Source organism: Tympanuchus pallidicinctus, unplaced genomic scaffold, assembly GCF_026119805.1.
Source record: "Tympanuchus pallidicinctus isolate F22 unplaced genomic scaffold, pur_lepc_1.0 scaffold33, whole genome shotgun sequence".
Lineage (NCBI taxonomy): Eukaryota > Metazoa > Chordata > Aves > Galliformes > Phasianidae > Tympanuchus > Tympanuchus pallidicinctus.
Window position 1 is genome coordinate 1,306,633 of NW_026294751.1, and position 124,562 is coordinate 1,431,194.

A 124,562-nucleotide genomic window follows, 5' to 3' on the forward strand; every position below is an offset into this window, starting at 1 on the left:
CCCTTGTCTCACACACAGAGGTTTGTGCAGGCACTGCTGCGGGACGGTGCCCAGAACCACCCCCAGACCCTGGGATGGAAGCGGGGCTGCAAGCAGACGTTTGGGCACTGAGCCCATGGATGAGGTCTGCAGTGGCCCCTCCAGTGCAGGGGCTGCAGTACACTTGGAGCAGAGCGATCTGGAGTAACATCCCCAATGAAGAGCCTGTGGAAACCAACAGAGCCCCCAGACAGCAGGTGGGGGGCAACAACTGTGCAGGGTCTAACCTGCAGCTCCTGGGAGAATAAAGAATGCCAGGAACGGGTCCTGTGTTAGCTCAGCATCAAAGCATGCAGCACAGCTCCCCGGACAGCCGCGCCGTCGCAAGGTTGGTGCAAGGGCTGGAGGTGAGCTGCCATCCCTGCCCAGGCACAGACATTTTCTGCTCCGTCATCCTGAGTTTTCTGCTCTGCTTTGCCAGATTGTTCCAGGGAAGCTGTCGGCACTGCACGGCGCGTTCTTCCAATGCCATCTAGCGTCTGCACAGCCAGTCCCTGCGCTCTGCACCATGGCACCAGCACTGATTTATTGCTGAATGCTCTCTGAGGGCCAGCAGGCTGCTCCAGCTGGTTATTAATGGCAGTACCTGCAGCCTGGGTAACTAACTGGTTGGTGCACAGGTTAGACTTGATTATTTTTTCTATTACTTCCATTTTGCCATACAAGCCCACCCCGGCAGGATGGATTGTGAGGATACAATGACACGTCCAGAGTGATTAAAATCTTTCAGTTTTCAGCCACTTGTCTGGGAGCCCCAACATCACCTGAGGCTTAATCACTCAGAAAACTGCTGTCATGTCCTATTGTCACTGTATTGGGAGCACGACCTCTTTCCCATTTAGCTGCCATTTCAAAATAATATGACTTGCCAGGGGACAGGCATGACTCAGGAGGCTGGTAATAGGATATAAAGACTTTGATCTGCGGGTCATCCATCCGAACACTGCCAAGGTCAGCAGCAAGGGCAGAGATATTACTGGCATGATGATTATTTTGCCAAAAGACCCAACACAGAAATAACCCAGCCCCTCTGTGGCAAGCAGCAGGATCTGAAGGCTGAGTTAGATTAATAGAATTATTAAGGTTAGAGAAGATCACTAAGATCATCGTGTCCACCCATCGACCCAACCTCACCATGCCAGCTGCACCATGTTCCTCAGTGCTACGCGTTGCCCCTGTTTGGAGAGCATCCCAGGCCCCTAATTCCTCTCCACTTGGGTTTTGGGATTTGAGGGCTGTCCATGGCCCATTCTTCCTCACCATCATTGTGCCCTCCTCTGCACTCATCGCTATCAGCTGCTGTGATTCAGGTCCTGTCTTCCATCCTTGGCTACAAGCAACCATGCAGATTTATCTCCACACCATCCCATTCAGTCAGTTTGATTCCATGATTAATTAAGCTCTTGCTAGAAATGAGGTTACTCCCTCCAGCCACGCTTATAAATATTAGCAGATTAATGGGAACTGGCCACGTTGAACGGCCGCTACCAGGCTGTGCCCTGGCATTTACCATTGCAGAAATGGGGCCACAGCACAGCTGCAAAATGCTGCTCATTGAACCCCTGCACCTTCGTGCCTCTGCCCCTCCTCATTAGCACAGTGCCCTCACCCCACTGCTGCTCCAGAAGATGCTTTAATTGCTGTTGGTCTCATTAGCAATGCCCCCTTCTTACCATCCTTCCTTTCATTGCAGGATTCCTCCTTCCCCAGATCTGAGCAGAACACAACCTGTTACATGGGGTAGGAAGCCCAGGTGTCCCTTCCTGCAGAGCTGGGGCTGCCCTGGTGCTTCCCATGCACCAAGAGGGGGGTGAGCATCCCAGCACAGGGCTGGGCACAGGGCACACTGCTGTTTGTGTTACCTGCAACAGCTCTGGATACTCGAGTGACTTTCCCAGGAGTTCAGCCAACACTCAGCCTGCTCGGTTTGTTTGGTTTGCACTAATCTGTTTGGTTTTTTAATTGTCTGCAAACAAAGTGCCTTCTTCTTTGCATAGCAAACATGTTGGGCACAGGCAGCACTGCTGCATGGAGTCATGCCCGCTCTCTGCTCCCAGGACCTGGGCTTCCAAAGCAGAACACAGCCCTTGTTCCCCACCACTGCTCCCCTCCTGCTGGCTGCTGGAGAGCAGAGAACACCACGAGCACCGAGCCTTACGCCGTGCACAGCAGCTCCATCACTGCTCCCAGAGCTCCTTTGCTGTATTTATCCAGCATCAATAATGGGATTCTGCCCTACTAAACAGCATCTGCATCAACATCGCTGAAAGCAGGAGTGATTCCTGCTGCGTTAGTGTGTAAAAGCCTTTGCAATCATCTTGTGCTATGGATCTGAAGAAGGGTTTTAAATATAAGGCTCTTTAATATGATGAAAGTAGCCTCTCCTCAGCATTCTGCCACGGTTTGTGCCATAGGAACACTCTGGTCATGTTGGAGATGCTGTTTTGCTGTGGGTTCCCCCGCAGCCCCACCTCATGCAGCAGCCCCTCCTCACCACCCCAGCTTGACTTTACTATATAAAAATAAAAAAAAATCAAGCTTTTCAGATGGAAAACCCAGGCAGCAAAAAGATGGCATCGAGGAGCTCTGCAAAGCTGGAGAGCTGCACAGGGCTGGGGAAGAGCCGTCCTCAGTGTGTGCAGCAGGGAAACGGGCACAGCCCCATCCAGCCATCTCCCTGCAGAGCTCACTCTGCGGTGTGATTCATGTCAGGAGCTCGGCGAGTGACTCCGAGATGAATGACACTATATAAATGCAAAGCATTATTAATATTTCACGTTGTAGTGAAAGTGTTCTAATGGGGCTTTTTCCTGCAAGACGGAGTGCTGCCATTAACACACCTCTGTGTGCCGACCCGCCTGGGCGAGCTGCTCCCCTTGGGCTGGGTGCAGCTTCTGGCACCTCTGTGCCTCTGCAAGTCTGAACTCTTTGGCAAATGGAAGTGGGAGAGGCAGCGGGGAGCACGCGTCACCCCGATGTACCCAAAAAAGGATGATTTGGGCCCCGAAATGGCAAGCAGTGAGAGCCCCTTTGGATTGCCTCCATCACTAAAGGGGAACCTGGAAACCCCCCTCCCGTCACCGCTGTCACTCTGATGCTTTGAAAAAAAAAAAAAAGGGCTTGTTTGATTTCAAACTGCAGAACTCTTCCCTGGAGCCATCGGCAAACAGTGGTAATTTACTTTACAGCTGTTTAGATTTGTTTCTCTACTTTTTTTTTTTCTTTCTTTCTTTTTTTTTTTTTTTCCTTTTTTAACACCCAGCGGAATTGCAAATGAAGCATCTATTTGCTCTTCAAATGGTGTCGGCCCTACCTGTGCTCTGGCACTGCATGCAGCACCCAGGCAGTCCCTGCACTGCCGTGGGATCGGGTCCCCATCTGGGGAGGATTTTGGAGCAGCCCCTGGGGGTCCGAGCAAGAGAAGGCAGGGGCAGCAGTAAGAACCACGTGGTGGAACAGCAGCACCGGCTGCACTGGGACACCCCAGCGTCCCCCGGTTATCCAGGTGCCCTGAGTACATCCCTGCAGTGTTCCAGCCCTTCCTGCAGTGCAGGCAGAGTGTGACCCAACGCAGCACGCAGGGAGCTGCCTCGAAGCCAACCCCTGCCCCCGGGAATCTCCTCCTCGCTCCCAGGAGCCCCGCGCTGACTCACACCCCGCACACCCTGCCATGCGCTCCTGCCCTGCGAGCACCGACCCGGCCTCTGCGGGACGTCCCCAGGTAAGGGGCAGCCCCGGGTGCTGGGGGCTCTGGTGGTGTGGGATGGGGAATGCTCTCAGTGTGGGTGCACGCAGCTGAGCCCCACACTGCAGTGTGTGACTGTGCACCCTGGGCTGCTGCTGTCAGTTTGCTTGGGAAAGGCAAAAACTGGGTGGTGTTGTGTATCCTCAGTCCTGCATCCGTGCCTTCAGTCAACCCCATGGGGGGATGCAGGGAGCTCTGGCTCCCATGGGAGGTATGGGCATGGGGAGCACTGGTAGGGCAGCATAGACCGCACAGAGCAGTGGAGCCTGTGTTGCTTTGCCAGCAAAGGGAAATGTTCTTATTTTGTTGATAAATGAAGTGTTTAAGGAGAGTCGGTCCCAAAAGCAGCACTGGGAATTGTGCCCTTCCGTGTGGGATGTGCGTATTGGGCTCAATGCAAGCTGGGGTCAAACAGAACTGCTCTGGGTCCTGGGGATGGAATGGGCTGAGTTGCTGCCAACTGGTGATGATGGGCACCCAGACCACCAGAGCAGTGACTCTGCATTGCCAGGGGCTGAGCAGCCCCTCCAAGCCCACTGCATGGTGTCCACTCGCCATGGCAGAATGTGCCATACCACGTCGTGCCATAAGGCACTGTCCCATGCCGTGCCATCCCATGGTATGCCGTGCCACACCAGCTCACAGGAGCTGCCTGCCCTGGTGCGTGGGCAGCACTGCTGAGTTGATGTCAGGCTCCTCCTGTGCTTTGGGGTGGGGGGAGTGGAGGAGACGTCGGATTCCAGCGGTGGGAGAGGACACAGCGGTGGAGCCGCGGATGAGTCACACCCCAGCCTGCTCCTATTTGTCGTGCCATGCCTGGTAGCGTAAGAAAAAAATAATAACAAATACCTGGGTGATGAGGTGAGAAATGGGGAGGGCAGAGTGGGATGGGGACAGGCTGAACCGGGCACAGATCGCGGTGAGCAGTGGCTGGAGGATGCTGCTCCTGAGGCTTTGCTGGGTCCTCAGACCCCACAGGTGGGGATGGTGTTTGGCAGAGGATACTTCAGAGCGAGCAAAGGGCAGTGGCTGTCCCTGAGGGCGCCCAGGTGGGAGCACGGCTCAGTGCCACGGGGCACACGGTGGGGACCTCCCGGTGCTGCAGAGATGGCCCCTCACTGTGTCTCCTCTCTCTTCCCAGAGCAGCTAACAGAACCGGGAGACCATGAACTGGTCAGTGTTCGAGGGGCTGCTCAGCGGGGTCAACAAGTACTCCACAGCCTTCGGCCGCATTTGGCTCTCCCTCGTCTTCATCTTCCGCCTTCTGGTCTACGTAGTGGCAGCCGAGCGCGTCTGGAGCGACGACCACAAAGACTTTGACTGCAACACGCGGCAGCCGGGCTGCACCAACGTCTGCTATGACCACTTCTTCCCCGTCTCCCACATCCGCCTGTGGGCCCTGCAGCTCATCCTGGTCACCTGTCCCTCGCTGCTGGTCATCATGCACGTGGCTTACCGCGAGGCCAAGGCTCAGCAGCACCGCGCCGAGCGGGGGGACGGATACCGCTCCCGCTTCCCCAACCCCGGCAAGAAGCGAGGCGGGCTGTGGTGGACGTACCTGTTCAGCCTCATCATCAAGGCTGGCGTGGACCTGGTTTTCCTCTACATCTTCTACCGCTTCTATAGGAACTACACCCTGCCCCGCTTGGTGAAGTGCCAGCTGCCCCCCTGCCCCAACGTCGTGGACTGCTTCATCTCCCGGCCCACTGAGAAGACTATATTCACCCTCTTCATGGTGGTCACCACCTGCATCTGCATCGTGCTCAGCCTGGTGGAGGCTGCCTACCTGATTGGGAAGCGGTGTCGGGAGCGCCTGCAGGCTGGCACCAGGGAGAGCCACCGGAACAGCCATGACTGTGCCGAGCCTGCAAGCACAGAGGGACAGGTGTTCCATGGGGTGGGATACAAAGCCCCCAGTGCCTCCATCCCTACCACCTCCATCCCTACAACCTCCATCCCCACAGCCTCCATCCCTACAACCTCCATCCCCACCACACTGCCCGAGCAGGAGAAGAGTCCTTCCTAGGGCTTCTGGAGCACTGTCTGCCCAAGATCCTGCTCCAGATGGGACCATCCCAAGTCCCCATCGTGGGAGCACTGGGGTGGCTCAACCATGGAGCTTCTCCCCTCCTCAAGGCAAGGCAGTTCGCATCGTTCTGGTGGATTTAGGGTAAGAGCAGGTGCTGCAAGATGAACCAGCGGGTACCGCAAGTTGAGGGGCAAGCAGCTCTGTGCCATGCACTGAGCCTGTCTCAGCTCAGTGCCTCATTGGGTCCTGAGTGTATCTTTGCAGCAAATAAATATTTCTGTCTCTAAGTGATGCTCTCCTGCTTTTTGGGCGCAAAACTGCAGGGGAGATCTCATGCCAACGAGGGGCACGAAGGCTGTGCTGCCCCTGGAAAGGCACCGAGCAGCTCTGGAGCCGGTTGTGAGCAATGCTGCTCTTGGTACAGCAGCCACAGCCACGAAGCACAAGGGCAAGGAGCCTGCTGTGGGCTGGAGAAAAACACCCGAGCAAAGCAGCCAAATAAAGGAGAGGAAAAACACCCCAGCCATTGATTAAACAATAACATTAAATGGCAGAGTATGATCTCGTTTATTGCTGTAATATGTCGCGTTCTGCCGTGACTCAGGCTGCTCTGCAATTTCTAAGGCCATCAACAGTAACTGAACATTAGCTGGAATGAATAATTAACAATAATTTCATGGCGAATGCACTCATAAGTAACATTAACATTGAACAAGCGGCTCGATCTGTTACTGGTTTCGCTGTATTTAGAGGGTGCAATTATTATTTTTTCCGTGTGCACAGAAAGCCCCAGTGCTTGCTGTGTTTGCTGCAGAGAAAAGGCACACAGGGGGCTCTCCTGCCCAGCCCTGCACTGCAGGGCTCTGCTCGGCCACCTCTCTGTGCAGCTGCTTCCACTTTGCAGCAGGTCTGAGCTCATTAACCCTGAGCCCACAGCTCTGCAGAGCTGAGCTGTGATGTGCAGGGGGCAGGAGATGCTGTGTTCCCCCGTGGGAATGATGTGTGGGTTTGCCCTGTGAGGATGGGGGTGATGGAGGAGCACAGGGGGGTCTCTGCCTCCTGGGTCCCTGCTGGCACGTGGCACAAACAGTTTGGACACCCTTGGGGTGATGGTGGCAGATGGTGTGTATGAGTGGATTCCTTCCATCTCTTTTAAGTGAAACTGTTTTGATCTCTGTCTTCTCGTTGCTGTGGATAATGTTCCTTGCTGAGATCTTTATGCCAGGGGATTCAAGCTGCTCCTTGTGCTAAGCCCTCACCTCTTCTTTGGAGCACAGGGCTGGGCTGTTCGATTTACAGCACAGTTGGCTGCTGTTGATCAAGGCTGTCCTCTCAGAGCAAAAGCCAGAGGTGTTTCCCAGCTGAAAGCCATAATCCCTGCTGGGATGGGACACATCCAGCTCAACCCAGCCCGCATCCAAACATCCTTGCCCCACTTCCATGCATCAAAGCAGCAGTCACCTAGTGCAGGACCTGACTGTCCAGGTGCTGCTGTTGTTGTGCTGCGTTATCTTGCCTACAGCAAGCATTGCAGCAGCTCTGCAAAACCTTGCACCATCCAGGCTGGGGTTTGGTGGTGGCTGGAAAGACATCGGTGTGGTTATCTTGTTCCTTCAGCTGTGTGCCTGTGCTCTGCACCAAAGGGAGCTGAGATTGCCCCAAATGGCACTGCAGGAATTGGGAATGAGGGACAGTGGTGCCCCCATGGGGCACAGAGCACTTGGTGTCAGGGGATATTATCATAAAGGCTATTTTCTAGACTTTGCATCATCATCATCCAGGGACTCTGTTGCGAGGGATGCCCAGAAGCCTCCTGAATTTTTGGAAGGCAGCATTTAAAACTAAAGCATTGCCAATGCCAGCCCAGCTGGGGATGCAGTGGGACTTAAGTGCCTCTTGGGGCAGCCCATCCTTCCCAGCAGGGTCACTGTCAGAAACCCGCCTGGTTGCTGGGAATTGAGGACAAAACCTCTGATTTGTGGCCAATTCCCTGCTCCCACGCCCCTGGTGACTCCCACGCTGCACTGAGGTCGGGGCTGGGTTGGATCAAAGGCAGCGCCAGGACCTGGCCCCACTGCATGACCCGGCACCTCCGCCTTGCAAACCCCATTGAAAACCCTTTTAAGGAGACTTTGAGATCTGTTTTTTTCCGGTGGTGTTCAGAGGCTGCGTGCTCCACAGCTCGATTGCTTCCTTATGGAGGCCCCGGGGTCAGCGCACTGGAAGTCACTGAGTGCTTTTTGCGTTCATGTTGTACTGATTGTAGGATGGGGCATTCCCAGGGATGCCGATGGATTTGGGGGGGGACTCCAAGCATCCCACTCCCACGTGGGCACGAATTCACAACACAGGGCTGCTTCCTGCTAAGGAGTAAGAGCAATCCGAAGGCCAAGCACAGCCGCAGATGGGAGCTGTGCTTTTGGCGTGGCTGCCCAAATACCCAGCGGAGCGCAGCACAACACAGGGCTGTGCTCCTTCCCCACCCAACTGCCGTGGGCAAAAGCTTCTGCCCATGTCAGAAGGCACTGAACTTTCTCCCCGTGTGTCAGAGCCGTGGGGCACGCGGCCCCTGCTCAAGTGCCCCAATTGCAGCAGAGGGGCTGCTGGGACCACAGGTTTTGTTGCTGCCTGGGGATCAAACCAGACCAGCTGGGCGGCTTTTGGCGTCTCCTCCCTTTGCTTTTTCTATCTCTTAGGCCACAGCCCCCAGATTCCTGCATCCACTTGTGGCTTGCTACAAAATAGCTCAAATTCCTGATCCTGCTGATAGGTGCCCAGGGCCAGGGATGGGCTCCAGGGGCCCTGGCTTTGCTTGCAGCGGGGAAGTGGGTGCCTGGCATAGCATCACCCTGGCTCACACTCCTGTTAAGGGGGGATAGAAATAGGAAGGGCCCAGATTTGGCACTGGGAACTGCTGTGTTTTCTCTGAGCAGAACAGGAGAGATGCCTGGGAACCACGCAAGGTTTCGCTTGGGCTCTCCCGCTCTCCACTGTGCCCCCAGTCTGGCACAGCACCAAATCTTCTTGACCTGGAGTGAAAAAATGCAGCAAGGCTCCATCGCCTCAGGGAGCGGCTCCTTGTGTGCCACGAGTGTCCTGAGCACAGCACGGTGAGCACCCGCCATGCCCTGCACTGGGAGGGGTCCCAGCACCGTGCCCTGGGGGCCCCAAAGCCTCGTTGTGCTGGAGTGGTGCCATCAGGAATCACAGGGCCGGTAAACCACAGGCAAGAGGAAATGCAATCCTGCCCCGGCCATGTTGGCAGAGGCGTGAAATGGGGCTGAGGTGGAGCAGGGACGCTCGGTGACACTTGGCTGCCCACACAGGGAGGGTCTGACCCAGCATCCCATAGGACAGGGGTGTCTCCCACTTAGGGATGCGTTCTGGGTCCCACGAGGATGGGGCAGGACGCGGTCAGCGGGGCACGGTCATGTTGCTGGGTTGGTGCTGGGTGTTGGGAAAGGTCTCACCCAGCAGCACCCAGAGCAGGGTGGTGTCTGTGGGGTGCTGTAGGTTGGAGATATTTATGTTCTTTTGCCAAAGCATTAGTAAGGCAAACTGTATTAGAAATGGGTCATAATTGTATAACCTGTGACTCTTAACTTGCTGTTGCCTGGCTCACTTCTGGTGTGGATGGGGCTGATGGTGAGAGCCCCATCAGCACTGGGCTGGGTTTGCTGCTGGGTTCGGTGCTCAGAGGCCCTGGGGCACAGAGCATCACCTGGAGGAGCTGCTGTTTCTGGTGGAGGAATCTGGCTCTATTGCTTCTTCTGCAGGATTTGACCTGCCTTTGTTGTTCAACCCAAGCATGTATGTGCATGTGCACAGACAATAACCACACGGATCTGTTTGCCAGACTCACCCAGTTACTCGGAACAGAACAAACCTTCCCTTCATGACACACTGCAGCTGAGACCCAAGCATACAGGAGTGCTGCAGCCAGGAATGGGTTTCCCCGCTCCCACAGCTACCCAGACCCACCCTGCTTCCCTCAGTGCAGGGCAGGTACTTTGCTGGGGCTGGGGTGGGAGTTTACAGCCGTGGGCTGAGCTGGATGAGGTGGGATGGATCCTGCAGTGTTAAGGGGGTGTGGGTGTCACAGCTCTGGCTGCCTTGCTATGCTGCAGTGGCTGAAGGTGGGAACCCTGATGCCATGTCAGGACCCCACGGACTTGATCCACAGGGCTGTGCATGGCCCACAGCATGGGACAATGCAGGGGGCACAACCACCCCATCCCTGCTCCTAGCCCTGTTACTTTTGCAGCCCAGGTGGGAGCCGGATGCTTTCAGTCCCACCGCCCTGCACCTACGCAGGGCAGGACCTGGGGCTGACGCAGCAGGTTGGCACGCAGCGGTGCCGGGTGCTTTGCAGGAGGCAGAGCCCAGCGCACCTGGAACTGCCCCTGGCCAACAGCCAGCATCACCCAGCCGCGGGGCTTGCACAACGCGGGGCGTGGTGCTCGGCTCCCAGCTCAGCTCCCTTCCTGCCCCACTGCAGACACATGGACAGGAGCTGCAGCAGGCTGAGGTGAGCGCTGGGTGCAGGGGGGTGGAGGGGGGGGCTGTGCAGCATCGCCCATGGAGCCCTCAGGGATGGGGATGTGGGGGATTTACAGGTGGCTGTCAGGGGGATGGTGAAAAGCCAGTGGTCCTCATGGGATACACAGCAGTTACGGGCTCCAGGCTTGGCTCATCAGCTTTTGGTTGAGGATGGATACGTGGCAGCTCCCCGCTCCTGATCTCTCTGCAGATGTGTAGGAAGTGCTGGGCTTGCTCACACTCCAGCAGGGCTGAGCTCTCCAGGAGCTCTGTGGGTTCTGGGCAGCACTTGAGGATCTGTTCCTTCCGCACAGCCACAGGACACGTAGAACCAAGGTGCCACGCCACGCAGAACCAAGCAGTGAGGAGATCCCGAGCGCTGCGCTGTGATTGTGCTGCCAGCCATGCCCCAAACTGGGATCTTCCCACCCCACAGCCCTCGGTGAGCAGGGACGGAACCGGAGCCTCTTGCAGGTACATCTCAGAGGTGCTGGGTTGGTACAGGCAGAGCTTGTTCAGCATGGGCATGTGGGGTGTGGGAATGCTGAGGATGGTGATACTGAGAAGTGTCTGCACTGGAACCTGGGAGAGGAGTGACAGCCAGGGTGACATATATGGGTGATTCTGCCCCCACCTGGGCCCAGGATCCCTTGTGTCACCTACAAGAGAGAAAACTTGTTTCCTGCAAACCCCTTTGGGCTCTCAGTGAGCAGGAGCCATTCAGCCCAATTTACCCATGTGGAAACTGAGGCCTGAGTGGGGCTGGGATGGGCAGAGTCAGAGCCTGACATCTCCTAATGATAAAGATCCCATCAGTCACCAAAACTGATGGATGTGCACAGGGGCTGCCCAGCACTCCCACAGCCCAAGGGCTGTGCAGAGCGTGCAGGGAAGTGCAGCTGATGGATATGAATTCCTGGAGAGGTGAGCCTGGGGCTGGAGGAGTGGAGACCATGCACACCTGGTGCTGTGCCCCATGGGGAGCCCTGCCAGCCTGGTCCTGCTGGGGAGCTTCACCCGCTAGGTGCTTAACGGCAGCCACAGGCTCCCCAAAGCCTCCCTTCCATCATACCACAGCTCTGATGTGTCTCAGCACATGAAGTGACATGCCCTGAGTAGTCACACAGTGGGTTGATGTGTGAGTACCCAGCAGACCAAACAGGGCCTGGCAATGCATTGCGGTGGCCAGCAGCACACGTGCTGGAACTTTGGGGACTGAAGGGGGGATGGAAATATGCAGCAGGGTCCCCTCTTGCCCCCATCCCAGGGATGCTGCCAGGTCACGAGGCTACTTTTCACTGAAGGGTTTGCTTTGCTGCAATACCCAGCACGTCATGCAGCCCTGACATCCTCCCAGGGCACGGCCTCTCTGTTTATCCAGGGGATTTTGTTGCCAGTTTATACCGATGCATGCAGTCAGGGACTGTGGTTGGCAGGAGTGCTCCAGGCAGCTCTTCCCTTATGGCAAAGGCTCTGATAGAGGGAAGCCTGGAAGGGCTGAATCACCTCTGAACATCGCTGTAAGAACCCAGGGTCAGCCGTGTCTCCACCAGCCCAGGCTCTGCTCTATGTTGTCATGCCGTGTCCCCAGCTGAGTGTGATGGACAGGAGGAGGTCAGCTGGGTTAGGAGGGTCCATACAGCGCTGCAGTGCTGCAGGAGATGAGCTGCCCTGCTGTTGTGTCCTGCTGAATCTCCCCACCCATCGATGTTTCTCCAGGTGTCTGATTCGGACTGCAGCTATCACCACTCATCATGGATTGGAAGACACTGCAGGGGCTGCTCAGTGGGGTCAACAAATACTCCACAGCCTTCGGTCGTATCTGGCTCTCCGTGGTCTTCGTCTTCCGTGTCCTGGTCTACGTGGTGGCAGCCGAGCGCGTCTGGGGGGATGAGCAGAAGGACTTTGACTGCAATACACGCCAGCCAGGCTGCACCAACGTCTGCTATGACCACTTCTTCCCCATCTCCCACATCCGCCTCTGGGCTCTGCAGCTCATCTTTGTCACTTGTCCCTCCCTGCTGGTCATCATGCACGTGGCCTACCGGGAGGACCGCGAGAAAAAGAACAGGGAGAAGAACGGGGAGAATTGCCCCAAGCTGTACAGCAACACAGGCAAGAAGCACGGTGGGCTGTGGTGGACTTACCTGCTCAGCCTCTTCTTCAAGCTCATCATAGAGATCCTGTTCCTCTACCTCCTCCACAAGATGTGGGACAGCTTCGACTTGCCACGGCTGGTCAAGTGCACCAACGTGGAGCCCTGTCCCAACACTGTGGACTGCTACATCGCTCGGCCAACCGAGAAGAGAGTCTTCACTTATTTCATGGTCGGGGCTTCTTCCATCTGCATCGTCCTCACTGTCTGTGAGATCTTCTACCTCATCTTCAAACGCATTGTCCGGAGCACACGCAAGTGGAAGAAGTCCATCAAGCGCTCTATGAGCTACAGCAAAGCCTCCACCTGCCAGTGCCACCTCAAGGCAGAGGAGAGGGAGAACAAGGCCCTGAATAGGTGTGTGGCAGCCTAAAGGCCATGGCTCCCATCCTGACCTCCATCGGATGGGGTCATGGAAGGGGAAGAGGGAAGGATAAGGGTCCTGGCACGTGCCAGGGATGGCTGCCCTGGAGGTGACCACCAGCAATGCCACCACCAGAGCCTTCAGCTGGGACCTCACTGGCTCTGTAGGGGAGGGAAAAACATCCAGGGGAAATCTTCTTGGTGCCTCTAAGGGCAATTGTATGTCATGGGAACATGAGTGACGTGATGATGATGGGCTGGGGTGGTTGTAACCTCTGCAGCTTGTGACGGGCAGGACAGGGCAGGTACAGAGTGGGCACAGACCAAGCTGGGACACAGAGGAATCCCATCCCACCACCAGACAAGACCTTCTTAGGGACCCACAGCATGAGATGTGGGGACTCTGAGGACTAATAGTGCCAGGACTGATGACCACATGCATATCCCCAGGGTGTCCCAGCAGTGAGGGCATGCCTAGCAGTGGCCCAGTGCCAGCTGCCCACAGGCACGCTGTAACTATGAGTGTCTGTTCTTTCCACAGAGGAGAGGAGCTGTAACCTCCCCTGTTCCAGCCAGCTTGCCTTCCCCTCGGACCATGAGCTTTTCAAGCCTATGAAGTTCCCAAACTCTGGATATTTGACCTCTGTGAAAAATTATTAAACCCAACAAAGTCCCCTGAGAGAAGATTATGGGGTGACTGAGAAGACACAGGTAAGGGACGGGCAGCCCCTGAGCTCTGCTGGCTGCACCCAGTGGTGCTTGGACATCATGCTGGCACATGGACACCAATCACAAGCTCTGCTAAGCAGCCACCAAGCTGCCTCCAGTGGGGACAAAGCCATTGTGCTGGGAGGGCACACAGGACTGGGACCAGCAGGAGGGAGCAGCCAAAGACTCCAACAGCTCCTCTTGAGTTTCCTGTGCTGCTGCTCCTATGCTGGGTACAAATGCACTGAGTATTGCCCAGCCCAGGCTGCTGGTGCCCATCATATGGTGCTGCTGCATTGGCCCAGGACAGGCAGGAACAGTTTCTCTCTCTCTGCTCATGCAAGCACCTCACTGACGTCCTGCCCAAGTGGCTTTTCTGGCTCTGCTGCTTCCCTCTGCACCCACCCCTTGCCTCAGACGGATGTGTCATTCACATTAGCAATGAATCCAAGGGGTCAATAAACGTTTCATTGTAGACATTGGGATCTGCTCTGCTTGCTAGAAATTGCAGGGGGGAGGTGAGGGCTGAAAAAACGGATTTGTGTTGCTTCCTCAGGTGCCCCTGGTGGGTTCAGCCCCCTGGCCTCGTGCCTGGTATCCACCTGCCCCCTCCCCTCCCACTTGTCACACGTCGTTAAACTTTAATTCACCAGAACTGCACACTGTGGCCCCCAAGGAAATCAAGGCGAGCTCAGCATCAATCATTTACTAAACCTTGATAAATATTACAATAAATAGAAATGATTTCCACTTAATCTCTCCCTAAGCAGCTGTATGCGGAGGGTCTGCACAACCTATGCTTTTTCAAATCCACACACGTCGTGCAGCAGGTGCTGCCACGGCTGGGGCTCGTGCTGCACTGAAAGGCAGTGACAGTGATGCCCACGTGGCACGGTGACACATCTCTGCTGCTCAGCACCTTGTCACTTATGCCATCTGTGGTGCCAGACTTGGGCCACCTGACACCAGAGGAGAGATATCATGGGTTTCTGATCAGGATGCGCCTCTGCAACCAGTTTGGAGTCTGTATTGAGGCGCCCTCGTGGCTTACCGGAGACCTGTGGCCTGTGTGAGTGAAGCAATGTGGGAGCTGGTCCATCCACAAGTGGGGACACCTCCATTTCCTTTGTGGTTTTGGGGCTGCTGCCCAGAGGTGATCATTTCCGCCCATCAGGGACTGGCTGCAGAGCATCACTGGGGACAGATGCAATGAGGGGACACGTCACAGCAGCAGCCACAACTTTGGGCTGGAGGGAAGGGGGAAGCGGTGACCCTGCTGAGCTGGCTGGGAGATGGGTGCTGGACACCTTGTGCCACAGCACGTGGATGTTACCCAATGCAATTAATTTATATGAAACCTAACGAGGCTGTTCTGGCTCCACCTCTGCTCAGACCTGTCTGTGAGGAGGAAATGCCACGTCCTGGTGTGGAGAGGCAGCAGTTTCCTGGCCCAGTTTCTGCTTGGATTGCCCAAGATCTGCCGCTCTCATGCAGCCTGTGCCGTGTGCTGTCCCACTGCAGCTGGGAGGACACAAATGGGGGTTTTTGTCCCCCAGAGTATCTGCACTTAACCCTGTGCATAAAATACCAGCATCTGCTTACACTGCTCTCCCGTATCAGTCCCAACTCCCCTCACTAAGAGCAAAACTACCCAGGGCATCCACACCGCGGCCTCTCAGTGCCGCCCCACAGCCTCCCGCTGTCCCAAACCCTCCCTTATCTCAGCCGGGCTCTGTTCAGACCCATCGGCGGCCGCGGCCCCGTGCCACCGCTAGCGCTCAGCCTGCGATGTGGCTCCAGCACCACCCAGCGCCCACGCCGCGCACGGTCCCGCTCCACAGGCGCCTGGAGAAGCGAAAGATCCCAAAATATATCCGGAACGGACCGGCCCCGAGGGCAGCATCCTCCGGGTACGGGCCGGAGCATCTCCCATCGGGTGTCCCCGTCGCCTCGCGATGCTCGCGGTGCCCCCGGCCGCAGAGGAGCTTTGAACGGGTGCGGGACGCTCAGCCGCCGGGCTCTGCCCGCAGGACTGCGGGGGACAACGGGGTACGGCCATTCCCACCGCTTTCTGTCCCCGTCTCCCCCCCTGGAGCTGCCGGACTCCCCCGGCTCCTCTCCCCCAGCCCGTCCAGTACAGCTTCGACTCCCACGGACGGCCCTGAAGCAACGATTCGCGTTTGGGTCGCGCACAACTTTTCTCTCCCCGCCTCCCGCCGTCACCGGGAGCCTCCCGGGCGGTGCTGGCGGCCCCACCGCCCCCGGCCCGCCCCGACGGGGTGGGAGCGGGCGGCCCCGGCCCGGCTCCCCGCACCTGCGGCGTTTCGCTAAGCCCCGGCCCCGGCTTCCTGTCCGCGCTCCTCCTCCGAGTCCCCCGGGCCCCGCACGGCCCCCGCAGCCCGACCCGGCCCGGCCGCTCACACCCTGCACGGCCCGAGGCAGAAGGGACGTGCCCGGCGCTGCCAGGCGGGCGGTGAGTGAGTGAATGGGACCCCCGGGACCCCCGGCACCGCATCGTTTTCTGCTTTGTGATGGGATCACTGCTCTCTGCATGCACTCACTTTTCTGCTTCGGGGCACTTCTCCATCCTACTGGGAGACGTGTCCCTTAAATGGTCCAGCTGCGCTTAATTAGCAAACGTTAATTAGGAGTCAGGGCTGTGGCTGCTTCCTCTTTCCCAGCTGGGCTGCAGGGCTGTGCTATGAGAGGGGATGCAGGCAGGCAGGCTGCCTGTCTGGCTGGCTGAGGTGACAGTGGGACAGCCGGGGTCCCGCGAGCAGTGCCAGGTCTGCGTGCAGTGAGTGGCTTTGGGGTCCCTAAGCTGGGGGTTACAAAGGGCATGGGGGGAGCAATTTGGGGCTGGGGTGGTATTGACCCACAGCAAGGGAGCTGGCTGTGGATTGCAGGTTGGTCTAGCTGAGCTCAGTGGCCTTTTCCAACTTTAATGATTCTCTGATTGTGCACTCAGTTTGGGGACAGCACTGCTAGGGTGACAGCTGTGCTCAGGGCTTTGTGCCACTGTCACATTGCTTGCTGCCCTTTGGTGGGGCTGGGCTGTAGGAGGGGTGAGTTTAAGCTGCCCCTGCAAGCTGCCAGCCATGCCCTCATAGTGGGTTTGCTGGGACCTTCTAAAGAGTGGTTGTGTCCTGAGGAAGCTTGGGGACACAGCGTGCGAATGGGGGATTGACTCGATCCCCCTCTCCTCCCTCTGCTGCCAGAGGCACGAGGCTCCTAGAAGATGGGCGACTGGGGATTCCTGGAAAAACTGCTGGACCAAGTCCAGGAACACTCAACTGTGATCGGGAAGATCTGGCTCACTGTCCTCTTCATCTTCCGTATCCTCATCCTGGGCTTGGCTGGTGAGTCCGTGTGGGGGGACGAGCAGTCAGACTTCGTGTGCAACACCAAGCAGCCGGGCTGCACCAACGTCTGCTACGACAAAGCCTTTCCCATCTCCCACATCCGCTACTGGGTGCTGCAGTTCCTCTTCGTAAGCACCCCGACCCTCATTTACCTGGGCCACGTTGTCTATCTCTCGCGGAAGGAGGAGAAACTGAAACAGCAGGAGAATGAGCTCCGGGCTATCCACAGCAAGGACCCGAAGATTGAGCAAGCATTGGCAGCTGTAGAGAAGAAGATGTCCAAGATCTACATGACCGAGGATGGGCGGCTCAAGATCCGAGGGGCGCTGATGTGGACGTACATCGTCAGCGTGATCTGCAAAAGCATCTTTGAGGCAGGGTTCCTCGTTGGCCAGTGGTACCTGTATGGCTTCTCCATGGTGCCCCGCTACGTGTGCAGGAGGGACCCCTGCCCACACCAGGTGGACTGCTTCATCTCCCGCCCCACCGAGAAGACCATCTTCATCATCTTCATGCTGGTGATGGGCCTCATCTCCTTAATCCTCAACCTCTTGGAGCTCTTCCACCTCTGCTGCAAGAGCCTGCTCAGCAACATCAAGAAGGTGCCGGTGCCGGCTGGCCCGAGCCAGAGTGCCTTTGCTGATGACATGGGCTCGGGTCCTTACCCAGCCAAGCATTACCCCTTCCTGCCCATGGCCGAGAGCCACACGCCGCCCTACCAGGCCTACAACAAACTCTCCAGTGAGCAGAACTGGGCCAACTTCCGCAACGAGGAGAACCTGGCATTGGGCAGCAGCACCAGGCCCCTGTCGGACCCCTACGCCCCCAGGGTTCCAGATGCCCCAGTCCCTGAGGAGAAGCTGTGCAGCCGGCCCAGCAGCTCTGCATCCAAGAAGCAATACGTCTAGGGCCAGGGTGGGGCCATCCCCAGTCCCTTTGTGTCCGGACTGTCCCTTGTGCCCTCTCCGAAGATGTGGTGCCTGCTATTGGGAGCTGATGCTCACAAACACACCGGCTCCTGAGCACAGCCTCTGTTCTCTGCTGTTTTCCCCATGGGCCTTGCAAGGAAGGAAACTACATGGGATGGTGTGTGCAAGGCAGAGGGACTTGGCATCACTGTGGGAAAGGGAGCAAATCCCCAGGGCTGGGAACAGGCTGTCCCAGGGCTGTGACAAGGGGTCCTGTCTGTTTGCAGCTGGCCCCTGGGACACGATGAAGTCCCACTGCCAGTGTGGGAGCACTGTGAAGCCATGGGAAGCCGCTTGTCCTGGCCGTGGGCTGCGTCCCCTTCCTGTGACCCAGCAGACAGCTGGCATTGCTCCATGCGGGGGCTTTGCTGCCAGAGCTGCCCCTGTCCCTGTGGACCACAGTGGGGTTAACCCTGCGCTGAGACATCTGTCACACCGCACGTCCCATCGCCCTAAGTGCCCCAGGACCCCCCCTTGTCCCTGGACTCTTTCCCATGTGATGTCTCTAAGTTATTTTTAACGTGCAGACCCAAGCACGCAGCTTTCTGCCTTAAAGGTGCCGTTGTGCAGGGGACCAGGGAGCCGTGTCCATCCCAGGCCACCAGCCCAGTGGTTTGGGGAAGGAATTAGCCTAGCAGTAACCAGTTTGAGGAGCCGTTGTTTTTAATACTTTGCACTAGGCATCTCCTGCTGTGGGCTGCAGTGCTGGTGATGGGGCAGAGGAATGGACCACTGCCCACCAAAGCTGTGAGATGGAAGGGGCTGCGGGATCCTGCTCCATCTGCTGCTCGTGGACCACGTGCATCCACAGAGCGTGAGCGCGGGGTGTGGGCTTTGCTCCTCTGTTCTGTTTCCTTTTCCTCCCTGCCAGACTGAGCGCTGTATTGCATTGAATAAAGTTGGATGAGTTAAAGGTGCGCTGTGGTGAGAGCATGTTTGTGCCACCTTGCTGCTGTCCTATGGGTGAGGTGTGTGCAAGGGCACAGTGTGAGTTCTGGTGATGCTGCTCATCACTGCAAGTGCAAACCCACCTGCTGCCTCTGCAGGGTCCATTATGGGGCCACTAAGGCACAAAACAGAATTTTGGGTGCCCCCATCACTGGGGCCTCTCATCCGCCTGCCCCAGCTCTGCTGCAGATAAACCTGGTGGAAGCCACAGAGCTGCTGCATAATAGGTGGAAGTGAGCTGCAGATAAAGGAGCACAATGTGCCTCGGGGCCCTATTTGGTTTCCCTGGCGGCCTGAGCCCAGGGCAGAGCATGCTGCTCTCTGCTGAGGGCCTCTTCAGCGAGGGTGGGACAGGCTAAAAATACCCCACAGGCAATGAAATATGGGTGATACGGGGCCGTATCGCTGCCAGAGGAAGCAGAGAGGGAGGCACTGTGCAGAGCCACAGCTGTGCCCAAGCCACTCCCTGCTTTCCCTTCCCTCCATGGGGATGGGAACGCGTGCCTGGAGCATCCCCAAACCCCCATGCTGGGGTGCTGTGGGGCACCAGGACAGACCCTCTGCGGGGGCCTTCCCAAGGGGTGCCCTTGGCTGGCTCCCATCAGGCACCAGCAGAGCTCGGCAGCCCTATGCTCTGCGGGGAGGAAATGCCAGTGGGAAGGGGACCGGCGCAGCCCCACAGTGTTTACCGCCTGGCAGCCGCTGTTTGCTCTCCTCGCTGTCCCAGGCTGATATTTTTGTTGGCACCAGGAGATCATCACGCTTTTCCCTGCAAGGTGGAAAACAAGACGGCCGCAAGCCCCCTCGATGGAGCCAGCGGAGCCACGCGTGCCCGGCCCCCACGTGCTGCAACAACACGGCCCCGCACACAGCTATTGTTCCCGTGTTGTGACAATGGTGGCTGCTGTGACCCCGCGCCGCCGGGACCTTCGTCGGCACGCGCCAACAACAACAGCCAGAGCTCACCTGCACCGCGGCAGCGGGGATGGGGAAGGCGTGGGACCCCCTGAAGGCGGGCGGGCAGCCCTAAGACAAATAAAAGTTTGCAGCTGATAAGCGTGCTGGCTGGCCCGTAGGAGCCCTTTTGGACAGATAGCAGCGGGACAGACATTCACGGCCTTTCTCACACCTCTGAGTTGCCTCCTGAATAAACAGCCCCCTCCGGTCCCCTTCTGGGAACAGCACTCGCTGTCCCAAAGCCCGGCCCTGTGCTGTGGTGCTGAGTCCTGCAGCTCCCCGTGGGCACCCCAGGACGGGCATTTTTCTGGGCGCTGCCCCCCACTGTCTCCCCTGGGATGGGGAAGCCCCATGTCAGAGCCTATGGGGTTTCTCTCTGTCCAAGGCTGGAGGTTTTTTCAAGGGTGCAGCCCCTAAAACAGTCTCATTGTGAGCCTGCCTATGCCGTGCCCCATGTGCATGTTTTCTTTAACGGAGTGCAAGCAACAACTTGCTGCTGTTCCTACACCCATAGCTCCTGGAAGAAAGTGAGTGCCAAGAGAGTGATGTGATGTCTTCAAGGTGTGAAAGAAACAGGGAGGGAGGAGCACCAGCAGGTGGATGTGCACCCAAACAACGTGGAGCTCAGGGATCCCAGGCAGAGGCATCCCTTGGGCACAGCTTTTGGGTGTCCACTCTGAGCACCTCCTGATCCAGGAAGGGTTTAGGGGTGCTCAGCTGGTCCTACAGGGGTGACACGTTGCCCAGGACGCCAGTTCCTGCTGAGGCCGTTGCCCAAACACCAACCACTGTCCCAGGGCCACCAGTTAGCACCAGCCCGCACTGGGTTCTGCACAGTACAGCCCAGGCTGGAGGCAGGAGCAGTACAGACTGCTGCAGCTCGTCCCACCGCAAGACTCTGTCCAAGGAGCTGGCCGAGCACCAAGGAGTTTATTTTTAAGCTTTCCCAGCGCAGAGAAAAGAGCAAGCTGCTAAATCCGACTTGCTCGCAGGAAGAGCAGCGGCGGCAGCGGGAGCAAAACTGCAGCTGAGAAAGGAGGAAGGGCAGAGGCTGGGCAGGGCGATGCCAGCTGGGACCACAGCAATGATGCATCTCTGAGCCCCAGCACTAGCATGATGGCATCACCAACTGTGGCACAACCCTGCCTCTATCAGCCCAGTCCCTAAGGAGGACCAATGCAGCCAACCCCATGCAGCTCCCTGCAGGGTTATATTTAAGCCTCCACGCGTGGGCACAGCAGACAATGTGGCCCCTGAGACCCGCGTGAGAACCACAGGCAGGAGGAAACGCGCTCAATAGCCTCGACGACTTCCCGCATCCTGACATTGTCGCTCCCCTCCAGCCGCTTCCTCGTGTTCAGGCAGTGGGGCTGCAGCAGCACCCGCACCCCCATGCCCACCCCAGGATGGTGTCCGGGAGCTGTGGCTGCATGAAGAGGTGACACTGAGTGGGATGTGTCCCCTGTTGCTGTCCCATGCCTTGGATCTTGTTTAAAGTGGAGCTGCTCTTCTCTAAAGGCTCTGCAGGGCTTTTGCTGGAGCCGGCAGCAGCAATACGGCTACACTATGGGACCGTGGGTCCTGCAGAGGGACTGAGACACTGGGAAAGGACAAGATGGGAGCCTGGGAAAACAGCCTGGGTTCACCAGGGCAGGGAGCAGAGGTCCCCAAGGAATGCGGGGACACGCTGGGGGACACAAACCATTCGTTAGCCAGCACCTCTGGGGTGAGCACACCTCTGCATCTCGGGGCTGTCGGCACGTCCCAAGTGCCCTGGGGTGACAGTGCTGCCCCAGGACAGGAAATGTGAGTGGGAGTCCCCATGGGTCCCTGCACTGCTCTGCAGAGCCACGTCACTCACTCATGGCCCTGCTGCTCCAAGCAGCCCTGGTGCCACCACATGGCCACAGAGTCCCAGATCTACAGCTGGCGTGTCACCACACTGAGCTCACCGGACATCCTCTGCAGCTGCCCAGGTGTGGTGAGCTGTGCCGAGCAGCTGGGGGGGCTCTGGGGTCTCCGTTCCCCCCCAGCAGTGTGAGCTGGGAAGCAGAGTGGGGAGGGCAGCAGAGCAGACTGGCTCCATCCCTGCATCCTGCCTCCGGAAACCAAAATCTGTTCCTCGCACCTGTGAGGGACCCCCAGCAGCAAACACAGCCACAGCCAGAGCATGGCTCTGCAGGGAGCACAGCTGCCCCTGGAGCTGGTGGGGAGGAAATCACAGGTCTGGCAGGGACAGTCCCAGCACAGCCAGTGGCCCCAGTGCCATTGTGGCCTGTGGACATCAGACCATGGATGGTGGCTGCTGCAGACCCTGAGCACTCAGTCTGGAGTCCTTTGCTCTGAAAGAAAGGGTGAAATGCCTGTGGAACACCAGCAGACACAGATATCGTGCAGTCCTGTCTCAGGAGCTGAGCCCTGGCTGCACAGCATCGTGCACAGCGCGCACCCCAAGCACAGTGACATTTTGGCAGTGCTGGATTTAATCCCTGCTCGGAGCACAGCCCACTGCCAATGGGCTTCCTCAAAGCCAGATGGGTCCTGTGCTGATGAAGGAGAGCATCCTCCTACAAAGCAGCAGCCCCTGTGCTGGACCACAGCAATGTCTTGCCCATGAGCTGTGGTGCACGAGAGCTGGAAGCCGACTTTTACCATAATGGTGCATTCAGCAATGCTTCCTCTCGCTCCTAGTGAGATATCATGGCTATTTTTCCCAGCTCTGAGTTCTCGCCGACTCCTATTCTTGTCCAGAGAGTGATTCCCAGGCAGCACATTGTTGAGATTCAATGGGAGGAAGGGAGGGTTTGCAGCACCAAGGGTTTAGGAGAATTGTGGCACTTTCCCTCGTTTGTAACCGGTCTGCAGAAAGCCCCCAATGCCCTGGGGAGCCCATGGCTCACCCCTAGTGGTCTGCTGGTGCAGAAACCAGCTGGAAACGTGGAAGCACTGCTCAGGTAGCAGGTATAGATGGCTGCAGAGGTTGGGGATGCACTGCGGGGCTCGTGGTACCCACACAGATGCTGTTCGTGGCCCATCCTTCTGCACACATTGTTTCAGCAAGCGGAGAGGCTGTGTGGGCTTGGGGGCAGGAAATGGGCCAACAAAGCCCCAACAAAGCACGATTGTGCCCTGCGGGCCTGAGAACAGGCAGATCAATGGGCTATAAACAGCCACGGGAGACGCTCCGTCGCAGGGTGAACAAAGGAATTTCAGAAGAGGTTTCCGAGCTGGGTCCGACTGGTCCCAGGTGGGGGAAGTGAAGGGTTCGTTCCCACCCCCAGAGCACAACAGTGAGCCCAGCATCACTCCCAGCTGGGCTGGGAAAGGCTGAGATTGAGTACAAGGGCCTCTCGGCAAGGGGGACAGAGAGGCATTTGAACTCCAGAACATGGGGAGACAGCAGGACTGGGCTTGGGGCATTGCCACAAGAGTCTTCCTGCACATTCAGGTCCAGGCAGTGCTGAGCACAGCCACCACACAGCACACGCAGCTCCTCTTGGCCCTGCCTGCCTCATTTCTCTCACAAACAGCCTCAGATGGCAAGCTCCTGGTGGAGAGCTCAGCCAGCAGGCAGCAAGCCAGCCCGAGGAGAGCAGGTCGGGAGGTAAACATGGCCCGGGCAGTAAAGCTGTCAGCGGGGCAGAAGGAAGCAGGACAGAGCAATGCAAAAAGCTGAACTGGCTGCTGACATCAGGGCTTTGCATGAGACACAACAGATTTATCGGCCCCGAGAGGGGAAGGCCAGGCTGGGGCAGGGTGAGAAGGCTAGCTGCGTGAGCAGGGAAAAACAAGCCGGGAGAGAGCGATAACCCCACGCTGCAGGCAGAGTAACAGCACAGAGTGGGGCTGATGCTGCTCAGAGTTTGGTCCCACTGTGCTGGTAACACTCCTGTGGCACGAGGGGACACCACTGGCCCTGGCCTGGTTTCAGGTACCCCAGCGCTCGCCCCTTGGCACAAAACATTCCTGCTCCTGTCCCTCGGGCCCCCACCCAGCGCTGTCACCACCCTTCTGGTTTAGATAAGGACGCTGAGGGGAAGCGGTGACGTGGCACGGGGGGGGCTGGGAGGGAGGCACACAGCAACACAGCCTGGCATTTCAGTGCTTCCTCCACCCTTCTGACCATCACCCCTCCCCAGCCATGCCAAGTGGGGTTTCTTGAAAATACCAGGAGCAGAAACATGCTCTGAGTCAGGGTTTCAGACAGCTGACAATGCAGAAGACGACACTGAGGCCCAGGACTCACAGAAGTTTAATCTGGCTGTGCCTGTGCAAAGCAAGAGTTCTCATTCTCTACACCTCTGAGCTCCACAATGGATGCAGGGCCAAGATGTCTGCCTTCTGGTCCATTTCTCTGCTGCAAAGCCCCAGGATGGTGCAGAGAGCTTCCGGATCCCCACTGCACTCAAGCTCTCATGGTGATAACATGTTGGTGAGGTGCTGAGGTCTCTAGCAAACCAGTCTGGGTTCACAAAGAGCAAGAGGAGATGGAAGTAGGAGGGCAGGTCCTCCTCGCCCTGCAGTCAGCCCACCCTACCCCATATCACTCAGGTCCAAACGTACAGTAGAGAGCAGATCTCTTCTGTTTCGATGCCCACAAAGAAATCAAACCTAAAGCGACACGTGTGGCGGATAAAGCCATGAAGGTTTCGTGCTGCCAGGGCCAGAATGGGTTGAGAGCTGGTGAGTTTCACACATTCCATCTCCAAACCATTGCCCCATTCCCCACCAGCTGTGGAGGACAGGGTCTGTCTGCAGTCCTGGAGACATTCACGGGGTAGGCAAACCCTGACAGGTCTGCAGAGCCCAGGGAGGGTGACGTAGAGGCAGAGAACAGCCCGAGCACAGCCAGGTGCAGGACGGGGTGGTGGGCAGAGGTGTGCAGGTGCAGAGGAGCCCCAGCACAGTGCTGCTGTGCACAGCCCAGGGCCAGCTGGGAGTCCTCAGCTTCAGCTGGCAGAACCGACAGCTCCATCAACTCTTCTCGGGCCGGTTCCGGTTCAGCACCGCCCGAGGGGCAAACTCCAACTTCTCCTTGAGGCTCACCACCTCGGTCAGGTCCTTGCCCGCAATCTCCTGCAGTTTTCGATCCTCCCTCCGTTCCGAGATGCTTTTCTCCTCCTCCTCGGCCGGCGGCGGGCTGGGGCCGCGGATGAACCACTCCAGGTGGTATCCAACGGCACCCACCACGAAGGCCACGGGGAAGGTGACGTAAGGCGCGTGGGTTCGCACGGCGCTCCACAGCACGGACCACATGGCGGCACCGAGACGAGCGGCCGAGCCCAACGAGCCCCGCTTGGGCCTACACCGCGGTGCCCGGAGCCCGGCGGCCTCCCCACACCCCGCACCCCGGAGCGGGCGCTCACCGGTGCCCCGCAGCGGCTGCGGGACACGGAGCTCCGTGCGGGCCGCGTTCACCCGGGCCCGGCCGCCGCCGCCGCCACCGCTACTTCCGGTACCGGGGCCAGAGCGGCGCATGGCGGTGTGTGCTGCCACCTAGCGGGCAGAGCGGGGAGCGGGATGGGAAACGAGGGGAAAGGGGGAGAAACGGAGAGAGAAGCGGGGAGACGCGGGTGGGAGGCTGCGGGAAGAAAGATGCGGCAGGAGAGCCGAAGGGAGAGCCGTGGGGGGAGACCCGTGCGGTCAGACGTGGGATGGCAGCGGGGGGAGCTCCGCGCAGAGGGAGAGACGGGGGTGGGCGGCACGTGGGGTAAAACCGTGACGGGAGACCTGGAGGGAAGAGCTGCGCACGGAGACGCGAGCAGCCCGCGCTGGGGTGCCCCTCTGCTGCCCGCCCCTGCCCCAGGCAGAGCAGTCAGCCTGCTTTAGAGGTCCCTTCCAATCCCTACTGTAAGTTCTGTAAGTCTGTGATTTCTCGCCCCCACGGATCATGAACCCCCCCCCATGCCCACCCCTTAAACACCCCCCCCCCCCGTGCCCGCCCCACGCACTCGAAGGGCATCACACAGAGCAGGGAAAGGCGAGCCGGGCGCCAGCCGTGTCCCCATGGGGAGGTGGCCGCTGCCCCGGAGTAACCAAAGTGGTCTTTTTATTAATTCTGGAGGTTTGTTACAATAAAAACGGAGCCACGTGTCACGGTCACTGTACAGTGCTGGAAGGGCCGGAGGTCTCGGGGGGAGCTCAGGGTGTCCCTGTGCAGGCACAGCTCTAAAGCTACGGTGTGGTGGTGGCAGGACTGGGCTGTGGGGTGAAGGGCTGGGAGCTCCGTCCCTATGCCCTTTCTCCATCATCCTTCACAATGCCTGATTCCTACTGCCCCCCAAAGAAGTGACATCTGGACCTTTAGCGCCGCTTCTCACCAGGGCACAAAGCCCCCCCAGAATCATTGCCCTGCTCTTGAGACCCTCCCAAGCCTCCACTGTGAGGGGACACAAGCTGAAGCCCCCCGCTCCCAAATCCTGAAGAGCTGGCTGTGGGTTTGGGGAGGTGCCTGGCACCTATAGGAATTCGAGGCACCGACGTCCACTCCCTCTGCCACCCACCCATGGGAAGAAGGGGACTTGGGGATGGGAGCCCTTGGAGGGGTCACAGTGCAGGCAGATTCCCTGGGCATGGGGGTGGTGGGAGCAGGCAGTTGGGGCTGCTCCCCATGGCAGCCCCTCGCCGAGGGCAAGCAGCACAGATGTGCTGTGCACCTGCCCTGTATGGGCTGTGCTCGGAATGGGGATGGGATGGATGCAGCCTCATCTCCAGATCCCCTATGGAAGCTGCCGTCAAGGAATTCGTGGCTTCAAGGAATTCCTGTAGCATAAATGCTGCATCCCAGGCTGCCCCCTGTCCCCATGGGGCACCAAGGGCTCAACAACCCCATCCATGGTGTCCCATCCTTGCAGGGCAATGGCAGCTCAGGGAGAAGGCATAACCCTGTGAGGGATTTCCAGCAGCCCCACACTCAGGGGGAAGCTCCTGCCCCACACCTACAGCCCGGTCCCCATGTGCAGGGGACACCGAGGCCAGCCCCGGCCAGCAGCACCATACCTGCTCTGTCCCTGCACTAAGGTCCTGCATAAGCATAGGAAGGTCTCCCCAGCACTGCTGCCTTGCTCACACACCTGTGCCCAGGCTGCAAGATGCAAGGGAACCAAGTGCCCTGTCCCCATGGTGTTCCCATGCAACTGACTGGGAAAAGTGGCAGGAAGGGCTTGGAGAGCACAGTGCTGCTGCTCAGTGTGAGAGATGCAGGTTCAGCTCACTGGGACCAGGGGACCTGCTGCTCTGGTCCATCCCGCCCTCCAGAACACAGCTCTGGTCATGTGTAGTTTCTGTTTTATTCCTTAGGTAATATTTATATATGAATATAGGTTGAGGACTCCTGGGTTCCCCACAGCACCGGGGCAGGAGGCAGGGAGCGGAGCAGGGCTCCAGCTGAGCATGGGGCTGGGGGCTGGGGGGTTTGTCCCCACAGCCATGGGATTGCACTGAGTTACAGAGAAGTGGGGGGGCCTGCCTGCGGCCCCATCCCCTCCCACCCGGCAGGGCCGGGGGCTGGGGTCACCTCTCCTTTGGATGGGATAGGGACCAAGGAGGGGTCAAGGATAGAAGAGCTGAGACACGGCCCCAAAGAGGGCAGGGGGAAGGAAGAGCCCTGGACCCTGGGAGAGACGGGCAGGGGCATGCGAGCAGGGGGCAGCGGGATGGGGCAGAACCGGGTTGGTGCTCATTCACCGTCGGATCCATGAAACGTCTACGATAGAAAAGAGAGAAGCTGTGAGCGGGCCAAGCGCTGCCCCCAGGGTGTCTCCACGGCCCCTGATCACAGTGAGCGATGGACGCGCCGTCCAGTCCGGGTAGAAAAGCCGAGGCCGCGGTCACAGCCGGGTCTGCGCCTCGGGGATGTAAATCTCAATGCTGTCTGCGCTCTCAGTGGCCGAGTTCTGGCGGAAGGAGGCGGCGCGTTTGGCTGCCAGGAGCCGCTTGCGTGCCTCCTGCCGCTGCCGGTCCACCGAGTCCAGGGAGCGCTCCTTCACCGGGTGCACCTTGGAGCGCGGCGGCTTCTTTGGTATCGGGGGAGGCACCTTCTTCTCCTCCTGCACAGACAGTGGGAGAGCCTCAGGGTGAGCGTGGGACCGGCCCTGAGCCTCCTTTCCCCCCCCGCCGATGTCAGAGCGATGAGATGAGGCTGTGCTGTGCATCCCTCCTTGCAGCTGCACGTGTGCAGGATCGTGCCTGGCCCTTGGCACACGGCACTGCCCAGAATCCAGCTGCAATATCACAGCAGAGGAATGGCCTCATTTTTTCCTGTTCTTTGTTTTTCAAGTGTTTGCTAAAAGCACCCGCTGGCTCCGCTGGCGGTAACTCTACAGCAGTGGTTTGGCCACAGATGTGCTTGGGGATGAAATGAAAGGAGGGACGTGCACAGCACCGGCCCCGCGCACCCCTAGCGAGCCCTGCCCTTACCTTGGGCTCAATGATCTTCCACCCGTTGGCCTTGAGCTGCTGGAGCTCTGCAAACTTCATGCTGACATCCTCAATGGAGAGCTGCAGCAGGTCCCAGAAGCCGGCCAGGTCTTGGAAGGTGGGCACTGGGAATGCGTTGGGATCCTGTGGGGACATTGAGGGAGACCACGTGGGTCACATTTCACGTGCAGGACACCCGCTGTGCTGGCATCACCCCAGCAGCCGCAGGCTCAGCACATCCCAGGATGGTGTTCAGGCACTCACCATGTTCTGCTGGCAGAGTCGGTAAAACTGCTGCACCTTCTGGGACATGAGGAGCTGAGCACTGCCCACGGCGCTCCGGATCTTCTCCAGGACTGGCGGTGCCGGGCAGAAAGCAGACAGTCATATCTCCTACATGGACACTGGCATCCCCTCCCCACCACTCAGCGAGGGCCCCACTCCACCATTTGGGATCCCCAGAGACGTCCACACTGATCCCAACCTCTCGACCCTCCCTGAGCCAGGTGGCACCACCGAGATGCTCCAAGTGAGAGCAGCGCGGTGCAGCCCTGGGTACCCGGCCCCACTCACTCTCCTCCGGCAGGTCGTAGTCCTCGGCCTCCCGCTCCATCTGCTGGCACCAGCCCTCCATCTTCTCCACCTCAGCCTGCAACAGTTTGATGAACCATTCCCCATCTCGGTGGCAGGGGGAGGCACGGCCGGAGTCAGGCAGGCTGCGGGAGCCCCGCTCCATCCACGCATCACGGCGTGGCACCTCCACTGCATCGTACTGCATCTGGTAGTCCTCCCGGTAAGCCCACTGGCCCTGCGTGTGCACCGTTTTGTACACTGCGTACTGCCGGCCGGACTCGGGCTCCGAGGAGTGGCGCTGGAAGGGGCGGCCAAACTGCAGAGCTTTGTCCTCAGTGGCCACGGCCAGCCCGGCGAAGCCCTCCAGCTCCAGGTCTGCCTGCACACCCGCTGTCACGCTGTTGGAACGCTTGAAGCGGGCGCGCCTGGGACAGAGAGAGCGTGTGGGGTCGTTGTGGTGAGGATGCTGGGAGCTACGGGGCCAGCGAGGACATCCCTACCATTCCTGTCCCCCCTGTGGGCACCGTCCTGGGGCTGGGGACACCCAGTATTTGGGGCTGCAGGGACAGCCCTGAGCAGCTGCATCTTTCCTGTCCCTCATTTCCTGTGCTCTTAGCCCGTTTCCATGGCTACCAGTGCTGGACGATGCTGGAGGACGCAGAGCAGTGTGCACCAGGGTGGGTGGGCACGCTCCCAGTGCTCATCTGCTCATGCACCATGCAAGTCCCAGCACACAGCACGCCCACCCATGCAAAAATTCATGTTTTGTTGCAGAAAAGCCCAGAGTTTTCACCCACATCTGTGCAGGTTTCGAGCTGAACCCCAGTAAACGAGACCCCAACACAGTATGGGAGCAGGGGATCCCCTTCCCCAGGCTGTCCCTTACAAGCAATGAAGTGTGAGCACCAAGGCCAGATTCTGCTCCTTATGGGGACAGAAGGCTCAGGATAGGGATGGTGCTGAGCTCTGGGAGCATCAGATGAGAGAAAGCGATGCAGGCAGGAACTGGGTCAGTTCAGAAAGCCCAGGAGGGATCCAACTGGGGAAAGCCACTGGCCAAGGAGCTTGGCAAGGCATACCTTTTGTCTTCCTCCACCTGCACCCCGATAGAGTGGAACTCCCTCTGGCTCCGGCTCTCCGTGTCCGAATCAGAGACAGCCTCAACCTGCCAGGGACAGAGGGAGAGCATGCTGGAGGGTGGCCCCATACCATAGGCATCCAGTGACAGAGAACGCTGCACTGTTAGGAGAGTGGGTGGGCACAGGGGTGGCATTAGGGCCGCTGTGGTGGCACAAGGGTGGCATTAAGGCCACACAGTGGACATGGAGGTGGCTTTAGGGCCACTGTGGTGAGCGTGCCGTTGGCATGAGGGCCATCAGAGAGGCACACTGGAAGCAAAGGGACAAGTGGTAGACACTCAGCATGGCTCGGACAGACTGATCTCCAGCTCTCAGCCCATCTGGAGGAATGAAGCCCACCTGGACACCAATGGACGGCCGCCACTTCCTCTGCCGAGCCAAGCTGCGCAGCTCCTCCCGCCCGGGGATGGCCTTGATGATGAGCGTGGAGGGCTTGGGGGCTGTGCGGGGCTGCACCGGTGGCAGTTCAAGGGACACGGCCGTCACCTTGGAGCTCTCCAGGCTCTCTGCTGAATTGCAGCGGGCCGCGGCATCTTTGGACCAGGCGGGGCCGCGGGTGACCTCGCTGGGCAGGTAGCTCTCGTGAGCAGACTCGGTGCTGCTCTGCGCGGTGACGGAGATGAGGGGCTTGGCTTTGGTTCCTGGAGGGATGGGAGGTGGAGCTTTTCTGTAACTGAAGGCTGTTGTGGGAGAGGCGCAGGATGAAAAGGTGCGTGAAAACAGAGAAAATTTGCTCATTTCCTACCGCGAGCGGGCACCCTGGGGAGCAGCACCCACCCCCTCCGCAACAAGGAGCCCAGGCACCAATCTGGGGCAGCCCTGCAGGACGTTAAGCAGTCATCTGGCCAATTTAGCCCCAGAAAGGGACTGGAAAGCGGCCCAGACCCATTCATGCAGCAAGGGGCAGCAAAGGGAAGCAAAGAACAGGGAAAGAAAGACAGCAGAAGGATGCTGGGGGCAAGGTGGGGGGCATCCCATGGTGCGGCCAAGCCATGAGCAAGGTGGGGCTGCACGGGGCTCAGTGCAGGCGGGGCTGCATGGGGACCCTCCTGCTACCAATCCCGCACCACCCCCAGGACTCACAGGTGCCGGGCTTCAGGATGCTGCTGGTGATGGGCGGCCCGGCGGGGGCTGACATGGAGAAGAGCGAGAGGCAGTCGTCGTCCTGGGAGCAGCCCGCCTGGATGGCCCGCAGGTAGCTGTGGCTCCGCATGCGGAAGCAGCCGGGCAGGTCCAGAGCCTCCACGGCTTGCGACTCCACCTCACCAAAAACAGACTCACACACAGCCTCAAATTGGTGGTTGAGCTCATCATTGATCTGCAGAGAGCAGTGGGTGATGGTTGGGGTGGCATCCACAGCATCCACTCTCTGTCCCGGTATGGGGACAGATCCGTGGCCCCAGCACAGTGCCAGGTGCCGGCTGGGACGGGGACCCTACCTGGCCAGTGGTGAAGGAGCGCCCGTAGCCCTGCCCCCGAGGGAGCATTCGAGGTGGCACACCGCAGCTGGGACAGTTACAGATATATGAATCAGAATAGTGCCTACTTGCAAACCTAATGAGAGACAGTGGGAATAGAAGGGATGGCACCAAAAGCAACACAGTCAAGCCGAGCATTTGGAAATGCAGCCGCAGCAATGGTCCCACAAGCCCCACTTGTCCACTGCAGCTCTTGCACAGAGCCCTTCCCACTGCCCCTACTCTCCTGGCAGGGCTGGGGGCTCCCCAGAGCTGCCGCAGGTGGGGCTGAACACAGCTCTCCAAAATAGTCGTGCTCCATGTGCCTGCCTGGCGCTTTGCCCTCTGCTCGGGTTTGGCACGGAGATGCTCAGAGGAGGCTCCCTGTGCCAGCCCCGAGGTGGAGCAGCCCCTGGAAGGGTGCTGCCGTGCAGGGCTCCGTGCACAAGCGGTGGCAGCAAGGCGCATGCAAGGTCCCCACTGGGGTTCTGCACCCATGCAGGCAGAGTGCAGCTGCAGCAAGAGCTCCTGGCAGCCGGCACATTGCAGAGACAGCAGGTGCCCAGCACAGGGTCATCACCAACCCAAAAATCCATCCTGGTGCTACTAGTACAGAGCCATCAGGAGAGCGGAAATTCCATGCTACGTGCAGTGGGGACAAGGACACTGCCGGTATTTGGGAATCTCCCTGCCATTGTGCCCTTTCTCTGTACGTAGCTGCAGCCCGGCTCCCTCCCGCAGCCCAGCAGCACCCTTACTTGCTCCTGGCCTGGTCGGCGCTGGAGGAGCGGCGGTAGCTGTCTCTCCGTGTGGCCGCCCGGGGCGACACTTTGGCGCTGGCATCTGAATCGGCGCTGTCCTCGTCGCCCATGGCCTTGATGTAGCTGCCACTGCGCATCCTCCGGCAGGGGATCTCCCCGTCCTTGCCCACCGCCGGGTACCCACTCCATTCGTCCTGCGGCACCTGGGATGGGGGGGTGTGTGGGTATGCACAGTGGCACACAACAGCCCGAGCCTGGCACCACTCTTCCACCCTCCCTGCCGCAAAACCAGGAGGGTAGATCCCTGCTGGCAGTCCCAGCTGTGTCCCCTGCTTGCCTCTTCCCACTTTGTGGCCCCCCTGGCAGTCACGGCCAGGCCAAATCCCACCCATGTCAGTGTGGCTGTGCTGCTGCCACAGGCCCTTACCAAGCTGCGGTGGCACAATGTTGTCCCCAGGCCATGCAGGATGCCGGCACTCTGTCCTGATACCCCCTGCTGCCAGCCACCCCAGTGTTGTTTCTCCCTGTCTCCTTCCCCCGGGAAAGGGAGCGAAGAGTTAATTAGCTTTTAATTAGAAGGGAGGTGACCTAGAAGGGAGCCTGGTGACGTGATGGGACTGGCGGTGGCACTGGGCCAGGCGCAGGAAAGATAAAAGCCCAAAAGAGGGAGAGGGCAGAGGGCTGCGAGGAGCCTGCGCAGCTAGAGCTGCCTTGACCACAGCCCATGGACCAGAAGACGGCAGAGGAACTTAGTGCCACCTGCAAGGAACCCTGCAAGGAACCCTGCAAGGATTGAGGACAGCAGCAACCCGTGGAGCTGGCATGGCCCCACACCACCCCAAACCATCAGGATGCAGAGACACGGTCCCAGCTCACCCCAGGGCATCTCTATGGCATCACCAACCACAGTCCTGTGGGACAGCAGCACCTGCCCTGCCTGTCCCCCTCACCTGCAGGTACTGGTAGGCTCTGTCTTTGGCCTTTGTCTCCTGAAGCATCAAGGTTTTCTCCGTGCCGCTGGCGCTGGGGTAGGCTTCGCGGGCTTGGCTGACGGTCATGGTGTGCCAGGCGCTCCTCTTGACCGTCTGTCCATCCAGAGACATGGACATCCCAGCACACGCCAAGCATTTCCCTTCCCCGCCGCTCTTTAGATTCTTCAAGGTCAAGTCTCTGAAGGCACTTTCGGGAGCGTCCACGCAGTACTGGGTGCCCTGGTCCACGGCGTGCCGGCCAGACACCATGTAGCTGCTGTCGCTGTCCAGGTTGTCGTCGGAGCTCCACCAGCCCATCATCTTGGACCGGTGCCGGGAATCCACCTTGCGATCCTTGCTCTTGCTACGCTTGCCGTGGCGGGACTGGTGGTGGTGGTGGTGGTGATGGTGGTGGTGGTGGTGGTAGCCGTCCCCGCGGCCGTCCATCTTGGTGTCGTTGTAATCCCGCTTGGCGGGCGCCTCCAGGGAGTGCGACTTGGCAAAGAGCTTCTGCACGGAGTGGACGAGGTGGCGGATGCGGCTGGGGCTCTCGCTGCGCGGCTCGGCGCCGCCGGCCCGCGGGTACTGCAGAGTGTGGAAGCCGTCGTGGTGCAGCGGCAGCTGCTTCTCGAACTGGTCCAGCAGCGTTGGGGGCAGGCGGTTGATCTTGCTGGAGGGGTGGGCGGTCGCCATGCATTCGTCGCAGGAGTCGTAGGGCTGATGCTGCTGCGCGTGGTGCATCCTCGGGAAGGTGCTGCTGGCGCTGCCGGAGGGCGGATCGCTCAGGGGACCGCACTCGCTGGCCGTGCCGGGGCTCCGCACCGGGCAGAAGGGATGCTCCAGGGAACACGGCTCGCTGGGGCTGAGCAGGTAAGGCGGGTGGCCGTCGGGGCCGTGGGGGATGTAGTCAGCGGGATGCTCGCAGTCCTCTGGGATGCAGCGGCAGCGGTGGCCGGAGGAGTGCTGTGTCTGGCTACGCTCCCCATGGTAGCCCTTCATGGTGTCAGCACCTGCCCCGTAGCCTCGGCATCCTGCAGGGCTTTCCCTGCGGGCTCACCTGCAGGGACAGGCAAGGGCAAACTGTCATGCTCCCATCCAGCTGCCCAAACCCCCATTGCTAAGCAGGTAAAGCGTTCTGGCTGCACGGGGTCAGGAAGCACCCATGGCAGGATCCAGCCTTGCTGGGTCCCCAGCCCCACCCAGGGCACTAGGCTGCCCGAGGGGATGCCAAACCACAGGGATTTCTAAGGAAAAGCAGCAGCCTGCCTCAAAGCATTCAAAGCAGATCCTTAATGCGGGAGGACATTTCGACATCATAAGAAACTTGTTTTCTTCCCTGGCACCAAATATTATGACGTGCTTTTCCATTAGGAAAACAGTTCTGGCTGCATTTTCCAGCCGTTGCGATTCACAGAGCCACTAATGAGCTGAAGCGGGGGGCCGGGGGGGGGGCTGCTCCATGCTGACATCTCCAACCCGCCCATCCTCCCACCATTCCACTGTGTATTGACACCTCACATTCCTCCAATGCCATCCTCCACCACCACGTGCCCACTGGCAGCAAAGACAAGGAGCAAGGAAAGCCATCCCCACGCGTTGCCACCACACGCACACATAGCTCTCATTTAATCATTTCTGAAGCAAAACGCAGGGCATCACATCAGCCCCCTCTGATGGCAGCCCCAGGGCTGGCTCTGTCCTCACTGTGTCCCCAGATGCCATGCAGGGCCACAGAGACCCCCAGAGATGTGTGCCCCACAGGAGTTTGTCTTCCTTACAGCCCCTCAAAGGCTCTGCCTTGGGTATGTCTATAAACGAGGAAATTACTTACTCTCCAGAGTAGCTCAGCTAATTAACAGGCGTCAATTAACAGCCTTGTTATCATACTTAGGGAGGGTGCCGTGGGCACCCCAGATCTGCGATCAGGCTCAGGAGAGGTGGAGCAGCCATGGTGACACGCCTGGGGACAACACTTGGGGACATGGGACAGCAGACAAGCAGCCCTGGGGGGCCACATTGAGCAATTGGATGGGGAGCAGGAGGGAGAAAATGAGGAACCCCTGGGGTGCACTGAGACACACAGACTGTGCCCACAGAACACCAGGAGGGCATGGGGACTCAACACCTCTGAGTACAGCACGGTCTGGTGGCTGCAGGCACTGGTGGCAGCAGGGAGCATCCCCCAGCCACCCCCAAGCTTCTCCCCTTGCCTTTCTTCCTAACATCAAGGCTGCATCATATGGCCCTGCTCATCTCCCTCCCGCCCTCACAGTCTCACTCCAGCTCTAACGAGGCTCCCTAATTGCTGCATCTTAAACAAAGGAAGCAGCAGCCTGCTGGAAGAAGAAATGCCTCTGCTCTCCTGGGAGAGCTGGAATGAGGCACGGGCAAGCAGCTGGGGGGGTGTGGGAACAGGTGGGCAGTCAGCAGCAGGACGGAGGGGTGGATGGACAGACAGACAGACAGACAGACAGACAGACAGACAGACAGATGGGTAGTGGCTGTAGGATCCCTCCCAGCCCCGCCTCTGCCTTGGTCTGAGTTATCATCTCATGTTCATTGAGGGAAGTGCTCAGCTGAAGCAAATATTGCCATGGCATTGGGAAGAAGGAGTCAAAACAGCTGAGCAGCCTGTTATTAGGAGCCAGGTGGGCTTTTGTGCTCAGGAATGGGAGGAATTAAACAAAGCAGCATGCTGTCGAAGCAGTGCTACAGCTTTTCTGCAGCCACCAGCAGTGGGATGGGGACAGGGATGGGGATGGGGATGGAGATGGAGATGGAGCACTCCTGTGGGTCTCAGCATGGACCATGTGTCTGGGTCACTGCTGTGCTGCCCATGCAGGGACCCAAGGGAATGCTCCCATCCCCGCGTCCCATCGCAGATTCAGAAAAGGGAAAAAAAACCAGCACCCGTCTGAATTTTGTGCCATTTAACACCAGGGTAATTACCACCATTGGGAACCTACCGCCCACACAATTATGTGCTAGGATAAACTGGAAGAGCGTAATTACCATTACAAATAACTCACTTCTTGCCTTTATTGCATCCAAAGCCTGGAGAAACTCCCATCAGCAATTCCCCCGCCACCAACCTCCTTCTGACTTTTGCTTTTGCGGCAATTTCTCCCCACTCCAGGGTCAGCGGCGGGCGGACTGGGACCCATCACCCCAGGCACTGTGGGGCTCACCCAAATTCCACCTCCCTGCTTGATTTCCCACTGGGGCCTTTAGCAGAGACAAGTTCTGCTTCCCAGCACAGCACGGTGAGATCTCAGCCTCGGCAATGCCACGATGATGCCGAGGGCTGCCGGGATGTGGTGCAGTCCCCACAGAGCCCAGACCCCTGCAGCCCCAGTGGGAAGGGGACAGGATTGCAAACAGCACTGCAACGCTCAGGTCTGACACAATGTTGGAATCATAGAATCACTGAGGTTGGAAAAGACCTCTAAGATCAAGTCCAACCGCTGACCCATGCCCACTATGCCCACAGAACCCATACCCACTACACCCACTGAACACATACCCATTGATCCACGACCCCTAGTACCACAGAATGAGTTTTTTTCCCACATTTTCAGGTCCAACCCCAAAAGCCAGCATCCCAGCACTCACCGCCCGGCGCTCAGAGGGATGCTGTCCTCACGTCCTCATGTCCTTACAGCCCGACGTCCCCTCCAGCAGCGCGTCCCGGGGCGAAAGTTCTGCAGGGAGATGAAGCACAGAAAGGAAGAGGTGGTCGTCCCTAGACAGAGCCTGACCCAAATCCCTGTGGCTTTTTAGCACCGCATCCTTCCCTCCACCACGGCCAGCACAGCCCTGCACGTTTGGCGCAGCAACGCCCCGAACCCATCCCCAGCCACATCCTCTTATGCAATTCCCTGCCAGCGGGCACCGGAGCTGCCCAGCAGCTGCCTCAGCACTGACTTTGATTTGCACTGGAGCCGTCCATATGCTCCACAAAGGCTCCTCCTGCCACCAGCGAGAGCAGAGTGGTTTTGTGCAGCCGCTCGCCCGGCGGAGATGCGCAGTGAGCCCGGTCCATTCTGCTTTGCAAATTAGCGACAAGTTTGCCAGCGCGGTTCCTGCTGGGGATTTTTATGGCTTGTGATGAAAGTAAGAGAGAACAAACACGCAGCTTGAGCTCCCGGCACCGCGTGCGAGCTGGAGCCTGAAAAAAAATAACGCTCTTCCCACTTCAGAGCTGAGCAAATTTGATCTACAGTCGTTGGATGAAAATAAATACGGAATAGAGCCAGGTCGCTTCCACCATGCCTTTCATCTATTTACTTTTTCCCCAACCGGTTGTAAGCGAGAAGGATTGCAGAAAGCAAATATTTTATTTCATTACTAATTAGTCCGTTATTTTATTAGGCCGTATTAGTAAAATTTACTCAGCCTGAAAAAAAAAAAAAAGAAAAAGGGGAGGGGGAGTGCTGGGAAAGGAATCACCTAATTTAGTGCGTAATTCTGCATCAAGTAATTATTTTCTTAAAAGTGGAATTAGCTGAAAGCGGCTCACAGATATTTCATTAGTTGCGTCAGGCCAGAGAGAGTGTAATTAGTCAGAAGTTTGTTGTTCCTGGAAGTAATTACTTTGCAAGGAAGGGGGAGAGCGACCCTACTTGGCTTCATGGAGCTGCAGACCACCTCCCATCCCCAGAGCCCACACTGGCCCTGACTGGCTGAGCAGGGCAGGAGCAGCGCTGGCTCCTGATGGCAGCGCAATATCCGTCATGCAGCAACGTGCAGATGGAGAAAGGTTGGCTGGGAGCTGGGAGCAGAGGGAGGGCACCGAGCACAGCTGGGAGAGCAGGGTTTGGGGCTGCCTGAATGGGCTTTGTTCTGTGCAAGGCTCTGTGCTCCCAGCAGTGCTCGGATGGACATCCAGAGGAGCCCCAAGAGAAGCCAACCTGGGATAGAGAGCGAGCAGGATGTAAAAATCACAGCCAACGTAATGCAATCAAGAAACCAAATTACCGGTAATGAAACAACAAGCAGAGAGCAGAAAGTGCCTGGGAAGGGGTGGCGAGGGGTGGGAACCACGTGGCTGTAAATAAGGAATGAGGGTGTTTTTTTAAAAAGTCACGTAGGACAAAGATCAGCTGAAGAACCGCAAACGTGAGCAGGGCTGGACGTGCAGAGCCAGCGCTGAGCCCAGCCCCAGGGCAGCACTGCTGGAGCTGCCCACGTCCACGTGGTGCCACGAAGCGCAGGAGCTGCTCCAGCCCTGAGCGCTGCTCAGCCTCCCCGGGGTGACCCTGACCTGGTGATCCCCAGGAGTGGCGCTGAGCACCGTGCTTCCCATCCGGCCCACTCCCGATGCCGAGGACGGGTTGTTTGATGGGAGCCGTTGATTAAGCACATGATTAGTTTTGGCACCGGCGCCGGTTGCCTGACAGCTCCTTCTCCCAGCGCTGGGGAGAGTGAGCGCGAGGTACTGCCTCTGCTGATGCAGCGGTTGGTGGGATGAAAAATCCTGCAATGCAGCACTGCTTCTTAATGAGCCATTTGTCTTTGAGGCTTCTTGACTCATTACCATGCCGGGAGAGGGATGGGAGTTGCCCCAAGTCCCCATCTGAGCAATTACTCCTTGAGTAGATCGAGGAAATACTGCCGTGCCGTGCCCCAGCTGCCGGGGATCCCGCACGGCCGCCAGCACCGGGATCCCCACCGCCACTGCTGGCTGCTGCTGCCGGAGCCGGGGGCAGAGGGCTGCCAGCTCCCCACCGGCACTGTGTGCCATCGCTGGAGCCCAGGGGCAGCTGGCAGGTTTGTGCTGGGGCTGGAGAATCCCAGTGTGGAGGAGGAAGGAGCCTCGCAGACCCCCGGTCTGTGAGCGAGCTGCTTCACATGCAGCAAAACCCCTAAAAAATGGGAGCAGATGGGGCTGGCAGGAAGAAGACAGCTGTGACAAACGCCCCATGGGGACACCGGGAGCCACCGCGCATACAGGAGGGGACGGAGAGGGCCAGGGGACAACCCTGCTCCCCAGTGGGGACATCTCAAGGCCACGCAGCTCCACTCAATGGATCAACCAACGGTACCAGCACAGAGGCCTCAGGGTGTCGGGAGGAGTGAGTAATTAAGGATGAGTGAGTAATTAGGACAGGGGCTGCCAGGGAGGAAATGCACCTGTGCAGCGAAGCGGTGCGTGGTGGTGATCCTGCAGCTCAGCCCTCTTTTCACCGTACAGCAGAAGGATGCGCCCTCCCAGGGCGCTGCCACTGCCCTGCGGTGCCACCAACAAACCAATGGCACGGGGCTCCCACACGCACCAACACGTGCCTGTTGCTGCTAATGCCCACAGAGAGCTTTGCTCCCTCGGCCCAGCAGGATGGACAGCCAACGTGCCCAATATTCACGCACAGCCAAGGGGGGGATGCAATGGATGTGCCCCCAGCGGCGTGCTGACCCAGCCTGGTGCCCTCTGAAGGCTGTGTCCCGTGGTCCTCCTGCACTGGGGGCTCTTTGCAGGGACGTGGATGTGGGGAACCTCACAAGTGTGCAGCAGAACCAGTTGAACTCCAGCAGTTCTGTTCCACCTGCGCTGCAGCTCACCTCATTTCCAACGTAGGGAAGTGTTGCGCCTGCTTCAAAGCCACTTATCTCCCCAACCATGCAGTGTAATGACTTAAGCTGGGGATCGCTTCAAAGCAGCTTTCACGAGCTCAGGGCACGCAGCCGTGCCAAGGGGCTGCTCTCTGGTCTGCTTCCCCCATCACACACCATCCTCTGCCCCGACCTCAAATGCCACCCAAAAAAACCCATTAACTTTGCAGCACCGGCCCGGTTCTGCAGCTCACGATGCCATTTCCAGCAAGCAGCCCCTGCGAATGTGCAACAACCGTCCTGCTGTCCCCACCAAAGGACATCGTGTGCCACTGCACCCCATCTTTAGCTGCAGCCCCATGATGGGGTGAGGGCTGGATGGACACAGATTGCCCCGAGCAGAGCGCAGCACCGCTCACCAGTAAGGGCCTGAACTGCCGCTTTAATCGATGGGCTTAATTTGCAAAGCTGATGAAAACCTAAATATTTAAATACATAATTCTGCACAATGCTCTTAAGAGTGGGGGCAGAGCACATGGGCTGGGGGGGACGTGAGCACCAGGCACAGCACAGCCCCGTGCCAAGAGAATGGGGTCGGTGTCCCCATTGCGAGCAGTATGGGGGTGGCACGGGGTCAGGCTGAGCTGCGCATGGGGTGCTCAGCTCACCCTGCATCCTGCTGTGCTGCAGCCCCTGAGCGTCCCACCATGGCTGAGGGAAGGGGAGAGCAGTGAGATAGTGAGCTGCAAAGGGCAGCACGAGGGGCTGCGGAGATTACACCCCTGAGAGTCCTGCGACAAGAGCTTAGAGATAAAAGAGATTTACAGGATTTACCAGCAATACAAATTGCATATTTAATTTTAGCTGTGGGGGACTGAGCCCGAGCAGCACACGGAGGTGAGTGGGTGCCGCAGGGCACAGCCTGGACAGCCACAAGGCCATTCCCCAGGGATCACACTGATGACATCCACGCACAGCCCTGGTGCTTGGGGTGCTCCTGGGTACCTCCTGACCCCCAGCCTGTGAGCCAGCTCAGGGATGATACTTGGCTGCCTCCTGCTTTGCCGTGCTTCCTTTCATCCTTGATGAAGCTGTCCCTGGAGGAGGCTGTTTGCCATCCAGGGCACAGTGACTGGAGCTGGGGACAGGAGCAAGGGACAATCAGAGCTGAGCACCCTCTGGGGTGGGATGGAAAAGCCCTAAAGAGAACCAGGACCCCTCTGCAAAGCAGGATCAAGGTCAGGGGCCAGGCACACAGCCTCTGCGGCCCAGGGGACAGTTGGTGGCCCCAGCACAGGGTCCCCATGGTGCCACCCGGTGCGCACATCCTTCCTCCCCACTCAATGGGTGCGCAGAGCGGCGCAGGGACACGAGAGAGGGAAGGACGGTGGAAGATGAATGGGGGAGTCGAGAGGCTAATGGCATTGTCTGGAAAGTAGGTCGTGTGCTGAGCAAAAAGATATTTATATCAAAGCTCGTTCCCCCGCAGAAGCTCCAAGCTGGGCGCAGGCAGCACTATGAGCCCACAGCCCCGTGCACCCCACTGCACCCCCTGCTCCAGCCCCTGGCCCATGGGGTTGGCACCTACAGGGGCCCTGGATGGGATCCTGCAGGCTGTGCTGCAGCACAGGATGGAAATGAGGGATGTAAAATGATCCCAAGTGGAATCTGTTCCTTTTGCTGAGCTGGCTGATGGCTGCTGGAGTCGCATGGGGTAATTTTTCAAGTCTCTTTTGTGAATGTGTAACAGCTCCCCAATGATCCCTGACAGGCAGCCACCAACGGGGTCCCCACAGGCTGTGCAACCCCTGTCCTGAGCTGCAGCCAGGTCTCAGCCCGGCGCCCAACCCCAGCCACATCCCTCTGTGTAAAGGAGACCCCTCATGCACCGCACACAGCCCCAGGTCCCTCCTTCCCATAAAAGCTGGCCTGTTCCCATGCACACATTGCAGCCAGGCACTGCCAGAGGTCCTGCTGCTGGGCACAGGGACGTGGTTCCTCACTCATCCATCCCCATCGCACACTGGGCACCTTTGGTCTGCAGGGCCAGCACAGGAGCAGTTCCGTTTCCCATAATAGCTGCATCGGCTGAATTTACAGCCTTGCTCCAAGTTATTAATAATAATGGCCTCCCTCTTAAGTAGGGCTTTTCATCTGTCTCAAAGCCCTTTCCAGAGGACGTCTGCGGCATTATCACCATTTTATTAGCGTTTCAGTGGGCAGCAGATGAGATAGAGAGAAGGAACGTGCCTAATGCCCCAGGGGCCCTGGGGATGGGAACCCTGGAACAACACCATAGGGCAGCAGGGACTGAACGGCCCTCAGCCACCACGTGCAGAGCTGCTGCTGTGATTTACACGGGTGGTGAGCCCAGGTCCCACCGTGTGGATAAATCCACACTGGGCAACAATAAAACAGTGTCACCTCCTCGGTAATCCACAGTGTGGTGACAAATAGAGGTGATGGCAGTGTTGGCTCCAGTGTTGGCATGAATAAATCCCAACCCCATGGCAGCAGGGCTGGGGTGAAGCCTGGGGTGTAACTCCTGTGCCCTGAGCAGAGGGCACCCATGGGTGACACATGGCACAGATGGCACAGGGGATGGCCACATCCCCATCCCTGTGAGGGCAGAGATCTTGGCACATGGGACCCATGGCAGCCACATGGGACTGGGGACATTCCCATTGCGTTTCCCCACGGCCCTGCATATCCCCATCACCCTGTGTGTCCCCATGGCCCCATGCAGGGCAGCACCACTCCTGCACACCTCTCCCCACAAATCACACTGGGACTCCGTGGGCAGATTTATTTCCCTCTAAAAGTGCTTTGATCTGAAGTTATTTTTTGTTTACTAGCAACAAGGTATTGTAAATACATCTTTGCTGATAATTATAGAGTCTGGGCGCACACCTTAATCTCCATAAAATATCAGATGCTACAATTTGCCTGATTTAATGAGATTAGAGGCTGATAAGCTGCTGAGGTAAGCTGTAAACTTGGAGGGGTGGAGGAAAATGATCGCAGATGCTCTGTGACGCCCTCCTCTTCCTCCTCCTCCCCCCAGGTGCCATGCCCAGACCCACAGCCCCAGCACTGCCCACCCCACACCGCCCACAGCAGCTCCCAGGCAGCGCCTGGACCGCGCGCAGCGGCTTCACGCAGCGATGGGCATTTAGGGCAAACGGTGCTTTTATACCATTTACCTCATTAAAACTCCAAAAGCTCAGAGAGGCACTGAGGCCGTGCGCCACGTGCTGGTGGAGGTGCGAGGACGGGGCAGTGGGGAGGGGGTGGCTGCTGCTGTTCCCCACGTGCCCCAGTTTACCCAAAGGAAGAGGCGTGCAGGAACAGGGCACGGCCACGTCTGCCAGGGCTTGGGGTGACATATGGGCACGGACACGTGTGTGGGGACACACGCAGGGGTGTAGGGCACGGTTGCAGTGCCCAGAAGGTGAGCATGCAGGCACCCCGCGCTTTGCAAGCACATATGTGCACGCAGGTGTGACTGTGTGCATGCAGGTGCACGCATGTGCAGTGAGGTGCACGCATTCCTGGTACCTCTGCTCACACCAAGCACAAGGTGGGAGCTTGTTGGAATCCATGCCAGAGGATGAGGGGAGGGGTCCCGGCCTGCAGGAGCTGCACACCGCCCTGCCACCCCTCACCCCTCCCCAAAGGGAGACCCTTGAGCACAGCGCCCTGTGTGTCCAGGCGGGGGTCCCCCTCCTGCAGCACTGGGGGGGGCTTCCTGGCATGCAGCAGGCTCTGCTCCATAACGAGCACCACCGTTTCCACAGCAACCTTAAAGGCCTACAGCTGCCGCCTCGCTAACGAACCTGCGCCGGTGGCGTTCCTGGGGGATGCTGAGCCCCCGGCCGTTGCCCATCACTGCAGCCTCAGGCTGGGGCACCCCCTCCCTGCACCCAACTGCCCCCATCCGCCTTCCCCCCAGCCCCACGGCCCTCTGCACAGAGCCCCCAGGGTGCAGTGGGACCCCCTCCTCCCCATTGGGATGGGTGCCTGAAATGTCCCCGCTGCCACGCGACCCACAGATGTCAGCCTGATGGGTTAATTAATTTCCTTCTTCTTCAGGCTGTTATCAGATGGGATACGACGTCACCTGAGACTGTTAACTGGGCTAATTATTCCAGGTTCAGGTTTTGAATAATTAGTTACTGTTGTCTCCAGCCTTACTTCCACTACTCTTCACAAAGGTCAGGCGGTTGCCAGCTCCCAAAGTGCCAGCAGGGGCGGGGGGCTGTGGCAGGGATGCCTTGAGCCCCTCAGGCTGCCTGGGGACAGCGGGCACAGGGGCTGCACCTGAAGCTGCCTGCACGCTCCAGTGCTCGCTGGGGGTGACATCCCTGTCTGGTTGGGGACAGAAGGACCCACCCAAGGAACGCTGCACTGCCTCATCCCCGCTATTATTAGCCCTTGCTAGCCTCCCTGGGAGCCATTTGCATATTTGATTGCAACTCCTAGGCGGGGCAGGGCCCTTCAATCAGCCGCTCCCGCAGCCTCATTTGCATGGTGTGACATTTTGTGCCCGGAGTGCTGACACTGTCACGGTGAGCAGGGACCTGGCTCGGAGGTGGCACAGCATCCCCAGGCCCCATGCACACCATGTTGGACAGGACACTCACCTGGGGACCAAAGCACCTCTCCAGGCCTCCAAAACAGATGGAGCTTTGGGTGTCTCGTGTCCCCAGGTGGCCCTGCCACGCTTTCCAGCCCAACCCGCGCCCCAGCCCCGTCCAACCTGCCCAGTGGGTAATTAGCAGCGGGTGCACAGGGTGTGGGTGTCGGCACAACGGCGCTGGCTGCCCATCCTGCCAGCCCGGCTGGAGCTGCTGCACATCAAAGGGCAGCGGCAGGCAGGGACCTGACATCCTCACAGAGATGGGGGGCTCCTCAGCCTCAGCGCACCCCCAGGAGGGGCACACAGACCCACCGTGGTTTGTCCCTCTTGGCCACGCAGCGTTGGACCAGATGACCACGCAGCTCAGCCACACGGTGCACAGCACAGCAGAAAGCTTCAGGCCACCACAAAGCCACCCCTACGGCCACTGCCAAGCCACTGAGATATCGCCATCGCAGCCGCCACCATGGCCACCACACCGCCCTGCAGCCCCATCGCAGCCCTCAGCCCCCACCAGCCCCTCTTGCACCCCAGGCCACGGAGGCTCCGGGTGGCTGCGGATGGAGCCAGGCGGCCCCAGGGCCCTGAGCACTCAGGTAGGACCGGCGCGGGCGCTGCCACAGGCCATGTCCCAGGATGCTCTCACTCAGCATCACAGGGTGCACGCTCAGCATGAAAAAAACAACCCAGGGTGAGGGCTGGGACCGAGCCTGAGGATGGCGGGGATCAAGAGAGAGCTCTGCTGCATCCCTCCCTCCTGCATCCCTCCCTCCTGCCTCGGTTTCCCTTCGTGGAGCACACACTGGAGGTACAGGCATGGTGACAGGGGAAAGTTGCACAGAGGGACCTTGCTGCCATCGAGAGGAGTGAAGTGGAGACAGGCAGAGCTCGAGGCGCAGCTGTCAGCACCAACTGTGCTGCTCACGGCAGTCTGGCGGGCGGGCAGACATGAGGTTCCAACCAGAGCACATGGCAGAGTGCAGCCCTGTCACCCAGACACAGGAATCTGCTGCTGGAGCAGGAAAACTCCTCCAGGATGCAATGGGTGGGCAAACAAACCCCTTCCCAACACACGTTGGGCCGCCCGCTCCCACAGCACCTCCAAACGTGCAGCACAGCCTCTCACACGCACAGCCCCCTCCCTCCTGCCCTGCATCACCAACATCACAGCACGAGGACACCCAGCACAGTGTGGCACAGAGAGGGCTCACCTGAACAAAAATCCTCATGGAGAGCACCGCGTCTGCAGGGGGGAGCACAACGTGTGACCTCAGAGCCCGGCCCCAACGCACACAGCCCCAGCACAGCGCAGGGCTGCAGGGGAAGGGAGGGAGGAGAACCCGGCTTGTCTGGGCAAGGGCTGGCCGGGAGCCACGCGCTGCACACCGAGGTGAGCCGGCTGCCAGCAAAGGGGATTCGACCAGGAAAGCGTTAGAAGCAGCGCTGCAGGGGCGCGGGCTCCCGCTCAGCACCCAGACCCAGCACCCCTTCCTCCCTCCCCGCACCCCACTCACCGATCCCAGCTGCTAAACCGCAGACTTGCCCATCCTCTCTCGGTGGGAAAAGGCAGACGGGAGCACCTCGGCGGCCCGGTTCGCTTTCCTCCCGCAGAACCCCTTTGGGCCGCCCATGCCGCGGTGAGGCCGGAGTCGCCCCCAGGGTCACGGCCACCAGGAGCAACGCGGTGGCCGCTCTCCCGGCCAACAGCGGCACCTCCGAGCGCAGTCGGCGTCTCCGCGCTGGGGACACACCTCCCCCCCCCTCCCGCACACGGCCACGTGCTCGCCAAGGGCTGCCCTCCCCCGCACGCCCCCGGCGCTGAGCATCGCTGTGCAGCGACAGACGGACACGCGGCCCCGTATGCACGGACGGACGGACAGATGGACGGATGGAGGCACGGCCAGGCGCGCACCGCCGCGTCGCTGCGCAGGTGGATGGGCACGCAGTGCTGTGCACCCCACTGCCCCCACAGTGCTGCTGTGCACCCCCCAGCACCCCCACGCGATGCAGCAGTACCCCACGCACCGTGCACGCCCCAGCCTTACCGCAGCCCCCGGTTTTACCCCGCAACCCCCGGCACCCCCACACTTCCCACCCGCAGCCCTCGCCCCCGGCAGCTCCCCCCGCACGCCCACCCCTCCCACCACCCCCAGGGAGCTCTGAGCAGAGCGTACTGTGACACACCGACACCGCCTGCCGTTCCTCCATCTCACCCTGACCGCGGCCACGTCGCAGACGCCGCTCCCCATCAAGGACCGGCTCAGCATCCCCCAGCGGAGGGTCCCAGCCCCAGCGCAGCACCGGGGATGGGTACCACCACCAGGATTCAGCACCTCCAGCTTCCCAACGCGGCACCCCCGCACTCCCACGGGCCGGCTGTTCTCCTGCTCTGCTCTGCCCACCGCAAACTTCAGCTGCTTCCAGCCCCAGTGGCTCCGGCTCACCGAGCAGCGGGGTTGAGGCCGAGCCGCCCCTCGGTGAGCGCCGAGCGCTGGCAGCCGCGCCGCAAACATCTGCTCTTCCAGCGGCCCCATGATTCACCGGTTATTAATTGGGGTTTGGCAGTGCTGGGATGTGTTTGCATCCCCTGGCTCTGCTCAGAGCCACAACTCGCTGCTGACAGGCGTTGGGTGCCAGAAAAGGAGCCAAGAGCAGCAGTGCACCGGGCGCAGCGGAGCCGGGCCAGGACGGGCACGAGGCGCTGGGCACAGGAGCGGTGCAGCACTGTGAGAGGTGCCAGCAGCAGTGCCAGGAGCCCAGCGCTGCTCCTGGGGCTGCAGGTGGTGGTGGGAAGGCACTGCCTCGGCTCCCACTCTTGGCAGCATCGCTGGGTGCTGTTGGTTCGTCCTTCCCTGCTGCAAACAGCACTTGGTTTGCGTAGGGTCTCCTGGATGCTCCCATGAGCAGCACTGAGCTGCTCAGGCATCGAGAACTGCAGAGCTCGGGTAGCATCAGACAAAGGCTTTGAAAAGCCTCCTCCAAAGAGAGCCAAGAGAAATATGAATTCAGAAGCTGATTAGAAACCATGTCATGGCTCGTTCCAACTCCAGCATTTGGGGAGGAGTGAGCTGGAGGGGGGTGGGGGGAAACGTGCAAAATCTAACTGGGATTTAGGGAAGGCTTTATGCACGGGGAGATGCCGGAGCACATCTGCTTGCAGGGCGGGGGGACACCAGAGCACCCCCGGTCCTGCAGAAACGTGGAAAGCACAAATTAATTCTCTTTAATCTGATGGGCACCAGCCCTGCTGCCACGTGCGGCTGCCACAGCTGGCAGCGAACAGCCCGGCCCCACTGCGCCGTGCCCCCGTCGTCAGCACTGGGTCTGCAGAACCCCAAGGATGCTCCGACGGGCACAGTGCTGCTCCACAGCCCCAAAGGCCACTCTGTATTTCCACATCCCATCATTTTCCCCACACCGCAGGCTGTGGGAGGGATGCTCCATCCTCCTCCATCCACCCATTGCTGGGACCCATCCACCTGTGCATCCCGGCCCCCCCGCCTGCAGCACGTCTGCTGCTATTCTTAGCTCCCAGCCCTGCGCTCTCCCAGGCGATGGCACCGTATTTTACTATTATTACTCGCTGCCAACGGCTCGGAGCAGGCAGCCAGGATCGTGGTGGGGCTTCCACACCCCTGTTGACCTGTCATTCGGTCCCTGTCGGGGTTTGGGCCTCTACGTGCTATTTCAGGAAATCCAATTTTATGGTCAGAAGGAGCACACGCCACGCATTCTGCTCCCAAGCTGAATCCAGGCCTTTCGCATCGCCCTCCTCCAGATTTTAGCTTCGCCCATGACTGAAACAAGGGCCAAGAGTCACCTTTGGCTCCAGATCCCAATTTCTGCCTCGGTGGGATCCAGGGTTTCAGCTCAGCAGATCAAAGAGAAGCGCCTGCAAAACCTGGAGCTGGAGCCCCACGGCAGCACATGGGCACCGAACCCATGGGGCCGGATCCTGCCCACACGGGTGGGCACAACCCACAGCCACAAACGGGCTCTGCCCCGAGCTGCCAATGACTGGGGAGGCAGAGGAGGAGCCCCTGTGCATTGCAGCATCCTTCACCCTCACCTCCAAAATCTGCCACCAGTGGGGCATCGCAGGCAGGAATAACGCCGCCCCACAGCTGGGAAGCTCAGCACTTTGATGGCAATTTTCTCCCTCCAGCTCTGCCAGCACTTGACAAAACACTTGGGATAAGGGATGGCTTGCCTCGTGCCCGGATCCCAGCAGCAGCGCCCGCGGTCGCGTGTCCTCGATGGCCGTGTGTGCAGGATGCTCAGAGCTGGGAGGCGAGGGACTGAGATAGACAGGAAATGACATCCATTTCCTAAAGGGGAATCTGCGCTGCCGGCCGAATCCTGCCCCATTTACAGTGAGGGAGGCCTTCAGCTCTTGGCTCAGGCTCTGGTGGGGGCTGCTGCTGCCCATGCATGGCTCTGGCCCCTCCTGCACGTTTGGTGTTTTGTGCTCAGCCCCATGAGGGGGGTGACAAGCAGGGCTGAGTGTCACAGGATGGGAAAGCTGAGCGATCCCAGCGCCAACTTGCTCTGCAGGTTGGGCACGAGGTGGAGGGACAAAATCTGATCATGCAGGGGCAGGAAGGCTGTGAGAGAAGAGAGGGACCCAGATCCCATCCCCTATAAGCCTCCACTGTGGGGCCGGGTTGGACCACAAAGCCTGGAAACACACTGAGAGCCACAGCCCTGCGGCCTGCACCCACCTGGGACACGGCTGTCACAGCCCCAGAGCCCTCGTGCTGCCGGCTCCACGACTGCCGAGGAGGGAGACCCCCGAGCTGGGGGGGCTGGGCCTGCCCAAACCCAATCTGAGCCCTCGGAACCAGGTGAGCACCGGGACCACATCCAAGGGATGGCTGCAGCGATGGCACAGCCTCTCGTGCCCGGGGGGCGGGTGATGCTGGATGCTCCATCCCTGCCCTCCCCATCTCAGCCCCCACGCAGCGGCACCAAACGGCCCTCGGGTGGGCACCGAGCATCCCACTGCGGTGCCTGTGAATACCCCGACCCACCCGGCCGCCCCCAGCTCTGCTCCAGCCCCAGCGCAGCCCCAAAGCCTTCCCCGACCCCGCAGCCGTGCTCACACCGACCCCCGCGGGATACCGCGCAGGGAGCGGCTGCGGGAAGCGAACGGCAGGAGAGGCAAAGGGGCCGCCGGGAGCACCGCGAGCATCCCTCGGCAGCCCGGGCACCAACCGCGGACAGCCGCCCCGGTGCCCACCCCGATACCCCTCCGCAACCACCCGGTGCCCCCGCAGCCCGCCGCCCTTACCCCTCTCCGCCGCCTACATCCCGCGGCTGGGGCGGGGCGGCCCCCCGACGGCCCGGCGCTGCGGGGCTGGGCACGGTTCGTCCCGGTTCGGTTCGGCACGGCTCGGCTGGGCTCGGCTCGGCCCGGGCCGGCGCCCCGCGCGTGGAAGCGCGGCGGGAGGCAGCATGCGAGTGGCGGCGGCCCCGCAGTGCAGCGCGGAGCGGAGCGCGGCCGCCGAGGCGCAGCCAAGACGCGGCGGTGGATTTTCCCCGGGAATCAGAGCGGGAGGCGGCGGCGGCGGCGCAAAGATGGCTCCGGTGCGGCTCTGCCGCCGCCTCCCGGCGCCCCACGACCCCCCGCTCCGGTGCGGCTCAGCCGGGCCGGGAGGGGGAACCCGCGGGGCCGCGCACGGGGACGGGCAGCTGCGCGCCTTGGGGGTCCCTCCCACCCGTGGGCTTTCCTCCCGGGACCCCCCTTTACCCTCCCGGGAAGCCCCGAGGGGCTCAGCCCCCTCCCCCTCCCAACAATGCCGGCGGCAGCCGCCCTCTCGCAGAGGCCCTCGTGCCAGGAGCTGTAATTTGCTAATAATAATAATTACAGCACTCGCAGGGGACAAGTGCAGCAGAACAACGGGGTGGGGAACGCCTTGCTGCGTGCAGTGGCGGTGGTGGCACGATGGCAGAGCCCGGCCCTGACCCAAAGCCACCCACCAGTCTGGACGTGGGGCAACAGCACGGCCCCTGTGAGCTCCTGGAGCTGTTTTTGAGGTTTTTTCCCCCCTTAAATTGTTTTTTTAAGCAGCCACATTCCGTGCCCTGTGCCCACATCCCAGCACTGCGGTCCTTGCGCAGGCCGCTGTCACCACGTGGGTTGTCACAGCATCCCAGCTTACAGCAGTGGTCCCATCGTATCCCACCACACTGAGTAGGGTCACAGGGAGCCGTGGTTTTCCAGCACAGCCCCCGGCCTGCAGGCTGCCCCCGTCTCCATGTGCGACCCCCCAGCTCCTGGTGCACGTGGGGACCAGCAGCGCTCTGCCGACCTCCTCACGAAGTTACATAAAACAATTAAAATTTCATGCGTGCTCCTGAAGGCGAATATCGGGGCTGCCGATGCGGCTGGGTCACGGCACGGCGTGGGGCACGGGCGCGAGTGGGCCGTGCTGAGATGCAGCAGCACAGCGTGCAGAGCTGCGGGCACAGCACGGCGCCCAGCCGCACCCCGGCCCCTTGCGGATGTTCCTGCCTCGGTTTGCGGCACGTGGAAATCCCCCCCGCCGCAGCGCAGTGCCCACATCCATGCGGCGCAGCCCCTCTGCCCCCAGCAGCGTCCCCAGAGGGATGTGAGGGGAGCAAGACACGGGTTTTGGGGGTGCCGGACGGCGCGGCTGGGGGCCGAGGCCATGCTGTAGCAGCGGGACCCCGCGCAGCCCCTCTCCCCCCGCCCGCTGCTTTACGTCCTCTCAAAGCATCGATCGTGCCGAGAGCCCTGCCAGGGGGCTGAGACCCCCAGGTGTGGGGCAACCCGTGCCATCGTCTCCCCCCATCCCCTCTATCATCCTCCCGCTCCCCTCGGAGCCCCCCCGGCCGCAGAGCAGCGCCCACCGCTCACATTCGCGCGGTGCCGGGGACGCGGGGCTGAGGCAGCGACAGAACGAAACGGGGCTGGAAAACACCACCCGCCTCCCCCGCAACGCCAAGGCCCCGCACCGCCTCTGCCGCTCGAGGGCTCCCCGGGGAGAGGAGACGGCGCGGGGGAGTTCGAGGCCCACGGGTGGGAACGGGAAGGGGGGGCCGGGGCTGCCCCTGCCCGGCTGCGTCCCGGCGTTCGGAAAAGAGAGGCGGGCAGCTGTCGGCTCATTCCTTTTTAATCCGGCAGAGGATTGACGCCGAGGGCACGGAGAGGGACGGGGCTTTGCGTGGCCCCACCGGGAGGCCCCACTCAAAGCGGTGCAGTAAATTCAGCGGTGCACATCCCCGAGGGACCCCCAGTAGGGGATGGAAGCCTCGGACTTCGCTCCCCACTGCGGCTCGTGGCTGCTGGGGATGGCAGCGCTGTGCTGTGCACATGTGAGAAGGGAACCACGCGCCCACACTGCGTGGGGATGTGCTGAGAGCACAACGGGGGCGGATGGAGATGGGGGCGTGAGGTGAGAGCCCCTGAGGAACAGAGCCCCTCAACCCCCCCAGCCCTATGTGGAGGTGAAGGAGATGGCACGGCCACCAGGAGCCGAGCCGTGGGGGGCAGATGGGGACAGCGGGAGGCAATGAGCGGCCGCACGCAGCGTCCTTCCCAGGTCGGCACGGAAGCGTCGGATGCAGAAGCAGTAGACGAGGGGGTCGAGGCAGCTGTTGAGGCTGAGCAGAGCCACGCTCAGCACGTGCAGCACATCCAGGGCGGCCGGGGGCCCGCAGGGCGGCGTCGGGGGCCGACTGCCCACCCAGGGAGCCAGCATCAGGTGATAAGGAGCCACGCACACCGCAAACACCAGCAGCATCCCCAGCACCATGGCGCGGGCCTGCTGCCGGTGCGACCCCGGGGAGGGGACGGCGGTGTCGGACAGCGAGCGGGCGATGGAGGCGTAAGCGCCCAGCACCACCACGAAGGCGACGGCAAAGAAAGCCACCATGGCATAGGCATAGGCCCGCTGCCGCGCGTGCTGCTCGAAGCAGGCGGTGGCTCCGGCACGCGCCGGTGAGGTTTGCCGGGTGCTGAGGGCGGGTGCAGCACAGCCCAGACCCAGCAGCCACGCCGCACCGCACGCCAACGCCGCCCCACGGCGCCCCGCCAACGGCAGCGCCCTGCGCACCGCGCTGAGCCGATCCACGCTGATGAGCGCCATGAAGGTGACGGCGCTGTAAGTGGCCAGGTAATAGGCGGCGCCGGCCAGGCGGCACGCGGCCTCCGGCAGCATCCAGTCCCCCCCGGCCAGGTAATAAGGGATCCAGAGAGGCAGCGTGAGGTTGAAGAGGATGTCGGCCAAGGTCAGGTTGATGAGGTAGATGCGGACGGCTTTGCGCACTTTGCCGCGCTGCAGGAAGACCAGCAGGGCCGCCAGGTTGCCCGGCAGCCCCACGCACAGCACCAGGCAATACACGACGGGCAGCAGCACGAACTGCACCGGGTCGCTGGGCACACACGTGGCCGGCGCCGAGATGTTCATCCCAGGGTCCTGCGGAGATGGAATCCAGCACAGGGCTTGGCTTGGCTCCATAGAGGCGCTCTTCACCCCCCTCCCCCCCCGGGCCCCCATCCACACGGCCGGCACGGCGCACTCTGAGAGCGGCAGGCACAGCTGTGCTGTGGCCATGGGGCTGAGCTGCAGATGGCGGCACCCGGAGGTGCTGTGCTGGCTCCAGCTCAGTGCTGTGGGGTGTAACGCTGATCCCCCTGCTCTGCCGTGCCCCCGTCGCCCCACATCCCACCCAGAAGTCAGCACACAGGGCAGCACACGATGGGGAGAGGTCGCAGCATGGGGCAGTTTGTAGCCCCAGGGCTCTCCCAGCACTGTGCACCCATGGACTCATCGCCGTTCTCCAGTTCTGGGCATGGAAAACCTCTCTCTGTTGTAATGCCCGTAGCACAGAGCTGCAGCAATTTCACCTCTCATCACAGCTGCCCACACCTCAGCGATGGCTCTGAGTCACCCAGCGGGCGGCTCTCAGCACAGCAGGGCCAGACTCAGCGCAGCATCCAACACTGTATCCATGCAGGACTCATCCAGTGGGCCTGAGCTGCCTTGCAGACCCCCAGATCCCTTAACAATCCCCGTTTCTTTTCCCTTTTACTGGCAAATAGGGGATGCACCCACCCAGCCCTGCACCCCACACTCAGGGCATGGTCCCAAGCTCCATCCCATCCCTGCTCAGCAGGATGCTGCAGTCACACGGAGCTGATTGCTTACCACGCGTCCCCTCCAGCTGCTCTGAGTTGTCTGGCAGAGCTGGGCTGCAGGGAGCTTTAAATGCTCCGGGTGGGCTGGGAGTGCTTCATTTCCACCCCTGTAGGAATGAGTGCAGCCAGAGAGAGGAGGCACCTGTGTGTGTTTGTAATGGAGGAGGCCACGCTGGAGCCATGCTAAGACCCCTGCGCCAGCGTGGGCTGGGGAGAACGGGGGGGAACCTCCAGGCCCATTTCCCAGGCCCCACATGAAAGCAGCAGAGGTCAAATTTCTGCACTCAACAGCTGGGGGGAAGGAGGGGGAGGAAGGGGCAACCAAATGGGATCAAAGCCGGAATCTGCCTCTTTGTGCCTTCATTTGCTTCAAAGGGGGATTCAGTGGGAGTAGTGCCCCGGGTCCCCCCAGCACCACAAAGAGGAGGCAGCCCCCTCCCTGCTGCCTCACACAGCAATGCTTGGGCGCTGTTTTGGGTCAGGATCCCCCAATGGAGGTGCTGTGATCAGTTTGCCCCAAACGTGTCCCAGCCTCTTTGATGGTTGATGCGCAGGGTTCCAACGTGACCTCGGGGTTGTGCCCAGCTGTCACCACAGGGCACTGAATGCATCCTGGAGGGCAGATGTGCCCTGACAGAGCAGGGTGCTCAAGAAGCTCTGCTGAAATAGGGTGGGGTTGGGGACACGGCTGCTGTCCCACCTGGATGTGCAGTGAGCAGCCGGGCGCATTGCGGGGTCACCACAGGGCTCCCATCCCATGCAGACGCTGCCCCTGCACGACACCCACATTGCCATCATCCCCAGGCGCTGCTCCAGCAGCCCAGCACCCCCTGCCACACCTCAGGGACCCCCCAGTCCTGCAGCTCAGCGTGGAGGGAGGCAGAAACGGAGGAGGCAGAGCATGAAAAAAACAGAGGCTTTATTCCAAAAAACCACAAGCCGCCCCCCCCAGGAACCCAGCGCCAGCGCAGCACCGCAGTGATGGCAGTGCCACGATCACCATCCATCCCGCAGCCGGGACAGCACACAGCAGCGCCGTCACATCGCTCCACAGCAAGCAGAGCCACCGCTAAAACCGCCCCGACGGCACCGAACGGCCGCGGCCTCCCATCACAGCACCGCCGTCATCGCTCCGTCCCGGCTCATTCTGCCTTGGCCTTGGCAGGCGCTGCGTGCCCGCGGACGTTGAGCAGCAGCAGCAGCCCGAGGCACAGCGTGGCGGGGGCACACATGGCCAGCGGCTCCCGCAGCGCCAGCAGCGTGTAGATGGCACCTGGGGGGGCACGGGACGCTGGCACGGGGCGAAGGGCGGCGGAGGGCATCCCGGACACCCCCTCCCCGCCCTCCCTCCCCCCCCCGCCGGCTCTCACGCACCGATCATGACGACGCTGAGCACGAAGTTGCTGATCTCCTGCAGCAGCTGCGGCCCGAAGGCGAGGAGCAGCCCGGCCGCCGCCTCCACCGCACCGACGGCCGTCAGGTAGGAGCCGGGCGAGGGGGAGAAGCCGAAGTCCCTGAGGGGGAACACCTCCGCGAATCGCACGAACTGCTCCTGCTGGAGGGCGCAGCGCAGGGCACGGCTCCGGCATCGCTGCCCACGCGGAGCTCCGTGCGGCGCGGCGCCCCCCGGGACCCCCTCACCATATGGCGGTGCGAGTCGGCCGAGAGCCGCTCCGAGAGCTTCACGGAGCCCGCGAGAAGGAAGAAGAGCCCTAGGAGAACGCGAAGAGCCCGGAACGCCGCCGCCATGGCCGGGATGGGGCGGGGATGGGGCGGTGCGGAGCGGATCGGGACGGCCCTTCCGGCTGCTGCCGTCCTCCGGCCGCTCGATCCCTGCCCCTATCCGTGCTCCTATGCCTGCCCGCAGCTCGGGATGCAGCGGTGCCGGTGCCGAGCCGCTGCTGGCATTGCTGTTCCCTGCCCTGCTGGAGCACCGACCGATGGCAGCACGCAGCCCTGGAGGCCCGCGAGAAAGGGGAAAGAAAAGAGCTGGCCCTCCTTGCAACGCTGGGGTCGGCAGCTCCAGGCCCCGCACGCGCGGCGGTGCTTCATTAAGTGCAGGAAGGATCCAGCGCTTCTGCAGGGACACACAGGAGCGAGCTGCGGGAGAGCAGCGCGGAGAGGAAGGAATTTTCCCTTTGCTTGCGAAAAACGCCTTCCTTCAGCAGGGCTGAGGCACAGATGGGAGCCGGCTGCAGTTTTTTTTGTGCAGAAGAGCAAAATCATTGCAGCGTCTGTTTGCTTCCCTCTGCTCCCCGGCCCCGGCAGTGCGCTGTGCTGGGAGCGGAGCAGCGCTGCCCCTCGGCTGCGCGTCATCGCCGCAATGACTCAGAGCTCAGCAATAAATAACAGCACCCCGCGCAGCCCCGACCTCACGGGAAGCAGCTGCGGACAAAACACGGCTCCTTCTTTCACCGAACCCCCCGTCCAGCCCCACCTGGGATCCCGCTGGCTTTAGATTCAAGAACCCCCTTCTAGGAGTCGCTCATCGTTTGTCGGGCCTTAAAGGAATCGTCCCCATTCAGCACAAGGCCAGACAGCAGCAGCTGCCCCAGGCGCGCTCGTTCTGCATCTCACCGCCCCATCCTCCTCCCAGCAGCAGCCAGCAATCCCTGCCCCAACCGCTCCCAGCACAGCCCCCCATCCAGCACGGACCCCAATACCACAGGCACCCACCCTCAGCCCCACACTTTGCACAGAGTTGATCAGGCTGATGAAACAGCAGAACCGAGGCCTCAGCTCCAGCAGGCAGGGAACAAGCAGCTGCCAGCACAGCATGAGCTGATGGAAACGCAGCGCGAGTCGTGGCTCAGGTGGCAGAAGGGCCAACGCAGCACCGGGGAGAGAAAAAATGAGGGCTTTGTGCAGCCCTCCAAAGCACATCCATCAATTTCCAATATAAAAACCACGGTTTGCTTATAAAAGGTGTGGGAGGTGAAGAGAGATGTGAATGCTGATGTCACTGAGGGGGAAACAGAATTAGGGCAAGTTACTGGAAAACAGCAGGAATTTGAGGGGAAAAAAGGCTGCGTGAGAGGACAGCAGCCATGGAGACAAGCCAGCAGTGCAGTTCATGCTCTTTGAAGAAGCAGCAGTGGTTGGAACAGTGACGTTTGAGCCATTGCAGAGCAGCTCTCAGGGCTGAGAGCCTTTCCACCTCCCGTGCTGCCCTGCCAGCAGGGGGATGAGCAGCATGACGCACTGCTGGCCCAGGCTGACCAAAGGGACGCCCCCCAGCATGCAGTAAAACACGAGGGAAGCCTGGCAGTGCTGCCTGCACAGCAGATGCTGCATTTGATCCTTCCCAGCCCAAGGGCAGGAGGCGCTCAGCCCCAGCGCTGCAACACCACGAGGAGCCACCTCTGCAGGTAAGGCAGCTCCAGTTCTCTCCTCAAGCTTCCTCCTCCTCAGATAGAACTGAAGTCTAAATTAAGAGGTGAGTAGTTTAACTTTCTGCACATCGCACAGTACTGATGAATCTAATTAGCAGAACCTAATCACCAAACTCATCTGCTAACGGCACGTAACGCAGCACCACTGCACCTCCTGCAGTCACTGCACTGCAGTTTAGGAACCACAGAACCTCTCCTGGAAATCTGACAGCTGTCAGTAATGCAGAGATGTCAAAAACACCAACAAATCCTTCACCTCACTGCACCAAGAGGTGAAACACAACAGCTCACGGCTCCAGCGCAGCGCCAACCTTCCCCAGTGCAATTATGCAGAGTGGCTTTAATGCATCACACCTGTCCTATCCAAGAAAATCAATTTGAACCATGGAAACTCATGCTTTAAGAGCAGAAAAAAAAGCACTGCTCTGGTTTTCAGGCAACTCCAACCCTGGCATCCAGCTTTAACTGCTGCAGTCATTGAGTAAATGACGACAAATCAATTGAGCAACGAGCAAACAGTGAGAAATCCAACAGGTACACAGAGCCCTGCAGATGGGGATGGAATGGGTGGAACTTCCAGAATCAACTCAAGTGCCTCAGGGGAAAGAATCCAGGAAAAAATCAAGCTGGTCATTCTCACAAAAGCCCACACGGCTGCACGCTGCTCAGGAAGCACAGCTACCCCACAGCTGACATAGGTCAACTGGCAGAATGAGGGCCAGGGCAAGGGCACAGCAGGTGAAAAACAGACACATCACAGCCCTCAGCTCAGGGCACCTCGTGTGTTTGCCACGTGAAGCCCAGTGCCTGAACCCCTTCCTCACCCAAAGCACATCCTGCATTCCTCCCACAGGCTCGCACTGCAGGCGGTTTCTCAACACAGAACATAACGGCTCACCTGCTGAATGCACTCCACCACAAAACAAGGCAGCATTAAGAAAATTCAAATACTTTATTTTTAAAAACTCCTAGAACGTTCCTGGCTCCTCTTCACTGCATTTGGGCTTCGTCTTCTTCTGCAAGTACAAAGCGTGCCGTTAGCCAGAACATAGAAATCGCCACCAGAAATCACAAGCAGCCACACAGAAAGGGAATCAGTGCATCACGAGGGAAGGCCATGCACCTGACAGACTTTCTCTAGAATCTTAAGGTCTCTCGTTAGGCTTGAGATGAAATGAACAGCATCCACATTGTCCTCTACTTCAAACTTAAAAGATCTGAAGTGGCTTCGTGCTTCACTACCCAAGAAACAAGAGCAGCAGTGACAAGGCACACTGGATCCAATCAGTTCACTGATTGAATCTCATCACCTTCACGACTTGCAGGGTGACCTGCAGCACGCCTGGGTTGTCACTTACCCCTCCCTCATGTTACAGAACTTTGCATGTTGCTCTCCACTCAAGATTTAAACAAATCTGCAGCTCCCCTTGTAGTTTAAGTAGCAAATTAGAGGGAAGATGTCATTAATTCCAGCTCTACAAGTTACTTTATTTCCCTAAACCACTACCTGCTCCTTCAGTGTTCATTAACTACTTCAAAAACACAGCTTTTGTAGCAACTTTAACACTTAATTATCTGCTTCATTGCTCTCCTCCTTTGCTGACAATCACTGCACCCCATTCCCAACCCATCCACTTCAGCCTCAATCTTAGGCATGATTATTTCCTGCCCTGACCACCTGCAGTGTTCAGAAAACGGTTTTGCATGATGCTGCACGGCTGAGAAGCCTAAACCAACAGTCATACCTTGGCTCTACGAAAGAAATACAGCTTTTATATAAAAATGAGATCAATCACAGAAGCTTCAGGCAGGAATTACCCCACACATCCCCTCGCGATGTGCTGCTCTAACAGATCAGCAGCCTAAGGGCATTCTCTACTTACTTGTTGCCTTGTTCCCTTGCTCCACTCACATCACGGGACATCACGCTGGATGTGCTCATGCTCAGCTCCTGAACTGGGAAAATCATCACAGGTTTTATCAACAGCAGGTCTGCAATCTGTCATACAAACAGAAAGGTGTTTCTGCTCCCAAGTGCCAAACCCAGGTCACAGCCCCACAGCAGCACACCAAGTCCCACATCCCACACACTCGCTGCTTGTTTCCCACTGACTGCACACCAACTGCCCATTTGGTTATTCCACTATTCAGAACAGGACAGGGCTGTGCTTACCTCTCATGGATGAGCACCCCAGTTTCACTCAGCTCGCATCTTCACCTAAAGGATAACAAGTGAAGTTATTACAATAACATACAGAAACTTCTAACCATTTCAAAGCTAACTTAAAAAGCAAAGATTTCAGATACGTGGACTGATTAGTTATGAAGGGGAATTTACAAACTATTCCAAAATATTAAATGGAAGAATAAGGGGCAGAAATAGGCTAGCCTAAGCACTTGTAAAGAAGTGAAGGAAAATGCATGTAGTTGACTGAAGAACTGCACCTTGTCAGAGCACAAACCGTAAATCACCAGTCTGAGTACAATGTGGTTTGATTGCAGCCAGAGGTATACTATCCCTTATGTGAAGGCATTAAGGATTCCAATCAAGCTACTTCTTCTATTTGAGCCTAGTTTGTCTCCTGTACAATGCCCTCTTCCTTCTGCTTCGTGAAGGAGTGCAGTGCCCCTTATTCCTAGCAGCCCCCAGTTCGATAGTCCTAGAAGTGCTTCAAAAGCCAAAGGAAGACACTAGAGATTAGCACTGGAAGTCTACTGCTTTTATTCTAAGCGACAGCTTCTTCCCTTCTGACCTCCCCCCCCCTTTTACTTACAGCTTAATTGAGGGCAAACTTCAATGGTTAGCAACTAGGGATGTAGCAGTACAAGGTTCTGTGCACACCTCAAGCTGGGAGGCAAATCGCAATGCTCACAGTGGGATTTCACCAGGTAGGGAAAAGTTCAAGTTTAGTCTCCAACCCACCACCTGGGTTTTATCATGGCCCTCGGGAGCAGAAAGAGAGTATGCACATTTTGTTTTCTATGCCATAGCAACAAACACCATGCATAAGGGATACTATATCTTTGTGCATCCTTTTAACACTCCAGATTCACTTCTATAGCCACACTCCTCCCAGCCCTCCCAGTTAGCTCTTCAGTACTGGTGCTCAGAAGCAACATTTATAGAGATGGGGTTTCACAGACCACTGCGGGATTGCACAGCCAAGTCCTAACATGTCAATCATTACCTAGCAGCAATGACAGAAGTGGGAGAAGGCCAATCCTCCCTTTTTTCCTTTTCCAGTAAGTAGCTATTTAAGAGCCCCACTAGCTGGTATGGAGAGAGAAATCTGAAGCTAATTAGCCGATTCCAAACTTCCTAGTAGTGGAAGAAGCCAAGTAATTAGTCAGAGCAGCAATACTTTTTATGCATCCTTTCTAACGAGCTTAGCCTTATTTAACGTGATGGAACAGAACACTGGCCTTCCTGATCATGTCACTGCAGCTGGCAATGATTAACAGAGACATGCAACCCCATTACTGCTGAAGTCCTAAAACTACTCACAGGCCTCAGTGTTTAGCTATGGGGAAAACTGCAAGCAAATCAACACTTTGGATGCTTAATGTTACAGTAAAGCCCCCATACACGCTATGCTGTGCTCTCCTGACAGCACCAGAATCTGGCCTGAGGGCCTAACAGGTACGCATATGTATTCTGACACCACACTTCTGAGCTTCAGATGATCTTTTTGAGAAAAAGTGTGTTTCACACCAAGATAGAAAACCAAGATGAAACACAATGCAAGCACTTCAATGCCATTGGTTGGTACGCGCTTGTTACAGACTGGCTTTTCAGTTATCTACCACACCGAGTTTCATTACTGCAGGCAGTCAGAGCTGGTATGAGACCTATGGTTCAGTCACAGGTTGCTTGCTCCAAGAGTGTCAAAACCCTACCGAGTTTAAGCATGTAGAATAGAGCAGATGTGCCCATAACCCCTCCACGACATTTCTGCAGGTAAAGTCAAGTGTCCAGAGCACACTGGAAATACTACTTCCATCTGAGCATCGGTTTAAAGATTAACAGTTCCGTTTTACTACATGACAGCATGCACACTGTCAGCAGTTTTGCTGCTGAATTCCAGTCCCAGGTTTAGAGTAAGCCATCACCAAAAAAAAAATAAATAAAAAATCAAACTGACTTTGTGACAAACTGTGCCCCTGTTTGGTCAGATTTGAGCTACACTCACTGCGCTCTAAGCAAAGGCCTAGCATTGCAGTCTTGAGATGCAAGGTGCAGCTGGCTGCTTTCAGAGGAACACTGTAAGCTAACTACAGCAGGGCAAGGCTGACCAGATCGCGTGTTGGACAGCAAGAGTATTTTCTTGAACATAACACAGATTGGTCCAAAATACCAGAAACGAGTATGCAAAGCAGAACTTTGCAGATCAAGTGAGAAAACACATCACAGCACCTCTGAAAAAGCTGATCAGACGAGCCAGATCGTGTGCTGAAACAAGGGACCTTGAAATTCAGGTTCAAGAACTCATGCAAAAGAGCTGGAGATCAGCATGTCTGGATGTCTGGAAAAGTAAACACGTTAATCCTGAAAAGCTACATTCAGCATTTCTATTAATGAAGAGTTTAGAATCACATCCTCGAGACAGATGAGAAATGAAGATGAGCATCACACTACCAAGATGACTGAGAGGCAGAAGTATAGAACCTCACCACTGTCCAAGGCAGAGAAATGTACTTTGTTTGCCAATCGAGGGTTAATTAAAGACAAGTGAGATGTCCAATAAGCTCTACTGAAATTTTACAGGGCTATTCACTCAAGCAGTCATATGTATGTCCTGAGAAGCATTCCCAATCCATCCTGAAGCTGACCACGTTTACTGAGCTTTGGCTACCAGTTTACACAGGGCTACAGCAGCGATTACTGACACATTTCCTACCGAGCCAAGACTCTACATCAAGGGATGCATTGCAAATGGGCCACTGTCACTGCGGAAAGTTTGATCGGCCCTGTCCTATGCACTGAGAGCACTGGGTTGACTTGTTCACTGAGTGCAAGACCACGCTCCCTCTTCCCCACAGAGCTCCTCCAAGAACATCTTCGTCACACCGTAACTGAGAGAAATGCACACAGGCCGAGCCACACGTACAAAGGAATCGGGTCTGAAAGCACTTTGCTAAGAACCACAGTAAGTCGTTGCCTACTGGCTTTGAACAAGGCAGAAGCTTAAAACCGAAAACCACGCAGCTTTGATGCAAGTTTAACATACAGGTATGAAGAGTGCTGCACTGTAATTCCACAGTCAGAAGTGTGATGTCAGAATAGCCACAGTATAAGATTACATAGAAAGTCACCAAGTTATATTATATTGCTTGTTACCTACCTGTATGCAGTCGGCAATGAGAATCTTGGAGCAAGCAGGAATACTACATCCGGGTCCTAATGTCCATTGCCATTTGTGGTACTACGTTCCTCACAGTTATGAACTGCAGAAATGCTGGCTAAGTGCAGTTATGTAGCAGGCCACTAGTTTTAAGTGTAAATTGCAGTCTCAGAAACTCCAGCAAAAGCTTGCTGCCACAATAAATGGTTGCCAAGGAGAAGCCAAGAATTTTTCTACCACAAAAATACCACAAAATCTCAAAAGCAGTTTCAGGTTCTCATCAGCTGTATACATGATTAGTTAACGTGTCTACACCAGAAGATGGGATCATTCTCTATTCATTTGAGAAAGTGTGAAGATATGAAGATACCAGTTTCTACATGCTGCAGTTTTTAGATATCAAGTGTCAAAAAGGGCTCAAATTTTGTTAAAACAAAGCTAAATTGCAACAGCCAATGTCCTCCAAGTCCAGTACAAAAATAGGTTATGCAAGGCAGACCCAGCCAGGAACAGGTCTGCCCAACCAAGCACTTTTCTTAGTTGCTTTGATGATTCAGTTACATCGATCTGATTTGCTGAAAAAAGTCCAAAACCTCATCGGAACAGATCAAAGGAACATGAGCTTCTCACCTCCCACGTTTCATAACTTGATCACGTTTTAACATTGACATGTTTGCCAGCTTTTAAGATACTACCTTTAAAAGGTCTTGAAGTGAAGTTGGCTATTTAATTGTCATGCCTGTTGAATACGTGCAACTCAAAGCAGAGCTCATTTTAGAGATTCTGCTTATGCAGCTACAACCAAGCCAGATTTAGCCGAGCTTTCAGATCTTTTGAAAACTGCCAAATCCTCTCCATATATTTACTATAGTCATTGTTTTTGCAACTCATCTATGCTACCAGCAGTAGCTTATGTACAAAACAGGGTACCAAAAGACCACCTCTGTAAGGTACAAGGACATCAGCATCCTCCACTCTTCAGTTACAGAGCTACAAAAGAACGTACTTTAGGATATGCACCAGCATCTCTTTAATAAAGAATGACATGTCATCTGAAAAATAAACTGAAAACATTAATTTCATGTTTGCGTTCAGAATTCCCCAGCTCAGACACCTTCCGTTTTTGTGGGTGTCCCACGAACACCCTGCAGAAAACACAGGCATTATTTAGTTCTCCTTGAAGCAAATTGCAGTGGGACTGCTGGTTTTAAGCTCGATATCCAACACAAGTACTCCCAGATACCTGGTCTGCAGTGCAGGAACTGCCAGTTCAGAGCTTCCTGAGTAACAATTCATTGTCTTAGCACGTTATCAATCTCCAAACTTTTCTGGGAAGATAAAAAGCATTCACCAAACCAGCTGAGTCACTATTTGGTGCACTGAATGTTCCAGTCAGTGTTACCTGGGACCAGTATTTCACAACATGCCACTTTGGTCATTTAAGGGGTATCAGCACTTACAGTGAGTACTTCACAAGCAATCATCTGCACTCTAAGATACTGCACATCTGACACTGAACTTTTAACCACAGAGAATTTAGCACAGAATTTAGAGTTAGCCAATGCTCAGCACGAGGAGTGGAAAGATCACTGTTAAGATTGAAACTACTTACAGAACGCTCAGTAGTTGGGGAATTGCATGAAGGTACAGCCAGCTACGTCTACCTACTGCGTGCTAAGCAGGTTCGTGTATCCTGCATTAACACCAAGGCATTTTATGCTGGGAAGTCGCGTTCCCAGCTTATCTGGTACAATGTAATAATAAGCAAAGCAACTACCTTGAGTCCAGAATGCTTTGAAATTCTCCTGAGGGGAGTTAATGAAATTAACAGCAAGCTAACGAATTCATCAGATCTACAAAACAGCCTTGAAGGGAATTTATTTGTACGGTGCAGCATTAACTCCAGATTTAGATACTGCTTTTGATGCATTACCTCTACACATCAATAATAACAATAGCCATCGTGCAAGAATGCTCATTTCTCTGTATTTTACATACAGGCTTTTATGATTTATCCAGCAGCTACAAGATTCAGGACTAGCTCCTGCAGCCCCCATAATACAATTGAATTCTGAGCTATGCAAATTAGTCCACTCAATTAGCACGAGGACATAAGCAAGTTACAAGTATGAATTAGCAGGTTCTCCCCTAATCACTTGAGCAGCACTTCTGGGGTTTTTTTTTTTTGCCAAGCAGTTTCAGGCAGGTACACAATACGGAGCAAGGCCAGATCCTGCAATCTCAAACAGCTTAAGAGCATATAAATATCTCATTAATAACCCGTAAGTTAGGGAGTCGGTCAATACAAGTCTTTCTATGGGTTTATTTTAAAATAACCATTGCTAGTCTTCTGCTTAAAGTCTTTAGAAAGTATCAAGCAGTAACTGCCAAGGTGGTAAGTGCAACCAGCCCACCACCCGTCCTCCAGAGCTAAGGTAAGAAATGCTTTACATGCTGCATTACTTGCAGCGTAGCTTTCGTTACCGTTATCTGACAGCACCTGCAAGATTTTGAGTTGCTTTCTTATTGCAGCCCAACGATCAAAAATCTGCACCTACTGGGCAGTTAAGCTATTTGTCCCAGTCTTAGGCTAGAGGCTTCATGGGAAGAGATCTCAGCTCTTCACTACAGTTCCACACCCTGGGCCTAGTTGGATCTCTATGGCAAGACTCTCAGTTTACTGCTGAAGGTGTGGTTATATTATATTTAGCCTCTTAATTTAACCATGAATGGCAAGAAAAGTTACTACATTTAGTTTTCTATTTATTTGAAGCACAGTAAAAAAAAGTTGGTACACTTTGGGAATTCAGTGGCACAACGTACACTGCCATCAAGTTAGGGACGTTATACATCAAAAAAACAGCTAAACTTGTTTTGAAACACTGCATTACATAATTAAGTTGTACTTGCCCAAACAGACCACTTACAAATATTAGGTCAGTAAGTTTCTAACATCCATAAAAACGTAGCTTTCTTACTAAAATGCAAGAATTAAAAAGTTGGTGTCTAAACAAGACAGACAAAACAAACTGGAATGAAACTACAGGTCACATCTAAAATCGGGGCTTTTTGTTTGGGCCTTCGTATTCTTCTCTCCCTCTACCATATCCTGTTGGTGTTCCAGGCCCCATTCCTCTAGGACCCTGGCCACCCACAGGCCCCGCACCTCCCTGCCCAAAGCGTTCAGGACGCTATTGGAACAGAATTAACAGTTCATTATATGTAGTTGATGTCCATGTGTGTTAAGTATATATTTTTAGAAGGTTCCGCAGTCAAGGTTCGTCGATACAATCACCATTGAGCCGATCCACAGGTACCGGGAACATAGAAAGGAAAAAAGGGTAATTTAAAAATTAGTTTATTGTAATACATGCCTTGAGGTATGTTCCCACTTGATGCATTCTCATACATCTGTTACAAAGAACAGATCCTCCCTGCAGTGCTAGAAATGTAAGCATTAGTGCAGATGTGAATTAACAACTTTTCACAATGAGCTCTAGCAATTTTCAACCAAGTTAATGCAAACAGCTTGCAAACTTCTCACCTTTAGTGCGATAAAAGCTTAGATTACATCACTGTCATTTCCAAACAAGCCTAGCCAGAGAGAGCTTCTTCAGTTCACTGAAGTACGAGCTGACATTCGTGAAATGTCACTGTAAACAGAATGCCTACTCACCAGTTAATGGCATGTGCTGCAATAGAGCCCATGTGCTTTTCAAGATGGGGTTAAGACTACGGTCTGCTGACTAAACTGTAGAGGTCTTAGGCAGTAATCAAAACTGACAGTGAGCGCTACTGCATTACAAGAAGAAAAAAAAATGTGAAAAAGCTCATGACCAGTGATTTACCTAACCAACGCAACTGCTCCATCAAAAGACTTGCTTCTGTTCCATCCCACACACTCCGAAACTGCTGCTGTATGTGCAGTGTGTGTTCAGAGAACCACAACTGACTCCGTTTCAGGTTAGAACTATGCACAAAGGGTTGTGTGCATCCAGTCAATAGATCCCTTCCCACCCCACCTTCATCACAAGCTCCTGGAAAAATTCACAGCTTCGGTGTTGAAAGGCTACACAGCAAGATGTAAAAGCTAAGTTACCCTGCAGTAAAGCAGAGACTTCAGATATTCTTGCTAGCACCTCCCATTGCACGTACTTCATTCAGTTACTGTAACAGTAGTTGTGATCAGCATTCAATGTACAGAACTGCCAAATTTTAACAAAAAGCTCTCGACCTTGGTCTCAAGCACAGTTTTCTGCTACCAAGTAACAGAACAATGCTGGGCTGTTTGTTACAAAAGGTACCTGCAACTGAAAACTCAGACCCCGCTTCTGAAAGTCAGTTTCACTCCTCCCAAGGAAAGTTATGTCAAATGCTAACAAATCTTTTTCCTGCCTACTTTGTGGCAGCTGGAGTCTACCTCCTCTCCCTCACGAAGATGTCAGCCCAATAACTGTGACAGCACTGCGTGGCAGAGATCCCCCATCCTAAGAAACTCAAGGCCATCTCCCTGTCACACGTTTCCAGGTATTACACTCGTTCAGCATGCACCTGTACCGGGAATTTCAAGAGGAGAAAAATACTCACAGCATTTACCACAGACTGCCTAACTATTTGCTGGAAGCTTAAGAGCTGCCTAAAGGTATCAGTAGACTACAGGTACATTAAGGCCACCAGCACTGTCTGCTGAATCGTTGCGGCTCTGCAGAGTTATGGTTTCTAAGACACAGTTCCCATCAAAACAGAAGATATTTGATAAGCTGTTATGGTAGCTCACAAAGTTAAGCCAGAGGCCTAAACCCACCCAAAAATCATTTCGTTCAGCTTGTGCAACACAGTACACCCTGTAAGAGGAGGGTGAAAGCACGCTAGTATCACCACCTCAACCAACAGCTTTCCATTATACCCAGTAAGCATTTCTTTAACCTGGATCAGCATTGCTTCAGTGTGATAACACCAAGCAGGCTCAAAGCCCATCCACACATATAGTGTGCCAAAAATAGTGCAGCTTGGAACCATACCTCGGAGCCCGAGATATGCAGCAGCCTTAACAAACTCTACCTACAGTCATCCCCAACAAAGAGAAAGCAACAAGAACAGGCTATCATTTCATTCCCTTGTGGATTAGGAACCACAAAATGGCTACAGTCAGACCACTGGAACGTGCCCTAAGTCTTGGAAAAAAAAAGACAGCAATCCTGCTTTTCTATAGCAAACATCAGCATGTAGAGTAAGTGATATGCTGCTCCCATTATTTAAGTTAATCTGCTACTTAAGAGACGTTGGCAGATTTCTGAATTAACAGCATATCTCTAACAGCATGCATCAATTCTACCAAGGCTTGGAAGGGCCAAAACAAATGCAATGTTCAACTGTGGAAAGGAGAACAATCATCTCACTTGCCCATACAGAAGGTCACATTACTCAACAGCTGCTACTGTTATTTTAATTCTGAAAATTTTCGTATTCTCTAGAATTTATAAAAATCCTTCCAAGCCTAACTGTGATGCAGAATTTCTCAAGTCCAATAAGGTCAGAGTTAATTGCAAATATGCTTAACAGCACATTTGAATTCAGTTACAAACAACTTCCAACTGCGTAAACTACCGTAATGGTTAACTAAACTAGTACTACATAATGCCAAACTACTCCTCCATGTTAAACACCTGACGAGAAAGTCAGCAGTTAACAGTGAAATTTACACAACCGAACACAGAACTTCATTTCCAACTGCAACTTTTCTCTTGTGCTAAACTAAAGCCATCACAGGATACGTTACCATGTCACTTCCCATCATAGAACCACTCATGGCTGCTTGGCCAACTCCTGGATTAGCTTCATAACCTATGCCGCCTCCACCTCCAAGAGGTGGAAATTTCTGGGCTGCAGAAGCATAAGGATCTAAGAAAGAGAAATATATAATCATATTCTGACAATTTCTGAGGTAGCCACATTAAATAATCATTTAAAAATTCTTTACCTCCCATGTTCATTGTGGTGGCACCACCCATTCTCATGTCTCTCTCCCTCTGCATAGAAGAAACAACTTTTAGCACAGAAGCTACAACTGAGACCCAGCCTCTCAGGAGACAAAGCGTGCGCACAGCCAACTACTACCACCTCAGTTACACAAAGACACCACCTCTAACCTAAAGGAAGCAGAACACGACCTCAACAACATGCAACAACTCTGGAAATCTCTGAGCACGGTCATCAATCCGGGAAACAGAGCGGTTTCACTTACGGGATCCATATAACCCATTCTACTGTAATTCTCTTCCCTCTGCCTTCTCATCTGTTCTTCCATCTCTCGCTGACGGATCATCATCTCCTCCTCCCGTCTGCGACGCTCCTCCTCCTGCCTGATCAACCCAGAGCAGATCATTAAACCACGGCAGTCACACACACCAGACATCAGCCCCACGCACGAGCAGTTTCAGTTAATGATTACGCTTCAGAAAAAAACACAATCAAGGAAAAAAAACTTGAACTGCTGTTCAACTTCTCATCTACAAACTGAGGCAGCAATGGTTTCTTGAAGAAAGTTTTCACAAATCAACCATTAAAAAACACACAACTGAAAAATCCTGTAAAAGCCAGACCAACCTGAGCTGAATTTCCTTGCGTTTCTGCATTTCCTGATTATGGAGTTCTTCCATACGTCTCAGTTCCTCCTGACGCCTCATAAGGTCTGCAGAAACCAAGTCTGTCAGCAGGAGCTCCTCCACAAACTCAGATTTAAATTCAGATTTGAATTAGAGTAACATCGATTATTCTACTGCAGACACCACACAGCACTGGTCTTAATCATGCTTTTAAGTCAGACTGAGGAAGCACGGTTATTCGAGCTGTTACCAAGTTAGGCACTGAAGGCAGCATTCAGAGCAAAAACAAGCATGAGGAGACAAAGAATTCGGAGCCCATTACCTTGACGCAAGAGGTTTGCCTGATGCTCGTGATAAGCATCTTCCATCTCACTCTCGAGTTTGTCCTTGGCATCTTTCATGTTTTTTGCCACTTGTTCTCTCTGTTGTTTTTCCATTTCATCTAAAGATTTCCATCTCTGGGAATATTCAAACTCAAAACTGCCAGGCTGGGCAAAACGGGGAGGAGTTTCTCTTTCCCTGCAGAAAGGAAGATGCTCAGCCAGGCTGCACAAGCCTCAAAAATGAAGGTCAACAAAAAAATCACTGGCACCACAGCCAAGCACAAGGAAACAAAGGAAAACAGGAATCACCTCAACAACGTGATTAAAGATTGCTTGGACAGAAAGAAAACCATACAGCATTTTATGGATTTAAACAGCAGCATTTAAGTTAACTCAACAACTACACCAAAGGCAAACACAGAGTGTCTCCTGCACCATCACATCCAAGCAAATTGTTCTGCTTCCTGTTCTACTGCATGTTTACCCTGCAGCTTCCTCATCAGAGCCCTCCTCTGCAGGCAAATGCCAGATGCAAAATCCAAAACTAAGACGAGCCCTTTGCCCATATGCAGACAGCTGCTGAAAAAGCCCCTGAGCACAGAGTTTCCAGAGCTGACTTACCAGAGTACTGTGCTAAAGCAGAGTAATATTTACTTTAAGCTAGTCTTCAAAACATCTGAGAGCTGACAGCTTATGCTGACAAAGCAGCTGAAGTTAAGAGATGCAGTAGTTAATGGAAAAAATAGAAAAGTTGAAGAACTTTTCCCATATTACCAATTCTAAGTACTTTTAAGGTCTCAGGAAAAACACTACACTGGTCTGCACTCTTTACAGGAACATGGTCACTAAGGTTCTTGAAGTCTTTGACCAAAACAAGTGATTTCAAACACTTTCTCACATAACACATAAGGCCTTCTCCATCCACTCCCTTTTGCAGCCTGAAAAGCACAGTTCTACAACAAACAGGCTTACATGCACAGGTCCTAACCTAAAACTCATCTACCAACTCTCACACACAGTGGTCTCCTGGTAAGGCAAGTCCATACATTTGGTAACCATGTAGCAACCTGAGATTTTACTTTGTTTCTCAAAGTAATAATTCCAACACATTTATTTCCCAATGGAACACCAACATAAGTCACACCACAATTATCAACAACAGAACAAGCTGTAACAGCTGACACCCGATTTCTGAGCTGTGCAATTACACTCCTACATTCAGCCCCAAAATCTGTTATCAGGCTGATATTTATGCACCATTTGTGATATTCAGAGCCAGGTTCTGAAAACCACCCTAACTCTTACACAGTCAGTGACCAGACTACGTTATCTGCAGACTCATAGCAAAAAGAGGGTGCCTACTTTTGGTACATCGGGTTCTTCTGAGCAAGCTTTTCTGGAAGACCATCTTCATCATCCAGTTGCTCCAACGGTTCCACAATAACTGGCCTAGGGGTGCTAAATACAAAATACACACGCTTTACATTTCTATATCGATCCTTGTTCTCATGTAACAGAAGGAACTGACAGTTTTACTCCGCTTAGAACTAAAAACCCTGAGAAGCAAAATACTTACGTCGTCAACAAGAACACTCCCTCAGTACACCGTTCAAACGCTTTTCTGGCAGCTGGCTTTGACGCAAATTCAACAATGCCTTTTCCCGTTGATCTACCTCGATCATCTACAATCACAACAGCTCTCTCCACCGGACCGAACTGGGAGAAAGCTTCCTCCAGTAACTCGTTGGACACGTAAGGAGAAAGGTTACGCACTGACAGCGCGGCGGCGTGCGTGGCAAAGCGAACGCGGAGCTGCCGGCCCCGCATGGGGGTGTCGTCCAGTTCTGCCTTGGCGATTTCTGCCAGAGCTCTAGATTCCTGGGGGAAGTTTAAAACCCAGTTTTAGGAAATCGGGTTATAAGCCGCTACCTGCGAGATTTTTTAGGAGACGAGCAGACGGTACGAATGCCTACCAACTTAATGAAGCCAAAGCCTTTTCCTTTGTTGATAAAAACCTCTCCCGGCTCCCCGTATTTGGCAAACAACCTTTTAAAGTCTTCATCCGTTATATCGGCGGGCAAATTCCCAACAAACAAACGGCACCTCTGAGTGTAAGTCTTCTCCCCGGGCCTCCTCAGCAGGGAGAGGTTTGCCTTAAAGCCCTACGAAGAAGCAGAGCACATGGAGTCGGCGCCGCAAAGCCGCGGTCGGATCCGAGCGCCGCCGCCGCCGCCGACCCCCCCCCGCGCAGCCCGGACCCCCGCCCCGCGCTCCTCCCCTCAAGATGGCGGCGGGAGCGCGCGGATCTCCGTACCCGGCCGCAGCCGCCGCCATCTTGTGGCTGGGAAAGGGGGAGGGGGCCGTGACTCACCTCGTCCGAAAGCTTGTCGCCGCCGGCCGGGCCCTGCTGCGAGGAGAGGCTCTGCTGTCCCTGGTGCTGCTGCCCCCGGCCCCTCGGCTCCCCGCCCGGCCCGCCGCGGTGGCCCGGCCCGCCCTTGTGAGGCCCGCCCGGCCCCTGCTGCGGCCCGCCTGGCCCCTTGGGCCCGCCGCCGGGCGACTGTCCTTGTCCTTTCTTAGGGCCGCCGGCCGGGGTGGGGCTGGGGCTCGGCTTGGGCTGCGGCTGCTGCTGCCCCCCGGGGCCGGAGGGCGCGGAGGAGGGCGCGGAGCCCTGGGCCTGCTGCTGCGGCGGCTGCCCCGCGGGCAGGGCGGACGGAGGAGGCGCCCCGGGGCCGGACTGGCTGCCGGCGGGGCCCGCCGTGGTGGCGGAGGACGAAGAGGACGAGGACGGTGGAGCGGAGGTCGACGCCGGAGGCTTGGGCGGTTCAGACTTCGGGCCTCCGCCCGGCGGGCCGCCGGGGCCCTGCGGGCCGCCCCCCATAGGCCCGCGGTTCTGGCCCATGCCCATGCCGGGCGGCGGAGAGCGGAAATCGTGGTTGGGGCCGCCGCGGCCACCGCCACCGCCGCGCCGATGGAAGCCCCCTCCGCCGCCTCCACGGCTACGGAACCGATCCCGCGACATGATGGTGATGGGGAAGGCGGAGAAAGAGAGGCGCGCCGGCTGCCGCTGCTGCTCCTCAGAGCCCGCTGCTCAAAATGGCGGCGAGCTAAAGGGCCTCGCCGCCGCCTTTGTCCGTCCGTAATATACCTTCCCCGCCCCCGGAAACCGCCCCCTCCTCCCCACTAACCAATCCTCTGCCGCAGCGGCGAGGACCGATAGGTAGGGCGACAAATGGCGCGCCCGTGTTCCGTAAACTCTTTGATCCTATTGGTAACGAGCCTGCCCTCCGCCGATTGGCTCATTTGACCGCCGACATCGGGACAGGATGATCCGTTAACCTCCTGCGTGCTGATTGGGCAGTTTGACCGGCGGGAGGTCAGTTACGACGGAAGTTCAGCTTTCGATTGGCTGCCGGGGAAGTCAGTCGGGCGCGAACCCGCCCGCCCCGCCGAGCGGCTGCTGGCGCTCCGCAAGCCCGGTAGCCCGGCGGTTCGGTTCCGTTCGGTTGGGTTCGGCCCCACCAACGGGGCGGCTCCGTTGGGCCTCCCCGGCGCGGTGTCACTTGTGCTCTGAGGGCGGGTTTGATGAAAAGTTTCCCATGTGTTCGTTCAAGCACGGCAGCGCAACACAACGCCAACGTGGGAGGTCTGGGCCAGCAGCGCTTTGACCCGAGCTGCTGTGAGGAGCCTGGCAGGGGAGGGGCGTAAAGATTTCCTTCCAACTGAGAAGAATCATCTGCAGACTCCTTGTAAACGAGGGGCACAGCTCTCTGCTGTCCCCTCTGCTGATAAGAAAGCAGATGTCAGTTCTCCAAAGCATACCTACAGGTAGATAAACAAAGAAGCTGTAGAACCCGGTGTTACGGCTGGAATATCCCATGTTCTCAGACAGAAAACAGCCCAAAGTGGCTCCCATCCATTCAGTGGGGCTGGTTTCAGTGGTGGTGCACTGGCTTTGCATTTAGCATGCTAACGTTAGAACAAAGTGATATTTTTAATGAGGGCTTTAACCCATCAAGGCTCACGTTGACATTACGTGTTCAGTTTCAGGTCAAACGAAACAAACTGGAAGTGAAGCCCAAGGGAAAGCCACGTGTTCTCTTTATTTGGGCAGAAACTGTGAATGTTAAATTGCAGAAATTGTGATAAAATCTCATCAATCTCATAAATATTTGTGAAGTACCGCACAAAGGCAGATTTCACTGCCTAACAAAATGGATTTCCCTTTGGCTTTAAAAGTTTGAAACAAAAAGTTTGCCAGAGACCCACCTTTTCCCCACCTTAGCATCTCCCCAGGCTGTACGACTTCAGCCACTTCCATCTGCAGCAGAACGAAGGCCCCGAGTTCTGTTCTAAAATGGATTCTTGGAGATGCCAGCCCTGCAGCGAGCAGTGAGCGCTTCCACCACGAGGTGTCTCAGAGGTTAAAGCGCTGGAAGAAGCAATTTGGACTGGCTCTTACAAACAACTGGCGTGGCCTCCTAGCAGTACTTGATTATTTCTGAAAGCTTCAAAAATTATTGAGTATAAAAGAGTTGATTTCAGCTTTGTTGCATCCTAAGTACAAGTGAACTATATTTTAGGGAGCTATTAATCTATCAGCTTTTGAAAGAAAAGAGAGTATAACTGTGGTCCCAGACCCAAACAAATCTTGACAACTTCTTTGAAATACACAAAATAGCTTTCAGCTTCCATGTGCCCAGCAAGGTCCAGGACACCAGTGTATGTTTTTGTAACGCTGTAACTGTAATAGGAGTATTTATCCTGGGCTTGAAATCAAAGACACACAAACGTAGCTATGAGGACTTGAAATAAAAATGACCTCGGCTAGCAATCCCCTGATTTTGTAAATATTCACTCTGGGAAGCTTGCTGTTCTAATAGAAAAACAAACACTGAGGAGGAAAGCTTGTTACCTCTCCCACCCTAAATAAACATTGTGTCTGAGACTGGAAACCCGGGACAACCAAAGCAGTCCGCAGCTGAAGACAGAAAAACACCTGCGGCAGGCTTTGGAAGGCATTTGCAGAAGGCAGGCAGACACTGAGGTCTGAAGTCATTAATGCCTCAGTAGCCAACAAGGGTAATCTTCAGTTAAGAAAGCTATCTGCACAAATTCAAGTAGTGTCACAGAACTAAAGATGCTCAGCAATTAAAAAAAATAATCAGGAAGGAAAAGGCAGGAGCAGACAGAGTGCTTGTGGCAGTGAGGCATTCCAAAAGTGCAGGCTGGTGGCCTTACCCTGCTGCAGGCTCTGCCAGTCAAATCTGTGGTGCTTTCTGATCAACCTGTCTGGAGCAGCAGGGGTTTCTGCAGAATTTCATTATTCCAGCATTCAACAGTTTCATGAATAGCAGCGTCACCTTTAAAGAATAAAAGAGGAAGTAAAATGCCTACAGCAACATCTGGTACATAAAGCTGAGAAACGATGAAAGCAGTGGCAAATAGCTGCAACGGCTCCTCAGCACAGCAGAACTCTCAGCAGCCTTCCTGTGCACTTGATGATGAGAGTTCTCCCCTCCTTCCCTCCTCTACTGTTTCCTTTCCCTGCTTGAGTACTGACTGATTATATCTCCTTTTATATCTCCTTTCCAAGAGGTTGTTCCTGTACACTACGACAAATATGCCTGTAGGCCATTTTTAAAGCCAGATGACTGTAAGTAACGTAGGTCTACAGGAGAGATTACAGTGATAGTAAAGCAAATGCAGAGAATGACTGCAGGGAAGGAGTTGATTGTCTTTGCACAGTAACACCGTGATTTCTTCGGATATAATCTTGACTTATCATCAAATAAATGAAAGCTGAATCAGGTTCAAGAATCTACACAAAAAGTAATATAGTATCTGCAGGGAAATCTTCTGTCTGAAACAAACTAAACACCAAAAGTTCACAGTTCTGTTGGAGCCTGTTCTCTCCACCTGAAAAGATCAGGATTTTCCCTTTTACATTTTCTGAATCAATTTAAATTCCTGAAATACCTTGAGTAGCAAGAGTTCTGAGACCTCTATCTACACCACTGTGCATTCCAGTGTTTGTGAGGGAGAGTTCACCTGGTGAGACTGGATGGGTGAGACCAGCACTTGGCCTGAAAAAGAATTCATGGAATCATTAAGGCCAGGAAGGAAACGTTCTACACTGCTTTTATAACTGGAGAATCGTACACCTACTTATCATTCATACCATGCAGTTCCCAGTGCCACAGCCTGTGATCCCCTCATGACTTTTAACTGAATACAGTAACTTAAGAACACTGAACTCCAAGATGGGGGAAGTTCTGTGGCTTGCCCAAATTCACAGCAAGATGGGAAGAATGTCTCAAGCACTCAACCAGGCTCTCCCACCCCTTGGCTCTCTGTTTTCTCCTTACTCAGCAATAGCTGTGTTCTGCCAGTGGATGGAGTGAAGCTTGTACATACTCTGTATGTCTGCTGAAGGCGCAGAGGAGCGTGCCAAGTCAGTCCTCCAAGAGGCTCCAAGAGCCCTCAGTTTCCAATGAAGTCAATTGGAGTTAAGGATGCACACTGGCTTGCAGGAAGCAATCAGCAGAGCTATATGACAAAGCAATCAATCCGTACATTTCTTTGAGCTGTGGAGAGACAAAAGATATGCGTAACTAAAATTTATCCTGTCGCCATATAGCTAACAGCTTTCACTTCTTCTGTTAAGATAACAGAAGGCAATAAATATGTGACTGGAATGGAAGGTAGCTGTTAAAGATAATCCCATTCCTCATTGCCATGGACAAAGACACAGGCTCAACAAAAAATACACGCAATAGCTCTGCTAAACTTCCAGCAGTTCTAAGTTGCAGCTGTGCTTAATGCTTGCCACAGTACCAGTGAGGCAGAAGAACGGCAAATCCACCTGGTATTCCTTCCAACTGCCATTGCTTCCTGAAAGTTATAAAGACCAAAAGAGAAGATTGGAAACAAACAGACAGTGGGCACTCCGTAGATTATTCATGTCAATTTTCAGGAACTCTCAGTAGACAGAGATAAAGTTCATACTGTTATAACCCCAGAACAGTAGAGTAGACTTCACAGAGAACTGATTATCCAACAACCTGATGCCTGTCCCAGGCAAAATTTCTGACCTTGAGCACGCCGAGATTTTGCAAAAGCCCAACACTTCACTACTGAAAAAAGTCTTACCTTTGGCATCTTATTGAGACAAATCATGCCCTCTCAATCTCACCACACCACAGTGCCCACCGGAGCCCGAAACAACGTCTCATTGAGTTCCTTCTAATCTCACCCTCTATTGCTCTGCGTCTCTCAGTCTCCCACTGATGAAAGCAGCACAGGGCTGTGCTACAGGAAGAAAGCTGATAAGGGGGGGAGTTTCGACTGCTAGAAGGGAGTGAAGAGCAGATGAAAAAACAAAACTGAAGACACACAGAGGAAAAAAGAATGGTATTTCCTCTCTTGTGCCTTGACGCGAGACTGTGTTAGGAATGTGGTGTAAACTCCAGCTTCTGTGAACTGGGTTGTCATTGTAAAACCTCACCAATAAGGCCATTAAATTCCTGAAATACATTGAGTAGCAAAAGTTCTGAGACCTCTGTCAAAGTATCGGAGACATAAATTTGGTCTCTTGTGAAACAGTCAGAGCACCATAAGAAAATGTAATAGGAAATTTCCCTTCCTTTCCCTTCCTTCTCATCTCTTACCTTAGCAGAAGCAAGGTCTGAATGTAGTTGGAAAGCAGTCAATGACCACCTAAGAATACTTACTGCAACAAATAGCAAGTTTTTGCTTGCTCTCTCTGCTATGGACTGAGTGCACCAATGCCCAGGAGGACGTAAGGACCCCGGTCCTCTCTGAGTTTTGTACTTTTTGCCATAGACTTTTTCACCCAGTGCAAAAAATAAGCTTCAAAATGCACTGCAAGAAATAGTGACTTTTGGATGGCGTACTCTACAGAGTAAAAAAGACTGAGTCACTGGCACAGCGTAGCACCAGCTGTTTATAATACATAAATAGCTGTACAAGTCTAGATACCAGATTTGCACATGCTGGTCACTATCTATTTAAATATTTCATGACATATGCAATTAAGCTCCTCCATCACTGCTGACTGACTGTAGAAATCCATACGTTTAGCACTATCTGTGCTCTTGGTGCACTTTTGCAATGCTGTGCATTTCCCAGGGTTGCACTGTGACAGTGACTGAAACCCATTCCCTTTCTATTTACAACCAAATTCACTTAGCAGACTTGAGAACTGACATATTTGGTCTGTGAAAACAAAGGTCTGTATTATACAGACTTAAAAAAAGAAGATGGAGAATGGGTTGGTAATTATTGTAATTGGAATAAAAACATGATTGCACTGAACTTAAATTCTGGGCCAAATTTCATACACACCCACAAATCCATTCAAATAGAAATCGACTTCATAATTAATACTGCATCATTCCCATTACCAAAAAAAAAAAGAAGTCACTATTAATTATTGATGGTGCTTGCATTTCCGCCGAGCTGTTTGCTCCTTTTCACCCTCCAGTTCACTGAGTGCAGCACGGACAAATCAAATCCCTTAGAAATGTGTAAGAGAATACTCCATTCTCCTCCTGCACGCAGGAAGACTCTGCCACTGCATGTCCTTATCAAGCGAAATACAGAGGGGCATTTGTTTGCACGAGCAGAGCTAGAATATTCTCTTTAGAGTTCAGCTTCCTCCTTTCATCCCACCCACCATCAGACACTTCCTGACATTTCTCCTGCAGGCAGAGTAAGGCAACTGCTTTTTTTTTTTTCTCCCCTTCTGCAACGGCTGTTCCTCCAGTAATCTGTGGGTGGTGGGGGAAGGGGATGTTATCTCCACAGCAAACACAGCCAAGCAAAGCAAGTCTGGGACGTGAGGGGGAGTTTCAGGATGAAAATAGGCCTCTGCCACCCCTCCTGTGTTTGTGTATCTGTGACTAAGCAAGCTGAACGTGTTGCTTTTTAAAGCTTGGCTTCTCTCTTTCCTTCACCTTGGTCGGTTCCAAGCCTCCTGGTGGCCTTTGTCCTCATGCCTTGGGGACCCGTGCAGGCCCCTGACTCACCATGTGCCCTGGTGCTGCAGGACAAACCTACAGCCCTGCCCCCCCACTCTGCTCAGGCACTGAGAGGAGCCTCTGCTAACCATTTCATTCCCTCTGAACCATTCTCTGGTTTTGCTTAGGTCATTACAGCCCTGCCTTGGAAGCTGCTGGTGTCTGCAGAGGAGCTTTTGGCAGTTCTACTCATCTATTGGACAGAGAAGATTGCTGGCAGCTCATCTCTGGAGCTGTCACTGCTGCTGTGCCAGTGGGTACCTCCAGGTTCAGGGGACCGGTGGGCAGATTGCAGCACGCAGCTGCCAGGTCCTGGTTCTTGCACTCACAGCAACCTCTTAATCTTGCTCCCCAGCATCGTCTCTTCTGAGATATTGGTTGAGAATTAGCAATTTAGGAAAGTCGTTGCTCCCATCAGTGCTGCCTAGAGCATCTGTTTGCACATGAAGCTGAGTTGGCCTCTCATCACATCCAATTTCATTCCCCCACAACGCCATGGACAAAGAAGGACCCAAGGTACCATGGTACGACTCCAAGGCCTCCTTCCCTTCAAGTCTCACGTTCCCTCAGCTCTCCTGTTTTCTCAGTCTTCTAGACACTGCTGTCCCTGTCCCACAGCCTCAATGCTGTGCTCAAGCAATCAGCTGCTACTCTGGAAGTCAGGATGACACAACTCTGCCAATATCAGACTCCCATACTCTTATTGCACGTTCTACACTGGTTTTTGAGTCTATCCATTGACCCAAATGTGGCTACGATAGATGCAACGGTCCCTTACAAAGCCTGTCCTATTAGGATGCTCACTGAGCTCACTGAAAAGGAATTCAGATTATTCAGTTAATTTGTGCTCAGCCAAACCATGAGGCAGCAGCACTCCCTGCACTTACAATCCCCTGAATAGAACCTGTGCTGGAATGGAGGAAGGAGTGTGTGGATCTCAATATGTAGGGCTGGCTGGTTTTCTAGGAGATCTCTATTCAGCTGTGCATGCCTGTGGGTATGGCAAAGATCACTCATCCAGTTCATTGAACTGCAGCCTGCATGTGAAAGGAGCTTCGTGGTTTCTTTTTAAAATGTCACTGTTCTAAAGACAAATAGTCTCACGCAGGATTGTACAGCAGATTATAATATGGACACTGCAGGGGTAAATTAAAGAGCAATTCAAACGTAATACTCTGCGGAAAAATCTTATCTTTCCCCTGCTTTACCAAGGCATTTATCTAGGTCTGCTCTACACCAGTCATCACCACATTATCTACATATTCTACAGACTCTTTTTTAGCCACATTAATACATACACAGTTCATTTAGAGTCAAAATAATGTCAGGTCAGAACAAGCTGGAAAACATGCTTGACTACTTCAAATGCCCTATTCACAGAAAGGGCAGAGATGCATCTAAGCAGCAAACATTCCAGTGATCATATAGCTTTAAATGGTCTGTGATTACTGCCATCCTCTCATGTATCCACAGTATCAGCTTAAGCAAACCTTCCACCAAGCATAGATTTCAATTAGTTTTATTATGCTCCATTTTAATGACAGGATCTATTCTTAACAACACTTTTTTGTTTAGTGGTCTGAAAGCATTTTCAGTCGCACAGGGAAAGCTCAAATGTTCCCATCAGCTCCACAATTCACTTATGAGAGACATTCAATGAAATAAAGATGCCTCCTTCTGTTGTCATGCTCTGAGCAAGCTACACAACATTTTCATTTTATAAAATACAATAGAAATGTGCATCGCAGCCCAAAGAGGTAATCACAACAGCTTTGTGAAGTCTGCTGTTACCAGTATTTGAGGTTAGTCTGAATGCCTGAGCTTTTGGAGCTGTGATTACATGAAAATAAAGGTTTAATGAAGCCAACCAACCAACCCACTCCGCCAAGAGGCGCGCTTTCAAAGCTTAAGTCTGCAACTGAAAAGGAAGTGCACCATGACTCAGAAACCAGAGGTCAGCAAGAACAAATAAATACATTTGTTACTGTTAAATTTGTAATTCATAAACTGATGTCATTTTCTAAGGTTTTTTTTTCTGACTTGAATACTTGGATTTCTCAACACTGCTGCTATGATTTAAATCACTTATAAATATTCACACTGTAAAAGGGTCCTTGCCTTTTTCTTTGTGTTTCCTGTTGTTGCAGAAAATACCTTTCACAAACACCTGCATTTTCAGCACATGTACAACACGTCTGTGCATGTCCAGAGGCCATTTACGCACCACATCCACGTGTCCTGCTGTCAGCTCAGGGCTTCACTGGATGTGTCTGCTGGAAATTCAATATGTCGCAGCCTTATATGTAGATTTTCGAGCTATTCACAAATCAAAACCAACATAAATATTAATTCATATTAAAATATTTTATTGCAACCGCATTTGGTGCCCATTAAATGGAATAAATACTTACACTTTTCACCTGCAGCTATCAAAGGATGAAAGGAATTGTGGAACAGTTACTTGATTTCACTGTAAGCTTACAGTCTGCCTGTAATATCCTTTGTCATAAAGAATCCCAAATTCTGTAAGAAATTTAACAAAAATACACATTAACTGGAATTACTGCATATTTGAGGATGTGAAAAGCGTTGTTATTATTGTATTACTAATTATTATTGTTAAACATTATTAAAATATTATTCATTAACTGTGATGCTGTCGTTGGAATGCAGCCGCTTCTAAGGAGACATCTGACAGCATTTCTGAGAGGAATCCCAACATTATGCATCGATTTCAGGCCAGATGAAGATCAGCATTTGCTGAAGATTCATTTCAATTACTGCTGAAACGCAGCTGCTGCTCAATACCCCCCGTAATTGTGCAAATCTGATAAACCTGGGCAGTGGAGATTGCTCTGTAGGACCAATCTTAATATGCTTTTAGATTATTTAAATTGTAACGAGAAAGGAACACACTGTTCTTACCAGCCCTTGTAGGTATGAGTAAGGGTTGACATTGATCGCCATAAAAAAGGCAACAATTTGTATCTTATTCATAGCATCTTATTTTTTTTTAATAGGCCTATGCCTTGCTAACATTTTGAGTGTCTTAAGTACTGGAAAGCACGAAAATCGCAGGCAACATTACAGAGCTTAAAATATTTAGGCTTTAACCTTGAAGAGTGACACTAAATTTTGCAAGTGAAATGTGACCTCTCAGGTATCTCAAGGTAAACAAGTATGCAAATCTTCACGGGATGAAATCCTCAGAGTTTGTAGAAACAGCCCTTACATCATGTTCAATTGACACCAGATGAGGAAAAATGTGGTCAGACATAAAACATTCATTCTACATTAAAAGCACGGCTGTTTTACAGTTGTACCAACCAATATGGGATTATTAACTTAAAAAAAAAAAAAAAAAAGGTTTGTTCATGAGTAATAGAGCATTGGCACAACAAACAAACAAAAAAACCAACAGGTTTTTAGGCTGTTCCAATAAAGTGAAAAAACTGAATGTCCTGGAAATGCTCCATGAGGTCTTCAAAACCACTCCACAGTGGATTCAGCACAGGAAGGAAGTGCTTCCAAGCTCCACGGTCTGACATGAATCACAGAATCACAGAATGGCCAGGTTGGAAGGGATCATGAATCTCCAACCTCCCGCCACACGCAGGGCCACCAACCTCCCCATTTCACACCAGCCCAGGCTGCCCAGGGCCCCATCCAACCTGGCCTTGAACACCTCCAGGGATGGACGGGGCATCCACAGCACCTCTGGGCAGCTGTTCCACCACCCCACCGCTCTCATAACAAAGAACTTCCCCTCGACATCCAACCTCAATCTGTCCTCCCTGACATGGTGTGAGACAAAGCATGAGCCAAAGCTTGAGGTGCGAGGTGAGGTGTGAGGTCAGCCTGAAGCACCCATCGCCATGACACAGAGGTCTGGCAGCACACCATGGGCCTCGTGGCCGCCATGGGGACAGCCGCAGCCAGTCACCGCTTGACAAAACCCAAGTCAAACTTCGCAACTCCATCCCTACACCTCCCTGGATGCGGCCAAAGAGGACCCCGGTCCTCAGCCCCACACCGCCCTCCATCCTCAGCCCCCCTTGGGGGAGCCACAGAGCCAGGCCCTGAGGAGGCCGCAACGCGCATGCGCAGAGGGGAGCCGGGAGGCGGAGCCGAGAGGTGCTGCGCAGGCGCGCGACGCATGCGCGGTACGACCCCGCGCTGGGCTTGTCGTTGCAGCTTTAAGAGGGCTCGCGGCCTGGCGGGTACGACGCCCCCCCACAGCCCTGAGGAGCCGCCGGGCCCCCCGCCACCCCTCCTGCCGCGGGACGGCGCGGGGCCGGCCCCGGCACCTCCCGATCCTCCCTCGATCTCCCCCCGAGAAGCGAGAGGGAGGCTGAAAGGGAGTGACCCCCGGCCCCGCGCCCCGGGCTGGGACGGCTGAGAGAAGGAGGAGAGGGGGGGGGGCCGCAACATGGCGGAGGCCAAGGAGGAGGGGCCCGGGCACTGCGCCAGGGTGAGTGGGGGGCGTGAGGGGAGGTCAGAGGGGAGGGGTCAGGGGGCGGGGCGGCGGGCTGCGACCACCGGGATCCGCCGCTGTCCGGCCGGCTGCATCGCGGGTGGGCCCGGCCGGCTGGGAGCTGCCCTCGGGCTCTGGGTGCTACCCACCCTGCGCTGTGTTCCATTCTGTCCTTGTTGAGAGCATCTCGGCAGCCTTTAGGTAGCATCTCTGCGTCGCTGAAATCATAAACTTAGAACCTACTGTTGATGCCATCCGCCTGTCTGATCTCTTCTTGTTCCAAATGCGATGTTCTTGTTGCTCTCCTTCAGTTTATTTCAGTAAGTGTGAGTGAGGCATCGAGATGGCAGCGCCGTGCAGGTGGTTCCCAAAGCCGTCAGCACTGCTGGCCCCAAGGCTTGGCCCTCGGTTTTCACAGTCTGTAAGTACACATGGATCTGCTTGAAGAACAGTGGAAGGTTCTTGTCCATGTCTTGCAGCCTGTGCAGAAACTGAGGATGAATAACTTTGAAGCAGTCCTCAAGGTAGTCTCGCAACACCTTGTGTCATTTCTCATTGAAAGCTTTATGATAGAAATGAGGTTGTTGCTGCTAATTTGCATTTGAATCTGTATGGAGCAGTCTGTAGGCTGCTAAATGTCTCTGAGCTGTCGAGTTCCTCATTTCCAAAGATGAAGAACTTTTCCCATTCTCTAACCTTGGAAAAAGGAAGAACATGAACTAGTTTTCCATTCCTATACGTAAGAGGAGTTTTGTTGTCTGAATTTATTGCGGAGAACGCAAAACTTGCATTGAAACCAATTGTTGCCAAACCAAGCAGTTGACCTTCCAGGGTGTAACTGGAGCAGTTGCACAGATGTTTGGCTACTCTGCAGCTATGGGAATGAACTTTATCACTGATTTGTCTTAAAGCCGTGGCTTTCACCATGTTCTTGCTCACAAGCAGAGTCAAAGAATTTTGCGGGATGGCTCTCAGTTCTCACTCATCGGGAGGATCAAGAGCTTGTCTGTCTGCAAGACGTTCAAAGAGAAGTGGCTGGACGTAGGAAAGTACCATAAGAACTCTTAAATAAAACTTCATTTCCAATAACTGAAAAGTTAGCAGACATAAAGAACTTTCAGATCATGATGGCACTCAAGCCTTGAAGCTGGTTGCTCACAGAGGTTGTGGTCTCTGTCCTCACATCTGCCGGGCTCACCATTGCCATTACTTTGGTATGCTCCATTTATCTGACAAGTTACCCGGCATTGCCCAGTGGAAAATAGGTTTTCCTTTTTTCTTAAGAGTCAACTGCCAGCTAAGATAAAACAAAACAAATTATCATAAACTTAGCATTAGTTTCATTGGTCTCAGGAAAAACTGTGCTTGTGTTGGTTGGGTAACCGCCCACTTGGTAGTAAGTCTGGAAGTTTCCATCAATTATTGCTCCACGCGTCCCTCCACACTATGGAAAACTTCTGTGTGGTGTTTTTTGGCAGAATTGTGGAAGTTCTTATGACTAAATGCTTAGTCTACCCAAAATCAAAACTGATGTATCTTCTAATGAAAATACATCAACGCATCCAACTCTTCTTACTAAATAATATCAGGATTGACATAACAGACCCTTGTATTTTTTATGTACTTAGTTAAAATATTTATAGCACTTCAATTTGAATTTGTAGGTAATGTTGCTGTGTTGAACGGTTTACATTTTGAATAGAATGATCATTTATTTCCAATACTCAATCAGTTGAGGTGGACAGGACGGTTTGTGGTGTGCAACACAGTGCTGAAATTTGACATTTGGGCTGCTGGGAATGAGTTTGGTGTGAATAGGTGAACACCTGGGTGTCTGCATCAGCAAGCAGCTGTTTGCACAAGATGTTAAATTTTTCATGGGTTTATTTAAAAATCCAAGACCATCTCCTTTGGAAAGTTTTCTTTCTAGGTGCCCCTAAGTGGTGTAGAGGTGATGAAAATAGATTTCTTTGCAAGGGCTTGAGCCCCTCTCAAAGGGTGCTGTGCTGTCGTAATCCTTGAATTAACCTTGTTGAAGAAAATAAGCGTAATCAAGCTTAGTCTTTTAGAGTGAGACTTTTCACACAGCATATCATAAGCAAAAAGAAAGTAAGCTGTTCTCCCTTGCTTCAGGGCTGCTTGCATAGTTGGGATACTGGAAGTTAATTGCAAGATTTCTCCCAGTGTTCTCAAAGCACTAACCTCAACTGTCCTCTCGTTTGCTGACCACTGTATCCCACCATTCCTTCCAGGCATTCCCATTCATGTTGGCTTTTCCATGAATAAGTCTTGCAGCAAGTTGAATGTAGTGAATTTTCTTCAAGGTTTTCTGCCAGGGGCTGCCTCTGTTCGGATCGTTTCCATCATCTGTTTTACATTGCTGTGCTAACTGCATAAAGGCACTGCTCCTCCACCTGACTTGTGATCATCTGAACTTCTCAAGATAAGGCTTCTCCAGCAGAGCATGCCTCATCAAGGACATGTTAGCAGAACTGTTTGTGCTCTTGGCATCTGTCATCTTTGCCTTTCACACTCTAGTAGAAAAATGTGTTTCTGGTCCAACAGTGGCATGCTGTATTCTGTCCTTTCTGTAGAGAACCACAATGGTAATGTAGTTTGTTATCTACCTCAGATATGTGTTGAATTGTGAGAGTAGTTTGAAGCTCTAAAAGAGCAGACATACAAATTATCATTAACTTAGTAATGCTTCCATTGAATGATGTGGTTAGAATCTCAATTAATCTAGCAGTTGCTTACAGCCTGAGTCTTGGGCTGGTCAGAAAGCTCCAGCGCTGCCCAGAAGGTTGTACCAGAGAGCAGGAGCAAGATGCAAGCGTTCTGGATGCTCTGAACTGACATTGCTAAGGTATAGCAGTCTGCTGTGCAGTCTGTGTCTGTAAGGCTGTACTGTAGTGTACAGGAGAAATGAGGACAGGTGAGTGTGATGGGGTTCTGGAGGAACATCTTTGTTCCCACTGAAAGGAGAAAAGCCAAATCACTCGCCTAATAAACTAATGTTTATGTGTCTGCATTTAAGTGAGAAGAACCTGATGCAGAATCAGTGCATCTGGGCGTAGCTGTTCCTACAGGAGTAAATTTGGAGTTCTTCCTTATGACTGTTTTTTAGCTAACTTCTTCCTGCTGGTTTTTTTGTGTCTTGATATGCCTTAAATCCATTTCAAAAGTCAGTGGAATTATTTCAGCTTTATTCTAAATGGTGTTACGTGCTCAAGAGGGCTTTTGTGAAATAAAGTTTAGTTTAGGAGAAGAGAATGGTAGAAGTCAACCAGGGCAACAGTGGCAAATGTGATGGGAAAAAGAAACAGTGATATACTTTTTTTCTTTTATAAGAGCAGGAGAGGAGAGCATCACAGAGCATCGTAGAGCAGAGGAACGTGGAAGAGAAGCAGAGCAGGAAGAAATGATGCTTGAGTTAGGAAGAAACTTTGAAGAGTAAAGCTGATTGCATGATTGCTTATCTCTCATTAAGGACTGAGATAATGAAGTAGACAAGCTCTCCAGCTTTCACCCCCAGTTATTGTTGGCACTGAACAATTAGGAGAAGGCAAAGACTGGCAGTTCCTGATGGTAGTTGAGATGATTCACCAGTGTGGGCCTATTAACATATCAGCCATGGTGTGAAGGAGGGCTGATAATCCCTGCTGTGTTTATCAACAAGCAGAAGGTGCTACGTGTGAACATTCTCCTCGTTTACATGCAGTGCCATCCTGTTGGCTTCTGATTTGGGCGTAGATCACAATGAAAAGCAGATGACTTCAGTTTTAAACGTGCGAGGGATTGCTCCTGGGTTGTATGGCTTCTCCCACCCCGGGTTGTTGTCATGTTTCTCAGTGGTAGCTTAAGGATTCACCTTCCCTTAAAGACGTGGTGATAGCACTCAGTTAATGAGATCCCTTCTGGGTTAAGTGGAGTCGCAGCAATTGCGTGCTGTGCAGAATGTCGTCACGCAAGTGAGCTTTTGAAAGAAGAGGCCAAAATATTGAAGTATGTGCTTGTAATCTGGGCAGTGCTGCCTTCGTTGTGAGATGCTGGAGTGCGAAGTTTGGTTTGGGAGAATTGCTTGCTGTGCGTTGCAGCAGAAATAGGTGATGTTGTGTGGACAGGTCTGGTTTTGGAGCTTTTTGCAACTGTGTAACTTCATGAGTTTCAGTTTTCTTCCGCTGCCATATGCTGTGAGGAATGGGAGTTCTCCAATCTTCAATGGAGGTGTAGCTTAGCCAAAATCTCATTGGTTGTAGTGACTTAACCAGAGTGGGAAAGTTCAGCGAGGGTTCAATGGAAGAATTTCTTTGTTGTTAAAAGACAAGCCTTTGTTGTGGATTCCTCGCTTTGCTTTCTGTGTGGTGTGTGTGCATTTCTTCATTTGCAGAACCAAATGAAGGCTCTGGGGCAGCGCATCGTTCCCGGTGCAGGAGGAGCTGCACGGCGAGCATCTCCCAATGCTCTGCACAGGTTCACAGCTGTGATCCTTCAGGGAGAACACACCTTAACGTCCTGGTGTTTGACACCAGCTCGCAGCGCCTTGGTGCTCCGGGTTGTGGGAGCCATTGGTCAGCAGAGGCTTTGTTTGGAGCCGGCCCATGAATATTCAGAAATCCTAGGAATCTCGGAGAAATCTGGGGGCAGAAAGGGACGATCCGAGTCTGCGTGTCCCGGTGGATTGTTCTGTTCTAGAAAGGGAGAAATGAAATGCCAGCAGCAGGTGCCTAGCTCAGATTGTAGGAAGCTTCCACTTAAGAAGGATACCAAGAAACTGTACTTTTTGAAGGGGAAGATGGGACCCACGAGAAACCCAGCGCTGCCTGCCTTTGTCCTTTCACATGTATAGGTGTTTGGATTTTTTTTAATGCATCCCAGCATCCATCTCATTACTTTTAGACTAAAACCATAGAAGTTATTAAAACCAACCTTTCACAGTGCTGAGAAACCCACCTAACTCAAGCCCTTCCCCGGGGCTCCATCTCCCCACGGCGCATTCAAAGCCCACACGGTGCTGCCCAGGCTGTGCGCTCCCCCCTTGGGCTGCTGCCTGGGCCGGCTGGGGGGGCCCTGCAGCTCCCAGCTCCATGTTTGGCTCGCTGACCCCGCCGGCTTCTCTTCCTGCTGCCAATCTGTTCCTGCAGGTACCTACGGCAGGCCGGCTCTTTGTTACCTTCTGCTCTTCCTTCCCCAGGTGCTCGAAGGTACGGATGGCTGAAGCCGGCTGCAGTTGGGCTCCAGCAGCTCTGCTGCTGGTTTAAGGCTCCTGCTGTGAGGTTTGCACGGCTGGCAGCTCGGCATCCCTGCCGCTGTTACGTGGGAAAGGTCAGGGGATGCTTCCTGGGCTGCCAGCACCTGGTTCCTGAATGGCGGCGAGGATTGGAGTGGCTTGGAAAAAAAAACCCTCCATCTTCCTTAGCAGAGTGCTGAAGCGAGGGGGTGTGCTGTGGTGTGTAGGTGCAGGGAAGCTGTGCAGACAAATTGAGGGATCTCTGCCTATTTTTAGTTGCAGTTTTCTTAACATCTGCTTCCTTCCCACAGTTCGCTGCTTGGCGATGCGGTACAACCTAGGATCAGACTTCAGAAGGCTTGCTGTGTGTGTTAAGTTGCTCTGGGCCTTGGGGTTAAAGACATAATTTTGCATACAAAGCCAGGGTGCAGCCACAAGCTGCTTCTCTCTCCTTATCACGCACTAAAAAGCCACTGATTCTTTGATCTGTGCACACTCTGCCAACCTGGGATGCTGTTAAAGTATGGCACAGGTTCTTAGTTATGTCAGATGAGCCCATTGTATGGAATGGTAAGCAGTGTCCTGCCACCCGCTCAGAGCAGTGGAGGCACTAATCCTAACACCAGCATACCATTCAAGAGATGCAGTGACATAACTAGTGGATGGTGTTTGCTTTTCTATTTTTTAATATATTTATAAAAGCAGCGCTTTGGTTGTAAAGAATAGTTAAAAAACACTGCTTTCAGGAGTGCCTAATTGTTTTGTCATTATTTCTTGTGTTATTTATTGCCACCTCACCAGGCAGAGCGCTGCTTTCTGCACAATGCTGGCTAATGAGGCAGAGTCACTAAGGAGGATATATTTTAAAACATTTAATTTTACTTCCATCACGCTCCAACAATTCTGTATCAGCTCTTATGCTCACTGCCTTAGAAGCACTAAGTGTCATTAAGTTCCTCCCTGGCAGAACACTCAACTGAAGTGATCAAGTGAAGGTGTTTCAAGGTGTGATTGTGCTGAGTTTTGCTTTTGAAACTGGAAGTCAGTTTTGAGGGCTCTGCTGGGAGTTTGGAGCCCGGGGTTTTATATTTCCATTCTGGATCCTTTTTGTCCTGCACTTATCTGGGGCTCACGCTGGGATATCGAGGTGCCTCTTCATGGGACTGTACGAAATGACCACAGGAAACACCTTCTGAAAACCAGTTCCATGTTTCCCTTTGCAGTTCTTTTGCCCCCTTTTTATCACCGAATCTTCAAAAACTGCTAGCAGAAGAAATAAAAAGCATTACAGCAAATGGCAGCTGGGAAAACAGCCTGTGCTAATTCAGGAAAAAAAGTGTATGAGCCCATTTTGGGGCATCGTTTTGTTAGGGAATACATATGTGTACACATGTGTGTATTTATGTGTCTTTGTGCATATGCAGATACATGTGTGCCCATACACACAAGCGTGCCACCACTTGCTCTGGTTGCTGCTCTTTGGATGTACAGCATGTGAGAGATCTGATGCTGTCCGCCATCCAGGGCCGTGTGCTGCCTCAGCTCAGGCTGCTGCCGTTACCAGGAGTGGGAATTCTGTTTCACAAACACATCTCGTGTGAACTTGTGACCATAAACACAAATCATCCCCTGCATCACAAACCGTTTTAAAGAAAGATGATTTCATAGGGTAGCTCTATGGCTGACTTCCTAATAAATTATTTTGAGCTTGTTGAAGATGCTCGTGGCAGTGCCTAATGTGCACTTGCAGATGTCGCCGTCGTGCTGAGCTGTGCCTTGTCATTTCTTTGAATGGAAGAGTGAATTACACATGTCCAAAAGCTGGGATATTTTCCTACGTGTACAGAGGATCTCAAAAGAGTCGAGAAGCTGCTTTGATAGAAATTTGCTTCGGGGAGAGGATGGTCGTTGCTCCATCTCAGCTAAATGACCAGAGTTCAGTGCAGTTAGTTAGTATCCCTTTGCTATCAAATCCCGTTATTGGACGGCCTGCCAGAAAGAACAGCATGGAAATGGAGGTGCTGAGGAAGGAGAGATGAGTTAAACAAATCTTGTTATCTTTTAGGCAGAGGAGTGCTGCCCAGAGTTGGCCATTGGAAAGCAAGCTTTGTTTCTCCATGGTGCACACACTGCACTTCAGACACACTGTTAACTTCATCATCTGTCAGAAAATGCTGCATGAGAACAGGTTGTGTGCAGCACTCAAATCATCCTCTGGTTCTTTGTCCATTGTGCTCCTCTGACTCTCGTTATCTCATTATTAGGAATGTTGACATTCCCTTCTCCACCTTCTCAAGCTAGCAGGGCTAATTCTGAATTTGTTGTGTAATTCTTTTCTGTATGCTTCTGAACTTGTGGTAATTGTGACTTCTCAGCAATGTAAGATTTTTACATAGAACTCTGCGTGGGGCAAGAAAGGAAGGAGGAGGAGTTGTGATTCTTCATGTTGGTTTGGCTTTTGATTGGATGCGTTTTAGAAAAATACTTCCAGGTTGACCAAGATAATGATGCAGTGCTTTCCTTTTTACAGTTTGAAGATAAATCTGATGCAGTATTTGATATTACAGAAAAATGTAAGTATATTTCTTTATTTCTGTAAGACATAGCCCAACAAAGCAATTCTTAGAAGTACCACTGCTGACAAAAATGCTACCTTTGCCCTTCTCCTAACCCCTGCTGCTTGTTCCCTCCCCACACTACTTTCTGCACAAATAATACAAATGATAGGAATTAAAGTCCTTACTTTCTTGTTGTTTTTTCTCAGATCAGCTTCTGTTTCACTGTGCGGTGAGTGGGACAGAACTGTTTCTTTGTCAGCAGTATTTGATCAGTAATGTTGGTCCAAGAAGGCTTAACGGGTTCAAGGAATTGCAACATTACACGGATTAGCAAAGGACCCTTTTACTCGCTTTGTTACACGCAAAGCTGGGAGATGCTCTGACTGTTCACAATTTTCTTTTCCCTAGGTAGTGAAATCCTGGATGCAGAAATGTCTGAGGACGCTGTGCACAACTTACCAGCCACCCTCGACAGCGTTTCTTATGAAATACAGAATCGAGCAGGATCTGAAAACTCCCTGCTGGATGATGACGACGACGATGATTATTTTCTGAACTCTGGGGATTTGGCAAGCATACCTGTTGTTGGGAGCGACAACGAAGATGATCAGAGTTTCACTCCAAAAGACACTCTCCCTGCTGAAGACCATCTGGAAGAGGGCAAGAGGGTTACAGAACACGAGCTGGACAGTGAAAAAGATATTCAGATCGAAAATGCAATCCAGAAGGATCTCACTTCACCTTTTGAGCAGGGTCCTGTATTTAAATCAATTCAAAAAGATTTTAGCATCGCAAGAGATAATGGCAAAGAGACTTTTTCAACAAAAGACAAGAATAGAGAAGTAAATCTTCAAGAACATGAAAAACGGTTGGAAAAAATCCCTAAAGATACGGATTCTAGATTGAAAAGCAGTTTTCTTGACAAAGCAGGTAACTGTTGACATCGTAGACCTGGCTGCCCAGCAAGGAGGAAGGAAGAGCTAGATGGAAATTAGCAATAGGAATAGCTGAAGGCATCATCTCGGCGAAGATAACGTGCATTGCTGTATGGAGGGAAACATTCTATCCAGAACCCTGAAATACAGCAAACTGTGTTAGGAGTAGGATGTGCAAAAGGGCCTGGCAGCATCGGGGGGTGTCTCATCAACCACAGCCTGTTTTGTAGCCTCTTCATATCCTTTGTTGGTGTGGTTTAGTAAACCGAACTGGGTGACCCCTTGAGCTTCCTTTGGTTTTGTCATCCAGCCCCCAAAGCTCCTTTAAGGAATAGATGATGACATTTTGGCTTTTGCTGGCTGGAAAGATTTTTTTGAGCAAAGTGCCAGTTCTTCATTATTGCCCGTGCTTAAAGCAGCATGTTTTTCATAGTAACATCACAGGAAGGCTTGCTAGAAATATTAGTGCCTGCAGGAAGTCAGCCAGGGAGTAACTTGAGATCTGCTTTTCCTAGGAGGCTGCTCTCCTTTTTCTTCTGATACTTGCATCTTGGACTTTGTCCAGCAGCATGGAGAGAACCAAAGATGCCTGTAATGCATTTCTCATGTGAGGGAGCCTGAAAGTCACCAGCAGTCTTGCTGCCCACACACCTGGTTTTGATTTCCCACGCTCTGAAAATTACAGTAAAACAGTGAATGAGAGCGTTAAGAATAACCAGGGTGGAATGTGCAATTTAATTTCATTCTGAAGATTGTACAGAGTGAGGGCTGGCCAACAAGTGAGAGCCTCTGACTGCTTGTCGAGACTCACTGCTTACATTTCTGATGTTTAGACTTTGTGCATACAGTAACAGCATCTTAAAATCAGTGCTTTCAGGTTCTACAAATGGTAGAGAAACAATACCAATATTTTTTTTAATATCTTTTAGTATCTTTTTACTCTTGCCTTCAGCTAGAAATTTAGCAAAGAATATTTCTGTGCGAAAGACTTCTTTCAGAAGATGGTAAATATCTACAGTCACAAAGTTGTAGCTGAAAGCTGTGCAGCCTCAGGTGGGGTAGCCAGTAATTGATCAGCTTTAGTGGATGCTGACGGGCAGCATCGAATAACCAGGCAAATCCAGTATTTTTTAAAAGATGTATTGCTGAAAACCTGCCGTTTCCTGAGGAAAGGGAAAAGGCAAAAGACAATGAGAAAGATGAAAGTTGTTTCTCTGAAAATTACTCTCTGATTTAATAGTAGAAACGTGGCAGAATTAGGAACTCGATTCAATAGAAAGTTCAGAATGAACAATTCTGCCTCAGAATTATTGGACTGTTTTGCTGGCATAAGAAAATAGTGGCTCAGAAGGCTAATAAAAATATCAATTCTCTTTAAGGATTACCATCTTATTTACAGGGGAGTTATTTTAATGCTTCTGAAGTGCTGCCAGACTCTGGGGTTGGGGATCAGAATGAGACTAGATAGTTTGTAAGGAAATGCTTTGGAATCTGTATTCATTTCTATTTAATGTATATGTTTTCCTCAGTTCATAATCAAGTAGAAGAAACATTACGGACGCAGTTAGCGCCACAAACTCCAGAAACTAACTTCAGGGTAAGCTATAGATCTTTCAAACACTTTTGCAAGTGCAGCAATATGCTGGAATAATTCAAAATACTTATGTTATATTTGAGTGTAAATTTGAGTATCAAGAAAACTGATCTTCTGACTCATAGACGTCTTTGCTACTTAAACAATCTGCATATAATTTTGTACAAATTTTGCTGACCCTCTCTTTGAATTGAGGATTCTCTTGATAGCCACTCTCATGTCCAGCATGGTCTGACTGTGACGGGTGAGTTGATTCCAGACCTGGACGCATCCATCTGACCTGTTGCCTTTTTTCCAAATGAAACAGGGAACAGCTCTATGAACAGGAGACACTGCCCAGCCAACCAAGTGCCCTCACTGACAACCATCTTAGAGAGCTGGGTGGCTTCTGCTTTGTCCAGAGGAGTGAAGAGGATTGGGGGTGGGATGGCAGCGGGTGCTGCAGGGAGGTAGAGGCAGCGGCTGCTGCCCTTCGTTTCTCCCACCTTCCAGTGGCAGGACCCATTTCTTTTGGTCTGCAACAGAAACTCCCCTTGGCATCAGCCCAACTCCTCTTGGCAGATGCAGGAGGGTGAATTCTTTTTCATATTATTGTTTCAGGAGTCTAGCTACCTATTTTCTAGTAAGGAATCTATTGGACAAGAGCTGGGGAATTCCTTTGCACCAAATATTAGAATTAAGGAGGAGCCTTTGGATGACGAATATGATAAAGCTATGGCCCCACAGCAGGGACTATTAGACAAAATTAAAGATGAACCTGATAATTCTGAGGTAAGTTTCCCATTGCATTTCTCATTTTGGTCTGACAACTGACCGCATAAGCTGGACATAAGTTCAGCATTTCATTTGGTTTGTTGACCGAAATTTAACTTGAAGAACGTAGTTTAGTAGAAGAATTTCTCCCTCTAATTCTACCATGGAACCCAAACCCTCAACTTTTTGATCTCATGTTTCCATGTCGCTGAGTTTTTATGCTTTTCAGCTAGAGACGAGGCAAACTGCTGTACAACTTGCATTATTAAATCTGTGGCAATATAGGCACTTCATCTCTACTAGATCTCACTAGAAAATAAGTCATGTCTCATTGAGTATTTTGTGGATTGTCACAGAGCTGCACAGTTCAAGCAGTGCTGTTCCTGCTACTTCCCTCTTTTAAGGTTGGCGGTTTGAGCACAGTGCTTCTTTGTTCTGTTTTTATAAACATTTCCAGTTAGAGGTCTTAGCTCACAAAGAACATTTAAATACATGCAGCTCGGTGAGGTCAAGTGGCTTTGTCATTTCAGGCTGACATCTTGTGTGATGTTACAGCTAAGAGTTCAATAATTGCAAAATGGAGAAAGTCAGAACTGTTGAACAATGCCAGGACAAGGATTGCTGAGCCCTCCCCTCTCTGCTTGCCACTGGCTTGCAGTGTTACACCAAGGAGATGATCCATGTTGCAATTCTTGTCTCTTCAGTGCTGATATTTGGGTTGTGTGCCCAACTTTACACGCACTGAAGGTGCACGAAACTTCCAAGGCGACTCATCCCACTTGCGCTGGCAGTAGTTTTGGTGTTCTAGCTCAGGCATTCATTTTTCCAGTCTCATTCTGTGTACTTTTGCTATACCTCATCTTATTCCTGGGCCCTTCTTTTCAGCATTTTTTCTTCTCTTCCCACCGTACTGTTGGGTAAATGAAATAAAAAAGTTCACTGAGTGTTTGAAACTGTTGAGATTTCACTGCCCTTCTGATTTGTCCTGTTCTTGGAGATTAATATCTAACCATGTGTAGATTAGTTAAACCTGTTTCTTCTTTTGTCATCCCCAAATGGCACCTGCTGTATGGATTTGTGTGGATGTGCAAGATGCTAGTGGTTATAAAAGATGACACTAATGAGGACATTTGGAGACCTGAACAATCTGAAGTATCTTATTGATCAAAATATTAATTACTGGGGTAAAATTCTGTAACGATCAACTTCGATACTGGAAAAGTGTGAGAACTGATGATGGTTCATTTTGGTTTGCTTTAAATCAGAAAATAATGTGTTTTACATCTCTTTTTCCTGTGCATTCTGAAAGAGGAGAGCATTCCTTGCTGCAATTGCTAGTTGGAGCTGGAAGCTCCCTGCTTCCAACAGTTACACTGCTGTGAAACTGTGCTTCACCCTGCAGAGCTGATGTTGGCATTTGCTTCAGTCTCTATTACTAGTGTTAATTTTAAATGCTTAAAAATACACGTTCCTGTAAATAACTAGCTTTTAAATTGTGATATTAGAGTACAAGCAAGCACGGTACTCTAAAACCCATCATCATGGTGCGCTCATACACAGCTTAAAACCTCCCTTCCTTGCAATGTGAATGCATGTCTGCTCGTTCAGGTGAGGAGATAAGGCTGTTCTCCTGGGAAACCTGTTGAGCAGTTGGTTGCCTCGTGCAGAAACTTGTGATTTTGCCACAGGAGCATTGACTCATGGCAGGGCTGCATGGCAGGGTGTGATTTTTCGGAGGTGGATTCAGCTGAGGGAGCAGTTTGCTGCTGCTGAAAAGAGAGAGCTTATTTTTGCCCAGTGATTTCGAATTGGCTTACCTTGCAGTCAGACAGCAACTGTTAATTTAGCTCAATCATAATATGACATCATGGCCTCGCTATTCTCCAATGACTGTAAGTAGGTTAAATCTTATCATCCCCGTGGCTCTGTGAGATTATTCTTTTCAGCCTATTAAGATGCACATGTAGAGCATTACAAGCTGCTTTACGGTTTGAATTTCTAGGAAAAGCATGGGCAAGAGGCATGGTGTCCAAGTCTGAATAGCTGCTGTGAGGTAAGCTAGTAATTTGTAGGATGTCAGCTATTCCATAGGCAACTGTCTGCGGGGATTTTCTCATCTGTACAAAATGCAAGGTTGTTCCCCTCCACTGAAGTCAGTCTAAGTGTGGATTGCAATGGTCTGCGTGCTGCCAGCTTCGCAGCACTGCTGTGTGGAGCTCAGCTGACTGAGAAAATTAAAAAGATTACAATAAAAAGAGGGTTCGTTTTTTTCTGATTCGTCATCCCTCAGTCAGGTCCGGTTCAGGATGGGGCAGAACATGGTTGTCCCAGCTGAAGATTTCTTAACATGCTGTAAAGCTTCACCTCGGGCTCCTCCCAGGTCCTTCACCTCAAAGTTAAGCACAGAACGCTTCTCGCCAGCCAGGGCTCAGGTTCTGTTCTGTTACAGTTATCTGTGAATTGGAAAACAGAGCTGGTTTCCAAGAGTGAGGGTAAGGACTGCAGAGCACTTCTGGTTGGACAGTTTGTGTAAATGGAATGCAAATATTTATCTTAAGACGTTGATGCTGAATTGTGAGGTGCGTTGGGATACAGGTGGGGAAGGGAAGGCAGCAGGCATCTGAGTTCTGCCTGATGCTCCCAGCTGTACACTTTGCTGTGAACCCCTTGGGCAGTTCTTTGTGTGCTGCTTGTATGGCAGCAGCTGTGAGCCTGGCCTTTGGGACAGGCTGAAGAGGTTCTTTCTTGCCTTCCTGGGCCTTAAGATTCAATACAGCATTCCAGAAGAATGGAAATCATGCAACCTGTTATTACATGTGTGTATTTGTTCTCCTTTTCCTTTCCTTTTGTTTCAGGAGTACGGCCAACAGCCAAAAACTCAGGAAGGGGAGCTGAAAATCAGTGCTGTATTTTCAGTCAGTGGCAGTCCTCTTGGTAAGGAACTGGCAAGACTTAACTTGATTTAAGTCTATAAAATGGCATCACCTCAGCAAATAGCCTCGCAGTTTATTCTGTGAGAATAAATTTTGTTTATTTAATATATATTATTTATATAACCCCAGTATTAAAAAAAAAATTGTTTTGCTTTAGAGATGATGAAAATCACAGACTGAAAAATAATTGCATCTTTGAGGCAAGGGAGAACTGAACGTGAAAGCAGTGTTAAAAGTGCATTCTTATTCTTAAGAGCAGTTGAAACAATCCACTCTGCAGAAAACCAGCACAGGGCACGTATTGTAGAGAGTTCCCTTGCTGTTTGCTTCTCCCTTAGAGCCTGACGATCCCAACGAAGCCATAAGCTTTATGCTTGCTCCCTGTGCATAAGTAAATCATGTGTAATATGTATCTTAACAGCTACTCTGTTTTCTCTCGCTCTCTTTCTTTTCATTTTAGCTCCACAGCTGTCATCAGGTTTCCAGCCTGCTGTGGCATCCTCTGGCATGAGTAAAATGCTTCCTTCAGTTCCAGGCACAGCTGTTCGGGTTTCCTGTTCTGGCTGTAAAAAAATCCTCCAGAAGGGGCAGACTGCATACCAGAGGAAAGGCTCTACCCAGCTCTTCTGCTCCACACTGTGCCTCACTGGATACACTGTTCCAGCTTGTCGCCCACCAGCTTCTACCAAGAAAACCTGCTCCAGCTGCTCGAAGTAGGACAGCCTTTTAAATTGTTTGAGAGTAATTGTTGCTCAAGCAGATGATGAGAAGGTTTCAGTTTTCGTCTTGTTCTGTTGGGTTTTCATGCTGTTCTGTAATGCCCACTTCACGCTTCCCTTCTGTAAATGATGGTGTGATTTGTTAATTGATCTGTCTGCTTTCAGTTCCATTTAGTTCACTGTGTTTTGCATACAGGTGCATTTAAAAGCCTCTGTTGTGAAGTGTACCTTTTGTATTTTTGCCACGTAAAAGATGGAAACATGGAACATAGAAAACATGGATTCCATGTTTTCTAACACATACTACCTGTGTTGGAAAAGGGACTTCACTTCCCTCCTGTTCTGAGATGTCATTGCACTCCAAACAGCTAACAGATACTTTAAGAAAATATTTATTGTTTCCTCTTGGTGAAAATAGATTTACTGATGCCTACTAATGAAGTAAAACACAGATAAATTAATGTGTTCTGCACAAGGCAGACCCTTAGATTCTATTAAAAAAAAAAGAAAAAGCTTTCCAGTCTGGCTCCATTCTGTGAGCTCAGATTTACATAGGTGTGAGTTCTTGAGTTCTTCAAAATATGTTACTGCTGCTATTACATCATCATGGTCAAACCTTCATAAGATTACAGAGATTAAGCATATCAAGAATTGAGTGTTTCAAAGAGTTGGGGCTTCAGTATTCAGTCAGTTGCTTTCTGCATAGAGCCTGCTTCAAAAAAAAACACTTTAGGATAGAAGATTTGCATTTTCCACTGGCCTGCTGGGAACACCAGGGTGAATCTTCAGCTCTAAGAAACATTTCAGTTCTTCATATTCTGTTTTAGTTTGTATTATTATCTCCAAATTAGCAGAAGGACGCATCTGTGGCCAGCTTTTAGAGCTGTCACTGCTATTCAGGAGCTTGAGGCAAGTCAGTAACTGCACAGACTGATTGGTCTGGGCTCTCTTTACAGAGGACAGTGATTCACATGAATTATTTGTAGTTATGAAAGTTACTTTGCAAAGTGAATGCTGCTTTGTTCATGCATCATTTCTTAACAATAGATTTATTGCTTCCTGTTTTACAAGGTCAACTGAACTTCAGCTTGAGACTTCAGTTAATTATTCCTCTTTCTTGCTCTCTTGGTGTAAAAAGACCTTGTAACAGTCTTGGCTGCAATTTGTATTTATTAAGATGGAAAATGGTTTATATCTGAAAAGACAAGAAAGAAGGAGGCGTCCCTCCATCCTAGAAAGGAATATAAAGATTTCTTCCCAATTTAAACACTCATTGAAAATGTTCTGTGAATGACAGTTTCAAAAGAGAGACTTAAACAGTTTATTAAATCCAATGGCAGAGAGAACAGTAGGTTGGAGATTAAAGAGGAAAATAATTGTCAGACCATTTGGGGCACAACTAAATGGGAATTAGAAATCCTCACCTTTTGTTTTTCCCCCTTCCTTTCCTTATCCCGTGATTATTGATATTTTCACTGTTAAAGGGAATTCATCCCCATGTCCTGCTTTAAAAAATGGTTTAGTAAGTACTGTGCAAAACCTCCCAGTTCCATCTGAAAGGAAATTATGCAACCTGATGTCTTTGTAGGCCACTCTCAAGACAAGGTACAAAATGTTTCCCAGTGTATTTACTTGAGAATTGCACCCCACTGCTTTACTAATGGGAAAAGGAAAATGAAGATGGGTGAAAAGAAAATCTCTGAATTAAATAAATCCACCATCTTACAGAAAATGTTTAGTCTGCCAAAGTGGGAAGGAGAGCGAGTTGCCATGAAACCAGTGTTTAATCTCTGGGCTTGTTTTTCTTTTTTTTCCTGTAGAGAAATTCTAAATCCAAAGGATGTAATCACTGCCCAGTTTGACAACACGAATTCCAGCAAGGATTTCTGCAGCCAGTCGTGTCTTTCTACGTATGAAATGAAAAGGAAACCAATTATTACTATTCACACTAACAGCATTTCAACCAAGTGCAGCATGTGCCAGAAGAATGCAGTGGTAATGGCAAACTTCTTCTCCGTTTAAGCTTCCTTTAAATCAGGGAACTTGCATTTCCTTTCTGTTCTTGTTAATATCCTTTCTTCTCTTCCAGATCAGACATGAAGTGAATTACCAGAACGTCGTACACAAGCTTTGCAGTGATGCCTGCTTCTCCAAGTTCCGCTCTGCTAATAACTTGACCATGAACTGCTGTGAGAACTGTGGAGGTTACTGCTACAGTGGGTCTGGGCAGTGTCGCATGCTGCTGATAGAGGGACAGTCAAAAAAGTTCTGCAGTTCGACATGTGTGACACTATACAAGCAGGTATATTTTGACACGGTGTTAGAAGAACATCTTTGGTAGGTTTTGGTTTATTAGCTGATGGTTTCTGTTGCTTTCATAGTCTTAAGATGCTTCCTTTGCCATTTGCTGCTTAGTTTTCGCTAGAAATGTTGCTCTGTTTCCTTTACCACTGCAAAGACAAGCTGAGTATTCCAGTGTGAGAGAAGACACAGTGGGACCACTTGGCAGCAGTCTGCTGTGGCACATTTGGGCCATCCTCTGAGGAGTTAACCATCATCTGACAAAGCACACAAACCTCACGAGCAAAGCCCTTTTGGCAGCCTTTGGGATTGCTCTGAGCGTTCTGTGCTGTGACAGCAGTGGTGCAGTTTCACACCAGCTGCCTGAGAATTCTTAACAATCAAGAGCAGTTTAACTGTAGGGTATCTCACGCTACGACACATCCTTCCTGACACTGAAAAAGAGATTATATCTGAAATTATGTCTTTCTAAACACCTTGTCTCAGGCATGCTCTACAGCTTTATGGTCGTGGGTACCTTAAGTAACAGAAAAACACGAGAGAGCACTTCGTTTTTGACCCATTTCAGCTGTGAAAATTGTAGCATTTGAACTAAGTGGAAAAGTGGTAATTAGTTGATCATTTTAATTGTCATTTTTAACTTCTTTAATATTTTAATTTTGATTTTAATGGTGTTGGGTTATGAAAAATACTAAGCTTCAGATGCATGACCAGTTTTGCTGTTTCCACAGAAGTCAGCTAAAATTACACCCTGTGCACTGTGTAAATCCTTGAGATCTTCAGCTGAGATGATAGAGAGCACAAATAACTCGGGAAAAACTGAGCTGTTTTGCTCTGTTAACTGCTTGTCAGCATACAGAGTAAAAATGGTTACTTCGTCAGGTAACTTTATTCCTTTATTCTGTTACAGACATAATTTCACAGGGCTTAAATCCAAACTTGGTCTTGAAAGTTAAGGCTGATGTTCTTTTCTGGGGTGTAGAAAGCAGTGTTTGTTTTAAGGGAAGGTGCTGAGATGGGAGCCTAAGGATTTTGTAAAGTAATTAAACCTAACAGTGACAGTGTAGCCATTTCAGCTTTGTTTATAGAGATCTGAGAGATGATAACAAACCTTAATGTATTTTCTGCTGGTGTAAGTGAAGGCCAAGGAGTGGGGGGGGGAGGCTTCTAGTGTCCTAGGGGTACTGGGAGAATAATGAAAGGATCTGGCAAACAGCAGCCACTGCAGCTGTGGTGTCTGCTTCTGTCTTGTGCCTTAGCGTGCACTTTGTCTTGTCATGCAGAACCTCTGGCTTTGTATGCACGGTGCAAAACTACCTGCAGGGGGACTCGATGTTGAATAAATCACTTTTTCTTCTCTGTTTCACTCTCAGGTGTTCAAGTTCAGTGCAACAGCTGTAAAACTTCAGCCAACCCTCAGTATCACTTGGCTATGTCAGATGGGAGCGTACGCAATTTCTGCAGCTACAACTGTGTGGTAGCTTTTCAGGTGTGATATCTGGGATTTCTTCTTAGCTCGATTAATAGAGTAATAAATCAAATACCTGGGGTGTCGGGTAAAATACACAACTGTAAAATAAGGCTCTTTTTTTTGCTCTTTGCAGAATTTGTTCAACAAACCTGCAGGAGTGAACTCCTCAGTCGTACCCCTGTCTCAAGGTCAAGTCATCGTAAGCATTCCCTCGGGGACAACGGTGTCAGCAGGTGGCACCACCTCCACTGCATCTCCCAGCTCTGGGAGCAGTTCAGCTGCAGCTGGTCTACAGAGGCTGGCTGCCCAGTCCCAGCAAGTCACTTTTGCCCGCAAGGTTGTAAAACTCTGGTGTCAGCACTGTAACAGATTATTTGCAACCAAGCCAGAACTGCTTGACTTCAAGGTAATAAAGACCAGGACTTCTCTGGCTTGTCTCTCTCAATCAGACAGCTCAGAAGTTATAACCTCTATGGCCGTGGTCTGTTGGTGCTGCTCTGTTGTGTGCTGTGATCTGCTGTGGGGGCATTTGGAACCGATTTTGTTATCATTCAATCGTTATCAAAATTAATACTGAAAAACAGAAAACAACTGAAAAACAGAAACCCCACACTCAAACCATTACGTGTTGAAATAAGCACATTCCTGATCCTTCATCCCAGAGATGATCTTTTAATTCCTGCACAAAGCACATGGGTGAGGAGTTGTGGCAGAAAATTCTGCTGTCTTTGCTGAAAACCTATTTGGACTGACTTTGCTGGTGCTGTCTGTTGATGATTTTTCAAGTGCATAAATATGCTGAGTTCTTACGATTTAAATGTAGTAACTGGATATGAAATATTGAAACCGAAACATTCTGACTGTGTCGCAGGGTAAAATGTTCCAGTTCTGTGGGAAGACCTGCTGTGATGAATATAAGAAGAGGAGGAGTGTAACAGCACTGTGTGAATATTGCAGAACTGAGAAAATTATCAAGGAGACGGTGCGAATCGCGGGCATAGATAAGCCATTCTGCAGTGAAGGTAAGAAAGAGCAAGGCTGTCTCTCAGAGAAATGAAGTTAGAAGAGTCTTGCCTTAAAATTATTTGTGATACTAAGGGAAACCTAATAAACCAGGTCAGAAAAATTTATTTTAGGCTTAGAAACCTGGAAGTTCATTCACACTTTAATGCTGTATTTCAACAAATGATTCCAGAACCAGAAATGCCAAACACACAACAGTTTGATATTGAAGGATGCTTTTGTTATTCTGCTGTTTTTCCTTCTCTTAGGTTGCAAACTGCTCTATAAACATGACTTGGCTAAGCGCTGGGGAAACCACTGTAAAATGTGCAGCTACTGTTTGCAGACCTCCCCCAAACTGGTCCAGAATCTCTTTGGGGGGAGAATGGAAGAATTCTGCTCAGAAGAGTGCATGTCTAAATTCACAGTTTTGTTTTACCAGGTAAATGACAATGTCATATTCTCTATAACACAAAGGTGTTAGTGGAACTTCTGAAAGTTAGGAGCTGTGTTAAATGCCTGTGGTTGACCTCCGTGTCCCTGGAAGGTATTACATACACATATGAGAGATGAGGAAATCCTTCTCAACTTTGGAGTGGCAGTTTCATAAATAAAGAAAACCTGATATGTCTCTGGGGGGGGGGAAAAACCTGAGTGTCCTGCTGCTTTGTGTCACACTGATGCACTCTTAAAGATTTATTTACACTGTGTTTGCTGAGCGTGTTGTGAAGAGGTTGGTTTGCATACACGCTTTGTTGCCTTTAACACACACGTTTAATTTCTCTCTCGCTGTTGTCCCAGATGGCAAAGTGTGATGGTTGTAAGAGACAAGGTAAACTGAGCGAGTCTCTGAAATGGCAAGGAGATGTGAAACATTTTTGCAATCTGCTTTGTATTCTGATGTTCTGTAAGCAGCAACGTACTTCTGACCTTCCAGCCTCAAACAACACAGGTAAAACGGGATGTGGCCAGCATTACCTCTTAATGTGTGCGATAATGATAGGAATGTTTCTTTGGAAACTCCATTTAGTGAATTTTTACAGCCCTCTATTGAGGTGCTTGTCCATTGTAATTGAATGGGCTCAATTTAAGATATGTCTTTTACTTCAGGCAGTTTCAAACTTTCATAGGTATGAAATGGTGTTGCTCATGAAGCAAACCTGTATTTTGATTTTAGGTATTAAACATAAGCACTTACTTTTTATCTGCTTTCCTAAAAAAAGAAGCCCATTTCAATAGGCTGAAATGTACTGATATCTGTTGAAGGCATGATAAATACTCAGCTTCCTGTACTTGGTAAGGCAGAGATAAAGGAGAATGTTAATGTTCATTTAACAAGAAAAGTCAAGCGGATAAGTGCTTAGGTTTAGTGGCTGTAAATGTTTGTTTTGATGTACGACTTGTTGCTGGTTCTGTGTTGTCAGTAGGCGTTGAAGACTTGCATTTTCTGTGTCATTAAGTGTTGATTCTTCGAGTATCAGTTCTGAGGTTAATGTATGCTGTAGCTGTTTTGTTGCTCATTATTTCAGCAGTTGGAATGGGGAGGAGGGTGGGAGTGAAGCCCACAGGAATAGGAACTGTGAGTTTCTGTAGGGAATGAAATGCAAAGGGAAGAAAGGAAGAAAGGCGCACAAAGACAGGAAGAGGAAGCGAAGCAAAGGGCAGAAATAGCACTGATCCTAAAGAGGGGCATGTTCTCCCAGAGAGTGATGGTGACTGCAACAGTAAGGTACCCGTTAAGCAATAAAGAATATTAACTGACAGTTTATAGTATGCACCAGGCCATACTATATTGAATTCCGTGCTCCTGCTTCGCTTGGTGGGGATTGTTTTCTTTGACTAAGAGTAATATAAAAGTAACTTTTTGCCTTCAGGCCGTAATTAGACTGTGTGACACTCCTGATTTTGATCAGTATGCTTGGCTGTTAGCAAGGAAGTGGCTCAGAACAGTATTTGTCATGAAATGCAATCGTGATGCTTTTAAGTAGGAAGAACCTAAAAGTTCCTCTGCAAGAGTGTCGTAAAATCCACCCCATTCATTATTTGTTAGGATCTTGAGGATGGTGCTGAGCACAGTGGGACACCTGCTTCTGTTGTCTGCTCAGTGCTGCTCTAAGAGACGTGCTACTAGAGACAGAAAACTGCTTTCATACTGTGATAAACTTCTGAAAAGTCTCAGTGAATTGAAAACAGCTGAAGTTTGCTTATGGATCCAACTTCTATTTGAGCTGGAATCCTCCAGTTTGACACACTCTCCTCATAAAGCAGGCTTTTTCATCTGGAGATAAATCCGGAGGGTGGATGTTGTTTCAGAAACACCGTTGTGTCTCCCATCATATTGCTTACTGCTGTTTTCTTCTGTTTGTTCCATCCAGCAAACCCTTCTACAGCACCAGCTTCCTCGTCAGGCCCTCCTTCTTTGAGGAAGGACTCAACCCCAGTCATAGCAAATGTGGTGTCCCTTGCGAGCACCCCTGCTGCCCAGCCTACGGTTAACTCCAACAATGTTTTACAGGGTAGGACTGTTAAAGTTGATTTCTCTATGTTTAAATCTCTATTCCTGCATATTTGTATTTGTTCAGGGGTCTTTTCCACTGAGGACAACGGCTTCTTGAGGGCTGCTGTCTTGTCCCTCCTTTACCTACGTGTAAATACTGACGTAGGTCTGTTCACTTGCAGTGGGGAATGAGGTTAAAGGAAATTCTTTTTCCCCACCTGGCAGAGTATGGGCTGTGGTCCCTGATAAGTGCACAGACTAATCCTGTGTGTTGCTTTTTTTTATCCACAGGAGCAGTCCCTACAGTGACAGCAAAAATAATAGGAGATGTAAGTTTTACAAGAGACTATTTTTCTCACTTTCGTCCAGATTGTATCAATAACAAGTAAAGTATCCAATATTTAGCACCTTAATTTTGTAACTATTTTTCCTGGTTCTGACTGACATTTAAGATTCATCCAGCTTGCAGTTACACACCTTATCCATTTTTAAAAATGTGTGATGTAAAAGTTCTCATGTGTAGAGTGACGAGTTGATTTGGTGGCTTAGCAAGGCTTATCAGACTGTGGCTCTCGAGATGGCAGCAGCTCTCAAGCACTTTGTGCATGGCTTTTGTACTGAAGGCTAATTTTTGTGGCCAGAGGTGGGATGTGATGTCAGAAGGGCTGCTGTGGAAGGAGGAAACCAGCATGTGCTGCTGGGACTGATGTTATCCACCTCTTGCAGCTTAGCTGTTCTTCCCCACTCCTTTGTAGTGTGGTAGTGAAGCTATGGGGAACGGCTGTCACTTCTTATATGTGACTAACTCCTAGAGTTCCTGTTCTTGGGCTCTTTGAGGTGTACATCTTGGAACTCTCTTAAATTAGGAAGATTTTGTTATGTAGCTGCTTGTTTCTGGGAGATTGGCATCCTTCCTTCTATCTGGAGGGTAATTTATGGATTAGAGTATCATTTTTTTGTAATGAAACAGATCGTGTTGTATGAACGCATGACTGGAAATCACTGTTGGCAGAGCACAAAATTAATGCAAGCATAAAAAGTCAGTCTGTGTATAATTAGGAAGTGATACTGGCAGCGTTTGTGTTCAGTTTTTTTCTATTCCTTTGCAGTGATTTCACATTGATTTACTGAAGGTTTTTTGAGTATATGTACCAGCCAGTATTTTTGTCATCAGGAGTATCTTAAGTGCTGATCTTAAAATTCTACTGCTGATAAAAAAGAAGTTTATAGAGGTTTGACTACAGAAACCAAATACCCTCTGAGATCTGTTTTTTGCTTTGCAGTAAAATAAGTTGATGTGAAGTGCAGAAAACACCAAAAAAACACCAAATAGCAAACAATTTTATGGGAGCTTGTAAATTTAGTTAATAAAGACAGTTTGAAATTGTTCAACATTTCCTAGCAGAGGACAAGTATGAATCTTACAATATCATACTGCAACCAATACTGACTGTGCCCTCGTTTGTATTTTTCCAAACAGGCAAGCACTCAGACAGATGCCCTGAAGCTGCCATCTTCACAGCCACCTAGGCTTCTGAAAAACAAAGCATTGTTGTGCAAGCCAATCACACAGACTAAGGCCACCTCATGCAAACCTCATACACAAAATAAAGAATGCCAGACAGGTATGTGTTTAATCTCCAACCTATTTTATAGAAGTCTGTAGTGCAGCCAGCGTGTGTGATTATGCAACAGATTTAGTAGTCTTTTCCTATGGTCTTGTAGTTAGCTGTGAGATGACTGTAATAGCATTTATTTGGCTGCAGACCACAGCATTTAGTTCCTCTCCTTTCCCTTCCACCATTCATGTATTTGGTCACTGTGCTGCTTATTTCCAAACTGTTCTGTCACTGTTTGTTCCAGCAGTGCTGACATGCGAGATGATTGTGAGCAAAGATGTGCTGTGCCCTTTGAGTGACAAGCAGAAGTCACTACTAGTGGAACACCAAGCAGTTGTGGTGGACACTGAAGTGTGTGAGGGTCTCATGGTCAAACCATTTTTGTTTTGTTTTTAATGTAACAGAGGAAGAAGAAGTTCAACCCAAAATCATTGTGGTACCTGTTCCTGTACCAGTGTTTGTGCCAGTACCCCTCCACCTCTACACACAGTACACGCCAGTTCCACTGGGGATGCCAGTACCTGTAAGTTATGCTCAAGTCCACTGAAGAACTGGTTTGCAGTTTTGGTTTTGATTAAGAGCCACGTGAATGGGCTTTCTGATTAGTCACATGAGTGGTATTTGGAGTCTGTGAAGCCATTTCCTTAGCACCTACTTCATTATGTCAAAACACCAATTTGTAGGGTAATTGCAGAGATGACAAGAAATGACAAAAAATTGTCCTGGAGTTATTTAAAATTATGTGTAGTCCTAAAAGTGTGTAAGTAAGATTAAATAAGTAGAATCTCCCTTGTGTGTTTGCTGCCTCCCTTCATCCCAAACAATCTCTCATAATTTCTGTATGTCTGTGTAGGTACCCGTTCCCATGCCTTTCCCAACTACTTTGGATAATGCTGATAAGATCCTTGAAACAATTCAGGATATCAAAGAGAAGATTCCCATAAGTCCTTTTGAAGCAGATCTCCTTCAGATGGCAGAAATGATTGCAGAAGATGAGGAGAAAGACAAAACACACTCTCATGGTGGTATGTGGTGCTTTTAAAAGGGAACTAAATGCAATGAGATAGAGGGGTCCTCTCCTCATGGTAAATAGGCAGAGAAATGGGTGTGTAGCCTCTGTTACCTGCAGAGCTTTGTGTGTCTTTGCATTCCTTTTCCTCAATCCTAGGTGCTGATTTAACTTACGTTGGCAGTAACAGGTTGCTGCTAATCTCCAGACCAGTACATCATGCACTGGCAGGAGACAAAATCAAGAAGGCAGAGCAACTGCTTTACAAGAATATTTTCCTGTCAGGCTTATGGTGGATTCCTGAAGGGTGATGTGGGTTAGAATGTGTTGGAAAGCAGTCATTCTATGCAACAGAAGTGGAGCAAGCTGAAAAGAAATGAACAAAATACTGCATTTGCCTACAGATGACTGCCAGTGACAAATATGGAGGGATGAAAATAGAACATGGGTTAATTCTTTTTCTCCCATAACAGTGTGAGCTAGGAGAGAGCTGTGATAAAACTGTAGTGGGGGGTAAGGTGTGGAAGCACTGTGACCTCATACATGTGTTTTTTTGGCATTCACAATAGTGTATTAGTTGTGTAGGCTGTAAATCATTTGTAGATGAAAGTTTCCTTCTTTCTCTAAAGGCTCTCAAACATCTGAGCATGAGCTCTTCCTGGACCCCAAGATGTTTGAGAAAGGTCAGTTTGACTTTTTCTTGCAAAGGGACTTTGATCCAGACATATCTTCAAACCCTTCTTTTTGTCTGTCCTTTCTGTAGCACGGGGTATATCTGATTGCTCTCATTACAGACCAAGGTAGCACTTACAGTGGAGATCTAGAATCAGAAGCAGTATCCACTCCACACAGCTGGGAGGAAGAGTTGAATCACTATGCCTTACGATCAAACGCCCTGCCAGAACCAGATCCAGAACCCAAGCAGATCTCCAAAGGTGAAGTGGAACAGGACCTGGAGGCAGATTTTCCATCAGGTCTGTATAACACTAAGAAAATTACACACAGCTTTGAGTCAACGTTGTCTGCTTAAGAGGGGGTTTATGTTTTCATTCAGTTAAACTGGATATTGAAAGCAGCAGCAATACGTCAGCTCTTCTAAAATTTGCTGTGTTTTTAGAATATTATTGCTATCTTTACAGACAGCATCTTACAGAACCACTGTTGAGAGTAGCACATATTCTTGCCTGACTCTCTTCAGTGTATCAGTTTTGTTCCTAGCTGTAATCCATGTTAGTGGTGCAAAAGAATATCAGTTCATCTGGATGAATGCAGCCACTGTTTGGGGGTGGGGCTTTTTCTTCTGAGTGCATTTATTGCCCAGTTGTTCAGTCATAAAGTGTTACATGAATATACAGATGTAACTGGAGTTGCTGGGGTACTTAGCATTTTATGTGACGCTTCTTCTCAGGCTTGTTAAATCATATAATTTAAATTCTTAATGGTGTTGATTTGACTTCAGACTCATTTGACCCTCTCAGTAAGGGACTGGGTTTGCATTCGCGTTCACGAGCAAGACGGAGGCACAGAGATGGCTTCCCCCAGCCAAAAAGACGGGTAAGAAAGTCCTCTGGAGTGTTAATGCCTTGCACTTACAGCAGTAATGTTAGATGAACCCCTGGCAGTACAAACAAACTATTGAGCCAGGGTGGAAGTGAGAATTCAGTTTAGCTACACGGCCTTTTTTCCTGTTCTTCATGATAAATACTTTCTTCTCTTCCCTGCATGTTAAAAAATGCATGTGTGTACCTTCACCTCCTCTCATGGGAGTAGCATTTTGTTACCATGTCAGTTTATTGCTCTCTTTATACGAGGTGAAGTGAAGCATCCATGGATGAAGTGCTTGCTAAGCTTTTATTTGCTTTACTTGCTTTGTTTTCCTGTAGGGACGAAAGAAGTCTGTAGTTGCTGCAGAGCCCCGCAATCTGATGCAGGGCTCCTACCCAGGATGCTCTGTTTCTGGGATGACCCTGAAGTACATGTATGGGGTAAATGCCTGGAAGAACTGGGTCCAATGGAAAAATGCACAGGAGGAACAAGGGGACCTGAAGTTTTCAGGTAAACAGGAATAATTTGCTGAATAACTCAGTATAATATGTTTGTCAAGACAAAATTCAGTTTTAAAATAGCCATAAGTAGACAAAAGTTTTCAGAGCATCTTGCATTTAAAAATCTCAGCCATTGCTTTCTTAGTTGATCCATTACCTTTCAAAGCAGGCTCTGAAATACCAGATTTCAACACGAAATGTTGGTCTTTTAACCTCACGTGTGTGTTCGTTTGCATGCACTAATTCTTCACTTCTAGAACAGCTGTTTTATGCAGCTGCAAAGCCCTTACTGTTACTAGACCACACTTACAAGCTGACTACACGGACTTGGCCCTGTCTTTCCATGTCTAGCTCATACATTCACAAAGTATTTGTCAGCATCAGTGTTTGCTGTAAAAAGCTGTGCACCACAGTGTTCTTTGTGAGCTGCTGGAAACAAACCTTCCACAAGTGCACCCATTCTGTGCTGCACTCTGCCTGAAAGTACCTTTAAAAGGCATGAATTGTTCCTTGGGTCTCACTGGGGTGATAGATAATAATGACAATATAAATGTCACTTCTGCTTGTTTTTCTAATTATGGATGTTTTTTGGGTTTTAGTTCTTGTACAAAAGCACAGCCCCGCTCCTGGGGTTTGGCACTGTCTGACTCCCCTTTTCCCTGGTCTCAAGTCTGTCTTACATGCTCACACTGAGTGTTTCGTGGGCAAGTTTTCAGAATGCAGCAGAGAATTTGATTTAGTTTTGTAACTGAGCTTTTTGAGGACGGTGGGGAAGAGAACAGGCAGTATTAAATGCTTCTGCAGTGCATAGATGTAGGTGTGGCAGAGCTTATATAAGAAAGATCCCAAAAGGGAAAATGCAGTTTAGAATGAGCTCTGCTTTCTCCTCTGTCATTACACGAGAGCAGCTGTTTTTTGTTTTAATCACATGAATGGTGGGCTTTTCTCATAGCTAAGAAAACAAAGGTTACCAACAGCTCCAGGAAACGATAGCAATCCCCACAGCAAGGTTCCCTGCTCAGCCCCAGGCAGTCGCTCAGCAGTGTGGAGTGGCCAAGCAGTCATTTCACTGCAGGTTCTTTGATCGATTCTCTGTGCTGCTTCATTTTGTGAATCTCACAGCCCTGTAAATTCACCATTCCTTTTCCCTTTAAGGAGTCGAATTCTCTGTGCTCAGCTCGTGCCCAGAACTACTAGGAAATATTCAGGATCCTTTTCTCCCTCAAGGTTCCCCTGAGTCCAGCTGTGAAGGATTTGCCAACCCTGCTATGCCAGCCCAAGCGCAGTTAGCATTGCTGCACCAGATCTTGGATGCAGTGAACCCCCTGGTGTTTAAGTGTAAAGATTTAATCTCTGGAATAAAGATACTCTGGAATAAAGATATTTCTTTAATCGTGTTCCTCACTGCAGTTCGTCCTGTGAAGCTCAAGGAGGACATTCTCTCGTGCACTTTTGCTGAGCTGAGCTTTGGCCTGTGCCAATTTATTCAAGAGGTGCGGAGACCGAACGGAGAAAAATACGATCCTGACAGCATCTTATACTTGTGCCTTGGAATTCAGCAGGTAAACCACAATCAGGATGCTGCAGAGAGCATACAAACTTGTAGTGGCCTTCTAGGCTTCGTACCCATAGTCTCAAGTAGCTGCTCGTTTTTTGTAGAGGTGAGAACGTATCTTTTTGTGCTTCTTTCTTAGTGTGGCTTAATCTCTTACTCTACTAATTTGTTTTTTGATCAGAGTAAACAAACCTCTTCTGTACTTGGGAGGAATGTGACGTGGAGGGCTTGACACAAATCTTTAGGTTTGGGACTGTATTTACCCCTTTAATGTATAGGAAAGAATTGTAGTAACCTGAGGTTCCTCAGAAGAATTTGATTTGTGGTTGAATGCTGTAGATCTAAAATAGCTGCACAGTGCTCTTCTGAGATGTGAGTTTACATGGAAGAGATTGCCTGGCAAAGGCTGTGCTCATTCCCTAGCTCTATTTCAGCAGCTCAGTCTGCTGGGCTGCTTTTTCAAGAATATTTTAATACCTAGAGGATGGTGATTTTTTGCAGAAGAGAGCTCTAGAGCTGGGAATAATGAAAATAATTCTGGCCTAGATCTCTCATTTCATACCAAGGAAATCCCAGTCCGTGCAGAAAATCTGATGTGGTATCTTACTGAAGATTTCATTTTGGACCATAAGACACTCAGACGTAGGAAGGGTGAAGCATCTGATGTCCTGTATCTCTGCAATGTTATGTATTCATAAATTACATGTCTTCCTTTTTTTCTCTCGTAGTACCTGTTTGAGAATGGTAGAATAGATAACATTTTTACCGAGCCCTATTCCAGGTTTATGATTGAACTTACAAAACTTTTGAAAATCTGGGAACCTACAATTCTTCCAAATGGTAGGACAATTATTTTATTTCGTGTAGCTGCATGACAAAGCCTTATTATGAGTATTTTTCTCAGTGCCATGAAGAAGGGTGTGATCTGAGGCATTCACATTAGTCTCCTCTTTCTCCACCATGCAGTTGTTTGTGGTAGACTAGAATCATGGATTGTGTGTCTGTCTCTACCAGTTATGGGTCTCACTTAAAGATTCCTTGCCCTCCTGTGATCGATCTCTCAGCTCCTTTAAAGGCTTCCCACTCCTGCAGTCAGTGTGCTGGTTCTCTTTGCTCAAGTTTGAGCTGATCTTTTTGAATGCAGAATTGTGTGCAGTGTTTGAGATGAGTTGCTTGGAGTGGAGCTGCAGAAGTGTTTCCACATCAGTACTGGAAATACTTCTGATCAATCAGGATCGTCTGAGGAGATCATTGGAGCCTTGTCTCAATCCTTGGCTCCAAGTTCTTCTCACCTCAATCGCATTAAGAGTTCCCCAGTCCTGCAGATATCATTAATTGTCCTTGAAGGATATTCATGCAGTTTATGAAGGTGGTCAGAAGCAATATGAAGATGTAAGATTTTTTTTTCAGATCGCCACCAAAACATGAGTGATACCAACAGCTCCATAGATGGATCTGAAACTGGCTTTTTGTTTACAACTCCCTGTTGGTGCAGAAATAACCCAATTACTTATAGGCAGCTGTGCACAGTGGAGTTTTCTTGCAGAACAAATCTTTCATCAGCCTCAATTTCTCCTTCCTAACTTAGGATGATAAAACTGGGTGATCTGTGTATAGAGATGGGGTATTTTAAACCCGTGCTCCATGTCCCAGGAGCTGGATGTTCCTGCAGTCAGCTGATTTAATGCAATTAAAACTGAGCGAGGTTCTGCTGATGTCTGTAGTCTTCCTTTGTATGCCTTTGTCCATTCATCAGGTGTTGAAGATGGTGCTGTTCCACAGCTTGGCTCTCCACGCTCCCTCTATGTCCCTGCATGCAGTGCTCTTGGTTTTATGTTGCAGTTACCTGTGATAGATCTGATTTTGTTCGAATGCACAGTTGGTTCATGTACAAATTTAGCTGGAAGAAGACTTAATTCATCTCTGACAGAATCTGCCAATGTAATTTTACTCATTTCTGTGTCCTGCTCTGCTCGTGTATGAGGGTTTGCTTTGGGAAGATGGGGAAAATCTCTTAGATGGCCAGCAGCCTGTAAAAGCCATTACATTCCTTTGTAACTGAGCATGAGGAGCTGTCCTAAAATTACACAGGTGACACTTCTTCTTTCTCTGCACATTGTTTCTAGGTTATATGTTCTCAAGAATAGAAGAGGAACACTTGTGGGAGTGTAAGCAACTGGGTGCATATTCCCCCATAGTTTTACTGAACACGCTGCTATTCTTCAACACCAAATACTTTCAACTAAAGAATGTCAGTGAGCACCTGAAGCTGTCCTTTGCCCACGTCATGAGGAGGACCAGGACCCTGAAGTACAATACTAAGACAACATATTTACGTTTTTTCCCACCCTTTCAAAAACAAGAGGTAGAATCAGGTGAGTGGATGCTTTGTGATCACTTCAGTTTCTGCAATCATGTTTCTATGATCTCCTCCTTATTTGAAAAGGGCAGGGGAGAGAAGCATAGAGTAAGCAGAGCCGTGGGTAGTTTGGTTTCTGCTGTTATCTTGCACTTTTTCCTTCACTCTGGGATGATTTAAAGAGAAACAGTTTGAAGGCAGCCACCTCAAGCAATGTGTTTCGAGGTGTTGCAGAGTCCAGTCAGGCTGGTGCTGAGCTCTGTGTAACCTTTCATGTGCTGCTCTTCTCTGAACTCGAGCGATGCCATTTTTGTGTGTCCAGATAAACTGTCTGTAGGCAAAAGGAAACGTGGAGAAGATGAGGAGATTTCAACAGCAGTGGAAATGGCTGAAAATGCAGATAACCCCCTGAGGTGTCCGGTGCGACTCTATGAATTTTACTTGTCAAAATGGTAAGTGATAGAACTTCATCTTTGATCTGCACCTAGATCAGAACAGGAATTCAGGCAGTGACTCTCCTCAGACATCTTGTTCTTTGTGAAAGAGGGTAGGAAAAGTGTGATTTAGGCAAAAGTGGTGATGGCTCTTGCTTGCTGAGATGTGAGATTAATTTTTATTTAGCAGTTAGAGACCAGCAAGGACACAGACACAAATCATTTTGTCTTTCCTGCTTGGTATCAACTTTAGGTAGATCTGAGAGCAGGTGGGGCGTGGTGTCCCTCAAAGAAAAGACACCAACAGAATGGAACAGGATCTCATTGGTGTCAGCTGCAACTCAAATAGATCACCAGATCACCCTCCAAAATGCACCTAGTGAGCTTCCTGCAGAGTCCCATGGCTCTGTTTGTGCCTCGCAGCTGCCCCGACTCTGTTGTATCTTCCTCCTATTTGCTTGCATAGCTTTAGATGTTAGCTGTCCTTGGGCTGAGAAGGATTTCCATGTTCCTCAAGGAATATCAGCTCCTGCAGAGCCCTGCAGCGGCACGAGCTGCACTGAGTTCGCTTTGCTGTTCTGATGTGAAAGCACCAAGGCCAAGCAGGAGGGATCCTTGCTCTGGAGGACTTTGTCCCTTCCTTCCAGCACGGAGATCTGATGGTCAGTTTGCCAAGCAGATGAGCTCCCGTTCTGCAGCAGGAGAAGCAGGCTGGGCTTGAGTTCTGCTGCTCCTTCCACATTTATTGTCCCAGAGCTGTGGAACGGAGGGATGGAAGGTTTTGTTTAGAGATGGAATGGCAGGCACTTCTGTCAGTCATACAAAGACTCCGGTGTTGGATGGTTGGTGTGGCTGACACTGCAGCTGAAGAGCTGCAGAAAAGAAGTCACTGAAGTCTTTGTTTCTTTGTAAGCAGCTGGAGCCAAGAGCTTGGGAGCAGCTTAAATGTCCACAGAGCTGAAGAGGGGAAACCAATCCCCTAACAGAAAGATTCTGACTGTACTGCTTCAACGGCAGTGTTGTGACCTCAGCGTGACTCCCGTTTTCCTTGTTGTTTCTCCGTGGCTTTTTTCTGAGTGAGGCTTTTAAAGCTGCCTTCTGTGATGTGTTTTCTTTTTCCGTTGACAGCTCTGAAAGTGTGAAGCAGAGAAGTGATGTGTTTTACCTTCAGCCCGAGCGCTCCTGCGTACCCAACAGCCCCATGTGGTATTCCACATTGCCCATAGACCCAGGGACTTTGGACATCATGTTAACTCGCATTCTTATGGTGAGGGAGGTACACGAAGAACTTGCCAAAGTCAAATCAGAAGATTCTGATCTTGAGTTATCAGACTAACTGAGGTGGGATGTTTCCCTTTGAACGCATCGGAAGCACCAAACTGTGAATACGTCCAGCTTTTGGAAAATGTGTATGAAATCAGCCAGGATGGTGTCACCTACAGGCATATTTGGAACCACAGCGGATGTACAAACTGGAACTGGAAGGAGACAAGCTCCATAAGCTGCAAAGAAGCAACGTCCTGTGGCAGGCAGCCGCGAATCCTCTGAACAAATTCAAGTTGAACTAACCTGTTTGAGTGGTGCATAAATCCTTTATCTGTGTAGGGTTTAAAAAAGAAAAAAAAAAAAAAGAAAAAAAAAAGAGATTTTTTTGTAAAGGAAAATGGTCGTGGAACATCTCCCATAAGGTGTCAGGCTGTGGCTCACGTCACCTCTCAGCCTGCTGGCTGGCAGTCCTTGCTGCCAAAGAACAGTGGAGATCTCGGAGGTCTTCACGGGAACAGGAGAGGATTTGGTGGTGTGGAGAGAACCAGGCGACTTCCGTGACAAACACCAACGAGCTTTTGTAATGTTTTTAAAGCCGGGATCAAACGCTGGCAGGCAGAGGCTGAGGGCACAGCAGGGAGCTGCTGAAGCCGTGGCTGCGGCGCCAGCCTTGCTGTCAGCCCAGGGCAGCAGCTCCCAGCCGAGCTGTGCGCAGTGCTGTAGGTCAGAGCTGAGAGCATCGCCTCTGGGTTCCCTCTGGGAGGGGGCAGCCGTGGGGCAGGAGCAGCAGATCCTTTACCTGCCCCCAGCTCTGCAGGCTGTCGATTCTAATCTAGCAAATACTGAGGTGCGTGGACGTTTTTTTCCCCCTTGAGGCAGCTTTCCTTTCTCCTCTCTCCCCACTCCTGTGGTTTTGGTTATTTCAGAGGGCAAATCCCCAGGGTTACTCGGACAAAGGGACGTGCACTCTTTCTCTTTCCACCCTTGCAGTGCAGTGTTGTCCGAAGGACGCAGTATTACTTCTGACAGCAGAACTGTGGCAGCCAGCAGCCCTGTGTGTCTTTCCCACCCCACGCAGGGAGGTGCAGAGGTGTGATGCTGGGAAGTCAGGAAGCCTTTGGCTTTGAAGAGAAGAGCTCCCACCTTGTGCTGAGAGGACAGGACCTCATCAGATGCTGTCCGTGCCTCCATACATAGCTGTGTGTTTCTGATGACTTAGCGACCACAAATCCATTGGAAACCCAAACTTTGCAGAAGAGAATGGTGTGGGTTTTCTCTAGTTCTGGTCAGCTGTCCATCTGCTGTAAAACAGGGGTCTGACATTTGATCTCGTCACTACAATTTCAAGAGGTGAAAATCGACAGCCTTTCGTTACCTTTTTTGTTTCGTTTTTCGTTCGTTGGTCGTTGTCTTTTTTTTTTTAATTATTTTTTTTTTTAGAGGTAACAAAAGTAATTTAACAAGAAAAAAAAACACAAATAAAATCAGAAAAGTAGCCTATTGACGTCGTGTAAACTCGGTAGTCCTGTCCCTTGCCTGTAACAGATTTCACTGATGTATTTTTTAATACAGAAAACTTATGTGAAAAGTAAAGCTGCCCCTGGTTGTGTCTGCTCCAAGCCCACTGTGTGTGTGTGTGTCCTGCCCTGCTCTGCTCTGCCCTCCTGGGCAGGATCCTGGTTCCCTTGGCTGTTGTCCATCTGTTCTATTGCAGAAGCTGCCCTGGCTGCTCGGAGGCTCGTTGGAGGTTGGTTTCATGCTCTGAACGCCGACCTTCCCTCCCCACGGCGGTGTTGCAGTGGTTTGAATGCAGGCACGGCGTTTTGTGCTGGGATGCTTCAGGGAAAAAGGAGTTCAGTGACCGCATGGCTGGGTTTGTAGGGGGTGGAAAGAAGCCCGAGCTGCATTGGTGACAAATGGAGCTGTGTCTGAATCTCAGTGTCAGGAGGAGGGAAGGAGCCAGGAGCTGCTGCATAACGCGTTCGGTTTGCCCTGGCTGGAGCCCGTTGCTTTTTTGTGAGCACTTCTGCTTATGTTGATTTTATTTTTCCAGGTACTTAGAATGGGAGGGATTTGCCCTCAGCAGGGAGAGGTGAATCCCTAAAAGCGTGGCTGGCTGAAGGCGGTTGTTCCCCATGGTAAAAAATCCCTTTTATCTCATGGCTCTGAGGCAGACAGGGCCGCTGGGTGGTGCGAGGATCAGAACAGATGCTTTCGGTTTCCATTCCGGATTGAGATCCGCCCTGGGCGCTGTGCTGAGGCTCCCAGCCCTTCGCGGTCACGCAGGTCCGAGGCACGGAGATGACGCAGCAGTGCTGGAGCTCTGAGAGCTCAGATGAGGCGCTTTGGGACGAGAGCTGAATCCCCTGCTGGCCGTGCAACGCCGTGTATTGACGGTGTAAGCTTTGGGGGAGGAAAACCTCGTGTTGGAGAGGAGAGAAACAGCCACGATGAGCGCAAGAAGGGCGACGCCTCGTGCTGGAGGCTGTCCTCCCCCATCCCCGTGCCTTCCACTGCTGCAGCCCGCCTGGCTGCGGCTCGGCGCACAGAGGCGACGCTGTGGCTGTTGGCTGGGGAGGACGGGCGGCGTTTCTGAGGGTGTTGCTGCAGGGAACGGCAGCGCAGGGCTCGTGCAGAGCAGTCGGTGCTCGCAGTGTTGGTTCAGAGGTGCTCAGCCCGGTGTCTGCGGGTGGATGGAGGAGCCTGGAGGCGTTTGGTGTCGCAGTGAGGTGCAGAAAGCGGCTCAGTTACGATAGGAATTGCTCTGCCAGCTTGAGAATGAAGGCAGGCTCTGGGTTTCTCTGGCTGTAACCTCCAGCCAAGCCACGTCCCCTCGGAGACACAGAGTGAAAGGGCACTGCAGCCCCTGCCTGTTTCCTGCAGAGAGCAGAGCCGTGGGGCCGGGTGCTGCAGAACCTTTGGGTTCAGTTGCTGACTGGGGGAGGCCTTTCAGCCCCGTGAGCAGCGCAGAATTTTGGGAGGAGGTGGTGAATGTGAGCACAGGGCACAGCTGGGACGAACAGAAAGCGCTCCTGCACCCAGCACTGCAGCTCCATCTGTCCTGCATCTGCAGGAAGGGTCGCTGAGCTGAGCTGCTGGTTTCTCAGCAGAGATTTGGGTTTGCATTGAAGGAAAACCAGGAGTGCAGGAGGTGGTGATGATTCACTTGGAGGGAAGGAGGGCATTGCCACAGGAAGCTCTCGAGCTGGACGAGGCATCAAGCACCAAATCTCCACCTGCCCCCCATGCGCACAGATGCTCGGCAGCGCTGCAGTGACACCCAGCTGTGGGAGCCCCTCACCCTCCTCTCCCTATTTATCTGGAAGGCAAAGCACAGCACTCAGAAAGGCCTCTGAGAGCCACAGGGGCTCCTCCCTCTCGCCCAGGGCTTGGTAGCACTGCTCTGCCCCCTCCCCTCTGCAGCCCCGGGGCCTGACAGCACTGCTGTGCAATGGGTGACGCCTCCCGTGCGCTCCTTTGCCCCTCTGTACCTCGGTTGCACCCCTCTGTAAATTGGCCAGACTTTCCTACCTCGTTTGGGCATTATGAGGCTAAATTCCATAGGATGCTTTGCAGCCCTGTGATGAAAGGTGCTATATAGCTGCAAAGCGTTGACTTCAAGATTCAAATAGGTCGCCAGTGCATCATAACCTATATGAAAAAGACTTCTTTTTCTTATATGAGAATTTATAGAGTTCAATGTATGGTATTAATAAGTGAATTCCTGAGACCCCCCCCCCCAAAAAAAAATAGTTTTTGTTGGAATCGTATCTGTATTCTGCAAAAGTGATTAAAAATCTTTAACCTCAACCCAGAGTGCAGCCTGGTTTCCTGCGTGCTGTTTCACTCCTCCAGCAGAGCTCCCCGCTCCCTGCCCCACACCGTGGATAACGAGGCTCTCCCTGAGCCCTGCGCCCACCTTTTCCATTTCCTTGCACCGCAGGACCTGCGTGCCCCTCACCCGGCCCTCCCGTCCCCCCCAGCACACACACGGCCACCAGTTCGGTTGCTCTGCCGTCTCTTTATTGTTCTGTGCGATGCGCTCCCGTTGCCGATCACGCAGCGGCGGCCGCGCCGTCTCTCGGCGTTTCTGAGCTTCTCCATCCATCTCTTAAGGGATCTTCGATCCGATCAGCGCACCGAGCGGCCCGAACACGGAGGCCAACCCGAGTTTGACACCAATGGAAAGGCCGGCGGCTCCTGCAGGGACAGAGAGCGGCCGATGCGAGCGCAGGGCGGAGGCAGCCGAGAAGCTCCGACCCGTTCGGCGCCCGGGCGGCACGGAGCGCGCGTCCAAAAGCGCAGGATCCCTTCCCCAAACCGATCCCTTCCTCCACCCAGGCTCTGTGCCACCCCCCAACCTTTCGGGTGAACGAAGTCGGCCCGCAGCCCCGCGCTCACCGACCGACTGCAGCACGGCCACGATGCTGCCCGCAGCCACTCCGCCGCCGTTGGCGATGGCCGCAGCCGACATCATCTTAGCGCCTATGGAGCCCGCGGTGATGCCGGCAGTCGTGAAGCCCAGCGACGAAATGGTTAACGGGACGGCCACGAGCACCGCTCCTGCACCGGGACATCGCCGCGTTAACGCAGCCCTGCCGGCTCTGCGCCCGACGGAGCTGCGGGATCCCGCGGGGTGGCGATGCCCCGATCCCACGAGGCAGCCGATGGCCCCGGCCCCGAGCCGCTGCTGCTTCCCCCATCGCACCGCCAGCCCTCACCTGTTGCAACGCCGCACCCCACGAGGGCATGAATGATCGGTTTCACGGCTGAAGAGGAAGAAAGCAGAGAAAGCGTTGCTCGGCTCTCAGCCCTGCAGCCTCAATTCCTCCCCCCCCCCCGTTTCCCGCAGTACCTGCCGCCTGTAACATCCACACAGCACCTCTGAGCACCCACGAAACACCAGCGGAGCAGGGAGCCCAGCACTGAGCGCAGCGATCCCCGTGTTGTGATAAGAGACGGGGGGGGCGGGGGGGGAGGAAACAAGCGGTGATGTAAGGAAAGTGAATTTCCAGGAAATCCGTCTGTTTGCTTTCGGTTTTGCTAAGTTTTCTGGATCGAGCCCAGCGTTTAACCCTTGCCATGCCGGTTCACATTGCTGTGCAGGGAGGAGGGGGGTGGCGGCAGGGCTGGGTGCCGCCTCGCAGTGCAGCGCACGGCCGGGGGTGGATGGGGCAAAAGGAAGGAGCCGGAGGGTCAGAGCCTCCCGTCTGCGATCGTTGCTTTATTGAGGTCTGACAGCGGTGAAGCTCTGCACTTCTGGATGAGGAATGGTGGACGTTCCCAGCTCCTCCCCCTCCGCTCAGCAGCTTCAGAAAAACGCCCCAGCCCACTCCTTCCCAGCCCCCCCCACGCCCCATTGCCCCCTCCTTACCCTCTGCGTCCCCTCCGTGTCCCCAGGCCTCGTGTCACCTCCTGCCGCCTCGTGTCACTGTGTGCCCCACTGCAGCTGGTTGAAGGGGACCAAATCCAGTTGTAGTTGATCTGGTTCCTTTTTACCAGCCCCAGGGACGCACCGCTCCGTCGCTCCGCAGAGGCCATCAGAGCTGCTGGAAGTGACGGGGTCCCAGCACGGGGGTCCCAGCCCAAGGATACATACTTCTTAACATTCCATAACGCCGGCCGACTCCATATGGGCATATGAAGAAGTATGTAGGGTTGGGAGGAAGAGGAAGAGGCAGCAGACACAGGGCTGCTCCTGGAGGCAGCCCCAGCCCACGGGGGCTTCCAGCACAACCTCCAACCTGCCAGGTGTGCTCCATCTCTTCCCCATCTCCACTCATCAGCACCAACCCCAATGGCACCCAGCTGCAGCCAAGCACTCATTAACCCGCCCCAGGCCCTACCAGGGTCCCTTCTTTCCCACAGCTGTGCTGGCTCACAGTGCCCCCCCCAGCACCCCTTACTGCACTGCAGTCAGGGACGGGGATGGGGGCACAGCACCAACCTGCATCCCCTCCTTTACAAGGCTGGGATCGTGCAGGAGCCCTCGTCCCCCACAGCATCTCCTGGCACAGCAGGCTGAGGGCACCTCTCCCACTGTGGGGATTTGGGAGTGTGTCTGGGGTTGGAAACCACAGTGAGGGGTGGAGGGGGCTCAGCAGACCCAGTGCAGTGTGACCACAGCCAGGGCATGGTGCTGGGAGGGGACGAATATGACACCAGCTGGGCTGTGTTGTGACCCCAATGACCTTCCTATCCCTAATCTCAGAGCTGGAGCACTGCATGGGAACACAGAGACAGGCCCTGTGGGGCAAGGGGGGCACAGGAAGCCTCTGTGGGGCTGTAGGGGCACCCAGTGCGGCCGTGACTCAGCGCCCCGTGTGCTGCAGCTCTGCAGGAGCCAGAGACAACCAAAGCAGCAGAGCCTGGGGGTGCCCTGATCCCCCCCAATGCCATGGGGCTGCCCAGAGCCACAGACACCGTGGGGACACGACTCCCAGGGGCCGGGTCACCAAGCTGGTGGCAGCTGGAGATGCAGTCCAGTGCCCCCAAAAGCATTCTGAGGGCATCCTGTGGCTGCGCCGCAGGGATGTCCCTGCTTTACCCCTTTGGCTTTTCCAGCCCTGAGCTGTGCTGCAGGGGTGTTTTGGGAAGTGTGAGCCCACGGCTCTGCCCACAGCTGAACCCCCACCATCAGGATGTGGGGTCAGAACCGTCTCATCTCAGACAGATCAGCTCCAGTCGTCCCCAGGCACAACTCCCAGCCCCGCACTGCTGCTGTCCCCCAGCCCTGGGGTCACACGCGGCTCCGTCCCACAGCTCAGCCCTGCAGCCCCCAGCCGAGCTCTCACAGTGACCTTGCAGGGCAGCACCCGGCACTGCGCTCACCCCAAAGCCCCCACATCCATACCTGCACAGTTCCAAGCATGAGGGAAAACGGGCTGACAGGGGGAGGCAGCGGCACGGGGGGGTGCTGGGGCTGCCCGTGGTGTCCCACACGCTCACACAGCACCAAACAGCCCCGGCCTGGCTATAAAAGGAAGCATCTTTTTTGCATGCTGTGCCCCAACCACGCGCCCGGTGTTGGTGGCCTCACCAAATGTCACTGCTCAGTCAGTGCATCGCCCCACAACAACCGGGCTGTGGGCACGCTGCCACCTGGGGGGTTGTCACCCTTATCTTTAGCCATGGAGCATTTGGGGGCCCACAGTGCCATGCTGCTTCGCCATGTGCGGGGCTGAGAGTTGGGCATCCCATCCCATCCCACCCCGCAGCATCAGGCATCCTCGCACCACTCGCCCGTTGGTACCCCAGCCACCCAGGGCCACCCCCACTCCTCCTCCTGCCCTACACACGGGAACCCCCCTCAGCCCGGAGCTGTGCCCACCCAGCTGCCATCAGCAGAGCCGCGGTGCTGCGAGCAGCGGCCGCATCCCCACCCGCGCGGTTCTGCCTTCCAGCGGCGCTCGCTGAAGGTTAAACGCCGGCAGTAGGAAAAGCCCCGCAGCGCCCCGCGCCCACTCCCTCCCTGTCCCCCCCCCGCCCCCCCCACTCACTGCCCTGGAGGCGCCCGGTTCGGAGCTCCGGTGGCAGCGGCTCTCCGCGTCCCCGCCAGCTGCACGCCGCTCCCCGTGACTTTGCCATAGGACTCCTCCGGTTCGTCCGCAGGAGCTTTGCAGCATCCTCCGGTTCAGCTGGAGAAGTTCCCTCACCGGAGAGGGAGGAGGGAGGGAGGGATTTAATGCAGCCCCCGCCTGAGCTGCGGGTGCCGCCGGGCTCAGGCGAAGCCCCTTCGGGCACGGCCCCCTCCCCGCCCCGCGCTGGGCCGCCGGGATGCGGCTGTACCCGACGACGAGCATCTCCCCCTCGGGGCCGCGGCCGCCTCCTCCTCCCCCCGCGTCCCCCGGTTGTCCCGCAGCGCCCGCAGCCCTCGCCCTGGCCCAGCAGAGGCGCGGAGATCCCACGGGGCGCGACGGCCTTCGCCGCTCAGACCCCGCGGGGATGCGGACACGGTGGGCGCGGGGATCCCGAGCGGAACGGGGACCCCCGGCAGAACCACCCGGCTGAGCCCGGCACGGCGGGGCTTTTAGGATCACGGCGCAGAGCGATGCTGCTCTGCCCACCCCGCTCATCCCCCCCGGCCCTACCTCTGTGCGGGGTCAGCACGGGGACCCCGCGGTGCTGCCCATCCCGGCACCGACGGGCAATGCACGCCCCGCGGTGCGGCTGCCCCGGGTGGCTGCGCTGCTATTTTTGGCAGCCTCCGAAGAGCTCCTCTCGGGCTATTAATAATGAGAGTGCGAAATTCGTTTGGCCTCTCCTATATAAGGAAAGGTAGAGGCTCAGAGGCAGCTAAATATACTGGCGCGTGCGGGAGCGAGTGGGGAGGCTTTGGCACCGGGTGTGGAAAAGGGATCGTTGGAACAATGGAAAGACAGAGCGAGCTGCGCAGACGGACGGACGGACGGAGGGATCCCCGGGGTGCCCGCAGGCAGCGCCCGATGTCCCAGGGCTGCGTCTCTGCGGCAGAAGCACGAAGGGCAGAGCAGGAGCGGCCGGGATGCGCGCAGCACCGCGGTGCCACCAACACAGCCGCGTCCTCCCGCACCTCAGCCCCACCGCTGCCCCACTGCTGCCCGCAGACCTGAAAGGCCCCGGCAGCTCCCAGAAGGGACAGCAGAGATCCGGGGAATCCCAAAGACAGGAAGGCAGTGAGGAGCGGTGCCAAACCCACACGGTCAGAGCAAGGACAGCGCGGGCAGAGGGGTGAGAACTGCTCTCAGCCTGAGCTCCACGAAGAGCCCTTTTCTGTTCTCCTTCTAATTCCACCTGCGTGAGGTGGTGGGAGTTAAGAAAGCAGAGAGATGAGCAGCGGCAAAACACCTCCCCTCTTCATTCACCAGAAACACTTGGTTAAAAACAATTACGTTTAGCCTCGATCCAATTAACGCTGCAATCAGGCACCGTGAAGCAGAGCTGGGCAGGTTGGGCGGCCCGCTGGTATGCAGAGGAGTGAAGGTTTGAGAGCAAACTGTTTTAAAACTGGATGGCAGCGTTTGCCTCCATCATCTTAACGAGGGTTCAAAGTAAATTTATGTGAAAGGAAATAAAACCAGAGGCTCCGAGCGTTTGTCCAACAGCCGCCTCCGCCTGTAACTTCCACACATGGGTGTCTCTAATTGTGAAATCATAATGCATAGCAATGCAGAAACCTTCCCCGTGCAAGGTCAGAGAGGGACCACAGAGCTCGGGTAGCAAATGAGCAACGCTGGTGGTGACGTGGAGGGGGGAAGAGGGGTTTGGGAGGAACGCGTTCACTCTCACGCGCGGCCCCGAGGAGCCGCGTTAAGGGCGCCTTGTGTCCCATCGCTGCAGCACGGCAGGGTTCTCCTCGTCCTCCTGCCCAGCGCCGGGCCGCGCTCTGCACGCTGTGCCCCGTGCGGTGATGCCGAGGCACTGAGGGTTAAACGGCAGCGCGCTCCGGTGCCGCACGGTGAGGGAACGCCAACGGGGAGCGCTGCGCCGTCACAGAGCCGCGCTCGGCGCTGACAGATGGCAACGGAGGGAAATCCTGAGTGGGGAAACGCCGCAGCAGCTGAGCGAGGCGCCTCAGCCTCCGTGTGTTTCCCGTAGAGAACGCCGAGGACAAAGCAAAGAACCTCGGCCGTGCAGCTTTTTGGTT

General features: G+C 52.7%; 10 protein-coding genes and 1 long non-coding RNA gene across 28 annotated transcripts; 4 read left to right on the top strand and 7 right to left on the bottom strand.

Moving 5' to 3' along the window:
• The first annotated feature begins 3,547 nt into the window (after window positions 1-3,547).
• LOC128088286 (gap junction beta-5 protein-like) lies at window positions 3,548-6,089 on the top strand. Its single transcript, XM_052698670.1, has 2 exons — window positions 3,548-3,760; window positions 4,926-6,089. Exon 2 carries the CDS (start codon window positions 4,950-4,952, stop codon window positions 5,808-5,810), a length of 861 nt encoding a protein of 286 aa, XP_052554630.1. The 5' UTR covers window positions 3,548-3,760; window positions 4,926-4,949; the 3' UTR covers window positions 5,811-6,089.
• A 4,136-nt stretch (window positions 6,090-10,225) lies between these two features.
• Window positions 10,226-14,055, top strand: GJB3 (gap junction protein beta 3). Its single transcript, XM_052698671.1, has 4 exons — window positions 10,226-10,341; window positions 10,667-10,826; window positions 12,072-12,864; window positions 13,412-14,055. Exons 3-4 carry the CDS (start codon window positions 12,107-12,109, stop codon window positions 13,425-13,427), a joined length of 774 nt encoding a protein of 257 aa, XP_052554631.1. The 5' UTR covers window positions 10,226-10,341; window positions 10,667-10,826; window positions 12,072-12,106; the 3' UTR covers window positions 13,428-14,055.
• Window positions 14,056-15,880: 1,825 nt separating this feature from the next.
• Window positions 15,881-18,825, top strand: GJA4 (gap junction protein alpha 4). Of its 3 annotated transcripts, none has more exons than XM_052698665.1 (2): window positions 15,881-16,051; window positions 16,797-18,825. In XM_052698665.1, exon 2 carries the CDS (start codon window positions 16,817-16,819, stop codon window positions 17,846-17,848), a length of 1,032 nt encoding a protein of 343 aa, XP_052554625.1. In that variant the 5' UTR covers window positions 15,881-16,051; window positions 16,797-16,816; the 3' UTR covers window positions 17,849-18,825. The 3 variants fall into 3 exon arrangements, with proteins under 3 accessions (XP_052554625.1, XP_052554627.1, XP_052554626.1); XM_052698667.1 differs by lacking the exon at window positions 15,881-16,051 and adding an exon at window positions 16,100-16,375; XM_052698666.1 differs by lacking the exon at window positions 15,881-16,051 and adding an exon at window positions 16,100-16,364.
• A 5,220-nt stretch (window positions 18,826-24,045) lies between these two features.
• On the bottom strand, window positions 24,046-25,263 carry SMIM12 (small integral membrane protein 12). The gene has a single exon (XM_052698677.1). It carries the CDS (start codon window positions 25,067-25,069, stop codon window positions 24,788-24,790), a length of 282 nt encoding a protein of 93 aa, XP_052554637.1. The 5' UTR covers window positions 25,070-25,263; the 3' UTR covers window positions 24,046-24,787.
• A 525-nt stretch (window positions 25,264-25,788) lies between these two features.
• On the bottom strand, window positions 25,789-49,773 carry DLGAP3 (DLG associated protein 3). 2 transcript variants are annotated; one of them, XM_052698642.1, is made up of 12 exons: window positions 49,611-49,773; window positions 36,745-36,833; window positions 33,112-34,189; window positions 32,159-32,364; window positions 31,383-31,449; window positions 31,027-31,261; window positions 30,283-30,623; window positions 29,884-29,969; window positions 28,805-29,229; window positions 28,496-28,587; window positions 28,232-28,375; window positions 25,789-27,861 (listed from the first exon to the last, which is right to left on the bottom strand). In XM_052698642.1, the coding sequence occupies exons 3-12, from the start codon at window positions 34,129-34,131 to the stop codon at window positions 27,643-27,645; spliced, it is 2,835 nt and encodes a 944-aa protein (XP_052554602.1). In that variant the 5' UTR covers window positions 34,132-34,189; window positions 36,745-36,833; window positions 49,611-49,773; the 3' UTR covers window positions 25,789-27,642. The 2 variants fall into 2 exon arrangements, with proteins under 2 accessions (XP_052554602.1, XP_052554601.1); XM_052698641.1 differs by having other exon boundaries at window positions 31,383-31,497.
• Window positions 49,774-51,780: 2,007 nt separating this feature from the next.
• On the bottom strand, window positions 51,781-52,803 carry LOC128088302 (platelet-activating factor receptor-like). Its single transcript, XM_052698680.1, has one exon. It carries the CDS (start codon window positions 52,801-52,803, stop codon window positions 51,781-51,783), a length of 1,023 nt encoding a protein of 340 aa, XP_052554640.1.
• Window positions 52,804-54,385: 1,582 nt separating this feature from the next.
• On the bottom strand, window positions 54,386-55,266 carry TMEM35B (transmembrane protein 35B). Its single transcript, XM_052698676.1, has 3 exons — window positions 55,125-55,266; window positions 54,858-55,038; window positions 54,386-54,756 (listed from the first exon to the last, which is right to left on the bottom strand). The coding sequence occupies exons 1-3, from the start codon at window positions 55,230-55,232 to the stop codon at window positions 54,626-54,628; spliced, it is 420 nt and encodes a 139-aa protein (XP_052554636.1). The 5' UTR covers window positions 55,233-55,266; the 3' UTR covers window positions 54,386-54,625.
• Window positions 55,267-57,808: 2,542 nt separating this feature from the next.
• SFPQ (splicing factor proline and glutamine rich) lies at window positions 57,809-72,266 on the bottom strand. 9 transcript variants are annotated; one of them, XR_008210203.1, is made up of 12 exons: window positions 71,517-72,265; window positions 71,119-71,307; window positions 70,722-71,023; window positions 70,508-70,603; window positions 69,145-69,341; window positions 68,824-68,908; window positions 68,462-68,579; window positions 68,198-68,246; window positions 67,997-68,118; window positions 59,049-59,093; window positions 58,759-58,831; window positions 57,809-57,891 (listed from the first exon to the last, which is right to left on the bottom strand). XR_008210203.1 is itself a non-coding variant. In XM_052698653.1 (11 exons), the coding sequence occupies exons 1-10, from the start codon at window positions 72,162-72,164 to the stop codon at window positions 59,073-59,075; spliced, it is 1,827 nt and encodes a 608-aa protein (XP_052554613.1). In that variant the 5' UTR covers window positions 72,165-72,265; the 3' UTR covers window positions 57,809-58,831; window positions 59,049-59,072. The 9 variants fall into 9 exon arrangements, 1 of the variants encoding a protein (XP_052554613.1); XR_008210204.1 differs by having other exon boundaries at window positions 58,759-58,874; XR_008210200.1 differs by having other exon boundaries at window positions 59,049-65,408.
• Window positions 72,267-82,359: 10,093 nt separating this feature from the next.
• On the top strand, window positions 82,360-115,323 carry ZMYM4 (zinc finger MYM-type containing 4). Of its 7 annotated transcripts, none has more exons than XM_052698626.1 (29): window positions 82,363-82,654; window positions 90,418-90,460; window positions 90,854-91,375; window positions 92,910-92,977; window positions 93,575-93,745; window positions 96,583-96,661; window positions 97,121-97,373; window positions 99,200-99,374; window positions 99,469-99,681; window positions 100,412-100,562; window positions 101,054-101,169; window positions 101,285-101,557; window positions 102,023-102,173; window positions 102,423-102,595; window positions 102,955-103,105; window positions 104,529-104,669; window positions 104,942-104,979; window positions 106,131-106,275; window positions 106,674-106,792; window positions 107,123-107,294; window positions 107,908-107,961; window positions 108,073-108,252; window positions 108,738-108,832; window positions 109,162-109,333; window positions 110,734-110,885; window positions 111,607-111,718; window positions 113,005-113,253; window positions 113,560-113,689; window positions 114,800-115,323. In XM_052698626.1, exons 1-29 carry the CDS (start codon window positions 82,613-82,615, stop codon window positions 115,005-115,007), a joined length of 4,548 nt encoding a protein of 1,515 aa, XP_052554586.1. In that variant the 5' UTR covers window positions 82,363-82,612; the 3' UTR covers window positions 115,008-115,323. The 7 variants fall into 7 exon arrangements, with proteins under 7 accessions (XP_052554591.1, XP_052554586.1, XP_052554588.1 ...); XM_052698627.1 differs by having other exon boundaries at window positions 82,366-82,654; window positions 100,415-100,562; XM_052698628.1 differs by lacking the exon at window positions 107,908-107,961 and having other exon boundaries at window positions 82,365-82,654.
• A 1,019-nt stretch (window positions 115,324-116,342) lies between these two features.
• Window positions 116,343-118,857, bottom strand: LOC128088296 (uncharacterized). Its single transcript, XR_008210216.1, has 2 exons — window positions 118,469-118,857; window positions 116,343-118,256 (listed from the first exon to the last, which is right to left on the bottom strand). It is a non-coding gene; the product is annotated as an uncharacterized LOC128088296 (long non-coding RNA).
• An 81-nt stretch (window positions 118,858-118,938) lies between these two features.
• LOC128088292 (interferon alpha-inducible protein 27-like protein 2) lies at window positions 118,939-120,059 on the bottom strand. Its single transcript, XM_052698675.1, has 4 exons — window positions 119,793-120,059; window positions 119,659-119,706; window positions 119,339-119,500; window positions 118,939-119,137 (listed from the first exon to the last, which is right to left on the bottom strand). The coding sequence occupies exons 1-4, from the start codon at window positions 120,019-120,021 to the stop codon at window positions 119,049-119,051; spliced, it is 528 nt and encodes a 175-aa protein (XP_052554635.1). The 5' UTR covers window positions 120,022-120,059; the 3' UTR covers window positions 118,939-119,048.
• Between the last annotated feature and the right edge of the window lie 4,503 nt (window positions 120,060-124,562).

Excerpts from the sequence above, each read along its gene's own strand:
- TMEM35B (XM_052698676.1), bottom strand. The coding sequence starts at position 55,232 with ATGGCGGCGGCGTTCCGGGCTCTTCGCGTTCTCCTAGGGCTCTTCTTC. Across the intron at positions 55,039-55,124 it reads CCGACTCGCACCGCCATATG|CAGGAGCAGTTCGTGCGATT; the intron begins GTGAGGGGGTCC and ends TGCGCCCTCCAG. Across the intron at positions 54,757-54,857 it reads GCTCAGCGTCGTCATGATCG|GTGCCATCTACACGCTGCTG; the intron begins GTGCGTGAGAGC and ends GTGCCCCCCCAG.
- LOC128088292 (XM_052698675.1), bottom strand. The coding sequence starts at position 120,021 with ATGGCAAGGGTTAAACGCTGGGCTCGATCCAGAAAACTTAGCAAAACC. Across the intron at positions 119,707-119,792 it reads GTGGATGTTACAGGCGGCAG|CCGTGAAACCGATCATTCAT; the intron begins GTACTGCGGGAA and ends CTTCCTCTTCAG. Across the intron at positions 119,138-119,338 it reads GGCCGTGCTGCAGTCGGTCG|GAGCCGCCGGCCTTTCCATT; the intron begins GTGAGCGCGGGG and ends CTGTCCCTGCAG.
- LOC128088302 (XM_052698680.1), bottom strand. The coding sequence starts at position 52,803 with ATGGAGCCAAGCCAAGCCCTGTGCTGGATTCCATCTCCGCAGGACCCT.
- ZMYM4 (XM_052698625.1), top strand. The coding sequence starts at position 90,331 with ATGTTGGTTTGGCTTTTGATTGGATGCGTTTTAGAAAAATACTTCCAG. Across the intron at positions 99,375-99,468 it reads TGTGCCAGAAGAATGCAGTG|ATCAGACATGAAGTGAATTA; the intron begins GTAATGGCAAAC and ends CTTCTCTTCCAG. Across the intron at positions 113,690-114,799 it reads GAATTTTACTTGTCAAAATG|CTCTGAAAGTGTGAAGCAGA; the intron begins GTAAGTGATAGA and ends TTCCGTTGACAG.
- GJB3 (XM_052698671.1), top strand. The coding sequence starts at position 12,107 with ATGGATTGGAAGACACTGCAGGGGCTGCTCAGTGGGGTCAACAAATAC.
- LOC128088286 (XM_052698670.1), top strand. The coding sequence starts at position 4,950 with ATGAACTGGTCAGTGTTCGAGGGGCTGCTCAGCGGGGTCAACAAGTAC.
- DLGAP3 (XM_052698641.1), bottom strand. The coding sequence starts at position 34,131 with ATGAAGGGCTACCATGGGGAGCGTAGCCAGACACAGCACTCCTCCGGC. Across the intron at positions 31,262-31,382 it reads GCTCCTTCACCACTGGCCAG|ATCAATGATGAGCTCAACCA; the intron begins GTAGGGTCCCCG and ends TGCTCTCTGCAG. Across the intron at positions 29,230-29,883 it reads CAGGTGGAGGAAGACAAAAG|GCGCGCCCGCTTCAAGCGTT; the intron begins GTATGCCTTGCC and ends TCTCTGTCCCAG.
- SMIM12 (XM_052698677.1), bottom strand. The coding sequence starts at position 25,069 with ATGTGGTCCGTGCTGTGGAGCGCCGTGCGAACCCACGCGCCTTACGTC.
- SFPQ (XM_052698653.1), bottom strand. The coding sequence starts at position 72,164 with ATGTCGCGGGATCGGTTCCGTAGCCGTGGAGGCGGCGGAGGGGGCTTC. Across the intron at positions 68,909-69,144 it reads GGCAAACCTCTTGCGTCAAG|ACCTTATGAGGCGTCAGGAG; the intron begins GTAATGGGCTCC and ends TGGTTTCTGCAG. Across the intron at positions 68,119-68,197 it reads CACCACAATGAACATGGGAG|ATCCTTATGCTTCTGCAGCC; the intron begins GTAAAGAATTTT and ends TCTCTTTCTTAG.
- GJA4 (XM_052698665.1), top strand. The coding sequence starts at position 16,817 with ATGGGCGACTGGGGATTCCTGGAAAAACTGCTGGACCAAGTCCAGGAA.